The sequence below is a fragment of the Triturus cristatus genome, chromosome 2_1 (assembly GCF_964204655.1).
Source record: "Triturus cristatus chromosome 2_1, aTriCri1.1, whole genome shotgun sequence".
Taxonomy (NCBI): Eukaryota; Metazoa; Chordata; class Amphibia; order Caudata; family Salamandridae; genus Triturus; species Triturus cristatus.
The window spans coordinates 882,832,973-882,954,868 of NC_140581.1; the positions used below are offsets into that span (position 1 = coordinate 882,832,973).

Consider the following 121,896-nt stretch of genomic DNA (forward strand, 5'->3'; position numbering starts at 1 on the left):
TGTCAAGCCAGAACTCTGTGGATTTACAGATTATTTCTGTAAGCCACTGAATGGTTGAGTGAAGGGCTGTGAGGTGAGTAATTACAATGAGCTGTACAATATTAATGCCAGAGGGGATATGTCCAGCAAATATTTTCCAGAGTTGCGCCAACACCTGATAGACTCCAAGCTCACTGACCCCAAGGAGCTTGCAAAAGAGGAGGGCCCCTGGTTCAGCACCAGGGTCAAAAGGAGGGTACCGGTGATTGACTCTAATTGGTTGAAGTTCCCCCCTGCACAGTGAGGTGGGAGTCCGAGGTGACACAGACAGATCCCAAAATAAGATGGGAGCAAGGGATTCCATGGCATTTCTGAGAAACTTGGGTGGTTTTATGGGATGTGGTCCAGGACACACCATTTCCAACCTCAGTTCTTTGATGGTCCCAGTTATGACACAAGCAGGGGGACCCTGTCTGCACTAAAGAACCATCCTCTGGTGGGGATTTTATAGGGGTGGCCAGTGTGGCCTTAGGGCAAAGTAGTACCCAAGAGCAGAGGGTAGAACATGCCCTAGTCTCCCTTAGTTGGGAGAAAAACTCAGAGGGTAGACTTGTAAACCCTGGGGGTGGGAATCATCACTTCAACCAGATCACTGTAAAAAAGATTCCTGTTACTATACTGAGGAATACCGGTGCCAGCCAGACCATTGTGGTGGAAAGTTTGGTTGCCCCAGATGTTTGTGGCTCAATGGTTAGAGCGGCAGACCCTGATGCAGAAGTCTGGCCAGGGACCAGGGTTCAATTCCCCACCTCGGTGGGTCTTGGGCTCAAAATTCCATGGACCTGACAATTCTCGCCTCGGTGCCTATTCCAATCATGGAGTCCCACTCTGCAACTCTGGGCAATAGCTTGCTTAATCTCCACAACGGCCCCCACAACGCTAAGGATGCCTGGCCTCCACCTTGGGGGTGCCCAGGAGTGGACACCTCACAGGGAAAGCCAGGATGGGTTCCACAGCGGTATTCGTACAAGCGCCTTGAGACCCTTGCGGGTGAGTAGTGCGCTATACAAGTATCAATTTACATTTACATTTACATTACATTACATTTACACAGAGAGGTATGCAGGGTAGCCCAGTCCCAGGTGCCGGACTTTGTCTTCCTTATCACTCTTGTATCTCTGGAATGGGGTAGGGACGTGGCCCAGAAGAGTGTCATAGTTAGTTGCCACATGCCTATTGACTGCATCCTGGGAAACTAGTTATCATAGTAATAGAGGAGCTAGGAGAGGCAGCAAGTTCTGGAGGTACCACTTCCAAGGAAAGAGTACAGATGGATGGGCAGGAATTTGAGACACAGTAGGCGGACAAGTGGATCAGGGGTTACCAGTTCAGACAAAAGAGCACCCCTGGATAGACTCTGGTGTGGCCACTTTTGACCTGTAGGTGCTGCCTATGCTGTTACAGAGACAGGGGACAGAAGATCTGTTCCACGCAGACACTGAGGTGTCACCCTTGAAGGGGGATGTGGTTCCCCCTGGAAGTCTTGGCTTGCCAGCCAACTGTGCAGCCTCAGGGTAAAGATTCTGGGCTTAGAGGCCAGACTCAGGATACCAACCTTTAGCTAGCTGAGAAGGAAAGTGGAAATAGGATACCTAACATCCAGGGCTTTTGACCTCCACTCTGAACAACATAAAACATCTGTTAAACCTCAGGAGAAAGTAGTAAACTTCTTGTCAGCCCCAAGGCTGGTAAAGAGGCCTGCCCAAAACCTGTGCTTGGAACCTCCACCTGCAGCGGTGGCGTAGTGGGCAAAAGAACAATGGATTTAACCTAGATCTTTTGAATGGGTGAGAATATTTGCATTGTCAGCATTCCGTCCATCATTTGTTTGCTGTAACACTGGGCCTGCCTCTTGACACTGAGAGCTACACTGACAGGTGTCAGGGACCTCTGTTGGTTGTTTACCCTTTCGGTAGATTTTCTGTTGGGTGGGGGACAGAAGTCTGATCCAAGGGGCAGAACTCGCCTCATCACTCTGTTGGCCATGGTAGTACTGTCTGCCTATTGGGATGAATCTGTGAGCAATCTAAGGTTATAAATCTCAGAGAAGGGGTCCACAGATGAGGAGAAGGGTTCCCCATGGGTCAGTCCAGTGGCTCAGGAGACTTTTGACAGACAGATACAACTCTGCAGAAGAGGGCCATAGTCCATATTCTATTGCCGGAGCATGGAAAACCATCGAGAAAATGATTAGTGTTCCCTATATTTTGGCTGGGGAGGGTCATATTGGACCCGTCCTTTTATTTAGAGTCACCCCTGTTTCCACCTTTCTTTGCCTTCCTTTGCTGAACATGTTTTGTTGGTTTTTAGGGTTCTGTGCACTTTTTCCCTGCAATGCAGTGGTAACATCCTTGTGCTCTCCATCCTACATCTGGTACAATTGACCTATAACTGATTGGTATATTTAATTTACTTGTTAATCCTTAGTACACGGTCCTACAGGTACCCAGGGTCTGTAAATTAAATGCTACTAGTGGGCTGCAGCACTCATTGTGTCACTCACTAAAGTAGCATTTTAACAGATGCCTCAGGCCTGCCACTGCAGCCTTCAGTGTAGTTTTATACTAGCATTTTGACTTAGAAAAATAACTATTTGGCATGCCTTCCTTTTTAACACTTATAAGTCACCACAAGACAGGCTGTACAGGCTCACAGGGCAACGTGCATGGTATTTAAAAAGTAGGACATGTAGGTCTAATTATTTCTTGTCCTGGCAAGTAAAATCTCCTAATGTAATTTTTCACTGCTGTAAGGTTATTTCTCCTATTGCACTTAATAAATGCTTACTTCAGTTTGGGGCTAGATAAAGATATGCTGTTTGCACGCAAATTAATTGTCATGTAAAATTCTCTTTAATGGTAGAGTCAGAGTTTAAGTTACAATATTGAAAATGCCACTTTTAGAAAGTTTCCATTTTTGTGCCCTAAACCAAATGTGCCTTTCTGCCTGTGTCCAGGGCCACATGAGTGTGAATGGCTGTGCTGTTGTGGGTTGTGTATTGCTTCCAGACAGTGAAACAAAAGAGGCCTAGGAATGGTGGAAGAGGGTCTTCTGAGAGAAGGGTTCGGGAGGAGTTGTGCCCTGCCCTGATTACACTACAAAGGGCCCTGTCTGTAGCACACAAAAAGGAACCTGACAACAGGCCTGCCTTTGCCACCCTAGACTTTTTTGAGCCAGGACCAGGGGAAGAACTGACCAGAATAAGTTCTTGGGGTAGATCAGGGAATTCCTGCACACAAAGGCTGGCAGCAGATATTCAAATGGGACCTTCAGAACCTCTCATCAGAACATTCCTGGGACTGTCCTGCGGTCTGAGGAAGAATGATTGCCCTGCTGACTGAAGAAGGAAGATTGGACCTGCTTGGCTTGAACCCATGCTACCCAGAGTGACTCCGAGGGTCAGCTGGCTGACCACCTGTGTGAACTACAGGAACACGACAAGCCTCAAGAGACCTCCATGCAACTTTCCAGCTGACCAGCACCAACTGGACCTGCCTTGGGCCTGTTTGAGCCCTGCTACTAGCCTCTTTTGGAGTGAGTCCTGATCTCCAACAGATGCTGCCCTGGTCCTGGACTCTTGGCTGGGATCAGTGTGAACTCCTCCTGACAAACGGTGAAGATACAGAAGTGTTGAGCTTCCAGTGACCGTGTAGTGATCACTTTGCACTGAGAACTGACCAACTGTGACGACCACCAACATGAAGCCCCAGCGGGACCGGTTCTTCAGTCCGACACTGATCATCTGGGACGCCCTGCAATGCGATACGTACACTTCTCACCTACATTGGCAGCCCACGATAATCACCAACATTAACCTCCAGTGACGCCCGGCTCTTCATGCTACTGCAACGAACAACTGTCAGTGACGCTTCACCTGCTCCTGCACACTTTGTGCCAGACTTGAGAAGCTAACACTTCAACTGGACCCTGTATCCGACCGGTCCATCACGGTCAGAATGTACTTGTGACTTTCCCCCAATCCAGCGCGACCACATAACTGCAAAATGTGCTCTGTGCTTTTTGGCACTATTTTTACTTAAAACTTGAAAAACTCATATCTTTGGTTCTACTGATTGGATTTTTGTCATTTTGGTGTCACTAGGTTACAATATTTTTCTAAATTAATTTGGGGTTTTCTTGTGTTGTGTTTTCAATTTATTACTGTTTGACTACTGCATAAATACTTTACACATTGCCTCTAAGTACAGCCTGGCTACTTTTGTACAGATTACCTGGGGGTTAAGTACAGGTTTAGTTAGTGACTTTTGTGGTTCACCCTGACAAGGATTCTGTTTATTATTTGAATGGGGTTTCCACCCCTCTCAGCTAATAATCTGTTGTTTTACACCAACTATACCCCTCCACGCCGCCAACCTCCTGCTTGCCCATGTCCCCTGCATTTGTAAAGCCAATGGTCATGCCTTTCCTTACCTGGCTCCCAATGCCTGGTCATCCTCCTGTTACACATCAGATTTACCACCTCCATAGAAGAATTGTGCAATAAGGTGAAAAGCTGGCTCTTCCAATAGGTTCACAATCAGAGCAGTTGCATTCCTCTCGCCCCCCTTCTGACACCCCTTTAGTGATATGTGCAACCTACAAATTTCCTTAACATGACATAAAATAACATACCATAACAACAGAGTAAATAGTCACTTGTATGTGTTATTTGCATGGCTAGTAGCCAAATATGACAAAATGTCTTCTATTTAGCCAGCGGGCAGGTAAATAATGAAGTTTTTTTGCTGTTTGCATGACTGCTGCCAAATGATACATAATGCCAGCTATTTCACCAGCAGCCGAATAAAATAATGCTTAATGTTTGCTATGTAGCCATTGGCAGGATGAATAGTAACAATTGTCTGCTTTTTGCTTGACTAATGGACAAACAGAGCATAATGTATGCTACTTAGCCACAGGCCGGATAAATAGTAAAGTTTCTTTGGCATGGCTGCCAGCCAAACAGTACATAATCTGTGCTCTATATCCTGGTAAAGCCAGTAGTTTTCTTTCTATTTGCACAGCTGCCTGCCAAATTGTGCAAAATTTCTACTATGTAGCTAGCGGTGGGGTCAATGGTAAAGTTTCACTGCTGTTTGCTAGGCCATTGTTTAAAGAGCAAATAAACTGTACTGTTTAGCCAGGGGTCAGGTAAATAGTAAATAAAAATCACCTTTTACTTGGTTACCAATTAAATAGCCACCATCTTTCCTTAATTATGTTTCTGTATCATTGTGGGAACACAAGTGTTGTTAAAAGAGAATTTCAAGAACCATTCATCTGCGCAATTTCTGTTACATTTTATGTTATTTTGTAAATGTTACCAACAATTAGTTTTGTGCTGTTCTAAGCATATTCTGAAACCACTTGCCTTCAGCAGCGGCCGCCATAAACAAAGGGTGATGGGGTAGGTGGGGTCGCGCAGGAGGAGTTGCAAGGGGGAGGGAATACAATTTTTAAAAATAATTAAATTAACTTACCTTTTACTGCCGGCCGCCTCCAGTGTCACGTCTCCTCCAGTGTCGTAGCTGGGGGGAAGGTGAGGGGGGGGGGGCGGTAGAGGCGGTCCGCCCCAGGCGGCACTATTTTGGGGGCGGACAAAGGCATTCAGATAAGGCTCGGCTTGCTTTCGCGGACGTTCGGGGACGGGCAGAGAAGGAATAGGACTCGGGCAATGTCCTCTTCTTTTTTGTGCTGGCAGCTGTCCCCCCCCCCCCCCCCCCTCTTCCTATTATTCCCTCTCTTTCTGTCTTGCTCTTCACTTACTGACTAACCGTAACTTGAAGAAACGGTTCACAACCTCTTTCCTTCTATCATTTAGTTGCTTCCCTGTGATATGGATCCAAAAGAGAAAAACACTCTTGCGTGAAATGCCCTTTTTCTGACATATTCTATTCCAAAGTGCAGCGGGATGGAGAGAAATAGAAGGTTTTAACTATGAAAAATAAATACATAACTAAATAAAGCAAGACGGAGTGGTTGCAAAGTGGCAGGAATGGTTTTATTCACATCCAAACACATCAGCCTCACTTTACAGACTTTGCAGTGAAGCGCTACTTTTGTTTTCTCGTCTTTCTTTGAACAGCATTGTTGTCCCCAGGTGGGGAAGTGCACCATTCCTGGCGGTACTGCAATACCTGGATGATGGATGAAAACAAAATGTGTACCATGGCTCTGTTTACGGATGTGGTCTTTTTAAACCATACTGCTTACGTTTATTAAGGATATAAGCAATGGACATTGAAACGGTTCCCTTCAGGGCCCTGTAGTCATGTCCTTAACTTTTCAGGTAAAACCACTCGCTGATTTCTGAATAGTGAGTGAGAGATCGTTAAGGTAACCATGTTGTTTCTGATTACATTTCACATGCTTTACTTCATCTTGCATTCCCTATGAGTGTTTGCTTTTACTTTTTTTTAGGCAGCATATTACTCTTATCAAGTGCATAATTTGAATTGAGCAACATCCAAGTGTTTATAGCGGGCAAAATTAGGTTGTAGCTGAAGGCAGTGCGAGTTTCTCTCATTGGGGCAGTATGGTGTTCAGTGGGGGAGAGGATTGGCACTATGGCCAGAGCTGTGGAATTTGGAACTGGGGAACAGGGTTCAGCCTTCATTACCAGTCCACCAGGCCACTCTACTGAGGGAGCATATTCCCATGCTAGACCTTACAAGGCCCCACTAGACCTTAGAAGGCTTGATGTCTTAGCACAAGCAGGTGTACCCTAGTGGTGTCAATTGTGAGTTAACCTTGAAGGCCTGTCCACCACAATCCATACTGAAGTTCATCTCCAGTCTTGCGGGCAGGCCTACGAAGCAGCACACCCTAGAGAAACAGTGACCCAGTCACTGTGACTCTGTTACTGAGGTCACATGAACCTTGAGCAGGTTAGGGCGGTGCAAACGGTGTGACCACACTGGGTACCTATTTTGGGTGGGTGCGTAGTGTTTGCAAGTATATTATGGTTTATAAAAAAACTTTCTGCCACCTTCCTGGCCTCCAGCAATTTTCAGAAACAATAAAAATGTCATGATAACTTCGGTGATTAATGTTCTTCCTAGAGAGAGATCCGAGTTTTGTCTAGTGGAAGGGCTGACTTCTGGAAAGGTAGCACAGAGGGTTAATATGCCTGCTGCAAAGAACATGTACCATGCAGATCACAAAGTGCACTGCTTTAATGGGGGGACCATGATGAATGTCATTTAATGTCAGCTGTTGATGATGGATCCCTGAACAGTGTCATGTATGTGCATCTTTGCATTGTGCTGAGGGGATTACCAGGTAATTGTTCATGCAGCTCTCTGATGGATGTCACATGCCGTTTTTCTGAGTCCCCAGATAGATCATGCAGTCTGTGTGTTCTCTTTTGTACTGCCAGTCACTGGTGTATACAACTGTGTAGCCTTGGACCGTGTCATGTATGTGCATGTAACTCCAGCAGCCCCTGGGACAGACTCCCTGTCCAATCCCCGCACTGATTGGTCTGAGCAGGCAGGAAAGAAGCCCTGCTAAGACCGGGGAGTCCGTAGGAGAAAACCTAAATGCGCATGTGTGTTTTGGTCAGCCTTAGACAGCCAGCCAAACACACATGAGCACTTAGGGAGTGGAGTGCACATAGCACTCCTCCTCCCCCCTCACATGCCTAGGTCCCGCCCCTCCCAAGATCCGGCAATTGTAAAATAAAACGATGCAAGAACATTATTTTATTTTACATTTGCTGGCTCTGAGCCCGGTAGTGGGGCGACGCTCCTCCGACATTGCGAAAGAGCCGCCACTGTTTGCCTTTAAGAAATGCAGGGATGCATTAACGTATCTTCAGATGTTAGACAGTCCCGATGTTTGTTACACTGTTGATTGTTTCCTAAACATGCCTCTATGTAGTAGGACATCGATGGAAGGATAATTATAGCTTATCAGCACAGTTCTGGGAACCGCTGTCTGTACAGCAGTGTTGGCTCCTCACTGCTGAGCTAGTGCACTTTCGCAGAGCCGTCCTTTATTGGATGGAGCTGTTTAATTCATTTTTATTATCGCCTTAGTTTTATTAACTGTTTTTATTGTATTTCATTCCTATAATAAATTGTATGGTGCTCTTATAAGATTTTTACACAAAAATCGAATAAAGGTTTATTGAATTGACTGGATATGTATACACTCTTCTGTTTAGCCAGATGCACGGATAAATAGTAAAGAAAAAGCACGATTTACCGGGTTACCAGTTAAATAGCCGCCACCTTTCCTTAATTATGTTTCTGTATCGTTGCGGTAACAAAAGTATTGTTAAAGGAGAATTTCAAGGGCCGTTCGTTTCTTGGGGCGGAGAGGAGGCTGTCTGAGACATAAAGGACCAATCACGGATGCGCTGTAATATTCTGCCGTCGCTAGGTGTGGTTTTGCCTGGCTACATAAACGCCCGAAGGCGAGGCTCCTCTCTTCTGACTCAGAGCTGCAGTGAGAAGCTTACCATCTGAAACAAAGCAAGTAAGTTTTTCATTTTTCTTCCTAGTTTGGATTACAAATTTGACATCGGAGCATGTTATTTGTGTACTTGAAACACTTTTCAGGTTCGTGGGCGGAGGCGAGCGAGTGCCCAGTCAAAACCCTGGGCGTAAAGAAGTAGGCAAAACCCAGTTGTTACATTGTTACATTTTCTTAACATGGTTTGTTGATCGTGCATCGAAACTAGGAAGTACTTCTACCCGTTATTTTCGTTTCAAAAGACACTTATTTTAAAGCGGAAAAAGCTACAAAGTATTTTGTATAAAGGCTGCACACAATCGGGAAAACTGCTGCTGTTAAACTGTGAGTCACAGGAAATGAATGCTTCATTTCGCTAAAAAAAAAAAGTATAAAATGGCCGACTGTGTGCTTAATTGGGAGCGTGGTGGGGAAGACCGCCCTCCAATAAGCGCTCGGAGTAAAGTGTATGTTTGTGATTGCCAGAGTTGCAAAGCCGTTGGCATGCAACCCGCTCTGCGGTGTGAGCTGCGGCTGCTCTGCGGAGTCGCACACCTTCTACCCCGCCTCTTCCCGAGCAGCCCGTTATAGGATGACCGTGATCGAAGCTCACGGTCAAGGGCTCCAGAAAATTTGCGAAGAGGGGTGTGTCTTTTTAAGCTTCTCCTTTTCCCCAGTCCTTCGGGAACTGGTGTTTCAAGTTCACTGAGTGCAACGAAGCATTAAGTGCTTTTTGGCTTCTTGACAGTGTCTACTAAATGGGATTTCATATGCACAGCAAACCAAGACCTGCAGCGGTGTTGGAAAACATTTACTCTGGGAACTTTCGCTGTGCATGAGGAGGAGGCGACGCGGGAAGAAGCCAGAGAAGACGCACGTCTCTTTTCACAGGTTCATATAAAGTTTATAGGAGGAACCAGAACCACCATCACAGGAACTCGTTTCCGGGAGTTCAGTGGCGTATCTTGGTTATGAGGCCATCGGACCGGCTCCTGAAGCTCTGTAGAAGCCTGGGCGTGCCATGAAGATACATGCGGGAAAGAGGTGAAATCACCTTGTGGCATATTTACAAGGGCTTTATCTCGGCTTTTTTGGCTTACAAAGCCAAAAAAGCGGAGATCAAACCAGCGCCCTATTTACAAGAGGGTGCTAACATGCATAATCGTATGTTAGCACCCTTATTCCCCAACGCCTCACTTTGCATCTCCAATGAGATGCAAAGTGGGCGTACCCAAGATGGACTACCTTGTAAATATCGTTGATGTTTACATCGGGATATTTACAAGGCAGCCCAAATGATTTTAGCACACAGACGTTTTCGGCAAAACCTAACGTCTGCTAAAATCCTGATTTAGCCATCCCTAACATAGGGGGTGGATTATGCTGATAACGACCCTGTGGGTCGTATCAGCAAGGTTATTGGCCTTTTGCAGGGAACATCGCTGGAAAACCAGCAATGTTCCCTGCAAAAGGGTGATAGCCTTGCTATCTCTGGAATTTGTATTGCCCTGGAGTAACGCATTGTTAACGCGCTACCAGGGCGATAAATACCAGAGATAGCCTGCGATAATATAATTATCACTAAGCATGGCCAGCGATAATTTTTTTTTGAAATCTCCTCTAGAGACTCTGACGAAATCTGTCTAAAAAGTAATACATATTTAGTAATGTTGAATCTAGTGGGTCATTCTGTGGTCATGGCAAAAACCCATGAATTAATTTTAATATATATATTTTTTTATCTTTGCTTTATACTACCTTCTAATGAGACCTCGCGTTCTCGGTCTTAAGTTAGTTATAGTGGAGGGTGTACCCATACCCTGCAGTAAATTTGGGAACGGGTGATGGCATCCCCTTTCCTTCTCGCTGACTTTACATCTATCCACATAATATACTTTTCAGAAGGGTATGGGTGGGTGGGTGTTAGAAGGTGGTTCTGACACTGTGGGCCGCCCGGATTGTTCGCTTTTTGAGCACCTAATTGTGGAGCTTTTACTGTGGGGGAGCCTCATAAGTTGGGACTCGCCCACAGTGAACTCGGGATGTAAGAGACTGCATGGGGATTTTACTGGTGTTCCCCTGGCTTGACCAGGCCACTGTTCAGCAGCTGGAGTAAGGGACACCGGGCTTGTTACATGCAGACACATGTGTACACGCGTGTGCACAAAGGTACGGGCTGCGCAGGGGAGATTCCTAGCGTGCGCAGTCCAGGAGCAGCTACAAAGTGAATGGTGTGGCAGGACTTATGCAGTATTGGGTAGTGACGTGAAATTGGCTTTATACCCTGGAAAGAAACATGCCAGGGAAAGTCAGTGTGTTTTACTGTGTTTTCACTTAATTATTCCCCTATGGGAATGTGGGGCCCATGGCTAGATTAACTTCCATTAGGCCTACAGATTCCAGACACGCACTTAAGTCCAATGTAGCGAATGTGAAAATAAGTATTCTGCAGAGTCCAAAGTCATATTTGTACTGCTTTTGGGTCATCCAGAACTGTCATATTTCTCTGAGCCAGCCATGACCAGACCCAGGCTGAGGGCTGACCTCAGCTGGATGGATTGATAACATTTCTTCCACAAGCTAGGGCCTCCTCTCCACGAAGAGAAGATGGGAGGGGCTACAGGCCAATCCATCAACTGCTGTCACTGGGTGCCAGGCACCTGTCTGCACCAAGGAGGGAAGGCAGCGTGAGGGTTGAGGGTTGAGGCTTCAGACATGTGGCCAGAAACCCTGGACGACACCATTTTGAACAAGCCAAGAGGCTGGACAAGGAGGGAGCAGGGGCAGGGACGTGATATGTCGCTGTTTGATAGGACCAACAGAGATTTCCTGGCAGCCCCCTACTCATCTTTTAAAAAGTGCTTGCACAGGAAGAGAAGGTCTCTCTGGGGTGTGGTCTGCTAAGGGTGAAGGTGCTGGAGCCTGGCGCAATGGGCAGTTGGAAGGAGAGACCCCCTGACTGCCCCCAGAACCCTATCAGCACCAGAAGAAGAGCCCAGGACTGGTGCACAGAAGCAGGGGCCTCTGCGCAGGGAGAAGAGAGGCCCAGATGAGAGCCTGGCGAAAGGCTGGCGCAGGGAGCCAGTGAAGACAGCACCCTGCTGAATCAGAGACCGTGAGGGCGGAGGAGAGTTCTCCCAGTGGCTGGGGCTGGTAAAGAGGAGCATGAAGCGCCCCATAATGCCTCGCCAGGCATTTGGAAATCTGACGTTTCGGTGCTTTGTGGCCCCCAGAGGAGGGGGTCACCCTCACTTGTGAAAAGGTGCTGGGGGAGCTGCTGGAGGAGCGCAGTCTTCCCCCCCCCCCCCCCCCCCAGCATGAAGAAATCTGCCATTTTGGTGCCTGGTGGCCCCCAGAGGAGGGGGTCACCCTCATGTGTGAAAAGAGGTGCAGGGGGGCTGCAGGAGCACCGCAGTCTTCCCCCAGCATAAAGAAGAACAGTCCACCCCTAAGTTTCACGGGGCATCTGAAAGAATAACCCCTCAAGGGCTCAGCCAGCCTTTAACACCTTCTAGGCTGGAATTTATGTTCTACAGCTGAGGGTGTACTATGAAGTGCATCATGGAGTGAAGGGCTGAGTTGGGGATGTCTGGAGAAGGGCATCCCCTGGAGGTGAAGTGGTGTAATTGCACCGAAATGCATTTACTACTGGTTATTTCTTTTTAGGTGGACTGAAAGTCACATGTGTAAAGTGAAGTACCTGTGTAAGGTGATGTTAAGCTAAATGGAGTTATGTTGCTGGACCTTCCTGCTAGGGGGTCTGGCTGTATTTACGTAATCCCATGCTTTTACCTGTGATTCCTTTTAAAGTGAAGAGGCGCACTGCAGTAGAAGTGTAGTTGCCAGGAGTACTTCTTTTGAAGGGACTGTAAGTCACATGTGTAAGGAGATGTCATAAACCAAGTGGTGATATGTTGCCAGACAGTCCTGCTAGGGTGTCTGGCTGTATATGCGCAATCCTGTGATTTCATCTGTGATGCCCTTAGGGGCTGTAATTCCAATGCATTCAAATGATGAACCAAGGTGATGAGTACTGTCATTCTAAAGTGTGCGTAAACATGGATTCTTGCTGCTGCGCTTAGGTAAAGACCCCAGACTGCTAGCCCTTAAGATATAGAGGTGCATACTTTATGGTCAGTAGGAGATGCTCAGTCAGGGTCATGTGTCACCAAGGCAGGTTTACCCCTTTTTAATGCTTGTTGAGGTAATGGGGTGGGTCGCCACTGGGATGGCGCCCGTGCGCAGGGCCCTCGCTCCAGGTTATGTTCAACTAACTGCATTGGGGGCAAGTTGATGTACATACATGGGAGTGGTGGTACTAGACCCCACCCCCCTGCGGGAGGGGTGGAGATGTTATGCAATGTCACAAAGTAATTCCAACAGCTTATGTATATTTGTAAATTGGTGCATAGTATTGAGTAGTGTGTGTGTGTTTAATAAATGTACTCTTACTTTTATAAAGCAAAGTACAGACTGGACAATCAATTATTGAGTTATTTTTGTGCACCTGCAAATGGCGATTACTAGCCCACACCACCTCCCTTGAGTAAGCCTCAGACTGCTCTGCAACGCTACCCTCTGAGAGTCAGGCGCTACAATTGGGTGTTTGGTTCCCAGTGAAGGACAAATGTAGTCATGTTATTTGTGCAGGCCTCAAAGATGCTGCCTTGTTTTCCAACATTGGTGGCTAGCGGCGGGAAACGTAGTATCCCATTCTGGTGTGCATTTATAGCATTTGATAAGTCCAGTTTTGCCACACATTACCTATGCAGTAATGAGCAAATGGAAGAGCGCAAGGCTCTGAGAAAGGTTCAACGTTTTGGTTATGTGAACTAAAGGTATGGGAAAGGAAAGCCCCGCGCCCATATGTTTCATGTGAAGTTAATATGGTTTGAATGTAAGCTGTATTGATATGACCGCGCTATGTTGATTATAATGTGCTAGCGGGATGGTGCTTTCCAGGAAATGATTGCATACAAATGTTCTAAGCGACATTGTACACCTTTGAACCCTAACACTGCATACATTACACCTGCATGAGGAGGGTGTCTCCTCAAGAGATAGGGACAGCAACTGATGGGGGTGTAGGGGTGGATTGACCTTCAAGGGGGACAGGAGAAGTAGGTGTCCTGGGAGGTTCCTGCGCTTTTTAAGGGCAGGGAGGGTTTCCACAGGAGGGGCCTCAGATATCCTTCCCCCACTGGAAGTTTCTTGCTAATGGCGCAGGCCAAAACCACTGGAAGGGTGGGGCAAGAGGTTTCTTTACCCCGGGTAGTAGCGCCCAAGGGGTTCCCATGGTGGGGGACCCCATGAAACTTTTCCCACGGTGGGAGGAGGGTGTGGTAGAGTTGTGTCCGGCAGGTCCCCCAGGTTAACTGGTGGGGAGGTGAGCAACCCAGGGGTGGCCCCTGGTAGTGGGTGGCCCCAAAGGAGGGTAGTTCTTGAATGATGGTGTGTGGTGGTAGCCCCTAGGTACCCTAGGTGGGCTAGGTAACTGACCCAGTGGAGATCTGAGTGGGGGCGATGTGCTCCCTAGTTTCCAGGGGAAGGGTTAGTGGTGGACCCTGAGGTGTCGGGGTCGGGTGGCCGGTGACCAGTCCGGTAGGTCCGGTGGGACTTGGACCCAAGGACCAGGAGCAAGGGGGTGTTCCCTTAGCTCGAGGCAGGAGGTGGACTTCTGTCAGGTACTACCACCCTGAACACAGGTGGGGCCTATCTTAAGTGAAGGGACCCTGTGTTTCGCGAAGGGGTGGTGCAGGCCTAGCCAGGATCTTTAGGGTCCCTGGCTGAGAGTGGTAGTACTACCCTGAAGGCAGTTGGGGCCTATCTTAAGTGAAGGGACCCTGCTCTTCATAAGGGGTGGTGCAGGCCATCCAGGGACCATGTAGGTCCCTGGGCGGTCTCCCAAGGCGCTTCAGGGAGACCGGGGAGAGCCATGAGAGGTGGGCCTGGGTCTAGCTAACTCGGGGCCCACAGGCTCTCTAAGGGTACTCTGGGAGGAGAGCGCGCCTCTCGGAGGGAAGGGTACATAGACCCTGTTCTCGCAGCGGAGAGCAAGGAAGGGGTCTAGGTTCCCGGGGTAGTTTCCGGGTGGAGCTACTGATCGGGGGGGGGAATGAGCTGTAGGATGTCTGATGAGGCACCCTCAATGTTCCTCCCTGGCACTGCCAGTGTGGTGGTGAGGCCGGTCTGAGGTCCTATCAGGGAGCCAGGCCAGTGGCCAAAGGGTGCTTTTCTGTGTGGTGAAGCACAATTGGCTGTGCTTTCTTTAGGGAAGACAGTCATCCTGAAAGGGTGGTGGCAGCAGAATGACTTCAACGGGAGGGTGAGGGTCCAGAGAGGTTGCATCTTTGGGGTGCAAGGACCAAACGGGGAGAGGGTAGTGGTTGGAACAAACTCTGCAAGGGAGACAAGCTAGTGACCCAGGGGATGGGATTTAGACCTATCCCAGAAGACCGCATCAGTGCTGAGGCACTAGACCCTTGTCCAGAGAAGTGGTAGGCATAGTGTTGCATGCCCAAGGGCAAAGGTGAGCCTGGTTAGGCTGAGTCCATGTAGACCGTGAGTGACCTAGAGGTATCTAACCTAGAGCCCGGATGGTTCTTAGGGTAGTCTGGGATCCCTGTCATGGGTGGAGATTTCATGGATGGGAGGAGTAGGTGGTCTAAGCGGATAACTGGTCAGTAAGGGGGGTCTGGTCAGAACCCCTTATAACTAGTTATCGCTGACTACGGGAAGTGAACACATGTAGAGTGGCTACTTCTTCCCTGTATGAATCAGCTGGGCGCGGCGTGTGTTAGAAGGTGGTTCTGACACTATGGGCCTCCTGGATTTTTCGCTTTTTGAGCACCTAATTGTGGAGCTTTTACTATGGGGGAGCCTCATAAGTTGGGACTCACCCACAGTGAACTCAGGATGTAAGACTGCATGGGGATTTTACTGGTGTTCCCCTGGCTTGACCAGGCCATTGTTCAGCAGCTGGAGTAAGGGACACCGGGCTGGTTACATACAGACACATGTGTACACGCGTGTGCACACGTGTACGGGCTGCGCAGGGGAGATTTCTAGCGTGCGCAGTCCAGGAGCAGCTACAAAGTGAATGGTGTGGCAGGACTTATGCAGTATTGGGTGGTGACGTGGAATAGGCTTTATACCCTATAAAGAAACATGCCAGGGAAAGTCAGTGTGTTTTACTGTGTTTTCACTTCATTATTCCCCTATGGGAATGTGGGGCCCATGGCTAGATTAACTTCCATTAGGCCTACAGAATCCAGACACGCACTTAAGTCCAATGTAGCGAATGTGACAATAAGTATTCTGCAGAGTCCAAAGTCATATTTGTACTGCTTTTGGGTCATCCAGAACTGTCATATTTCTCTGAGCCAACCATGACCAGACCCAGGCTGAGGGCTGACCTCAGCTGGATGGATTGATAACCTTTCTTCCACAAGCTAGGGCCTCTTCTCCATGAAGAGAAGATGGGAGGGGCTACAGGCCAATCCATCAACTGCTGTCACTGGGTACCAGGCTGCACCAAGGAGGGAAGGCAGCGTGGGGGATGAGGCTTCAGACATGTGTCCAGAAACTCTGGACGACTCCATTTTGAACAAGCCCAGAGGCTGGACAAGGAGGGAGCAGGGGCAGGGATGTGATGTGTCGCTGTTTGATAGGACCAACAGAGACTTCCTGCCAGACCCCTACTCAACTTTTAAAAAGTGCTTGCACAGGAAGAGCAGGTCTCTCTGGGGTGTGGTCTGCTGAGGGTGAAGGTGCTGGAGCCTGGCGCAATGGGCAGTTGGAAGGAGAGATCCCCTGACTGCCCCCAGGACCCTATCAGCACCAGAAGAAGAGCACAGAACTGGTGCACAGAAGCAGGGGCCTCTGCGCAGGGAGAAGAGAGGCCCAGAAGGAGAGCCTGGCGAAAGGCTGGCGCAGGGAGCCAGTGAAGACAGCACCCTGCTGAATCAGAGACCCTGAGGGCGGAGGAGAGTTCACCCAGTGGCTGGGGCTTGTAAAGAGGAGCAGGAAGCACCCCATAATGCCTCACCAGGCATTTGGAAATCTGCCGTTTTGGTGCTTTGTGGCCCCCAGAGGAGGGGGGTCATCCTCACTTGTGAAAAGGTGCTGGGGGAGCTGCTGGAGGAGCGCAGTCTCCCCCCTACCCCCCCCCCAAGCACGAAGAAATCTGCCATTTTGGTGGCCCCCAGAGGAGGGGGTCACCCTCATGTGTGAAAAGAGGTGCAGGGGGGCTGAAGGAGCACCGCAGTCTCCCCCCCAGCATAAAGAACAGTCCGCCCCTAAGTTTCACGGGGCATCTGAAAGAATAAACCCTCCAGGGCTCAGCCAGCCTTTAACACCTTCTAGGCTGGAACTTATGTTCTACAGCTGAGGGTGTACTATGAAGTGCATCATGGAGTGAAGGGCTGAGTTGGGGATGTCTGCAGAAGGGCATCCCCTGGAGGTGAAGTGGTGTAGTTGCACCGAAATGCATTTACTATTGGTTATTTCTTTTTAGGTGTACTGAAAGTCACATGTGTAAAGTGAAATACCTGTGTAAGGTGATGTTAAGCTAAATGGAGTTATGTTGCTGGACCTTCCTGCTAGGGGGTCTGGCTGTATTTACGTAATCCCATGCTTTTACCTGTGATTCCTTTTAAAGTGAAGAGGTGCACTGCAGGAGAAGTGTAGTTGCCAGGAGTACTTCTTTTGAAGGGACTGTAAGTCACATGTGTAAGGAGATGTCATATGCCAAGTGGGGCTATGTTGCCAGACAGTCCTGCTAGGGTGTCTGGCTGTATATGCACAATCCTGTGATTTCATCTGTGATGCCCTTAGGGGCTGTAATTGCCATGCATTCAGATGATGAACCAAGGTGATGAGTACTGTCATTCTAAAGTGTGCGTAAACATGGATTATTGCTGCTGCGCTTAGGTGAAGACCCCAGACTGCTAGCCCTTAAGATATAGAGGTGCATACTTTATGGTCAGTAGGAGATGCTCACTCAGGTTCATGTGTCACCAAGGCAGGTTTACCCCTTTTTAATGCTTGTTGAGGTAATGGGGTGGGTCGCCACTGGGATGGTGCCAGTGCGCAGGGCCCTCGCTCCCGGTTATGTTCAGCTAACTGCATTGGGGGCAAGTTGATGTGCATACATGGGAGTGGTGGTACTAGACCCCACCCCCCTGCGGGAGGGGTGGAGATGTTATGCAATGTAACAAAGTAATTCCAACAGCTTATGTATATTTGTAAATTGGTGCATAGTATTGAGTAGTGTGTGTGTTTAATAAATGTACTCTTACTTTTATAAAGCAAAGTACAGACTGGACAATCAATTATTGAGTGTTATTTTTGTGCACCTGCAAATGGCGATTACTAGCCCACACCACCTCCCTTGAGTAAGCCTCAGACTGCTCTGCAACGCTACCCTCTGAGAGTCAGGCGCTACAATTGGGTGTTTGGTTCCCAGTGAAGGACAAATGTAGTCAAGTTATTTGTGCAGGCCTCAGATGCTGCCTCGTTTTCCAACAGTGGGGCTCTAGTGAACGACTACTTTCAGGATCTCAATCTGGACGCGGCCAAAGTGTTTTCAACCCTCTGAGATACTTTTAGCCCTTAAGGAATATAAAAGAAAACCAGTTAATCGTGCATTTTAATGTATACTGAGCCAGTAACTTAGCTCGAAATACAAAACAAGTTAAATAAGATTTTACATGGTGCTGCTAATCTCTAATAATCTAAAATAAAAGGAATGGTTTATTTAAAGAACTTGGGGCAGTAGCAGTGAAAAGCAGACAATAGAATTATTTTCAAATACACATAGAAATAAGGTGATTTTATAAGTAAGTATTTAAGAAAGTGTAGATAAGCTGGGACTGAGTCACATGCTCAGCCCCTGTGTCATTAAAGTATTCCCTGGCGTGTGATTAACTCTGACACTGCCTTTCAGAAACCCCTTCTCAAATGAACCTCTACCCATAATCATTAATTGGTATTGTAGCTGGTATTGTACCATTTTTATAATGCTTTTCCACCTCTTGAGTCCTCAAGGTACACTCCTAGTGGGTGAACCGTGTCTGACCCTTACTTACAGTGCACGTGTAGACGGGTGTTGGTTGCTGTGTCATCGTAAGTGTATAGTTTTCATGTTGAGTGTTAAAGAAAAATGTTGCAGCTGGATGTAAACACTCCCACTCTTAAAGTGTTATAAAAAGGTGAGTTTCATTGCCATTCAAGTTAGTGTGTGTCCCCTTTGTTAATGATCTGAATCCCAGTGACTTTACATTGATTATTCTTTATGCACACGAGATCCACGGTTTGCATGGCAGGACAAAATAAGTTTCCCTCTGAAAGGGACATGGTTGTCAGTCCTGGCACAACCACAGGTGTACCTCAGGAAGCACTGTTAAGCCAACAGTAACTTGATTTGAGTCCACCCAAGAGCAAAAGAAACGCGACCCCTGGAGGCGCTGTGCACCAACAGTAGACCACTTTAGAGAATCCACCTAAAAGCAGTAGACGTTTCAGGACCCCAGAAGCACATTTACCCCACAATGCGACAATTACTACATATCTGTGGTGAAACCAGCTAAGTTGGGTGCACTCAATTGTTGCAGCTAAATAGAACACACAAATGGACCTATGCTTATTACTTTGCAATCTCAGTCTGGTATGCACTTTCAACCTTTTTCTCCCAATATCTTTCTGATATATTCTATCTTCACATCTCACACACCCCTCCCCCTGTACATCTCTGTACTTCCTTGTGTTACCTCTCATTCACCATACCCTTTATCTCTGTCCATACCTGTAAATGCAATATTTATTCTTCTTGCGCTGTCAACGTTTCAGTTATGTACACACTTTTCACCAACTTTCATATAAAATGTTATTTATAATGGTCACATATGACCCTTGCCCTGGGCACTAAGGAGACGCTAATGACTTCATAGGCATCAAAACTGAATACACTTATGACCCTTTGACATGCAGCCTGCAGCCTCAACTCCTGAGCACTCAACTGGTGATGAACAGCCAGCTAACTAGAGGTATCTCAATTCACAGTATGCACTACACAAGACTCATATAAGCTATTGAAACACAAGAGCATACAGGCATGAAAGGGAAAATGTGAAACATAAACAGGGACCCAATCGCTCACATGGAGATGGTTTTGGAAATGGTCGTTAATCTGTCTTAAATAACTATCCCATCATTTCATTAAGTGCAGACTGAGGTCACACTGATCTGACTGCCTCCACCGTGTTCAAGGGGAACACCTTTTCTCCAAGGCAAAGGTTTCAGGTGTTTGACATGACCATGTGGCCCCTCGCTAACTTATTTAGAGGAGTAGATCCTGTGCCAGGCCATGTCAGAGAAAATCCTACTTCAGCAGATGAAGCCTCAACCATCTGAGGAATAAAACGAAAGCAATAATAATGTCATAAAAATGACATAAAACAATTCTGAGATTTACATTGGAGTAAACTAAAACTAATAACGCAAAATGAATGTAAAATCAATGTTGCTGCGCAGGCGGAAAGGAGAAAGCACAGAACAGTTGCTGTTAGAAGGAAGGAAGCTAGTGTGCAGGATCTTCCTGGCACTCTGTGATCAAGGCACCACACACAGGCAGGCTCCCCAGCTGGGAGCCCGCTTTGAGACACTGTCTGGCTGAATAATATATGTATCTTAATGCAGTTACCTCTGCGTTGATTACACTGTCTGTCCCCTGGCAATGCTGCATGACACATGAATTTGTCACTCACTCCATCCATTCCTTCCTGCAAGGAGTGAGAAATGTTTGTGCTGCGGAGCATTTTGCCTGTATTTCGCCCTTTTTAAATTTGCGGCACGCAAATGCGTAACTAAGCAGAAACGCCTGAAGTTTAGATTTGCGAACCATGGATAAGAATTTGTCCTCCCCGCAGAGTATACTTCTCCAACCAAATACATAGCCAGGTGTTGCTGTACCTGTATGGCCCAGATGCTGGAAGGCCAAGCTCAATTTCACCAGAAGGAAAATAGGCCAATAAAATTGCATGCGGGTTGGCCTGCAAGTGCCACCCAGACCCTGATGAACCCCTCCTATGGCACAAGGGACCGTGGCATTCATTCCCTCCTGCCAATAGCCTCCTCTGACACCCTCCCCACTGCTGCCTATTACATGGCCCCCACTTCATTTTGCCCACAGAATGGGGAGTCCACATGTGGATTTGGACCCAGTTGTTGCAGTTCCACTTGTTCCTTTATTCCAGGGCACATGACTTGGAATAGCTTGACTTGGGTGCAAGAATGCATGGTAGAGATGCTCATTCCGAACATGCTGGTTGCCCCACATTTACATTCGGCCTACTCGCAGGAGGAGCCTGCGTATATTGTGGTTTCCAGTGAAAAGATAGCACCGTGGGCAAACTTGGTTGGATGACCATGCTTTTCTCCCACTTCAAAGCAGTTTGTTCCAGTTTCTGAGTAACTTGAGATGTACTTATGATGTTGAAATCTTGGGAGTTGTGATTTGCTTAACATGCGGTATAATATTCGTGTAAAGGCCTCCTCTTATTTACCTGATGGGTAGATTTGCTATTAGAACCTGAATCTCTAGGTATTTTGATGGCTAGCTCCCAAAACTATTGGAGACCTACTACATGTTACTTAAGGCTCTGTCCCAGTGTTGGGTGCACCATAAACATGATGTATGCAGGTAATCTGGCAAATGGAATTAAGTTGCTGTCCGCCTCCACTCACGAATGCTGAACATCTAATTGCAGATTCTTAACATGAACATATAATTTAAAAACGTCACCTTCGTGGGGGGGGGGATCTAATTCCTACTTTAGGTCTGTCATCCCTTTTAATCTCTATATGCTTTGCCTTAATAAAAGCACACACACGGCATGGTGAACAAACGAGATCAAGTTGCGCACACCCACTTGTGTTTTATGCAATTTGTCATGTATAGATTTGCCAACATAGTAGTCATAAAGTACAAACACAGATGTTTCTGGCATCCTTGGAGTTTAATACTTAATAGAATGGAAAGAACCTTCTACGACTTCATTGATAGCTGGTAAGGTTCTACATAATTATCTCTTATTTTCTTCTCTTTTAGCCTCACTGTTTTAGTCCCAAAAACCTCTTACCATTAACACACCAGCTAAACAAATTTAGGTTTAATTTTACTCCACAATGTAATAACTTGAAAGGGCCATTGATACAGACCAATGCTTATAAATGTAAAAAATGCGGTTCGGCACCCATTGTCTCCATGCTTTTTTTTCTTTGCTACTGCTCCGCTATCTTTTTAACATATACATACATGGACAACTTTTTAAAAACATGTATACATGAGCACATTATTTGCAGAAGCAAATCTTCCTGAGATGGCATCAAGGCTCAATTCTCCCCACATGTTCATATACTCCCCTAAATTTGGAGCTGGTTTAACTCTGATCCTATACTTTCAGCTACTTCCCAATCAAATACTTATCTGTGCTATCTATACTCTGGTAGTTCTACATTTCCAATCCAGTGTATTGGAAGTCGTTGACTGTCCAGTACCAAACGGATGTGAATGTATGTCTTATTTTCTCTTTCCTGGGCGTTCTATGCTGACCCAAATACAATCCTTTGTATAGTTATCATCTATACCTCCCACTCCAACTACTCAACATCAAAAACCACCTCTTCCGGGGGTTTAGGGGGTTTGTTTCTCTATTTCATTGGGTACTATTGCAACTGTATTGCTCTCAATTTGTCCTATTTTGCTCTAGAAAGTGTCAAAGTCATGTCTGTACATCTTTTTTTGCATGAGTTGCTGGGTGGCAGTGCTCTGCATTATCTTTATTTGACAATCTGTTTAAAAAAAAAAAAAAACGCCTCTTCCAATATTTCACTGCAAGAGCTAAGGACTGTTTTGGGTGAATCGATTTTGCATGCCTCCTGCAACACCTGGATGTCCTACCTAGAGGGATGAATATTTTGGAGAACCATTAGGTGTATTAACCCATGTAAACTGTGCACTTTTAAACCTAGCATCACCTAATAATGTCTTAACTTGCATACATGCCCCATGCCACCCTGTTCAACAAGGGAGTATGGTAGTCTTTTACCTGTCTCAACTGTCATCATGTAATACAAACTAGACATCTCATATTTGCTGGATTGAAGTCCTCGAACCACTCCAAATGCCCCAGACTCAGTTGACTTCTGGGGGAATCCATGCTACGTTAATTGAGCCTCCTCAATTTCTGTGCCTTGCATTGAGTCTGAGTCTCTTCAAATGTAAGATGCTTTCCCTTGATAGGTAACAAACATCCATCATTACCTCTACTTTCAAACTCTGCTTACCTCGTCACCCCCTAGCTCACCCTAGGCAATCCAGTATTTCTGTTAAAAAATTCCATAGAGCTCATCCCTCACAGTGAGGGGGTTGTATTCCACACCATGAACAGCTGTTACGGTGTGAGGAGATTCCAGTAATGAAGCATTCCACCTTTGATGGGTGAGGGATATCCTCCTTAAAAAGGAAAATTCTCCTGTAGTTGAGTTACATTTCCTATTTCTCTTCTCTTCTACCCACTTGTTTGAGTGTTACCATTTCCTGCATTGGCCATTTAATACCTGCAGCCTTTCTCTTGTTCACTTGACTGGGTGTAGCTGACAGTTGGGATTTGTGTATTCCTCCTAGATAGTCACACAATAGAGCTTAGGTACACCTGGATGGGTCATCACTGGCAGGATGGGAGGAAGGAGCTGGATACAGCCCTACTTGCACTTGAATAGATTGTTTATTGCCTCCATAAAAGGGCTGAACACCCCCTGTAGTTAGTCTGAAGCCATGGAAGGCAGGAAACCTGTGCACCTGTGCACTTCAAAAGGAAAACCTCTAGAAGCTTCTGCAAAAGAGGCATCAAGTAAACATATTGAACCTCACACACCAACTCTTCAGTGCACTTCTGGACCTGTGAAGACTGTGGCAGGAAAGACTGCTGTGCTGCTGAAAGGACTGCCGCAGGTCAGATGGATTGGACCTTGGATTCACTCTGGAGGCCCTGAGTTCTGCTAAAGGCTTGTCTGCTGGCCTCCTGCTTAGAGCCACAGCGACATAACCAGCTCACAATACACTAAATCAGAATCCAGGTGGAGTAAGTCCCTGACCTCCAAGTGGTGTTTCCCTGGTCCTGAATCCTTGGTGTTACTTCAGTGAGGCTAAATTGAAGTTTTTGGGCTCTTCAGTACAGCAAATGGGCCAGTTGGGGCTGAAACCAGGCCAATCGCACAGCCCACAAACTCGAATTTCCATCAACCTGATTTGGTGCCACAGCATTTATTTCCCTCGCTCGTAGTGCCACTGCGAAGCTCTGGCCCGCCCGCTCTTGAACAGCCGGATCTTTGTGCTACAGTGACGACCAACTGCAGCACAAGGCCTGCTGTTCGCGCTACATCGATGCCTGTCTGCAATGCTCCTCTAGTCCTTGCGGTTCCCCCCCACTGTGAACGGGACTCTTCATGCTGGACTGAGAAGGTAACATTTTAGCAGGACAAACCTGGTCATTGTATCTGAGCTGCAATCCATCACAGTCAGCCTGATCTTGTGACTTTATCCTGGTCTTGCACGACGAGATTGCCATGAGTGGCGCTTTGGGCTTTTTGGTGCTTTTTTCATCTACATCTTTAAAATTGCACATCTTCGGTTCTATTGATTGGTTTTTAGTCTTGATCTATTAATTAAATTCTATTCTATTTGCCTAATTTGATGAGGGCTTTTTCTTGTGTTTTCATGTTATTACTGTTTGACGTGCTGCATAAATACTTTACACATTGTCATTAAGATAAACCTGACTGCTCTCCTCCAAGCTACCTGAGGATTGAGCACCTGTTAATTTGGGGTTTTTCTTGTCTGACCCTGGCAAGGATTGTAGTTGCTGTGTTGCTCGGATTTGAATTTGCTTTAAAGTAATGGAAAGTCTAGAGGCGTTTAGCAAAACAGGAACAAGTTGGTTTAATTGAATGCAGCGGCTGGGAGAGTCTTGACCGAATGCATCTGAGGTCTTTCTGTGTACATAGTTTTGACTGGTTTTAGACACATCTTGTGACGTACAACTAAAACAATTTCTGCATTCTTGAAAAGCATCTCCGTTGTAAATTAGCATGTTTGGGTATCTGATCAGGACACAAATGGATCTTGACCTGTGGTAGAGTATTTGTGGGCCAGTGTGTATGCGTCCAGATATCCAGAATGAGGGACAAACCATCAATCTGTGTGGTGTGCATGCCACGCCCCTATGATCTGAGTGTTTCTATCTACATGTGGTATCTAGCTTTGTGGTATGTTTGGGGAATGCAAGCCTTTGGCCAAACCTGGTTTATTGGGTCTGTTGCCAAGGACCAGTTTGTGGTGCAACTATGGGACTGTGGGATCGATCAGGGTTTTCCCTGGGCATAGGTTTCTCTTTGGGTTGAAACCCCATCTGTGACCTGTCATTTGATAGGTGTGGGTTGTAGGGCCTGTCTGACCACGAATCTGACTCTGGGTTGATGGGGAGGTCACTTTGGGGAAATCTGACGGTGCGGTTCACCTGAACCCCTGAAAATATTCTAGTCACTGGTCTCATTTTTATTAACATTCTTAATAGTTTGTCTATTTGTCATAGCCTACATTGGTATTGTTTTTACTGATATTGTCAGTTATGCATTCCTAGATCATGACTTGCACTGACATTGCTTTTACTGGTAACATTGTCATTTGTACGTCAACTATGGCATACATTAAAATCATTACTGTCTGTATAAGTGAGGCTGTGTAGGCTTGGGTGAGTTCGCACACTGACATTGCGCATTTATTGGTATTGCTGTTGTCAGGCCGGCACATAACACAATACTCATTGACCTCATATTTACCCATTCCAACAGCTGCTTAAATAGTGTTACCCCTTCCCACACCAGTAATGCAGTTTCTCACAGTGGGTGTCTTCTGTCTTCAGGATATAAAATGGGGGTAATAATAATCTAGACTATATGGAAGCCTATGCATGATCTATATTCCTAGGTATTTAAGGAATTCTTCTTGGCATTCCAAAATTAAATTAGGTAGCCAACTGGCTTTTTATGTGCTGTGTTCCCAGTGGGCATAGGTTTGATTTCTGCCAATTTGTAACCAAGCCCAACTAATTAGTAAATCTGTGTGGTTGAGTCCAGAGCTGTGGCATTGCCTGTAGCTGGTCCTTCAAATATGCCAAGGTGTCATTTCATGACCAGATGACATGCATGCTATTTGCAAACTTAACTCTCCCTTCATGCATAGCATAAACTGGAATGTAGCCACCAGTGAATCTATTACTCTGAAGCAGACACCCAGGCCATATTTCACATTCTAGCTTCCACTTCTCAGAAGAATGCATTTAATACTAACCGTGGCACACTGAAGAGTGTAACCGTTTAATCAATTTTCAAATAATGAGACAGATGAACTGTTCAAGGGCTGTGAATAGAAACTGCCATCCCACTCTACTGAAGGCCTTCTCCATTTCTAAGAAAGCCAGCGTGTACTCCCATCTGCTGTTTCTTTGAAATGCATTACATTCATGAGCCTCTGCAGATTTAACATTGTGTCTCTATTTGAGACCAAGACTGGCTGATGTTTTCAGGAGGGCTCAATCACCGCCATCCTTCTGGATGCAGTTGCCTTGCTCAGGACTTTGAATCAACATTAACCATCATTAATGACCAGTATAAATTACATTCTCAGATGTTTTTACAGCTCTGGGAGCACCACAGTTAGGGCTTCCCTCGTAGTTGGCATGATTCCATCCTTAGCCACTTCAGTATACACTTCTAGCAGCAGTTCAGCATATTCCTTGCAAAACCCATAAGGGAGCCCATCTTTGTCCAATGTTTTTCTACAGTTCCGGTCTTTAAAAAAATCTAGCAGCTCTTGCCTAAATAACAATATCTCAAGCATGTCTCTTTAGTTCTCAGTAGAATGTGGTAGTGAAGCAGCCCTCCAATGTCTCTTAATTTCTTCATCACTGGGAACAGACGGGACCTTTATCAGTGAAGCATTTGATATATATCATCCTACATTATCGTATCTCCCTGCTATCTTTCACCGCATGTTAAATATTTTTTCAAGAGGTTTCACTCTCAGGTAGCCATGATAGCAGTCTACTGGTTTTATCCCTCTTTGTATGTACGGTCTATATGCTGCACAGATGAACTTATCTAGCCTATTATATGCTCCTGGAACCAGGTCTCCTGAACTAGCTTAGCTTCTCAAGCAGGTTAACTTTATAAATGCACCTCCAGGTGCCTTAATTCAGTTCTGAATCTTTCAGAATCCAATCTGATTGTTTGTGCACGCCATACATTTTACCCATACAAAATCCTTGAATCACAACGGTCATAGTATCCCATTCACTCAACACCAACACTTAACCCACCTAGTTGCAAAATAGGATGGAATATTTGCATGCTGGTTTGGCATTAACCCATCAGTTCCTCCATGCAGAAAGTCCACATGTATCCACAACGTGTCTGCTCTGTGAATATTCAAGTCATAGGGGTGAATGGTCGAAGAGGGCCCTGTCAAGATAGTCACAATTCATGCTCTTCACAAGCTTCACACTTGCAGCAGAGGGTAGTCTCCTCCTAACACATAGGCAATCCCATGACTGGGATATTGTAATTGAGTATGGGACTTTCACTGCACTATGATATATCAAGGGGTCCAGGAGACAGTTCAAAGCCCCCACTCACAGGAGAGGTACCACCAAGTACAGGGAACAGCTTGCAGCGTTTTCTGAAAGAACAGCATATATATCCAGTCTGATGCATACATATTCATGAGGTCAATTTCCTGGACATTTAGATCCACTGTTGACAAAAAACTCTGGTCTTCCTTTTCTCGCTGTACTCTATACATCCAAATGGGACATATGCAGTTCATATTGTCAGTTGCTGAGACTAATAAAGCTGGCCCTAACTTTTCTTAGCTAGTTTAATATTTTTGTGGGCAACTGTTGTATAAAAGTAATTTCCACCCCATGTAGCCTCATATATGAATAACCTCTGTATCTCTTACGTTCGTCATTCAGCCTCTTTAGATTCCAAATAATAGTGCCACTTCAGTGCTGGCTTTGCTCAGTGCCACATGGGAAAGGAATAAACTATTTGTCCCTATCCTAATCTTATCACCACCTCCCTCTGAACTGTGTTGTAAAATGAAGCCTTAGCTATACTACTCTTCCCTACCGAACCCTTCCTTCCCCTTACCTCAACCCGCTCTGGGCAATGAATCCAAGCTATATCATTGAGGAGACCAAACAAGGTGGAAAACAGCTTGTGTTCTCTTCTGGAGTGAGTTGCTCCTGGCAGTTCAGAATGGAATAATCCCATGAGGAGCATGGTCAGTACTGTTGTGTATTTGTAAAATGCACCGCTAGGGTAACCTGGTGCTGAGCAGCTCTCTTCCAAGCCCTCCCTTGGGTCCGCTGGTTAATTGAAAAGCCAGGTCTTCAACTTCTTGTGGAATTCATGATAAAAGGAGGCTCTGTGGAGTTGGATGTTCCACGCTTTACAAGTGATGTAAGAACACCTGCCTTGATCTGTTTTTCCATGCGTTGGATGTGTGTAAGTAGGAGTCAAGTGAAGTTGCCTGGGTGGTTGGTGGAAGGACATAAGATTATGGAGGTAGGTGGGGAATATGTGGGGAATATGTGTATGTCTGAGGAGTTTCAAATGAGTTTATTATGACACTGAGAGTAGCTCCACTATGATGAACAGTTTCATTAGCATTGTTGCTGTACCCTTAAAGAACTGCATTCTAAAAAGGAGTCAAAAGGTAACTTTCAGTTTGAAAGTCTTGAATGTAAGAGGCGAACACACAAATTATTGCATAGTAGATACTTTTGCTAAATGCATTGCATGTTTAGGAAAGCTTTTGTGCACACAGTTTGTGAACAAAAATGCAGTAACTCCACATTTTATCATGACGGCAAAGTAAAACAAATAAATGCCTATAGATTAGTTATTAGCCCGAGTGTCTTTGACCAGCAGAGGCACCCAAAACATTATTCCAAAACAAAAAAGCTGTAAACCAGTAATTACAATGTATTTGTGTAGGTATAGTAAATACATAAACTCAACTACCCACGTTCTGTCCCATCTGCAGTCTAACAAATGGACTATTTGGTGCCTAATCACCACATTTCAGAGAGCACAATTGGGACCATCCACAATATACCATACTTTTGATGGATCTGCGATTCAAGCCGTGACAAATAATGGAAAAATACATGGATTCCAGGGACTGAAAGGGCCTGTTCCCGTAGACTATTCTATTTGTGTATTATGTACTGTTCTTTTTTTGACGAATTGGTGACCTGAGGTTTGTGTGCTAATGCTGTCAATAGCCAGATTTAAAAAGTGTTGCAGTAGTGAGTTAATAGCCCCCTCGATAAAATAATAAAGAGCGATCACCGTTCTTTTATTCCTCATTTTTCTTTTCTTGAACTAATACCCTGTGAAAATAAACTCCAGGAGATAATAGAATTTGGCTGCTTCCCCAATCCTACTACGTTCATTATGGTTGAAGGCAATTCCATCAAAAACCTCTGTTTTCTATGTATCAATTGTTTATTAGGTCATTTTTATAAACAGTGCAGATTAATCTTAGAAAACGGCGGCCATGTCTTCAAGAAGACTTTCCAGGAATATAGACTAGTCCCCTGACCCCCCTCCCCATCTCGGAACTTCTGTAATGATCATTCCATTCAGTGTATTGAGCTCTTTCTCACCATTATTGGGTTACTACCATTAATTTGATTAGGTGTGATCACATGAATGCCTGAAGACAGACTTTCCCCTGCTCCTTTTTGTGGGAGAAAGTTTGTCCTTAATGAAGGAATAAAATATCATGATTTTCTGTCTCAAGTAGCAGACAGTCAAAGTAAATTATGTACATTAGGTTTCTCTGACACCACAGAGAAAGGGTCTGCACAAGCTTTAGGTCCATTCCAACATGGTTCATAGCGTGCATAGTAAATTCACACTGAATACTGTAAGAAGATAAGGAGCCCACGCTGATCTGAGTCAGAACCACAATGCATGCGATTTCAACATGAGGAGTGAATGTACAGGAAGCACAGAGCTACACAACAATGTGGATATTTGCTATCGCTAGCCTATTATCTAGAAGATCAGAAAGGAAGTAAATGGTACTTTTTGTCATTTATGAACACCAGTTCCTTTTCCATATTGTATCGACGCATTGCATCTTTGACATCTAAGGCACCACTGAATGCTAAAATGTAAGATTAGTTAGTGAATTTTTTTCTGTTTTGAAATGTGAAAATAAATCATGAGTATTTACTTTATTTCATACAGAAATGAGCATTGTATCTACTTTTCTACGGGAAGCTTGCTTTCTGGATAGCCATGCAGACATAGTTAAACGTGTAAGTATAATTATTTACATAAGTCTGTTTTTAGTCCTTGTTTTGGTGCAGTAAAATGAAATATTACATATGGAAAGAATATTATTCAGCAACGTTAATGCCCATTGATAAATTGATGCATGCCATTTATATTAGCTCCAGTTGTCTAAGTTGTTTGGATCATAACTTACATTGCAAAAGGACATAGTTACAAGGTACTATGAGTGTCCTTCGCAGAAATAAAACTGGTATAACAATTACAGGACACACAGGGTTTCAGGCTGTTCAGGTTTTAGGTTTTCTCAACAGCATACCTTTTCAGAAATTCTCAGTCTGTCTTTAGTATAGTAGCTAATAGTCAAAGGCCTTCTTCCCACTTGAATGTAAAGGTGTTCAATGGTTTTAGTGTTCTCAAATAAAGAAATTAAACTATTAATCCACAGTTTTCTCATCTGAGGAAGTTTAATTTATTTCTTATTTATTTAAGAAGTTTTATATAGCGTTGTCCTGACCCGAGGGTATTGGAGCACTTTACAACAGTTACAATACAGAGAATCACAAAATACAGTAATAGTGTAGGTCAATTGGCGACGAGTTCAGATATGAGTCTTGCGGACATAGAGTCGAAGCTGTGAGAGGTGTCTGCTTCCACGCTCCGGCTGTTCCCTAGGGAGCAGTCGAGGAATAGGACTTTGAGCTCACTTTTGAATTTTGCAGAGGGAGTAGTTCTGATGTGGGGGGGGGGGGAATAGAGTTCCAGATTTTGGGTGCGCTCCCGGCGAAGGATCGAGACGCAGTTTTTTGCTTTGAGTTTTCAGCGGAATGAGTAGAAGAGAGTTTGAGCTTCTAAGGTTCCTGGTCCGACCGGGTTTTTTGTGTTCGGCCGCCAAATATTCGGGTTTGCCGGTGTGCAAGGCTTTGTGTGTGAGGCAGGCTGTTCTGAAGCTAGCCCGCATTTCCACTGGGAGCCACTTAAGTTCTCTGAGTGCCGGAGAAATGTGATCAAATTTCTTGATTTCGGGAACCATTCTGGCTGACGCGTTGAGCGTTGTTTTGAGGGGAGCAGGATGTGATTTTGCTAATCCTGAGAGGACTGCATTCCCATAGTCTAGTCTTGACAACATCCGTGCTTGGGTGGCCTGTTTGAGATCATTGGGTGGGATGAAAGGTTTAATTTTGTTCAGTAGTTTTAGGTTAAGGAAGGCACTCTTAGCTGAGTTCTTGATGTGTGAGGTCATGTCCAGTTTCGGGTCCAGTGTGATACCTAGTGATTTGACAGTCAGCCAGGGTGAGTTTCCCGTTGAGTGCATCAATAGCTTTTAGCCATTCATTAATTTGGGGGTTCTCCTCTTTGTTCAAGATGAGGAGAATTTCGGTTTTTATCAGGATTTAGTTTAAGGTGGTTGCTAGACAGCCAGTGTTTGACGTCTTTCAGTATGTCATTGAGTCTTTGGATGACCTTGCTGGAGGAGGTTTCCAGGTAGATCTGCATAAAGATGAAAGCGGATGTTGGCTTTTTTGAGTAGTTTGGTGAGGGTTCAATGTAAATGTTGTAAAGTTACGGGGAGAGCACTGAACCTTGCGGGATTCCTTTGTGGACTGGATGCAGGTCGGACGCAAAGTTTTTGATTCTTTGGGTGCGGTTGTGTAGGAAGGATGAGAACCATTCGAGGACCATCTTGCCAAGTCTGGCTCTTTCTTTGAGAGCCTTAATGAGAAGTTTTTCGTCTACCATGTCGAAAGCTGCCGATAGGTCTAGGAGAATGAGGAGGCAGTAGTGGTCTGAGTCGAATAATTAGTGGATATCGTCAATGATGTCGATGATGTTGAGGATCGCGGTTTCAGTGCTGCATCCTTTTCTAAAGCCAAACTGATGGGAGTCAAGGAGGTCGATGTTGTCCAGGTGTTGGGTTAGTTGTTGGAGTATGCATCTTTCTAGGATTTTGGAAAGAAGAGGAAGGTTGGAGACTGGTCTAAAGTTGTTCAAATCCCTTATGTCCAGGCCGGGTTTTTTTCAGCAGTGGCGTGACTTGCCCCACTTTAAGGCAATCTGGAACGACTCCATTTTTTCAAGGAGCTATTGATGATTGTGCACCAGTGCTAGGGAGAGTTTCAGTTTTGGGGTCAGTGGGGGGGAGGGTGGTCTAGGGCGTGAGAAGAGGTTTTGGAGGTGGAGATAAGTTTGACTATCTCAGCTTCTTGAATGGGGTGGAAGATTAGCCAGGATTTGTTGGGGTGTGGGAGCATTATCAAACGCCCACGCCATGCTGCTCTTTGTGCGTGGGGGGTGGGTGCTGTTGGTGTCGAGTGAGAGTTCGATCTTGTCATTAAGGAAGTTGGCGCAACGTTCCTTGGACGCTTGTATTGAGGATGTAGCAGGCTTTGAGATTTGTTGCCTGATGCTGTTATAGAGCTCCTTGGGTCTATTTTTTTGCACTGTCCAGCGCGGAGCAAAAACGTGGATTTTTTATTTTTTTATCTTGATATGATGTACTTCTGCGGGCTATTCTGAGTTGTTCGCGGAGGGTAGTAGGATTATTCGTCCAGCGTCTTTCAGTGGCTCTTGGTGTCGGTGTTGAACCATGATCTGGATGGAATGGCTCGGCTTTTTTTTTTTTTTTTTTTTTTTAGTTTCAAGGGGGCTAGTTGGTCAAGCATGGTCACCATATTTGAATTGTAGAGCGAGGTGAGTTTGGTTGTGGTGAGGTGGTCGTTGGCACTGGGGAGGAGAGAGCTTATCCTTTCTTCAAGGGTGACGAGGGGGGATCTGGGTGAGGTTTCTGCCCCATTTGGTTTCTGGTTAAAATGGAATAGAATCATGTGATGGTCCGACCAGTCAACTGGCAGTATGTTGAGCGATAATGGCATCCAAGTTTGCTCCTTTATTGTGGGTTTCTTCTGAGCAGTTCTGAGAAGTTGTTGTCACAGAGAAAGTTGGATAGCATTTAAATTAACTGGTTATTCGCTTCATTCCAGAGAAGGTTTAGGTCACCAAGAATTAGGTTGTTAGCGTCCCTGAGTGCGCAGTGAGCAATCAGGTCGGACAAGTGCTCCCCGAATGCGGAGGTGTTACCTGGAGGGTGATATAGAAGGTGGCAGAGGATTGCTCCATTGTCCGTAGTCTTGATATTGGTGGTAAGACATTCAAAGGTGTTGTATTTGCAAGAGTCCATTTCCATGATTGCGATGTTGTCCTTGTTTATAATAGCTACACCTTCCCCTCGTTGGTCTTTTCTGTCTTTGTTGATAATCGTAAAACCTGGGAGCACAAGCATGTCGAAGCATGGTGCGGAGAGGTCATTGAGCCACGTCTCCGTGATGAACACAATATCTATGTCCTGCGAGAGGATGGCTTCTGCTTGCTCAGTTGCATGCACAGAGGCTGAGCTGCAGTTAATGAGCATGCAGTTGGTGGAAAGCTTTTTCGCTGTGGTTTATTTCCAGGGGGGCCCGAGGTACGGTGGTGAGGAAGGGAAGGGGTCGGGGGGGGGGTAGGGGGGTTTTGGGAGGGGGTAGTCTCTTCTGAAACCCGTGATCACTTGGATCTTGGATTTAGGGGAGTCTGTAGGGGGGAGTCGTATGTTGAGGCTAGATCGGTCACTTCTTCAGGTGACATTGCGTATTTGTATCTTGTGGGTCTTAGTGTCTGGATCTTGGTGTCGGTACTTAAGAGTCTCTGTAACCTAGGCATGGGAGGCTTTGGTTCCTAAGGGATTCTGTGACTGGAACTCAATGTCCTTTCTAGAGGGTCTCTTTGATCGAGTCACTGGGGTCGCTAAGGGCCCGTAAGGGTGTTTTGGATGATTGGAGCTGGTCAGGGTGATTAATATTTTCTGGTCTAACCTTGCACATTTTATCTAATGTTTCAATGGATATGGGCTCTGCCTAACTTCTGTGCCCTTTATCTAACCACCTTTAAATTTCACAAGGTTGCTACTCTTCTTTTAAGTGAGAAGGTGCAAGTGTGAGATGTGCCTTAGAGGGTGATTGTGTCCCACTCTCCCTGAAGGACAGAGTATTATATAGGGAAATGAAGGAACCACCCCTCTTCCAGTGCTTCTCAATTGGTTGGTGGGTGGTTTGGCCTGGCCCCAAATCCTTAAGTTGGCTGACTGGTCACTACAGCCCGATCTGCTTTAAATAGTGCATCTAACCTCTCCTGTTTTGGTGGTAGTCGGCATGGCTATTTTGTCCAATGATTTTAACTGGCAAGTCCTTGTGGCACTGATGGTCTCCTCCCAAACTGATTGTCACACTACGATCTTTGGAGACCCGATACATTGGGTATCGGACCCAAGATAGTAAAGCGGTGTGAGTGACCTATACCAACATACAGCCAGTCTCATGTGATGTGAGAGACTTTAGATCACAAACCCTCCCAATATTTCATATACTTAAAGGGATGTCCTTGTTTAAAGACACGTTTAGAGAAATTTGATTGGGAAATTTGTGTGATGTATTTTTGTTGACAAACTGCCTGAATTGTGCTAAAGATGAAATGACTTGCATCGATTTGTAAAAGAGTAAAAAAAAAAAAATCAAAAAAAATCATTGTAATGGAAAATCAACCCTAGAATATTTTCTTCATTTATAGGGGCATAATATTAACAAATCTTTGTAAAATATAACCAATCCACTGTGTGTAAGAACCCTAACACTAGGTGAAAAGTTAGTGCCCCCAAGCTTTAATGTTTGTAATGGGCATGCTCCTATAAAACGGCGAGTCAGGAATCATCGTCTTCACCTTATTAACCCAGGCTGAGCTCAAGACTAAGTTAGACTGGCTGGGAGAGGAGGGATAAGGATCAACCATTCAAAAAGTGACACGGATACAAAGGTCCACACAAGTTTATTAAGAAAAATCAAAAGTAGCCCAGGTGAAACTTTTACATGTTCTTGCATTACCTCTGGGATGTGAACGTCTTGTCCTCTGTATTGCCTGAGAAAATTAATCTGCTTGCACCAGAAGGATTTTCTCTTAAAAAAAATTAAATAAAAATCATAATGCGGACGACTAATTTCCTTTGCACCCTGAAATTCTTCCTTTTTATTTTCTTCAGCTACTTTGATCTCCACAAATTAGAAGTTGAACCAGTCCGTTGGTGGTTTCACTTTGATCAGTGCTGGAGGGGGGTGGGGGCATTACTTTACCAGCCCCATAGCATTCCTAAAGATGGGAGAGGCAACACTTGGGAGACCGGAGCGGATCCCTGCTCAGCAATACCCTGTGACTGTAATGCCCAAGCAGGGATCTACCACACTAGACTGCAGGGAAATGTTTGTTAGGGACAAAACAGCCCTTCTGGGGTGGACTGTTCTCCCCCCCCCCCCCCTGCCTTCCACCCTCTCTCCAAGGACACTGCTATCTTTCTGCCTGGATTGGTGGGGGGGTTGTGAGGCACAAAGCCTACTAACCACCAGAGAGCAGGGATCTCCCCGATTGAGGGTTTAACCCCCAATCTGTCCTCCCCAAGTAGAAAGGCCACTAGGTGGCAAGGGAAATTAGGGGTGTTGTGGCCCACCCGGGCATCGGGCCGTGACCTTGCCCCAGAACTGACCACAATCTTCCGGCCTTCCCCCTCCTCAGACTACCCTGGGGATAGATTGAAGAGGTGTACCCTTTATCCGCCTCCAGAGGCGGAGAGCCTACTAGACTCCAGGGAGAAATGAAATCGGGGGGGGGGCACCCAGACATCATGCCTTGCACCCCCAAACAGGCCCAACAGTCTCATTCCTCCCTGGGGCCTAGGGTATAACAAGCCTCATGGTAGGTAACGGGGAAATCTGGATTCATTTTTTTGTAGTTTTGACATAGAAGCTACCAGAGAGGGATCCATCCAAATTTTCTCACTTGCACTGGTGAATGGTTGCATTATTCCAGCTTTGGGTCAGCTATCGAATGGGGAACCCTATGGCCCTTGGACTTTCTGAAACCTAGAGACTCAGATAAATTCATGGTGTTGGCTTGTATGGATCCCTCTGTTTGATTACCTAAAATGCCCTGCAAACATCATACTTTGGATAGGTACATGCATTTGCCTACATCTTAGTGAGGAAAGTTCCAGAATTTATTCTCATCCCATCAAGAACTGGTGAAACTTGATTATCTACTTCCCACGTGTAGGAGGTTGGCTCAGTTTATGGTGTTCACTTAAGTGTAGCACCTTTCACTAATCCAGGCAAACCTTATGGTGATTTTAGTGGTCTTTGATAACCTTTGAAAGCTCTCAAAGCGGTACATGTGGAGAGCAGCCTTTGGGCTTATCTGAAGGAGTATTAAGCAGCTTGTTTTACCAGGTTAATCTTGTAGTGTAGGTTAAACGAAAGAACCACATAGTGGATATATAAAAATGTCTAGTTATTACACAACACTCACTAACACATTGGTATATCTCCTACCCGGAGATATAAACACACATACACAATAATACTTCTGTAAGGTAAATAAAACAAAATACAGTAGTCTCCAGGGGGACTACCAACCCATATATAAAAGTGGAATGCTAACTGCGCCCAAAGTTGGGACTTGGACCAAGAGACTCAAAGGAGCTAGGGACACCAGGAACCACCCAAGGTAAGTATCCAGGAACCACATGGGTGTGTGCAGAGTGGAAACACCACCTTATGTACAATAGCACTCACTAGGGAAGTCGTGTTGGCAGACCCTTCCCAGTGGACCCTGAAGAAACCCTGTGAAGGACAGAAGGTTGGAGAGTCACCCCACCAGTGGATACCCCAGTAACCAGGATACCTACACCAGGGAAGCCAGGGGCATAGGTGGGAATTGATGTTGGAAACCATCTTAGACCACAGTGGAGGACTCCAGGAAAGATGCTGCTGTAGAAGACTGTGCAAGAGTCTGTGGAATCCAAGGGTGGATTCTTGAAGAGGAATCTCTGTAAGCAGAGGGAACAGAGTCTATGCCACTTGGAGATGACCAGGAGGCACGGAAGAGCAATGCCCACTGATTTCGGATGGTTCAGAAGTGTTGACGGTGACCTTGTCGCTGCAGCTGTGTGGGCCAGGTGACAGAGTAAGACCAGGAACCGTGCACGAGCTGTCCCATGTCAGAAGTTGAGAACCAGAGTGTTGGTGTCCAGCGGCAGCACCACAAAGCCTTTGCAGCTACAACTGGCGTGGAGAGCAAAGGAGGAGCAAGGGCCAAGGGACTCAGCATAAGCAGGCTCATCTGAGTAGGCCCACAGCCAGCAGGGGAGCCCACTGAAGCAGGAGAGGACCCCCTGGAAGACCCACAGGCTAAAGACACAGGAGTTACAAGAGGACTTTGGGCAGCTCACCAAGAAGGAAGGCCCACAGTGCAGAGGATGCACTGAGGACGATGTACTTGGCAAGAAGAGGTGCTGGGGTTCTTGTAGGCCGAAGATCTCTGGAGTGCAGAGACAACAAGCCTTTGCAACGGCAAGTCGATGTAGTGCACCAGGGTTTGCTCCCAGCATTTCTGAGAAGGAATACTGCCCTTAAAATTGTAGAGAGAATAAGTTGGGTCTTGGGAGTTGCAGAACCACCACCTGTGTTGCTCACCCTTTCGAAGTTTGTGGGATGTCAGGAGCAGCAGACGGTCAGCTTCGTTGCAGTGCTTGCAGATGTGAGAGTGACTCCTTCACTCCAAGGGAGATTACTTTGTGTGTCCTTGATGCCTACAGGTTGGAAGATCCTGGAAGAAGCACAGATACCGATAGACTTGCAGAATAGTGGGACCAGGAGCAGCAGGAGTCGTCTTTGATGCCGTCTCGGTTCCAGGTAAAGTCTAGCGAAGTCCAAGTGTCCAGACGGTGGAAGAGTGATGTGGTTTCGGGCTTGAGTCTTGTACCACGACAAATCAGAGGACCCACCCATAGGCAAGTCCTTAAGTACCCTAAGGGAAGGGTTGGAACAACTAGTGTCCCTCCCAGAGGAGATGCTGGACAGAGGGGAGGATACTCCCATGTCCTTTGCCCAGTTGCGCTCCAGAGCGGGAGACCAGGGCTCCCCTGAACTGGTTCAAAAACTAGTATGCAAGGAGGGCACCAAATATGACCTTCAAAGCATTCTGGTGGTGCTGGCAAGTGCCCCCTCCCCAGCCAAATACACCAAGTCCTGTCCAGGAGGTGGTCACATCTCCCTGTAACATGAAACCTTTTGTTCTACCTTCCCCTGCTCGAGTTTGCCTCCGCAGAAGAAGGGCAGAATTCTCTGTGGAATGCAGCAGCACTAGCTTGCTGTCAGACCCTGAAAGGCTGGTACTGGTAGTACAGGAGGGGGGGTACTCTACGTAAGTCCCCAATACATGGGATCATGCGTCCAATACTGGAATCTGTGTTGGGGTATGATTCTAACATATTTGACACCTAACCTGACTAGGTTCCGTGCAGCCACTGCATAGTTGGACATCTCGCAATGACTGATGTCCACTATGCGTATTAAAATGACTGACCTCACAAAGCCTAGAGAATCTACTCCGGGGTATGTAGGGATGTCCTGCTCATGCAGGGGCACCCTCATACTTATAACCAAGTACCCTGCCGTCAGGACTAAAAGGCCTGCCATAAGGGTGACTTATAGGTTTTAAGTGCAGTGAGCTCTGGTATAAGCAAACTCACACAGGCTGCAATGGCAGGCCTTTAGTCCGTTTGAGTGGTCTCATGGGTGGCACAATACATGCTGTCACCCATGGGAAATGCCTGGTGTACGAATGCCCTGGGTAACTTAGTACCATATACTAGGGCCTTACAAGGGTACACCAGTAGCAATTGTGGATGTACAGAAGTACTTACCATGGTCAATTTAGGGAGAAAGCACAGTGACTGGGGTCCTGATTAGTAAGATCCCAGTCAGACTAGTCAAAAACATACTGACACCAAGCAAAATGTGTGGGGTTACCATGAAAGCAGATCCTACTTTCCTACACCCCCTTATACGAAAATAGTTTTCACCCATTGAGGAATGGCCTGGATGCATCCAACCCAATCAAAAGTGTAGCCTTGACTCTTCAGATACTTTTTCTTGGACTAAAGGTTCATCTGCCCTACCATTTCATCGTGCTTTGAAGGTTTGCACTGGTGTTTTGGGAAATGTGTAAGTTAAGCTCAGGGATATGCCTTTCTTTAGAAGATTGACTATTGGAGATGGCTGATTCCTCCTTGAAACACTTCAAGAACAGCAGGGCTCCTACCCTGGCATCCTCCATATGACTATTCCACAAACAATATCGGGAAGACTGTTCAGTCTTATCAAAGGCAGCCTTCTTATCCTTTTCAAATGTCACAGCAGCTAATCTTCTCCTTTGGGGGCTTGAGTGAATCTAGGAGGCATCACCAGTAGTTTATCTAGTCCCTAACATCCTCCACGCTCTGCTACTTCAAGGCTCCCTGACTTCTCCACCCATGACATCACCTTCCAGTGGAAGTATGGGTCTTCCAGTTTGCCGTACTTGGGTAGTAAATCATGAGATGGCTGAATCCTCTAGCTGATCTGCTGAGACTACTCCTTTCATTACTTATCCTCCAGACCAAGTTCCTGTACTTAACATTGTGTTCACTGGCTCACACCTCAATCGTGAGGAAGACGTTGTTGCCTTGCTGAACAAGAGGACCATAGGTGTCGTACCTCTGGAAGACAACTGGCTGGTAAATATAACCGCGTTATCACTGTCCAGAACCATCTCCAGTGGATGATGACTCCTCATGACCTAGACTTCACCATCAGTGTCCAGAAATCTTGCCTCTGTCCCACACAGAGACCAATCATTATTTGTGTGGTGCTACAACCCTCCTTAGACCCTTACACACTACTTAGTTGATCAAGGATGGGTGATATTTTGTAGGTGCCCCCACTGTAGACCAGATCCCATTCTTACAGGTCCTGAGCCTGCTAAGCCGCTTAGTCTTGTGTATCCTGTTGGTGCCTCACGCTGGGTGGAGGATGAGAGAACTGAGCAGGCAGTAGCTGCAACACCAAGGAATTATCCTGCCTTGGGTGTGGATCTTTCACTCTGTGCACAAAGAAACTTCATATGTTGGTGGACCTCTTCCACCTTCTGAAGAATGGACTATTTAGTCCTCCAAAGGCTCAGGTAATCATGGTTGCAGATGCCTCCTCGGAACTGGAACTGCCCCTCTGGCGTTGAAAACGCAGACCTCTCTTTGGCCCCATCAGTTAAGGCAATCTTCCAGTACCCAGAAGTTAAATCCAACGTACTGAGGTAGTTGGCAGCTCCCAACCGATCCACAAGCTCATAAGCTCTGGGGATGGGGTGTGCGTCAGTCTTCGTGACCGCATTGAGCCCACGGTAGTCCACACAAAACCTAAGCTCTGGAGTGGCACCTGGCGCAGCAGCTTTTGGTACAAGTACCACTGGGCTAGCCCAGGGGCTGCTGGAGGGCTCAATCACCCCTAGTTCCAACATCTTAGAAACCTCCTTCTTGATGCTGGCCCTGACCTTGTCAGCCACCCGGTAAAACTTTTGTTTCACAGGCATGCTATCTCCCGTGTCCACATCATGGACACACCAGTTGGTGATACCGGGGGTCAGGGAGAACAGAGATGCAAACTGACCCAACACATGGCGACGGTCCCTCTGCTGTTCTGGGGTCAGGGTGGGCGAGAGGACCACTCCATCCACTGACCCATCTTGCTCCTTAGCTTCCATGAGGTCAGGAAGAGGATCCCTGCATCTGTAGCAAGTAGCATAGGTATTTCAGACCTCTCAAAATGGGGTTTGAGGCGGTTCACATGTAGGACCCTCATGGGGTTCCTGGGAGACCGCAAGTTGACCAGGTAGGTCACTTCACTCTTGCGCTCCACCACCTCATATGGCCCAGTCCACTTGTCTTGGAGCGCGCAAGGCTCCACTGGTGCCATCACCCACACCATTTGCCCAGGTTTAAATTCCACCAGAATGGTATGCTGGTCATACCACCTCTTCATCTCATCCTGGCTGGCTTCCAGGTTTGCCTGAGCGAGTGTCCTGAAGCACTGTGTCTGGTTGCAGATGGCCAGCACATAGCTGAACACATCCTGGGGGGTTTTCCCAGGGGATTTCTCCCAACCCTCCTTCACCAGACTGAGAGGTCCTCTAACAGGGTGCCCGTACTAAAGCTCAAAGGGACTGAACCCTAGAGACTTTTGTGGTACCTCCCTGTAGGCAAATAATAGGCATGGCAAAAAGACGTGCCACTTCCGTCTCATGGGCTCTGTTAGCCCCATGATCATGCCCTTCAGGGTCCGGTTGAACCTTTCAACCAACCCATTTCCTTGAGGGTATTAAGGAGTGGTGAACTTATAAGTTACCCCACACTCCTCCCACAGAGACTTCATATACCTGGAGATGAAGTTGGTACCATGGTCAGATACCACCTCTCTGGGGAAACCCACGCGGGAAAAGATCCCCATCAACGCACGGCCCACCACCGGGGCTGTGGTTGTCCTGAGAGGGATAGCCACCGGGTGGCATGATCCACCAGGACCAGGATGAACCTGTTGCCAAAGGCTGTCCTGGGGTCCAGTGGCCCCACAATATCTATCCCCACCCGCTCGAAAGGGGTGTTCACTACAGGAAAGGGCTGGAGAGGGCCTTTGCACTTCCCTCCAGCCTTGCCACTTGCCTGGCAAGTCTGGCATGATCTACAAAAGGAACCGACGTCCGTCTTCATCCCGGGCCAGTAAAAGTGGGTGGCAAGCCTTTGTCGGGTCTTGTCCTGCCCGAGATGTCCTGCAAGAGGCACGTCGTGAGCCAGACCCAGTAGGAAGTCTCTGAACCCTGCGGGTACCACCAGGGTACGTGATCCACTGGGTTCAGCAAACCTAGGCTCCCTGTACAACAAGTCATTCTCCCAGTAGAGAAAGAAGTTCTTTGGATCAGCACCTGCTGCCTGGTCTGCAGCCTGGTGCCGCAGACCTTCAAGAGTAGGGCATGTCTTCTGCGCTCGGCAGAACTCCTCTCTGGAGGGACCACCCTCTTGCTGCCAATGGGTCAGCTCATGTATGTCTCCCAGCTCAGCTACCTGTTCCCCTGTAGGCTCCAGGGCATCCCCCTCAGGGTCTGCTCCTTCCTGGACCGTGGGAACAGCGGGGATGGACGCACCACGCCCCTTGCCCTTCCCCTTTCTTGCAGGGACCTGGGCCACTGTTTCAGGCTCCAGGTCTGCTTCACAACCCTGTCTGGCTGCCATGGACCGAGTGGTCACACAGACCCACTCAGGCAAACCCAACATCTCCAAATGAGCCTGGCGTTCCACCTCCTTCCATGGGGAACTCTCCAGGTCATTACCTAGCAGACAGTCTACCGGCATGGATTGACTCACAACGACTCTGAGAGGCCCTGAGACCTCCCCCCCCCCCCCCCCCCCCCCCCCCCCAACCAAAGGGAACATGTGCTACCTTGCAAAGGCGCACGGAGTTGTCAGCTGACACTACAGTGTGAAGTACATCGGCAATGATCAGCTCCTCAGGGACCCACTGACACCTGACCGAAGTCACACTGGCTCCAGTGTCCCTGAGAGCCTCCACCCTCTTTCCATTGATGGTCACCCACTGCCTGTACTTCTTAGTGTTATCAGGGACAGGGGTTTCCCGGACCATCTCTGTGTCTACTAAAGAGACAAGGGACATAACTGCTAATCCCTCCAAATCACTAGAAATTAAATCCCCACCAAAAGCTACACTAGCTATACCCGGTGTTGGAGCACCAGAGGGTGCCTGGGATTTCTTGGGACACACAGGGGATTTGTGACCCAATTCCTGACAGTGATAACACTTAATGGGACCCCTGTTATCCGACCTGCCCTTAGGGGGCCAGGTTGGTTTGGGTTTTGACTTGGGGGGGGGGGGGGGGGGGGGGGGGCTGGGACTCGTTACCCTGGGAACTGTTTTGGGGCCCTTGTGAGAACTCCTTTTGGTTACCCTTTTCCCCCCACTCTTCTGCTGGGGACCCTGCCCACCTTTGGCTGTGGTACCCACAAAACCCCTATGGACCCTGGTACTGACCCAGCGGTCCGCCTCCTGTGCAAGCTCAAGGGGATCAGTAAGCTTGCGGTCTAAAAGATGCTGGCTCAGCTCTGGAACACATATACTACTCAAGTGCTCCCAAATGATCAAATTCAACAACCCCTTATAATCATTCACCTTGCTGCCCTTTATCCAACCTTCCAGTGCACGTGAGAACAGATTCACACATTCCACACAAGTCTGGGACCCCTCCCTCCTGGAGTTCCTGAACTGTACCCTGTACTGTTCTGGGGTTAGCCCAAACCTGAGGCATAAGGCCTCCTTCATATGGGGATAGGTCAGGTTACCGGCTGCTTCCAAGGGCTCTAGAGCACTCCTCCATGAGGCCTCAAAATGCTTCCACAGACCTGCACCCCAATCTTCTTCAGGCACTCTATGCATTTTACAAGAAATCTCATAGGCAGAAAAACACCCATAGATATCATCACACACTCTGTAACTCTGAACCACATCCTTGGGGATATATACCTTACCCCCTTTCACTGGCTGTTTGCTGCCACTATTTGAGCCGGTTTCCACCTCTCTGGCTTTGATCTCCAGCTCCTTCATGCTCAACTCATGAGCCAAAAGCAATTTCCTTTCCTCAAAAGCAAGGGCATTCTTCTTCTCCTCCTTTGCCATTTCCATTTTCATTTTCATTACTTCCAGCTCATGTTCTCTGATTCTTTGATTCTCTTGTAACTCCTCTGCTGGGGGGAGACCCCTGCTGGAATGGTGGCTCCCCGCTCCTCTTCCCTTCATTATTATCATCTGCTCCTTCAGCCTCTTTAGCCTCCCACCAGGTTTTCAGAACCTTCTGCAACTTTTCCTTTCTGAAGTTGCTTTTTATGGGACAACCAAAATCCTTGCAGAACTGCTTGAGCTCCTCCACCTTGTATGAATACAAATCCTCAATGGTGAACTCTAGCTCTCCTTCTACACTGGCTGCTTTCTCACTTGGAGCCATGATAATTCAAGACTTACCTCAAAAATAGAACAAAAAATCAACAATCAGCAGTATGTGGCTGTAGGAGAGTAGGGTCTGCTATCCTATGGTCACCCCAAATTTTTGCTTTTTGCTTCACTGGTTTTTGACATATTGAGGCTGTGGGCCTGCTAATCAGACCCCCAGCCTGCTGTTCTCTCTAACTAAATTGACACTATGCACCCTAGGTGCATAACCGATTGGAAGTGGATCACCCTGTGAGCCCCTGTACCAGTGTACACTAGGTACCCAGGGCATTGGTGTATCTAAGGCCTACCAGGGGCTGAAGCATGTATTATGCCACCCCAGGCTTGGCCTAACAAATTTGACACAACTGGCTGATCACTCAGCTGGGGTAAGTTGGTGTAACCACCTCTTACTTAGGTGTAGTATACCTATACCTAACCTTAAATGGGACACATGTTAACCTATAAGTCACTCCTATGGCAGGCCTTAACAATCCTGAAGGCAGAGTGCTTGGTTCCATGTGAGATGGTGCTCTGGCATGAGCTGAGCCTGTCTGCAGTGGTCGGAACAACTTCCTTCTACCGTTTCCAGATATCGTCATACCATATACTCTTAAGTGCATTATGAACCTCATGGTTAAATGCTATCTTTGGTTTGGCTTTATCAAAACATGTCGAGTAAGGTGTCATACGAATTGGAATACTAACCCCTCGCCAATTCTGGCGACGGGGTTAGCATTCCACCCTTCTAGAGGGACACGACATGTACAGTACCTGAAACCCGGGTAAAATCAGACATAGCCTCAGCTTCACAAAATGGATGCTGCCACCACAGACACAAGTCTGCCCTCCTGCTGCTGGGAGTCCTTCCAGCTTGGGAGACGTGGACAAAGGGTTTCCTGCCAGGGGAGGTGCGAGCACCACCCCAGACAGGATTTTGTGTATTGGTCAGGTAGGGCTTGAAAGAAACCAGACATGCCTGAGGCTCACAAGGAGCCTCGGTGCATATGCCAGTTCAATCCGGTCCTGGGGCACACCAGCCCCGGACCTGGGGCGAGCTGGACAAAGGATTGGGGGTGTAACCACCCCCCTTCCTGGTCCCACCCTTAGGGAGGGACCTAGCAGGTAGTCCGGCCCCTAGAATCCGCTTAAAGGTAGGAGCTGTGTCCTAAGACTTCAGACATCCTGGAATCAACTTAACTACAAGAAGACGGGAACTTCGACGCTCTGCCGCACAAAGGACTGAAGAGAATCTCCCCTGTGGTCAGGGAGTGACCACCTTGCTAACGCAAGCACCATCCAGCGAATCAACGTCTGCTTTGCCGCCGCCTCCCGCCGGAACCCGAGCCCAGAGACTGACCAGACCTGGACCTCCAGACCTCTCACCGCCCGATCCACAGTCCCTGAAAAGAAGGAACCCGTGGAGGCACCGAGACACGTAGAGCCAGCCATCTTGAAAAGACCACGACAAGCTGCAAGCGCGACGACCGAGGCTCCCTCCAAGTTGTGCTTTGGGTCCTGAGAAGCCCAACACCTGAGCAGCACCTGCACCAAAGGTGAGCCCTCCAGCATCTCCACGATCTGCGTGGGGCCCCTCTGCATTTTGCTACTCGACGCGCCTAACCGGTTGCTGGCTAGTGGCCATCTTGGCGACGAACTTCAAGAACTACACCGCTGGTCTGGTTGCTCCAGACTGGCCCTTGCTCCCCTCCAAAGGAGCAGTCCCTCTGACCTTGCTGGTCAGAGCCATCAGCCTATTTTCGTTTTCCACAACAATTGCTTTTGCCAAGGCTTGTTTGCTTCGATCAAGTCGCCGACACCGACCACAGCGAGAGCCTGCGTGGGACAGCTCGTGAACCGACTCCTGGACGTCGTTGACCTTCAGGGACCACGTGGCTGCAGAGACAAGCTGTACCTTTCCTCCTGTTTGCACCCGACATCGCCTGGCACCCACCTGGTGCCACGCTGGTCACTGGCTAGTGACTGTGAACACTGTCCCCTCTGCTTACAGGTCTTCTACAACTCCGATCCACCCTGGGATCCACCGCATCTCTTCCGGGCCGACCGCCTGCAGCACCCTTGTCTTCAGGCTCCATTGAACATATAGAAGAAACCCGACGCACTTCGAGACCTATGCACCCGCTTCCTGTGGGTGAGGTAAAGCTGGCACTCCGGTGCCCAAGTGTAGAGTATCATCTCTAGTGTCTGTGTCTCCAATCTTGAGTTCATAGTCCATCCGGAAGATCCTTTTTGCAGTAACTTTGTAACTTTTACGCACCCATTGAAAACCTATGGGAGCTCGCGTGTGACTATTTGCTCTGCACACTCAACCCGTGGACCTCCTGGTCACTAACTAAAGTTAGCTCCTTGTAGGCCCAGCGATTCTAGAGGCCCTAGGCCTTTTCCCTTTTCTGTTCGTGGTACTTATACCACTATTTTAGTATATGGTTCGAGCGGCCACCAGGGCCTATCCATATAAAGTGCAACTTCTGTGTATTCTAACGTATTCTTGTTTAACGATTTGGGCTCCTGTGCTCATAAAGAGTCTAGGGGTTACTTTGAGAAATAAATACATATATATTTTGAATATATATCTGTGTGGTGTCCTTTCATTGGTATAAAAGGGTGTTACATTTGGTAAAACAGCCTGCTTAACACGCTTTAACGAGTTTAGCCTCAAAGACTGCTTAGCCTACGCTACCACTAGGGCAGCTAGTCCGAAAAGGTTGACTTACAACCACAGCATAAGGGTTGCTTGGCATGGTACAAGGTGGTCACTTTAACTAGTGAACATCATATACCAGGCCAACTTCTCACATTGGTGAGCAGCGGTTGGATTTGAGCTTGCTGCGTTTTACCATTGTAATCTCTTGGTTACCAATTGAAAGATCACATAGGTACCTGTAGGTACATATAAAACAAGATAGATATACTTAAGTTCTACTGAACTTAGTTGTTGTAGAGCAAAGGGAGTAGCACACCCTGACTACAACTACTAGATAGGTTTAGTAGGTAAACCCAAGTGTAGGTAGATTGCAACACATCCACCCACACTTAAGAGCAATGGAGGGGGCAGAGGGGTCCAAGGTACCCATCTCTGTCGAGAGTGACCCCCAGAGGGCACCAACTCTCTTTGCTACCCTAAATCAAAATGAGCTCAGGCAGTTGGCAAATATCAGGGGCCTTAAATAGCCCAAGAACCCTACTTCTGCTGAACTCAGGGAGCTTTTACAAGCTGATGAAGATCAGAGAGCTCTCAAGAAAACCTCCCAGTTAGGCCCCTTAGGGACTGGAACAGGAGGCCCCCCTTCTGAAGATGCTACTGAGGTACCCCTTTCCAATAGTCATCCCTTAGATGAGGTTCATACTACAGAGGATGAAAGTGAGAAGGGTACTGATACAGAAGGTAGTGAGGATGAAGGAAGAACTAGCCCAGTGCCAAGTGTTATACGTGGCCCAGCTAACCTAAGGCTACTGGGGACTGACAATGGGATCATCCCATTGGATCTCCCCAGTGGACTTAACCAGGGGCTTGGGAGGCAAAGGAATCACCCAGGTGAATCTAATGCTTCTCATGCCTCTAGAGGCTCTCAAGGTCACTCCAGGAGAAGGATGACCACCCCTCAGAGGAGGGAGCATGAGGCCAGAATGCAGGAAGCCCAGCTGAGGATCAGGAAACAGGAGCTAGAAGTAGCCCTGATGGAGGAGAAACTGAACAAGGCTAGGCAACCTAGAGAGAGTGGGTCTATACCCACTGGTGGCAGCACTGTCCCTAAGGACAGAGATAGGGTCTTTGACAATAGGAACCTGTCCAAGGTTGTGCCCCCCCTACAAAAGTGGGGATATCATCCACAAATGGATAACTGCTCTTGAGAGAGCCTGCAAAGTACAGCAGGTTCCTGAAGACCAGTGGGCAGCAATCTTATGGCTCTCCTTTAACAGTGAGGAGTCTATCTCTGCCTCTTCCTTCAGAGAGGAGGATGTCAGAAATTACAGAGTCCTGAAGAGTGTCCTAGTTGATGGGTTAGGCTTAACCACTGAACAGTACAGGTTAATGTTCAGAGACACCCAGAAGACACAGACTCAGGACTGGTCTGAATACATTGAATGTGCCACTAAGGCTTTGGAGGGTTGGTTGCTGGGACTGGGAAGTAAGGTATCTGATTATACAGGATTGTACAATTTGATGAGAGAACAGATTTTAAATAACTGTCAGAACCAGCAACTGCATCAACACTTGGTTGACTCAGATCTGACCTCTCCCCAAGAATTGGGAAAGAAGGCAGACAAATGGGTCAGAACCAGGGTTAAGCAAAAGAACCAGGGCCAAGGGGGTGATCAGAAGAAAACAGACCAAAAGGGTGGAGATCAGAAATCTAAAGACCAGAAGTCTTCAACAGGGCCCCAAACTAGCACTAATGGGGGTGGGTCCCAGCCTAAAGGGAAGAAGAAAGAAGGTCAGAAGAAACCCTGGTGCAACTCTTGCAAAAATACAACTCACTGGACTAGTGATTGTAAAAAGGGTGGAGCCCCCAACACTGTTGCCCCTAAGGCACCTGCTCCCAGTACTACTGTTAGCAGTGTTGGTCCCCAAACAAAGGGTGTAGTGGGAATCACTATGGGAACTGAAGGAGATTCTGACTTAGACAGAACCCTGACACAGGCAGTCTTGATCTGTGACGGGGACATGGATTTGTCCCTGACTGTGAGCCCCAGTAACCTGGGCAAGTACAGACAGACTCCTTTAATTAATGAAAAAGTGTCTCAAGCCTACAGGGACACATGTGCCAGTATCACTATGGTGACACCAGGCTTTGTGGACCCTGGACAGTACATACCAGGTGAGAATTACCTGGTGACCAATGCCAGCAATGCCACTACTTCACATAGTGTGGCAGTTGTTAACTTCTCATGGGGAGGGGTAACTGGCCTCAAAAGGGTTGTGGTTAGTGCAGACCTCCCAGTGGAATGTTTGTTGGGCAATGACCTAGAGAGTTCTCTATGGTCAGAAGTGGAGTACAGGACACATGCAGAGATGTCAGGTATATCACCACATGTCCTTGCTGTGACCAGGTCACATGCCAAAAAATTGCCTTACTGAACCACAGGTCTTGGATCCTGGAACAATGGACCAAGCACCTACCAAGACGAACAGGAGGGTAAAGGCTGTGCCTTCCTCCCTGCCTCAAGGTGATGATCAGCCTTCCCAGGAAGATGATCTAGAGGACCCTGAAGGAACTGTCCCTGAAGAGCTTGAACCTGATCAGGTTGAGTTTCTGGGGACAGGGGGACCTTCCAGGGCTGACTTGGGGCAGGCTCAGTTAACCTGTCCATCTCTTGAACCCCTCAGACAGCTGGCTGCTGCTGAGGCTGCTGGGAATGCTCAAGGTACCCATAAAGTGTATTGGGATGAAGGGCTCCTTTATTCAGAGGCTAGAGACCCCAAGCCTGGTGCAACCAGGAGGTTGGTTATACCTCTGCAATTTAGGGGCTTCCTTCTTACCTTGGCCCATGATATTCCTCTAGCAGGACACTTAGGCCAGAACAAGACTTGGGACAGGCTTGTCCCTCACTTTCACTGGCCTCACATGAATGAAGATACAAAGGAGTTTTGTCGCTCCTGTGTTACCTGCCAAGCCAGTGGCAAATCAGGTGGCACAACAAAGGCCCCCCTAATACCACTACCTGTGGTGGGGGTCCCCTTTGAAAGAGTGGGAATAGATATAGTGGGTCCCATGGATCCTCCCACTGCATCTGGGCACAGATTTATACTGGTGGTAGTGGATCATGCCACCAGGTATCCAGAGGCAATTCCCCTTAGGACCACTACAGCTCCTGTTGTGGCCAGGGCCCTGCTAGGAGTATTCTCCAGAGTGGGGTTTCGTAAGGAGGTGGTTTCTGACAGAGGTACCAACTTCATGTCAGGATACTTGACAGCTATGTGGAACGAATGTGGTGTCAACTACAAGTTCACCACTCCTTATCACCCACAATGCAATGGGCTTGTTGAGAGATTCAACAAGACCCTAAAGGGTATGATCAAAGGATTACCTGAAAAGCTCAGGCGAAGATGGGACATCCTTCTACCCTGCCTTCTGTTTGCTTACAGAGAGGTCCCACAAAAAGGAGTTGGCTACAGCCCCTTTGAATTGTTGTTTGGGCACTCTGTGAGAGGCCCACTGTGTTTAGTGAAGGAAGGATGGGAGTTACCTCTCAAAAAGCCTAAACAAGACATAGTGGACTATGTACTTGGTCTCCGCTCCAGGATGGCTGAGTATATGGAGAAGGCATCCAAAAACCTTGAGGCAAGCCAGGCCTTACAGAAAGCTTGGCGTGACCTAAAGGCTGTCTTGGTTGAGTTTCAGTCAGGGCAGAATTTATGGGTGTTGGACCCAGTGGCCCCAGCAGCACTCCAAGACAAATGGTCTGGACCCCATACAATCCTGGAAAAGAAGGGAGAGGTTACCTACTTGGTAGACCTAGGAACTCCCAGGAGTCCCCACAGGGTACTCCATGTTAACAGGTTAAAAGCATATGTTGACAGGGCAGACATGGGCTTGCTCATGGCTACAGATGAGGGACAGGAGGGAGAGAGTGACCCTCTCCCAGACCTGTTGTCTCAGAACCCTGAAGATGGCTCAGTTGAAGGAGTGACCCTTGGAGGCAACCTCACTGATCATCAGCAGATGGAATGTAGACAGGTTCTACAATCATTTCAACACATGATTTCCTTAATACCTAGTCAAACTGACTGGTGTACCCATGTGGTGGACACTGGTGACAGTCTGCCTGTAAAGAACAAACTTTACAGACAACCTGACCACGTCAGGGACTGTATAAAGGCTGAGGTACACAAAATGCTGGAACTGGGTGTCATTGAACCCTCCGAGAGCCCCTGGGCTAGCCCAGTGGTTCTGGTCCCCAAACCTCACACCAAAGATGGCAAGAGAGATGAGGTTCTGTGTGGATTACAGAGGACTCAATGCTGTCACTAGGACAGATGCACATCCTATTCCAAGGGCAGATGAGCTCATAGACAAACTAGCTTCTTCTAAGTTTTTGAGCACATTTGACTTAACAGCTGGCTATTGGCAAATCAGATTAGCTGAGGAGTCCAAGGCCAAAACAGCATTCTCAACCCCAGGTGGGCATTATCAATTTGTGGTGATGCCCTTTGGTCTGAAGAATGCACCTGCCACCTTCCAAAGGTTGGTGAATCAAGTCCTTACTGGGTTGGATGACTTTTGTGCAGCATATCTTGATGACATTGCTGTCTTTAGCTCCACCTGGGAGGATCACCTGATCCACCTGAAGAAGGCTCTTGAGGCTCTGCAAAAGGCAGGCCTCACTATCAAGGCTACTAAGTGCCAGATAGGGCAGAGTAAGGTTGTGTATTTGGGCCACCTTGTAGGTGGAGGCCAAGTTCAACCACTGGAGAGTAAGATACAATCCAAGGACTGGTCCCCTCCAACCACCCAGACTCAAGTTCGAGCTTTCTTGGGCTTGACTGGGTACTACAGGAAGTTTGTTAAGAACTATGGGTTCATTGTGACTCCTCTTAATGATCTGACATCCAAAAAGATGCCCAAAAAGGTTCAGTGGACAGTAAGCTGTCAAAAGGCATTTGAGGACCTGAAGAAGGCCATGTGCTCTGCACCTATCCTGAAAAGTCCTGACTACTCCAAAGAGTTTATTGTCCAAACAGATGCTTCTGAGTTGGGTGTGGGAGCTGTGCTGTCACAACTTAATGTAGATGGTCAAGAAGGTTGACCCCCAGAGAGAAGAATTGGTCAGCTATTGAGAGGGAGGCCTTTGCTGTGGTGTGGGCCCTGAAGAAGCTGAGACCATACTTGTTTGGCACTCACTTCAAGATTCAGACCGACCATAAGCCCCTCTTGTGGCTAAATCAGATGAAGGGTGAAAACCCCAAACTGCTTAGGTGGTCCATTTCCCTACAGGGTATGGACTTTACAGTGGAGCACCGGTCAGGTACAGACCATGGGAATGCAGATGGTCTCTCCAGGTACTTCCACTTAGGACATGAAGGCGAGACTGGTCAAGGCTAGTTTAATGTCCCTGCATTTGGGGGGGGGGGTTGTGTAGGAGAGTAGGGTCTGCTATCCTATGGTCACCCCAAATTTTTGCTTTTTGCTTCACTGGTTTTTGACATATTGAGGCTGTGGGCCTGCTAATCAGACCCCCAGCCTGCTGTTCTCTCTAACTAAATTTACACTATGCACCCTAGGTGCATAACCGATTGGAAGTGGATCACCCTGTGAGCCCCTGTACCAGTGTACACTAGGTACCCAGGGCATTGGTGTATCTAAGGCCTACCAGGGGCTGAAGCATGTATTATGCCACCCCAGGCTTGGCCTAACAAATTTGACACAACTGGCTGATCACTCAGCTGGGGTAAGTTGGTGTAACCACCTCTTACTTAGGTGTAGTATACCTATACCTAACCTTAAATGGGACACATGTTAACCTATAAGTCACTCCTATGGCAGGCCTTAACAATCCTGAAGGCAGAGTGCTTGGTTCCATGTGAGATTGTGCTCTGGCATGAGCTGAGCCTGTCTGCAGTGGTCGGAACAGCTTCCTTCTACCGTTTCCAGATATCGTCATACCATATACTCTTAAGTGCATTATGAACCTCATGGTTAAATGCTATCTTTGGTTTGGCTTTATCAAAACATGTCGAGTAAGGTGTCATACGAATTGGAATACTAACCCCTCGCCAATTCTGGAGACTGGGTTAGCATTCCACCCTTCTAGAGGGACACGACATCTACAGTACCTGAAACCCGGGTAAAATCAGACATAGCCTCAGCTCCACAAAATGGATGCTGCCACCACAGACACAAGTCTGCCCTCCTGCTGCTGGGAGTCCTTCCAGCTTGGGAGACGTGGACAAAGGGTTTCCTGCCAGGGGAGGTGCGAGCACCACCCCAGACAGGATTTTGTGTATTGGTCAGGTAGGGCTTGAAAGAAACCAGACATGCCTGAGGCTCACAAGGAGCCTCGGTGCATATGCCAGTTCAATCCGGTCCTGGGGCACACAAGCCCCGGACCTGGGGTGAGCTGGACAAAGGATTGGGGGTGTAACCACCCCCCTTCCTGGTCCCACCCTTAGGGAGGGACCTAGCAGGTAGTCCGGCCCCTAGAATCCGCTTAAAGGTAGGAGCTGTGTCCTAAGACTTCAGACATCCTGGAATCAACTTAACTACAAGAAGAAGACGGGAACTTCGACGCTCTGCCGCACAGAGGACTGAAGAGAATCTCCCCTGTGGTCAGGGAGTGACCACCTTGCTAACGCAAGCACCATCCAGCGAATCAACGTCTGCTTTGCCGCCGCCTCCTGCCGGAGCCCAAGCCCAGAGACTGACAAGACCTGGACCTCCAGACCTCTCACCGCCCGATCCACAGTCCCTGAAAAGAAGGAACCCGTGGAGGCACCGAGACACGTGGAGCCAGCCATCTTGAAAAGACCACGACAAGCTGCAAGCGCGACAACCGAGGCTCCGTCCAAGTTGTGCTTTGGGTCCTGAGAAGCCCAACACCCGAGCAGCACCTGCACCAAAGGTGAGCCCTCCAGCATCTCCACGATCTGCAAAGGCCCCTCTGCATTTTGCTACTCGACGCGCCTAGCCGGTTGCTGGCCCGCTGGCTAGTGGCCATCTTGGCGACGAACTTCAAGAACTACACCACTGGTCTGGTTGCTCCAGACTGGCCCTTGCTCCCCTCCAAAGGAGCAGTCCCTCTGACCTTGCTGGTCAGAGCCATCAGCCTATTTTTGTTTTCCACAACAATTGCTTTTGCCTAGGCTTGTTTGCTTCGATCAAGTCGCCGGCACCGCCGACAGTGAGAGCTTGCGTGGGACAGCTCGTGAACCGACTCCTGGACGTCGTTGACCTTCAGGGACCACGTGGCTGCAGAGACAAGCTGTACCTTTCCTCCCGTTTGCACCCGACATCGCCTGGCACCCACCTGGTGCCACGCTGGTCACTGGCTAGTGACTGTGAACACTGTCCCCTCTGCTTACAGGTCTTCTACAACTCCGATCCACCCAGGGATCCACCGCATCTCTTCCGGGCCGACCGCCTGCAGCACCCTTGTCTTCAGGCTCCATTGAACATATAGAAGAAACCCGACGCACTTCGAGACCTATGCACCCGCTTCCTGTGGGTGAGGTAAAGCTGGCACTCCGGTGCCCAAGTGTAGAGTATCATCTCTAGTGTCTGTGTTTCCAATCTTGAGTTCATAGTCCATCCGGAAGATCCTTTTTGCAGTAACTTTGTAACTTTTACGCACCCATTGAAAACCTATGGGAGCTCGCGTGTGACTATTTGCTCTGCACACGCAACCCGTGGACCTCCTGGTCACTAACTAAAGTTAGCTCCTTGTAGGCCCAGCGATTCTAGAGGCCCTAGGCCTTTTCCCTTTTCTGTTCGTGGTACTTATACCACTATTTTAGTATATGGTTCGAGCAGCCACCAGGGCCTATCCATATAAAGTGCAACTTCTGTGTATTCTAACGTATTCTTGTTTAACGATTTGTGCTCCTGTGCTCATAAAGAGGCTAGGGGTTACTTTGAGAAATAAATACATATATATTTTGAATATATATCTGTGTGGTGTCCTTTCATTGGTTTAAAAGGGGGTTACATTTGGTAAAACAGCCTGCTTAACACGCTTTAACGAGTTTAGCCTCAAAGACTGCTTAGCCTACGCTACCACTAGGGCAGCTAGTCCGAAAAGGTTGACTTACAACCACACCATAAGGGTTGCTTGGCATGGTACAAGGTGGTCACTTTAACTAGTGAACATCATATACCAGGCCAACTTCTCACAGTGGCTGTGTAATGGTCTGCTCTCCTAGTGATGTACACCAATTACTGTGGGTCAAGTACAAATACAAGTTCAATCCTCACCGCTGACCACCAATGTTAGATCTGGGGGTCTCTAGTTGGCATGGTAGGTACCACTGTCCAAGTAGGGACCCTTGCTTCTAGTCAGGGAAAGGGGGATACACTGTTAAGATAACCCCTGCTCACCCTCTAGGTAGCTTGGCCTGAGCAGTCTAGGCTACCAAAGGCAATGTGTAATGTATTTGTACCAACACTCACAGTAACACAGTGAAAACACCACAGATTTACTCCACACCAGTTTTAGAAAAATAAGGTATCTTTACTAAAAACTTCACAAGACCAAATACTACAGAAAAACCAACATACAATTAAAAAGGTTACTTTAAAGATAGTTCAAGAGTTTGCAGAAAGTACTCCAGGATGTAAAAATCAGTGTCCTGCACAATGCGACTCTCAATGCACAAAATGCGACACTCTCGTGCCCAACAGTACCTGTAGTTGCGTTAAGGTTCCCAAAAGCTATAACAATGAAGATGGCAAAGGCGATGCGATACTCCTGAGACCTTGGGGAGGCTTTGCAGCAGCCCTGCTTCACGCAGCAGAGGTGGATGCGCCGGCTCCGATCTGTAGGGGGAGGATGCGATGACTTTGGCTTTCGTTGCGTAGGTTTCTTAGGGGGAAGCTTCACGCACAGGTACGATGCAACAATCTTCGGTGCGGGCGACGCGCGGCGCAGCGCTGACTTCTGGAGCCGCAACCCTCGATGCGTCACGGGACGGGACTCTGCGTCGACACACGCAGCGACTGGATACTTTCACGCACCGGCAGTGGTGCGGCCCGCAAACTACCCTCGCAGCATCAGGAATCTTCACGCACCGGGACGATGCTCGACGCACTCGGCGATGCGGGGACTCCGGGTGCTGCGATGATGCAGCGATGAAATTCTCCTCGCACTTTCGCTCTTGCGACTCGCAACCGGATGATGTGTGCCTCAAATGGATGATGCGATGGGTACCAGTTACTCTTGTTCACACTTCTGCTTTCCAGCTCCCAAACACAGCCAAACGACCTCATGAGGCCCCAAGACTAGGCAAGCACTCCAAGGCAGGTCAGAACTCCCTCAGCAGATTTCCAGGGGAACTGGTGGTGAAGTCCTTTTGTTTCTGGGACTTCTTAACAGGGAGCCAGCTTTCCTCAGGCCCTTGGAGATCAGAATCAAAAGAAGGGGACACAGCAAAGTCCTTCCCCTCTCCTTGGCAGCAAAGCAAAACCGCGAGCAGGCAGTCTTCTCCTCTTCAGTTCCTTCCAGCTTTCTCCTTGGCAGAGGTTCCTTCTTAGTTCCACAGTGATCTAAAGTTTAGGTGTCTGGGGTCCTCTTGTTATACCCCTCCAAGTCTTTGCCTCTCTTTGTTTCAGTGGGGGATTCCCCTGCTCAAACCGGTTCCTGGGTGTGCTGTGCCCTGGAGCACCTGGTTCCTTTCAGAGTGAGGGGCAGGGTCGTTAGACGCTCAGCAGGAGGTGGAGCCTTCTTTGTGCTGGCAGAGGCAGAGTCCTCAGCCTGGCCAGCAGGGGGTGGAGCCGGCATTGTGCTGGCAGAGGCAGCCCTACTCAAACCCAGGGGCTACTCCTCCCACCCATCTAGAGCAGATCTCCCTATTCACCCTGCTGCTGACTCATCCAGACTCCTGGAGCCACCTAGCCCATCACATGACACCAGTCAGCCAATCTGCACACAGGCATACAGGAAGGTTAAACAGGAGAATAGCTACTTTCTAAAAAGTGCTATTCTCACACAGTGAATTTAAAAACCATCTTGCTAAAAAGATGTATAATTAAATTCTGAACACAGATACGAAACTTGGATTTTCTATCTTGCCTTTAGGGGAAGATAGGCATGTAAACAGCCTCCCCCATTCTGTCCTATGGGCAAGATAGCCTCTCAGCAGTGAAAAACGAAAATGGCTGTAATTCACTACCAGGGCATGTTACACACCTCAGTACATGCCCTACCTTTCAGATACACTGCACCCAGCCCAGGGCGGTACCTAGGGCCACCATAGGGATGCCTGACATGTACAGAAAGGGAAGGATAAGGCCTGGTCAGTGGTTGCACTGGCCAGGTCGACATGGCAGTCCTGGACTGCACATAGGCACTGCAAGCAGGCCTAAGACATCATTTTAGCGCTACTCCTGTGGGTGGTACAATCAGTGCTGCAGCCCACTATTAGCATTTGTACTACCAGCCCTGGCACTCTCAGTGCACTTTACTAGGGCCTTGCAGGTAGAACAAATATGCCAAACATGTATAGCCAATTACATCACAATTTCCCTAGGGAACACTTGCACCTTGACACTGATCAGCAGTGGGGAAGTGCCCAAAGCATCTATACCAGTAAAAACGACATCCAGCATAGCATCAAACATACAGGAGGAAGAGGCAAAAAGTCAGGGGTAACCACGCCAAAAGATGCCAGGTCTAACAGTTTGCCTTCCTTATTAAGTTGCAGATGTCATCTTGGGATAATGAAACGTGCCCCAAATCTATGTACTTTGGCCCCTGAAGCAGATTTGTGCAAACCTGTGTGACGGAAGGCATTAGTGCTCCTACCTCTCCAATGTCTTGAGGTCTGCCTTGCCCCTTACACAACAGGCTCGAACTGTGTCTACAGCTAAAGACTATTTTAACTGTAGCGCATCAGCTTCTGTGTCTTTCTGACCACCCTTCCCTATTAAAGTTGCCACCAGCACCATAATTATCTGGAAGGTTTACTTTACTTATTTCTTCCAGATCCGTTTATTGTTCCTTTATTGTCTTCATGGCAAATCTTTTTAAGTCCATGCACAGGTGCCCGGTTCGGCATCATGCTCTAAAAACCATTCTGCTCGTAGTGATTATTTCTGTTTGGAATACCTCAGACCTTTGTTTGTCCACTCTTCAGTTTTCTATCCAGATATGTTGGTCCTTCACTACTTTCAATCCTTGTCCAAAGTAGTTTCTGCATTTCATACGAGTCAGTCTTTTACCCTTCCATCTTTCTTCCTGCCTCCAGCCAAGAACGAGGAAGGTCTGCATATACTCTTGAGAGCATTCATGCTTCTCTGACCAGGCTGTGGTGGCTTATAATGCCGTCTCAGGTGCTGACAGCTGCTGGGCAGGTATGTGGTTATCCTTGCATACTTATGCAGAGCTCTAGCGCCTCATGTCTTGTGCACACGCAGGCTGATACTTTGGCCGAGCTTTGATGTATGATCTATTTGGATTATTTGGATAACTGGCATAATTTAATCCCACCTATCGGGGAGGTACTGACTTGGAACTCCTTAAAATGGTGAGGAATCTGCAAAAGATGTATCCATCAGAAGAAAAAGTTGCTTACCTTCAGTAACTGTTTCTGGTTAATACATTACTTTTCCACTGAACTCCTTCTTTCCTAATAAACTAATGCTTTGATTAGTGGGATCATTAGTAAGCAAACTTGTAATGTTCTGTAGTTTTCACTTTTGTGGCTTTCTTCTCCTCTGTAATCCTTGGTGGGGCACGTAAATGGAACGAATGTCAGCACAAATGCTGGTGCCTAATATACTCCAGTAATGGCACGTTTGAAAGCGGCTAAGCAGCATGGCACCTTCTGTCAGTGCTGGTGACTCGTTGTAGGGGAAAATACATTTTCTGGACCAGTCTGAGCCTGGAACGAGTACTCCTAAGCTGAGAAATATGCAGGAAGATGTTTCTACTAGAAATATTGTTTCTGAAGGAAAATATAAAATACAATTCTGTAGATTTTCATTTTCGAAAATGTGAACTGTATTTTTGATCTATTGAAACCACTGGCAACAGCAGATAACATTTTTCTTCATGAATTTCAATAAGTGTGTATATCCCCTTCCGCCTGACAGATTGTTCCTTGTTTGTGCATGTGACTTAAAGGTATAGGGAAAGCTTCATCTGAACTGTTTTCTGCGTTCTTTGATTGCTCCTACCTCGAATTTCACATATCCGAGTGAAATGAAAATGTTACACCTCTTACTGAGTACCCTTTGCCAGAGTTTTCTCCTTTGCATAGATATTCAAAGACTCACTTGGTTTTGCTATGCTTGAATGTTTTTCAGATTCAACCTGAATGGATCTTTATCCAATATATTTTCTCTCTGTAAATCAACATTGAAATTTTTCTTCAAGATGGCTTTTCTGCACAGTTATGATAAATGTTTTAACGTTTCATATGACACAATGGAAGCTTCTTTGCCATGTATCTAAAGATTACAATCCTAACCTATGTTTTTTGAAAGAAAAGTGACAAGTAAACCTCCAGAGTGTTAGGTCACACATACTATTTTATTATTTTTTAGGATGATGCTTCAACAGTTAAAACAACCCCTGGCTTCAATGCTGCTACTGATGCTGCAACTCTGGACAAAGCAATAAAAACTAAAGGTACATTTGAATGAAGATAAAAGATAATTTGTATGTTTTCTATATGTATTTCTTGCTTCGTGTGCCTCTTGACTGCTGTTCGATACTATTAACACAAAGCCACAAACCCTCTAACACCTAGCTGTCCGTGCTTCATGTGTAACTCTGACTCTCAGTACACTTAATGTTCCATACAGCTTCCGCTTATTGACAAGTTATTCACTTTAGTTCTGCATACTATCCATGTCATTTCATTTAACCTCAATGTGAGACTAGTTGTTTCTACAATCAATATCTCGGCATCTTTAGTTAAGCAATATTTACTCAAGAGCTGCAATAATGATAAGAAATGCGAATTCATTTTCTAATCTGAGCATGCCATGTGAAAATGTTCAAATTAACTTGAATTTGCAGAGCCGTGTAGTGTCTCTGCACTCCATTGTTGGATCATCCGTAGATTACAGACATAGTCGATTGAGCTCCGCACAGCTAGACTCCAGTTGCAGAAGCACTTTGTTTAGAGAATTTCTCTGAGACCCCTTTTTGATTTTTGGGGGATTGAACCGATTGTAAAAATGCATTGATAATAAAAGATGAGCATCTCCACCGTGGCTTTCTAGCCTACACTTTTCACTTCTTCAAAACTTGGAAGAACTTCTTGCTCTAACAAGTTCATCTGAACTTGGCAACGCATTATGGTGGATGCATCTTTCGCTGTGTATAGCAAAACAGACATTTTTTGAGGAACATAAATTAGATCAAAAAAGAATAAACAATGTTGTACATTAATTCAAAGTAGTTTTACAAATAAATGTCAGTTTGGATTTAAATTAATGAAAATCATTATTAATGTTAATTCAGTGTGCTGATTATTAAATGTACCTTCATTATTATACGCTATGGGCGCATAAGACATTTTTGTGGTCCGTGGTTACAATGACTCCTTCTTTGATTGCTAAGTAACCTACCTATCTGGTTACACAGACTCATCACAGCCTACAATGCTCTACATTGGGTGCTTCCACTCAAGACATTTTGTAATTTACTGCCATAAATGTAATTACCACCAAAGGGAAGACTTTCTGAATAGGCACCCAACTCTATTAAATGCACATGGCCTTTCTGATCTCGGTATATTTCTCTTTTCTTTTTTTTTTGTCTAATATCCATGTTTTTACAGTTACAGTTTGTGTTGAGCAGTTTACATATATTGTATTGCTTACATATATTCTTCTGGGGACCATGAAGGGTGCAGTGTTTCAAGTAATGCCATAGCAGCTCAATTTGAGGCCAATCTAAAATAAACACTTTCTACATTGAAAGACTGAAACTCCTGTTTTGCATATAAATGAATTGAAATCGCTTTATTTTTGGATGGACACAGATCTCCCCATAACAGAACACATTTATTTAATAACATCGGCGTGTGCTATGACATTCACTTTGTGTCTTAAATTCCTACTAAATCAGACTCGCTTATCCTCAAAACTTTAGTAATTTTTAAGAATTACTTCAGAAACGCTTTACTAAGGGGAAACTCCTCAAAACTACCTGGTGCCTATAAATGCTCTGATCCACTGGGCTAAAGGACCAACTATGGGTTCCCAAACATTTGATGGCATTACACCACTCTTGTGGGAGATGCTTTAGCCACCAGAAGAGGTACATTAATTCAAGCCTATTACATGCCTCACTTACAAATCCTAATGCTACAACCACTATCTTATCTACACTCGTCCCTAAAATGTCTCAGAAGCAAGGAAACCTGTTTTTTGAGACCAACTATTCAACAATAACTCTGCCACTTTGTTGTCCTTCTCTGGGGCTGCCCCATGTTTATCGAACTCTTCCCCTGAAGTTCTAAGATGTCAAAATAATAGCTGTTTATTTAGAAAAAATCTAAAAATGCATACTTTTAAGATTCAGATGTAGAATTCCCTTGTGATCTCAATCCAATGAGGAAAGGCCAACACCCATGTTTGTTTCCTCTTGACCTACCTCACCCCTCTATTGCACGACTATTCTCTACCCCTCTGTTGGCGACTGAATCTTTCTCAGTTCTAGTTTAGAAGTTACGATTGTTAGTTTCCTTACACGTAAATCTGAAGCTGGAATGCTTTCCTTATTTCCAACTGTCCCTGTAAAGCACAGACACCCCGCTGAGTAAAGTAGTACTATGTAAGAAGCTCAAGTAAACGATAACGCTTGTCATACAAACCGATTATTAAAGAGCTGTAGACCCTGCATGGGAAATGCCCGTTATTGTAGATATGCGAACGCATGCATTGGAGAATGATGCGGATTCTGACCCAAGGGGACTACGCATTTCTTAACCATGGAAGGCCATCATAAATCCTGTTGAAGAATGGGTAGTTGTGAACTCCTTGCTGGATACTACTTTCTACCAAACCAGGACAGAGTGAGGTATGAGTAGCATGGACATAGTGCCGTAGGTTGCTCCATGCTGATCACCCTTGTGTAACCCAGCACAGTGAAACATGAGCACTCAAGAGGGGCTTTTGATTGGACAAGCATTGTTCTCGAGGATAAGAGAATGCAGCTCAAGTGAATTGTACAAGGCTTCTTTAGGAATACAGTAACCTTTAGACATGCTTGTAAGGAGGAATGTGAAACCCTTCAGTGAAGTGGATCCAAGTCAGTAGGACATGCACCCTTGTGGTAACCAGATGAATTAATGGCAAGTCCTCTTCTGCATCCAAGCCGCATTCCATCACTCTCGAGAGTGGAAAAAAATACTGCTTGTTAAAGCTACACTTTTTTTTTGTCTGAAATAGACTTGCAGAATGTATTCTGTCAACTGGAGAAGCGGTTAGTGAAATTGGAAGATCTAATATACAGAAATAATTCCTTATAACTATCCGGGTACAGGCAATCCAACCTTTGAATAGAAATTGAAATTCGTCTATCTCAATACCCGGAATTGCACTGCTTTGCCTATCATGTAGCCTAATTTTATGGCTTCTAAATGTGAATATTTAGCTGAATTAAATTCTAACAAGGCAGCAATATTGTAAAAGTTTAAAATTAATCTGTAAAGTAAAACAATAAAAAGGATAACGTATTGTATGATTAGTTCACATCAAAGCTTATATTCCATTGACCTATGTTTAAGCCTTGATCTAATGTTCTTAGTGTTTCTCAACCACGCAAATCTGGTACAGTATAGCAAATAGTGGACAATTCCCATGGACGTTGATTAGGTACTTCATGGGCAGCAGCAGGTCAAGCTTAAAATTGGGCTGAACAGATCCGCATAATCTGCTCTAGGGCAATTTTTCCAAAGACCTGCTGAACCGGTACAGCACAGGGCGCCACAGGTGCAATGTTGCATCATTAAAGCATAGCCACAGGGATACGAAACTGTGCAGAACAGGCAGGCGTGGTGCAGATTTCTATGCATGTTCTAGGTTAACCCAGGGCAGCTCTGATGTGCGACATGGAGAATGACTCCAACACCTATGCAATTCGTTCATACAAAGAACACTCCTCCCCTCTCTTGCGCCACATTCATTTGCATGTGCTTGACATCTCCCTTTGCCTCCACGCCAACTCTTGCAGTAGTAAAAAGGTGAAAAGAGGTGAAGCTGCAGACTCTCATGGTGGCAGCTCTTGTCCAGGTAAGTTGTTTCCTGGCCTGGAATGGAAGGTCTTCTAGCATTGCCACACCTTCGATTCCCGGGCTCCTTAGTCCAGTAAGTCGTCCAGGCTCCCCTATATTAGTCTCCTTTTCTGATGAGCTGTGCAGGGCAGACCGGGGAACAATGCTCGTAGCAAGCACTCCCCTTTCTTTTGTGCCATAAGAATAGATCAAAGCTAGATGCCAAGGAAAATACTCTTGCATTAGCTCTTTCCAGCATTAAAGTTAGACAACACTTCTTGTCTCAGTGACTGACCACTAGTTCTATGTCCTTAGCTCAGTTGGCATCCTAGTACTCCAACTAGCATTGGTTGACTGCATCTCCACACAGTTGCCTTGCGGCTGGAGCACCATTTCAGACCGGTATCAAAGTAGCCTTCGGTGCTTTTCTTGTGCATATGCCAGCAGTTGTGCCCCTGTCATATGCCAACCGCCAGTCCCGCCCATTTACCTTATATCCCGTCCTTTTCTGGGAGTTCGAGATTTCTTTTCACTATTAGGTGAAGGTGCTTGGGAATCCCCTCATGAAGGTGCAGAAGGCAAAGAATCAAGCCACACCGAAGCCTTATGCTTGTGGTCACCTGCCATCTATCTATACAGGACTCTCAATATGCACTCTGTGTACACAGTAGGATGAAGGAGAATACTACGTAGTGTTGGGGACAAGTGGGGGATATATTTTTTGGTCTTGGAAACTAAAATGGAGGGTCGAATTCTTAAAACTGGTTGAAATCTGCACACCCCCAGGTTACCTGATTTCAGTCTGTTTACATTTTGCTAAAATTTTCCAGATTTCGCACGGAAACTCTACTTTCAAGGCACAAACCTATAAACGTTTTGTTAATTCCAATTTATTTTTGTACATAAAGACACATATGTATATTTTAGCATATGTGAAAAAGCAAGTACATATCCACAGGTAATGTATTTTCTCCTGAACATTCTCCTTTCCCCAACCATTTGGCCAAATATTAATTTGATAGCACAATTCATTTCAGATGCATTTGCTGCTACTGAGCCATATGTCTGGCTTCGCGGTCATGACATTTTCCAAACGTTTTATGTTGAGCTAAGCAATCCAAATGCTCCTCGGGATGCAGGCTTCTCTCCTTGAAATGATTGAGATATTGGTGGCAGATTTTCACCATAAAGCCACTAAAATGTTTCAAAAGACCCATGTAAGTGATAAAGTCAGTACAGAAAACTCTAAATTATTGGTTCACGCTGTGCCATTGCTTAAGGTGATGGTACGTTCCTAACACTTGAATGACGTGTATTAAAATACAGATCAACTGCTATCCAATACACACTTTTTATTTTGGAAAATTACTTTGTTGGCACAAGCAAAAACCTGTTACTTTCTTGAAAAATATTTTCTTCTTTTCCCGAGGCAACAGATTTTCATTTTAAGTTAAAAAATATATATATATTTTGATCCAAGCCTGAGCTTGTTCTTATTACTCAAACTTAATACTGTTACACGTGGGTAGGTTGTACATTGCATGCCCGTGTATCGCAAGTGATGCCAGCAATATTGAACCTATATCCAGAACTCTGCCTGGAGCGCATCACCATGCAAAGAACTCCTAATCTGTCCTACATTACCAGCATAACGGTAGTGCCAGTATTGTCAGGCATGGGAGCAACCATGGTAACAATATTCCACAAATTACCACCATTGTGTCATAGAATGCTTTACACCAGGGCTGAACACACACCCACAGACCAACACGCCCACACACCACACACCCACCTGTTACTGTGCTAGAGGTTGAGCTATTTACACCACAGAAAGTTCTTTGTTTGGCACCGGAAATTATTTGTGGCTGTGGGGTCGGGTATGTGTAAGACATAGACTCCTAAAGCACACATGGTAACCTGACATCCTACATGCACACTTGATCAAAACGTATTTTTTTTTATACTCAGATGGTCGTGCAGTGTCTCTGCCTCCTGTTGTGTACTCTGATATAGATCCTCAACTCTGTTCCCAGCTACTGTTGCACACTCCATGGCAGGAAAAGAGGATGTGCCAACAACATGATTGACTGGAAACTGAAGCACACATGTCATACCAGGAGATGGGATTGTGTAATTAGTGCACGGCATATACCAGGCCAACTTCAAAGTGGGCACCCTGTACCAGTCCCAAAAACATTTATGATGTTTGAAGAGGTCAAAGATAACCGTAGAAACCTGACCAAGTGGTAGCTGTGGAGAGCAGCCTTCAGGCTTAGTCTTGAAAGAATATTAAGCAGCTTGTTTTACCAGAATGCAACCTTATTGTTTTGGTTAAATGAAAGGAGAACCACACAGTAGTTATAAAAATATGTATTTATTATATGAACACACTCTAAATACCTCACAGTATCTGCTACACGCAGAAAACTCAAAGCACACAATACTGTAGCACAGAAACAATCGTAAGTAGTACTAATACACAGTGGGCTCAAGGGGGAAGACTAAACCATATACTAAAATAGTGGTATAAGAGCCACGGCTCAAGTCAAGACAGTGTCTAGAGGATGTAGAATTGCGGGAACCACCCAAGATGAGTAAGTAGGGTCCCCACGGGGGATAGGTGCAGTGTGGGGGTTACCTATGCCAGGGAAGCTGGGTGCATAGGTCTGAAGTGGTGTCGGAAACCGCCGTCTATCTATGGAGGACTTCAAAGAAGAGCCACTGCTGGGAAGAAAAGTGTCAGTCGAAACCCAAAGGTGGATTCCTGTTAAAGAGTACCTGAAAGCAGAGGGAACAGAGTCTGGGTCACTCAGGAGTGCCCAGGGTCTCTGTAGATATATGCCTACCGATTTCAAATGCGAAGAGGGGGTTCTTGACTCTGCAGCCACCGGGACCAGGAGACATTGAGGACGACCAGGAGCTGGATACAAGCTGTCCCACGAAGGATGTTGAGTGCTAAGGGGTCGGTGTCCGGCTGGAGCACCAACAAGCCTTGGCAGCGGCAACCCACGAAGATGGTCAAAGGTTACGGTTCAGGCCAGCAAGGTACAGGAGACTCACCAAACATAGCCGAGTCGGGGCAAGCCTGGAGCAACCAGGAGAGCCCAAGAAAAGCAGCGTTGACCCTCCAGGGGACCCAGAGGCACAGGAGTCACGAGGGGACCTTGAGCAGAATTACAAAGCAACAGCCCACGGAGCACTCCGTGTGAGGAGGCTGAAGTTCTTTGGTGGAAATGGTGCCAGAGGTCGGGGGCTATTCGGAGCCCAGTGCACTTGTTTTGGGAATGTCAACAAGCATATGCACTTGCAAAAGTATGCGGTGCACAGGGGTATGGGTATTGCAGCCCCTACGAGGGATTCTGGTCTCAAACTTGGTGAAAGGGCAGCTCGGACCTTGAGGGACGTGGAACCCACCTCCTGTGTTGCTGGAGCTTTGATTCCACAAGAGCTCAGGATCAGCAGACCAGTCAGTTGCGTTACGGTGCCTGCGGTTGCAGGGGAGTGACTTCTTCACTCCAAGGGGGAGATCTTCGGTAGTCCTGGATGTTCCACAGGTCCTGCACGGAGCCTGTATGATGCACGGGCACAGGCGATGCTTCAGACTGAGAGGGAGACTAAGTCAGGCCCAAACAAAGTCCAGCGAAGTCCAGAGTGTCGAAGTTCAGTGGTTTCTGGGTCTGAATCTTGTCCACATCATATCTAGGGTCCTACAGCCAGGAAGCCCTTTTGTACCCACGGGAGAGGGTTGGACAGATTCAGGGGACCCTCCCAGGGGAGGGTCAGGACAGTGGGGAGGTTACTCCCATGTCCTTTGTCCAGTTTTGCACCAGAGCAAGAGCCAACAGCTCCCAGGACTGGTTTGAAATGGACTATGCACAGGGACACCAAATGTGCCCCTCATTCTGACTTTTCGTCGCTGGCAAGCGCCCCCACCAAGGCCTAATACACAAAATCCTGTCTGAGAGGTGGTCACACCACTCTGTGACAAGCTGCCTATTCTGTCTTCCCCCTGCTCGAGCTTGGCTCAGCAGCAGGAGGGCAGAAATGTGTCCCCGGTCGGCAGCAACCCTTTTGAGCTGCCCGGGACTAGACGGCTGGTACCGGGAACACCAGTTTCTCGCAAAGCTAGTTTCTGAGGGGTGGAATCATACCCACCACCGGTAACCAAACACAATAGGGTTACCTTCAGCTGTTTTAGAGTTATTCATCACGTGGTTGCATAATGCCACTCTGTTGTAAATGGCTGTAGCACTAACAACCCGGCAGAATGGACTCCATAGGCTGCGGGGGTGTCTTGCTCATGCAGTGGCACCCTCTCATTTAGAACCAATCACCCTGCCTTCAGGATTGTCAAGGCCTGCTATAGGGGTGACTTGTAGGTTTTAAGTGTAGTGACCCTTCGATATAGTAAACCTATATCTTAAGTAAGTGGTGCATGCACCAACTAACACAGACTGCAATGGCAGGCCTGTAGATCCATTTTGCATGGCCTCTCATGGGTGGCATAATATATGCTTCAGCCCATGGGAGGTCTCTGGGGTACCTATGCCCTGGCTACATGGGTACCATATACTAGGGACTGACGGGGTACCCCAGTATCCAATCTGGAGTGTACTGAAGTACATAACTTCACAGTTTAGGGAGAAAGCAGACTGGGGTCCTGATTAGCAGGATCCCAGTCAGACTAGTCAAAAACAGTGCACCATGAAGCAAAAAAAGTGTGGGTAACCACAAGAAGCAGATCCTACTTTCCTACAGATTGGATGTGATACAGTTTCCCACTTCCATGACGAGAACCTACTTTTCTGTGTTGCGCTCATTCACAAATTTCCCACACTAAAACATCCATGCCAAAAGGTTTATGAATTATAACCATTATATGATTAATGAAGTGCCATAGCAATACATACATATCAGATCTATAGCACAAACTTCATACTTCTCATTCCACGTTTTTACTGCCAATGATATAGTCGACCCCCTCCAAAGAACACCAGTGTGATCTTATGACTACAAAACCACTGTAGTACTCTACGGAGGCAAAACTGGACTTTGGAATATAAATGTATTTAACGCTGTTTAAATTGTACGCTGTTGCGGTGATGTGCTTACCCATAACACGATTTACCTCCTCATTTACCTCCCAAATGTTTTTGTATATTTTCTTCAGGTGTTGATGAAGCAACCATTACTGATGTGTTGACAAAGAGAAACAACGAAGAGCGGCAACAGATTAAAGCTGCATATCAGCAAGCCACTGGAAAGGTAGGTGGATGCCTTGTATTTCCTCTTTAAAATGTAACTTTAATGAAAGCATACTCTGAAACTTTACGGAGTAATCATTGCTCATGTTGCATTAAAATTTGGTTTTTTTTAAAGTGTTAAGATTTTGAAACCTAAAATTCCAGTTCTATTAAGCTGCACAACCTCGAATTAATTTCCTGCATGCATGCTTCTGACCTCTACAATGACTTGATTGATATCACTGGTAATATCCAGATCAACTTTGCATGAACAAGAATATTGATTTGCATTAGTTCCGGGATGCCTTTTTGGGCAGCTCTTACTCTCTACAAATTGGGTAATTCATTCATTTGCCGCCCCACCCCCCCCCCCCCGCCCACAAAAAAGGCCCCCACCTTGTAGGTTGCACTGTTCCGTGAGCACGTACGTCCACAAGCTCTCCTTTGTGTAGTGCAGTCCAGTCTGTGCTTTGGAGTGGTGATGGGCTAAAGTAGTGATCGGGAAGAGGGAGGAAGGGTTATTCCTACTGATGGACCATCTGGTTGAATCGGGCCTCCTAAACACTAAGAAAAGTGCATAGGAAGGGGTTTACGAAGGGATGCAGATGTCTATAAACCATTATAATGCTTAGAGGGACATAACTGAACATAATTTGGGCTCAAGCAGTGATCTTTAAACACCTTCTGGTCAACAAATGTCTAAAGATAAATATGCTTCACTGGGCCATACTCAAAGCAGTAGTCAACGGCGAGTGCCAGTTAGTAGTGCGCAGTCATGCCTGTGTCTCATTGCGGTTGCAGGCAGCCATTGAGGGGTCTGCACATTGGGCCCACTTGGAGCTTCAGGATGTATTTTGTTTTCCCGTAGTTGCTTACTATGCAAAAAGATTCCCTTTCCCTAACAGCCTCCACCTCTCCCCATAAATGTTAATTGTTCAATAAATGTGTCGGTGCCCAAGCACAGATCTGCTACAGCCACCGAACTACCGAAACCCCCTTCTCTGCTGTTTCAGCGCCTCTGCTCCACGGTTGTGCACACCGCACCTATAACTTAACCAAATGAGCTCGATTGTGTGCAGAGCCGTGTGGGCGTGCATGGGCGGAGTCCACATTATTTGAATTCCCTTCATGTCTGACTGGGAGGGAGAGACCAGCCCTTGGAGAGCTGCCTAGTGGGGAGTGACGTGGATTCACAGGCTCTTATTGTGCAGCTGGAGATGTGTGGTTCTCTTAGCAGGGAGTGCCAGGGATTCTGGCTTGAGACCAGGCCTGGAGCATTTTTTTGGTATTACTATATGGTAATCTGCCGCAAAGCAGGAAATGTATCTGCTTTTAAAAGCATTGCTTATGTCATAAGTAAAAAACAAACTATCTTGAGCCACCTTCGCCAGGGTACTTTTTTACTGGTAGCACGCTCTTGTCATTTAATTTTTTGCTTTCCTGTAATTGAGGTGTGTTATTTTTTTTTTTTTGGCCTTATATCTGCATACTTCGTTTTCAACTTTGGATGCATTCGTGGGTAACATCGTCACCAACACATACACACATTTTCACCTTATCCATCATGGTTTCCACGTCCCTTCTGGTGGTAATCGGGTGACCAGTGTTCCCTCGGCCTTTCACTTGTTCTGTTCTACTTTGCACCGGCAGCAGATTGTTGTCAGTTCTCATGTGGTGCGTCAAGACGGCTGCTGGAGCGTTTACGTAGCTTTGTGCGCCAGGTAATCCGTAGGAAGAACAAACGACTCGCTATGTGGCTTGCGAAGAAGCATTTGAAGTGAGGTAATGTGATCACAGTGGTGAGTGCTTCGCACGCGACCTGGTGGCCGTGTACCGAACCGCGCGCACAAAGCCACGCGGGATTCTGTGGGACCTGTCCCACGGTATCCCATCCAGTCCGGACATGGCAGGAGCAGCAGATTCTCACAGCGCATTGCATGGAATGGTTCTTGTGCTATCGTCCAGTGGAACTAGTAACATTGAACGCATACCTATGTTTTAATGTAGAAGTCTAAGCGCTCCCATGCTCTATCAGTTTAATCTAAACCGTCCCCATACATTCTGTTAGAAACACAACTGTTCCTGAACGTTTGTGTTACCACAGGTTGAAAGGGGTGAAGTGTCTTTTACCATGGAGTGAGGGAAAGGAGATGCAGCCAAAGATTAAATGAGCCTTCTGTCCAGGGTGCCTGCTATCGGAAAGAAATGTAAATATTTGCAATCGGTTAATTGGCAAATCTGAAGGCTGTTTGGGAGCCAGTATAAGTTTTAAATGATAAAATCTAGATTTTTTTTCGTTTATAAAGGAAACCAATGAAGGTTTGCACTATGTACCATCAGCCCGTTACTAAAACAACTTTTGAAAGGACTGTTAGTGCATAATCTTTTTGCACATTCTCCATTAGCCTGTGTGTAACCTATATTGTACTGTGTGTAATACATGTTTTAAACTAATGACTTAGTTAACGGTGCTTTCTGTCTCAGGCATGAACCCATTAGCATTATAAATATACAGCACTATTTCCTCCGCACATCGACCGAAATTCTAATCCGTGATCGTCCGTGTACACCCACAGATGGCATAAGTGATCGCATTAACCAACCGAACTCTTCTACCAGAAAAATGTGCTTCCCAGAGATAAATTTAAGTTGCATTTATTTTTTATTTGAGTTCAATGCATTTTGTATTGTATGCACTTCCCTATAGGTCAAAGGTAACCAAGACCGTCCTTGTGCGAGCCCCCTTCCGCAGCTTCTTTGTAGTTTGGGCCATTCATATTAGCGATCAGCCCATAGGACAGCCATTTGGTGATTGGAGCGACAGGTTTCATGAGTGATGGCATTGACTTTTTTCATCTCACTCCACTTGGGAAGTGGCAGTGGCCGACCATGAAAAAAAGCTTGTCTTTGTATAGTGTAGTGGCAGGCCATGCATAAAGCAGACCTCTACTCTGCTCTCACCCCTGTCCGAGGTAGAGTGCATTGTGCACTTGGATTACAAAACTACAAGCTTCCAGCAAAGTAGTGATTTTACAAAAACAAAGCAATATCTTCCAACCATTACAATTCTGACACAGATGCTCACAAACATGAAAGTGGAGAATTTGTATGTTGCAAGACTATTAGTGACATCCTGGATTGCTGCTGCTGTGACATTGCTCGCCAGGCCAGACTGTTTCATGGGAAGCCATTGCTGCTATACTTTGCGTCTGCCAGTGAGGCTGTTGTGCAGATTCTTCCCTTTTTTTTCCACCACCAGCATTCTTTCACGGCCTGCTTGGGCCATGAACATTACAGAAGGAAAGGTTGGCGTTTCACATTTGCCCAACTCTGCAGAACTGAAAAGAAGCAGAGGTTCAATGGAAACCCCTTTTATAAAGACCAATAAAATTAACCCTAAGCAACCGGGTAGTGGTCTGCCTCCTTGCCTGTGCTGCTCTTCCTCGCCTTATAACACCCGCACAGGGCCCACTCCCGGATGGCCTGCCAACTTCCTTGCAGACGTATTACTAAAACACAGCCAACAAGAGCTGTAGTTTGTTGCGGTCGTTGTTGGCCGCAGTTTTATTACCATTATACACAAACTCATTTTTTCTGTCCCCTGGGCATACTTTTTGGTGGCCAGGGTCATAAATCATTATCATGGCTTATCATAATTCATGTCATACATCATCCGTGTGTCAAATCATTTGTCATGACAGCCCTAAATTGAGCGTCATAAATAATTACCGTCACTAGTCCTAAATCATTTGTCCTAAATCATTTGTCGGTCATAAATCACTTGTTTGTCATCACTTATTTGCATATCATCGGAACGTACATGTGTCATAAATCATTTGTGTAACATAAATTATTTGTGGCAGGAACACCCATAACTTGGATGTCATAAATCATTTGTGTTACTTTGTCGTGCATCATTTGTCATCCATCATTCATGGTCCTAAATCATTTGCTTGTCATACCTCATTTGCACATCATAGAATCGTAAATCACCATGACAGTTCGTTATTTCGCTCTCTTATAGGCGTCTCTCCTTTCTTGCCACTTTTGGGGTTCAACTTGTTCTGTTGGTTTCCACGTCCCTTTGCGTGTTGGGGGTAGCCTCTCCCCGGAGTTATGCCCAACTCGCTACCTTGCTAGTCTCTTTTTGTGCTCTGCCATCTGGCTGGGTGTGTGCTGCGAGCGCCTTCTCCGTTTGCTACCCCCTTTTGTCAGGCCTACTCACCCTGCCGTATGGCATCCCAGAGTGAGTGGCCCTCTTTCTACACACCGCCCTGTCGGTGTGCCTCCATGACCAACCGTTGTACCTCTCTTATCCGCCAGCACTGCGATATTGCTGGTACGTTGGTGTGGGTGGGCGGGTGGGACTCGAAAATCCTTCTGCCCAGCTCCACGATGTAGTGATGAGCTGCAGTATGGGGAGCGAAGTCTTATAATTCCCCCACAATTTTCCAGCCCTGAACAGGCGGTTGCTGCTATTGGGGGAGGGTAGAACCTCACCTGCCCACCCTCCCATTGGCCAGGCGACTAGGCGCTTCCTGGCGCGAGTTTTGCCGCAATGGAAGTGCCCCTTCTGGTTCGGGCGCTTACCGGCAGCTGGAACCGGATACTTCTGGGGCTCTGGCGTCCGTTATGACACTGGCCCTCGAGGCCCCTTTCGGGGTCCGGCCTCTGCAAAACTGATCTGACCAGCTAGCTCAAAATGGCTACAGATCACCAAAAGAAGCAAATGAGTGATGCACCCCATGTCCGACAGATGTGTGAGAGGCTAAGAGGATTAGAAGGGGTGGTTTAGGAGTGCGCACAGCAGTGATCAATCATAAACACCAGCAGGGAGGTGAAAGTTCACCACCAGAGCAATGCAGGTGGGTTGAATCAAAATGTGTGTTGGCCCTTGTGAATCCCTGAGGTCACATGGATACACAAATGTCCGTAGGCCTGGGGCTGCTGGAGCATAACATGGTCAGCAACCACTTACCCAAGATCAGAGACCATGTCTACTGCTCTGACCATACAATCTCTCCTGACCAGTGAGTACCTCTGCTTTGTGTAGACTGTGTGAGGTACAGGTCTCCTGCTCCTTTGTAAACTCATCACGTTCCCTGGGCGAAAAGTTTTGAAAAAACACGCCGTGTTCTCATTGGTGCCGCGGTACTGTGTATGTTTTGGGGGCTGGATGATATCAGGATCCGGCCGTACTAACAGGAGTTTTATGGATGTTTTGGGGTTCGCTATCCCACCGCGTAGCTCACCGTTTAAGTATGTTTTTCAATAGAAATACTTTTGCATTTAAAAGTCCACTGCACTAGGGTGCCTGGGTGCAGAACAGCGTTGGCTGCCCAGTGTTACTTCATGGGGATTGGTATTCGCATAAAGAGCCTGCAGGCTTTGACTGGGAGACCAGTCGGGCTGAATCAACAGGTGGGCTCACAGACTCATTTTTCCACGTGTCCAGGTGCCACAGGGCTCTGAGCAAAGGGGTTGGCTTCCTCTCCTGTGAGGGTAGCCAGATTTGCATTTCCAAGGGGTAGCTTCTTTGAAACTCACCTGCCTTAGAATGCTGGTCAGCAGATCATCCTGAGGGAAGGGGTGTGAACACCCTCATCCAATGCAGGCTTTGTTTCTGGTAACTGTGTCCAAGGTAGTACAGGGTAGCAGACAGACCACCATTTCATGGGACGGTGGCCGAAAAACTTTGTAAAATGAGAAAATCTTTACTTTGTGGAGAAATTGCAATGCTCTTTTCTAGTTGACTAGTTGACTTGTAAATCTCAGCCTCTGTGTACTCCTGCAGAACGGACATTAGGTTTCTGGAACCGCTACTAAGCTTTGTAGTTCAAAGTTGGAAACTCCGCTGTATTCCTATTTATGCCAAAACTTGAACGAGTAGAATTCTGACTCTTTTAATCAGGGCTTTGTGACTCCAGCATCATATTGTTACTTGTACAAGAATTATATATGTGTGTGTGTGTGTGTGTGTGTGAGTGTATGTGTGTGTGTATGTATATGTATGTGTGTGTATATATATATATATATATATAATATATATCTTCTCCCCCCCCCCCTCCTCCCCCCGTCGAGTAATGAGATTCAGCATTCAGCTGGATGCTAATTTACTGACCTCTGTTATCCTTCTCTCAGTCACTGGAAGACGCCCTGAAGAAAGCTTGTTCTGGTCACTATGAGGAAGTTGTTCTGGCCTTGCTGAAGACCCCTGCTCAGTTTGATGCACAGGAACTGAAGCTAGCCACTAAGGTAAGACTACATACTAATGTCTCAAACCTATCCTTGGAAAAAAGTGGTGCTTCAATGCTTAATTTTCTTCTGGTCTAATGCGAAATTTGCACATTTATTTATATATAACAGTGGGAGTTGCTACTGTGTAGTTGTGTGTGAGTCCGATGTTTCATAGGAAGAACATTTTTTGTTTTGCTAGGAACTTTGGTGCAATAAAATTTCCACAAGGTTAAAAAAAAAAAAAAAAAGTTTCGGGGTGATCCGTCATGGGGGACTGGGAAAAAGGGAGTAACAAACTTTTTTCCCCTGATGCATTTTTCATAGGAAAAATGAGACCACAATACATGAAAGGCAGAACCAAATTTAGCAGCAAGCAAGATCTTTACTCATTTTTAATTTTTTTGTGATTTGGTGTAATTCTACTCAGCCGTTTTAGATAAATGAAGGATAAAAATGTATAGCTGTCTTTTGCCGCAGGACTCTTGAGGGGGGGGGGGGGGGGGGGGAGGATGTCCAAATGAGCATTCTGATTGGTCGGAACTGCAACACTCCTGAGGGACCAAATTTGATTGGCTGCCTCAACCTGAAGAAATAGGGTGTGGCTACCATTACAGGACTCTGCCCATAGTCCTGAAGTTAAAAAAAAAAAAAAACCCTATAGAATGAGGCCGGGTAGACATACCATGGCAATTTGTAGGGTATCCCATAGGGCCCACCTAGGGGGCCAAAAATAAGTAAAAATGTTGCACTGCCACAGAGCTCTGCTCAGTCTCCTGTGGTCTTGCGTTGCTCTTGCAAAACGTTTAAAAGAAAAAACAACAAAATACTATGCCAGTTGCGTATAACTGGCAAACTTCCTAGGTTTCTTGCTTTTTAAATGGGAGAGGTTTTCATGTGAATATCTAGAGTATTTTTTTATGAAAGTTAAAATATTACTACCTTCCTTATATAGAACCCCATTTAACTTTTTTATTTGTGACCAACAATGTGTGTTTGTAGCTGGATGAATATAGTTACAACCTCTGAAGAAAACAACGAGCACTTGTGGTGTCCAAATTCTTTAGATTTAATTAAACACGGTTCGGCTATGAGCATTTCTCAATGTTCGCTATTAATGAAGCATTCGCATTACAGGCAAATATGTTTGTATATAAGGTTCTCTTTATATGGAATTTGTCTTGAGATTGACTCTATTCAAATCAGTTGGAAAACATTTTAGTAGCCCACATATATAATAATTGATGTAATAGGGAAAAATGAATTTTACATTCAATATGGCCAACAAAATAATGCACTTTAGTGTTACAGTCCGCTTTCTACGTTGATTTGTAATCCTCCAATTAGAGCATGTCTAAGTTATTTAAATCATGTCCGCTTCATTTAGATACAAACCTTGAGAAAGACATGTAGCCAAAACACGTTTGTTTGATTAAATAAAATGGAATGAATTCTGGACCCCATGAGTGTCCGTTTTCTTCGGAGGTCAGAACTATTCAACATGAGCCCATCCTCGTGAATGAAGGCACCCATCCTGGAGAACTGACAGGAACAGGTGGAACAAGTGTATCAAAACTAAATACATAAATATATATTGGAGCACGCAAGCCATGTTTTCCAATAAGTGCACAAAATATTTTGGAGTGTACGCCAGTGGAAAACCCCAAGCATAGGGGAGAAAAAGCACGCATGGACACTTACAACTTGCATAGATTTAAGGGTATTTGCCACGTTCCTATTGCAATTCAAACCCATAGACATTGAATAAAGTTGCATTTTAGAAATACCCAAAAGTGCGCATCATCCAATAGTGAGGGGTACTACCTTACCACATGTACCTGCACAGGTTACACCAACATACTCTCCTCTACCACACGTTTTGCATACTGGTGCAGTGACTTGTTGGTACAGTACAACCTCTTTCTTTGGGGAACATTTCCTAGGGATTCATTGTACATTATACATTTTAAGTGAAAGGAGAATTCTGGTAGCTGAGGGCAGCCCGGTAGCTAAAGTCTGTGTGTTTCGTGTTTTCTTTTCTTTTTCTTTTTTATTTCTTTCTTCATCCACACCCTATGGTGAAAGAGGTATTATTTTTTTCCAGTACAGACAGTCTTTCTAATTTAAACTTTGCTAACTAGATGCATTTAGACATTTTGTGAAATTTGCTGCTTCAGTATTTTATATTTTAGAGGAAGGAAGTAACTGTCAGATCTGCTCTTCCTTCCTGTTGTAATGCCAGATGCTGTGGTATTTAACTAACCGTTAAATTAATTGTTTCCACATAGGGCCTGGGAACAGATGAAGACACACTCATTGAAATCCTCGCATCGAGGACCAACAAGGAGATCAGGGAGATCAATAGGTGTTACAGAGAAGGTAAACCGTAAAACACATTTTGTAAGTGGTAATTGTTTTAGGACATTAGTATTAACTTCCTGCAAGTTTGCTCTGCAGTTACCCCAGAGAATCCAAGACATTGTGGGAAATGTACGCTTACTTACACTATCTTAAATGTGTTAGTACAAAACTAGGAGAAACATCAAATTAATCCACGTGTGCTAGTAAGACCGCGATTCATATTAGCCAAACACGTACAAATCTGCATTTTCAGATTCTGCACTTGTTCTCAAAGACCATGTGTGTAGTGCAACCACTTGTAAATGTTACAAAATAGAATTTGCATTACTATCTGGGCTGCCCATTAGTTCCGCACACGTCCTGCAGAGTTCTGGGAGTTCCATGAGATCAGTGAGGCCTGTACACAAATAGGAGAAAAAAAAACAGCTCTTTAGTTGACAAGTGTGTGTTGTACAACATGTGGTTACAATCACAAAAATGTATAAAGTTTATTAACCTAAAGTAGGTTGGTCACCAGGGTCCATCCAAGAACCCTATAACCTATTCAGCCAATAACCACCAGACAAATGCTCACTCCCCTGATCAATCTTGCTTAAATAGTTCCATTGGAAAGCCTGCCCTATGTGAAAATTAAATAAAACATTTCCTTGTTTGAATTCATATTGTATTTCCTATTTACATGAAAGGTACTTATCTTTTCAGCAAGAGCATTGACTAGTACTGAAAACAAATGGAACTGTGTTCCCTCTAAATAGACTCCTAATTAGTTTCATTCCATTTATTACAAATAAACCATTCAGAAATCCCAACAGATTTTTAAGCCTCTTACTAGTGTATGGTTCCAAAATAAAACCTATTTCAATAGTTTTGACTCTGGCTGCTTATGCTGGAGAAATTTGTTTGCAGGCTGTGTGGGTGCATCTTGTTAGTAGTGGGTGTGCCTCATATCTGGACTTGGAATATTGAGAAGCGCTGCACACCACAAAATGAAAAATATCCTGTATACAAGTATATTGTGTAAATTATTATTGGATATGTAACGCATACTGCATTTCTGCTATTTTGCAGTGCTGTAAATGACCGGGCTTACTCCTGCTCCGGTAGTAGTAAATTCTGCAGGTGAAAACTGAGTATACAGTGCTGTAGGAAAGAGTGCATGTAGATTGTGATGCAGAGAACAGTCTAAAAAATGAGCTGTGATTGTAGGCTGTGTTTCTAACTCTGCAATCGGGATAATTGGCTGTAGTCCTCTTTGGTAGGCCAGCCTAGAAAATGCAATGTTTTTTTGTAACACGCTAATTTTAACTATTTAAAAAAAGATTCCAATTTAGTGAACCAGGTATTCAAAAGCTAATTAAAGCATAGAAAAATATTGGATATGCAGGAGATTGGGTTACTGTTTGAGGGGGGTGAAATCCTACTCCAGCAACAACCACAATTCTTGTCAGGGTGAAACCTAAGCAAACAAACCCCAAATTAACGTGCTTAACTCTCTGGTAGCTCGGCACAAAAGCAGTCTGGCTTAACTTGGTGGCAATGTGTAAAGTGTTTATGCAGCACACTAACAGTAGTAATGTGAAAACACAACACAAGAAAAATCCCACAGCAAATTACGAAACTAGAGTCAATTTCAATAAATTATTTGACAACAAAAAGCCAATTAGTACAACCAGAAATATCCACAATCATCATGCAAACTACACAAGGCATCCCAGGACACCGTTAGCTTAAGACCTCAACCCAATGGAATATAATCCCCTTCAGATCTTTTGGGCACAATGAAACTAGTCTCAGCCACACTTCAATTACACAATGGCCCTATTCAAAGATCCTAACAAGCCACATATGTCAACCATATTGGAACTTAATGTATGCACCCGAGAGAATTGAACCAACCTGGCCATTTCAAATTCATGTCCACACCAATCCCTGGCATCTACAAACCCTGATCAGACACCAACCATATTGTAAAATTGAGCCTCATTAATTCCATCAACCAATCAACAGATGAGTACCAATCTAATCTGACAGTCTTTTAACCATGTCTCCCAGAGTCCTAATAAATGACAGCTTGTTATCTTTCTCCCCCTGGGATAAAATGTATTATTCTTGGATAAAATACAAAACTGGCCTTACACCTCAATTATTGCCCAAAAAATTATCTTTCGCGACCTTGACTTGTAGATGGACAATGCAGACAGAAACCCAGCACTCAATTGATCAATTTACATGACCGCCTTGTAAATCATGCAGTCTGCACATAACTTTACTCACAGCTGGTCGCACCTTGGACCTTGTATTTGCATTAAACATTGTGTTAACTGTACAGTCTTAATCATTGTCTGATCACTTCTCACCAATTTCCACTATCGGCCATTTCCTCTCTCTAATTCAGAGATGACATTCATCCAAACTAGGATACTGAATAGTAGAATCCTTGAGTCTGAGAAGTTCAATCTGTAACCCACAAACTGCATACATGTTTCAAGCCAGTGATCCTGAAATTCCATCTACTATAACATTTCACTCACTCTGTCAAAACCCTTTTCAAATTGCCATGGATGAAGCAGGAGCTGCTGTGCCCAGATGTGGTGGTTGTGGCCTATTACTGTTGATTTCCCAGGGCCCGACCTACTATGGCATCTGGGCCTTTGGGCCCAGTACCCCTCAGGCACTTGACTATCAGTGGTAGCATAGGCCAAGCAGACAAAGGCTTCTGGGGGAAGAGGTAGGTGTAGCATGAACACATGTTTGTGGTTCAAAGTACTTCCAGCAATCCCAAATATTTGACTGTCTGGTCAAATACTTTTACATAAAAGGAAGCATTTATATACAAAGAGAAAGTATAATATGTATCCCCACAAATACACACCGCCTTTTCTATGCAGCTCACTAGTAGTCCTCGGGTTTCTCAAGTCCCACCTACCTGTCTAAGATTCGTTGGTGTTCCCCAGTTATGTGAAATGACATCCAAGCGAGGCCCCATTAGTGAGTTTGAGTCTTAGAAGTCCCACATGGCTTGGCAAGTCAACTGTTCCCACCACATAGAGCCCAAGTCAGTAAGTTGCCCCCGAGGCCTGGCAGCCAGGTTTTCAATCTTACCTGCTCTCGCTGGAGTGGCGGGCGGAGTGTCTGAGACCGTGTTTGCAACCCAGCAATGAACGGAGCTCTTGATCCTGTGATCGGGGTTTCAGGCTTCGATCGTGCGCCTCTTGTCAAACTATGTCTTTCTATATCCAGCAGCAGGTCTTGGATGCTCCTGGATTTGGATAGTTGTCGTTTTTTCTTCCAAAGGCCAAAGCCTGCTTCACAACTGCACACTGCCTCAGTGCTACGGCCCTTTAACTTCACCATGCCCCCCCTTCCCAGCCTGGCATAGCAGGGGTCACAAACGGGTGCACAGATGAGGATGATCCTCCTCATCAAGGCACTGCGCAGTGGGACAGCCCTCTCGTCAAAGTGATGCGCGAGGACGAAAGCCCTTCATCTTCTCTACAGCCCCCCCCACCTGGCATACAGGGGTTGCAAACTGTACCAATGAGGAAACTGACATCCGCAGGTCACTGCGCTGCGCAGGAGATGGTCCTTCTCTCATCACAGAGCAGCACCAATGGTAATAAAATGTATTCTTCACCGCAGTCTCCACCTTGCACATGGGGGTCACAACAGCACACAAGGGCAGACAGCCCGATTGTGGCTGCAGTCTTGATGGACCTGAATCCCACACTCTGGTCCTGGCATCCACTCTGCGGGAGCCCCACTGGATCGCGCTTCCCCCTGGCACTCCTTCTCCTTAGAAGGTCCTCTGGGCTTGGCTGCTGTCTTCTCATACAGCATGGGAAACTGGGAGACCCTTGGTCCCAGGTCCAGGTCAAAGCAGGCTGAACTTGTGCTGATGTACAACTATAGTTTGCAATTTTGGACGTCTCAAGCTCACCTTGTTGTAATCCGTTTCCAGACACAAATGTAATTTAGTGTCTGTCTTTGAAGTTCATGTTTTGGGGGTCAACTGCTTTGAAGGGCCTACGCTGTTGTGTTTTTCCTCCAGAGAATTCTATCCTGGCTAGACAGTCTCCAATCATAATAGCCCTAAACATAGGCCATGTAGATGATTTTAGGTTTACATCTGGATGTCCGCTTCGGTGAAATATGATACCGACCTGTGTACTTTCTAATAAAGAGATCTGTAGGGTTTCCGCTGAGGTAGTTTTATTACTTTATTTATATCGTCCCCAGTTATCAGAATAAAAACATTCTGTAAGATCTCCTTCCTTTCATCGTTGAGACCACCTTGACGATAATATCTGACCAAGGTGGGACATATTTGACTCTGAATAATGTCACAAGAAAGTTGGTGAGGCTTTTCCATCCCATTTCTTTGTGATGCTCTCGCTGGGACACTTTGGCTTATTTTGAATTGATCTATTGCCCATGTTCAAACCATACCCTTTATGGATATTTTGAACACAAGTTGGTCGCACACTGCTCGTCACACCAGCAAGTTGCCCCAAAGGACTGTGGTGAATGTAGTGGCGACGGCGGGTACGCCTATGCCACGATGTGTAAAAAGAAAAAAGTATGTGTTGCATTTAGCCATCCCTGGACACGTGTTTCGAGGTAGTTGCCTCTCGTCAGCAGGGAGCAGGACAATGTAAAGGGGTGCCGAGTGGACTGCCAAAATGTAATTAAAACAGGTCAAATACCTCTCATGGCGCGCAGGTGCAGAACCAGGGCTCGTCAGCCCGATAGCTCACGGGAGCCGTAATAATTTGAACACAAGTTGGTCGCACACTGCTCGTCACACCAGCAAGTTGCCCCAAAGGACTGTGGTGAATGTAGTGGCGACGGCGGGTACGCCTATGCCACGATGTGTAAAAAGAAAAAAGTATTTGTTGCATTTAGCCATCCCTGGACACGTGTTTCGAGGTAGTTGCCTCTCGTCAGCAGGGAGCAGGACAATGTAAAGGGGTGCCGAGTGGACTGCCAAAATGTAATTAAAACAGGTCAAATACCTCTCATGGCGCGCAGGTGCAGAACCAGGGCTCGTCAGCCCGATAGCTCACGGGAGCCGTAATAATTTGAACACAAGTTGGTCGCACACTGCTCGTCACACCAGCAAGTTGCCCCAAAGGACTGTGGTGAATGTAGTGGCGACGGCAGGTACGCCTATGCCACGATGTGTAAAAAGAAAAAAGTATGTGTTGCATTTAGCCATCCCTGGACACGTGTTTCGAGGTAGTTGCCTCTCGTCAGCAGGGAGCAGGACAATGTAAAGGGGTGCCGAGTGGACTGCCAAAATGTAATTAAAACAGGTCAAATACCTCTCATGGCGCGCAGGTGCAGAACCAGGGCTCGTCAGCCCGATAGCTCACGGGAGCCTTAATAATTTGAACACAAGTTGGTCGCACACTGCTCGTCACACCAGCAAGTTGCCCCAAAGGACTGTGGTGATTGTCTGTGTGGAGGACGTATGGTAGCTTTTTCCCCTCTTTTTGTGGTAAAGACTCCATGCACTACTGTCACGGGGAGGCACACATAACAAAGCTCTGTGTAAAGACACACATGCTGGATTCCATGCACTGCTACCACAGGATACATACGTAAAATCCCACCGTGCAATGAATATGCTTTTCGGACCCTCTAGCCATCCTGAGGGAGGCAAAGGGCGGGTTAAGCACACAGCAATGTAACTTCAATTGAGTGGGCCAGAGGCCCACCTCTGTGATGCAAATAAACTGGCCTGGCAATGCTACTGAGAACTCATTAAAGGTATGCTGCTACCAATATGCCTGGGATACTTACCTCTTGGAAAGGGCTGTAGCCTCTCACCACTATGAGGGTTTCACATTGTGCGCCCCTGCCAGTCCCACCAGACAATCTGTGAGATGGGCTTAGGTCATGGTTCGTGTGCACCAATGACCACTATTTATTACTAAAAGTTGAGCTCACAGTAGCTGGGGCATGGTCCGGGTCCACCCATTACCACCATTTGTTACTAAAGGTTAAGATATCACTGTAGATGGGCATCATGGCAGGGGTGAAGGTCCATTACCATGCTAGGGACTTTTCCATCCCAAAACTGCACAGGAGCTTTCAACATGCCGGCTTAGGCTACAAAATGGCAAGATTAAATCAAGCCACAAATTGTACAGCAATGTGCTGGCTATAATGAAAAAAAAAATGCTGGGACGTGGAATACAAATTATATATCTCACTGTCGGAAGCAGACGAGACCATGTGCTAAATTATAGCAGGAGATACCATAAAGCATCAATGTGCACAAAAATGTTTCATATGGTCTGATGCATAACGAGGGCTTAAAATATATAATGGAAATCTTCACCTTCCAAGGAATATCTAGCCCTGAAGAACATTCCCTGCACATCCCAGCAACTCTTAAGACTGGCTATACTTCTCTGAGGCTAAAATCTAAAATATTTGTGGTTCTGTCTAACGATGTGCAGTCATCTTACTTCACTAATCCTCCACCTATCAACTCATCATTCTCCTCTTTCAGATGACCACAGAGCGTCTCTAACTTAACTATGGAAATCTAAGCCTTGAACCTGCATTAGAAACCAGCCTTTCTGGCTGCATGAAAAACCTTTCTCGCAAAACTCATAAATGACATTGAGTATTGGCAATGGCTCTTAATAGCATGCTTTGGTGACTAGACAGCTGTGCCTCTTATCAACCCCCCTCTATACAGACTGGATGCTGAGCAATTATTAATCTGTTTACTTTTCCAAGCAAAACGCTGAAAAGGGAAGTTACAAGACCATTGTAAGAGTATCTAGAGGAAAACTTAATCTTGTATGACCACCAGTCAGGATTCATTCCATCACAAGCACTAAACCAGTGCCAGTGAGTATTTGGGAAGGAAGAAGAGCACAATTGGGGGCTGGGATTATAGTGCACACACCCTGAGTGTCCAAACATTACCACAACAACATTTAGAGTTAGATAGTGCAACATTTATGTTGGGTAATCTAAGGAAGAAAAGCCACCAATTCTATTCAGTTGGATCAAGTCCACCAAGTGCAAAAAACTATTCCAAGCACTCCACGGACGTAGTAAAACTCCAATCAAGTACGTTTTATTTGCATGAGATTTGATCCTTAAACAAGTTCAATTATCTCTAATTTCAATACACAATAATTTCACAGCTTCCATAGCCAACACATGTTTTGTCTGCGTCAAAGATATCGTGGTAGACTTCCTCAGGGCTATAACATTAAAATAAATGTCTCCACCAAAATGTACATCTCATACCACCTTGTGTGAAGATCAGAAAACATGCAGAAGACTCCACCATGCAACCAATCCAGTTCACTGTGCCTAATTATCACGATCTATGTGGCTACATTCAATACAATTACAGTCTAAGATAGTAAAGGCGAGTATAAGTGTAGTACAAACAAAACCCAGAAAGGGAACTGCACCTGTTAGGATGGGTGAATACGAAGTCAATGTACACCATGATCTAGGCAGGCCTGACAACGGCAATACTAATAAATGCAACATCAACATATGCCACAGACTTTCCCTGCATAACCATGTCAATACAAGTAAATGCAATGTCAATGTATGCCATAAACTAAGCACACATAACCGTGTTGATACCGGTAGAAACAATGTCTTCAACTTTGGCAATCTGTGATTCAGTAGACCAGGCCATACTGGTATATTAGAGTGATATGTATGGTGTCAAATCACCATCTATGCAGGGAAAGGCCCAGACTTTTTTTCTTTCTTTAAACCACTGAGGAATAATTCCAGTTAATTGATTTATTTCTCTTTCTGCTTAATTTGCTAAGGATAATCTGTTATGTGCGTTTTTTGTTCATTTTTGTTCTTGATAAGACTAGACTGGCCATCGTGAAAAATGTCCACGTAAAAATGGTTCCACCATCTTAATCCTAATTCGGAGACCTTTGAAGCTGGTTGATCGTTTCGAATGTCCTGCAGATACTTTCTTAGCCTTGATCCTAGAAATGTATTGCAGTCCCCCTTTATTGCCAGATTGTAATTGATTCTCCTTTACTTTTTGCAGCATTTAAGACCGAACTCTGCAAAGATCTTGCTGGTGATACAAGTGGAGATTTCCAGAAGGTCCTGTTGGAACTAGCCAAGGTATAGCTTTCAAAGCTCATCTATTAATATGAACCATAAGACCTCTGTCACCTGCCACCTTTGTAGTTTGTCAGCGTGCAGTTCTCTTCCATTTCATATCTATGTCCTCAATGCTTAATTAAATTCCTTCACTAAGAGGGCTCACACCTGAGGAGTGTTTTAATGTACGCCTGTTGGCCTTTTTGGTTTGATTTCCGCAATAACTGCTACATAAGTTATAACAAATTATTTTTATATTTGAGAGTTTTTCATTTGAATCTGACCAGTAGAAACGTCTGATGTTTATGCATAGTCATTTATAAAAATATCTGTAAGTGATCAGCTTTTTCCAATAAATTACCACCTAGTGGTTTTCCTTTTTTTCACAAGCTTTTTTGCCTTCTAAAAATGTGTTCTTATATTTTAGGGTGAAAGGAGTGAAGATAATCGTGTGAATGATGAACTCGTCGATAATGATGCAAGGGTAAAGACTTAATTAAAATGTGTCGGTTTGCCTTTCTCCCATAGATTCTAAATAACTAATACAGAAACCTTGCAAAGGTTAAAAAAGAAATTAAAAAATCACCGTGAGTCCTGCAGCATTCTGGTATATTTGAAGTTGGTGCAGAGTAAATGAGAACAGTGTTTCTCTACAAACTAACTATTTTGATTCTGCTGGAATGATGTCTTATTAAAACATGTAGCCATATTATACAACCTTGGCATTAGTCCACCAAAATCTATTTTCTTCATTGGTGCTATAATAACACAGGATCGTCGAGTTACTGGCATTTAAATAGAGGAAAACATGGGCCCACTTAACTTTTATGCAGGTCATGTAAAATACATTTCCTCCACTTTTCAAATATGAAATCTAAGCTTGAGGCAAAATGTGTTTGTTCCATTTTTATTATAAATCTAGCACAGAGGGTGCAAACGTATTAGTGAAAAAGCGGTTCTTTGTCAAACGCCCCCTCTCAAAATAATCTGTTCTCAATTATTTGGTAAGGAAAAAATCTGTTTTGTAACAACCAGAGCAAAACCTATTTGCACAATTCCTTACTGCAGAACCACCGAAATAGTGCAAAATGGATTTGTTCCGTTTTGTCCCATTGCAAAGTTTCTGTGAAAATGCTGATGCTTGTTAAAATCATTGGTGCTTTAATCCATTTTACGGCAATATTTTTTTATCAGGGCAAATATGGACACATGGATTTGTGAAACCATTATCATATATTACACATGGATTTCTTTTTGTTGATAACCGAATTTTATTCACTAAACGAAGTGTCTGGGAATGTTGCTCTATTTTTTTTTTTTTCTACTTCTGTATTAGGGAAAGAAGTAGACTTTGAAAATACATTAAAACTAGTATGCAGTTAGTTTGTCCAGAGACTGTTCTTTACATTGGCGAACTCACAATTTCCCGGTTCCTATTAAGCATCCGCACAAGCACAGCTCGATTTGCCCTTTTTTTTTTTTTTTTTCTCAACCGTGCAAAGTTTCTATATTTTGGTCTCTGGCTAGACCAACCTCAATCACATTTTAAAATGGTAGTGCTGCATCAAGGGTTCGCCTTTTCTTTGATAGAAAATAGTGTTTAAGTCACGGAAAGCCTTTGCAGTGAAGCAAATTGTCCAATTGGGGATGCTCTTTGTATAGAGCAAACCTAGCCAAACTGGACAAATACTTTTATGTTGCGGAAGGGCATGTAAAGGCCGAGGCATTCATACCAGCCTCCACTATACCACGCGGGGTTGTGTTGAAGACTCTTTTCCCCGGTTTTTAGAACTGCACTGTCGCTAACTCGTGTTCCACCGCAACCGATATCAAAATGTGCCGTATCTCATCCCCACTTTGGATGGCACGTGGTATAGTGGAGGCTGGTAGGACTGCCCTCTGCCTTTACATGCCCTTCCGCAACATAAAAGTATTTGTCCAGTGAGGCGAGTGATTGAAACCCTATGCCCTGATGAATTTGCCACAACAATGATAAATGGCAATGAAACATGTTGGCCTTCCTTATAAAGGTTAGCAACATACAGTGTTTATTTTGAGTGAACTCACTAGTTTGAATAAAGAGGGCGACCTAAAGTGAGTTTCTAACTCAATTTTAATATTGCGTGGAACATCTGCTTCTTTGCAATACATGGGGTTCTTTCTTTCTTTTGAATTCTCCTTTCTTGATCTGTTTCTTTTCTCTTCACTGGACACTTGTTTCCTGACTCCTGTGAGTGGGCAACCAATGATGATGAAACGTGGGCATACTGGCGAGAACCAGCTGTTAGCCTCCCTGGTGTTGCGTACGTGAGGTGCCCTCTCACACTCACATTTATTTTTCTGAGTTTTTCTGACTCGCTTACTGTGGGGGGAGTGACTGTCAGGTAGCGGAGGGCAGTTTTGCAGGTTTTTCCTGAAATCTAAGAGGTCTAGGACTACATTAATTTGGACGTGATGCCAGAGACTGGGGGGAGATGGGTATTCCCACTAGAAGTGTAGGTCCTAAGTAAAAGTGTGAATCCTCTTGGTGCCAAGCCTTTATTGGTTTTGAAGAATGTTGAGAGGAGGGCGGCTTGGCACGAACCCTCTATAGCTCCATATTGTGAAGAGGACTGACGTGGAGTCAGTCATCTCTCACTAATCACAGGCACCATGTTATGCTATCCCCTGGGGCCCGAGCCCCACCAATGATTAATGTATCAGGAATCTTAATTTTATCTCGATCTGCCATTGGCTGAAGGGGAAAGCAAAGGTGCCCCTGTGTAGTGTGTGCCAAAGAGAATTGATCTACTAGGGACAGTGCAGCACACAAAGGAGAAAAAAAAACTTTTAATCTACGGGATTGGAGTCAGATTGCTGGTCTCCTCCTGCCATTGTTAAAGCGCTTGGATGGCGATAGGCGCAATAGCGTGCCAATTGGCTGCAGGCAATTGAAGGCCATATCTAGCATTTAACAGAGCTTTAGCATCATATTAAATAAATATCCTAAACGTTTTTGCTTCTTCAAGTAACCCGTTTAAATTTAACAAACCAACCTGACTCCTGTTTTTATTTGGTGTATTTACAAGTGAACTCCCACTTAACTCAAGTCCAACCACATCAAGCCTCGTGCCCCAGGTGGAGATTACCTTTAACAGAGATGTTGTGATTCACCAGCATAGCTGCCAAGGTTTCAGATAGCTCGTGTGACATTTTCATAATTTCATTGTAATTATGAGTGACATTCAACGACTATGAGTGACACTATCTCCAACACCACTGACAAGAGTCACCCGATCCTCACGAGTGCAGCCCAAACATAGCTGCCAACTTTTCATTGCACACGAGTGACATTTCTGTTTCAAGACACCTATGAGTGACCTATACACATCTCGGGTGCGACACCTTATAACTAGCAGTGGATTAAGAAAATCTTGTTTTAGTAAATGCAGTGTAGTACCTGGATTAAATAAACCACTCACAAGTGACATGGGGTATTTTGTGATTTGTGAAATTGCCCTGCGCCCTTTCCCACCGTACCATACCTTCCTCTACTATTTGATAGTAGCATTAAATAAAATCCAGTTGGTAATCTATAGGAAATAACTGTTTTAGCTCAGTGTCGGACTGTATATAAACATTGATCGGCAACTTAGAAATTAATTGTGCAGTAAAAAAATGTTACACAAGTTTGGGATTTCAAAGTGTTGCAAGTAATAGCTTAAGCCAAATTAATGACCGCAGTTTTGAGATCTCTGAAGAACTTTTATAGCTGCCGCCAGCCAGTGCCCTGCACATTTATCACCACTCGTTGCCAAGTTGTTGCCAGCCTGGGATGCTCAAGGTAGCGCTTAAAAACTTGAGATTTGCAGACGGGGAAAAAGGCCTGGATTAAGGAGAATGGACAAACACTGTGCCTCTGTTCCAGAAACCAAGTGATCGGAGGGAAAGAGATGCAAACTTTTCTTTTCGTTTCCACAATCTGTAGCAAGATGTGGCCAGCCTGGTTGGGGCCTTAGGGGCACCTGCACTATGTCCCTCCCCAAAACACTAAGGGGTCCAATGGCACAGAATGCACCACTTACTTGTCTGCTGATGGCGAGTGCTGCAAGGGAAAACAAAGCTGCTGCCCGCCATTCTGTCTACCTGGGGCCAATCTGCAAAGTGCGTGACCGCGCTGCTGGCCCCCAAAGGGGTGGTGCCTTTGGGTACAAACTGGGTCCATTGGCACTTTTTATTCCTGGGAACATACCTCACTCACCAGAGCAAGCCACAAGGCAAATGCACCTGTACTCTCTGTCTGAACCTCATGCTCATTTTCCTACTACTTTCCTCTCGTTCCGCTGTTTTCCTTCTCGGTGTTTCACTGCCTTCCGAAAGTTTTCTACTCTTGCACTCGTTCTAAGTGGCAATTCCCCCTACACCTGTGAATCCTGCTCTGTCTTTCAACAGCTCTTTCCCAGCACGGCCGTTTCATTTATTCTTCCATATGTCAGTCTGAAGAGTGCCGATGCATAATTGTGACTGTGTGGTCTGTGGTGGCAGCATCTTGACAGAGGTGAGCACTGGGCACACAAACGCTCTCACCTCACGAGTGTGTAAAAGATCACAATTCAGACTCGTGCAGGCTCTTACCTTGAGGCCGTGTCTTTGATACCGTTCACATGTTTATATTTTACACGCAAATACATTCTGACTGGCATGGAACTTTTACATTGAATTTTACATACCTGGGGGCCAGGCTGCAGTGCTAAGGCAACAGGCCACCAGGGGTTGGTTCCAAGTGATCATTACCAGGCTGGGGGACCCGTGCGGCCGTGCACCAGAAGGCAATGAGAGCCGCAGCAGAGGCGGGCTCGCGGCTGCGCTGGCCTCCACAGTAGGGGTGGGCGGAATTTGCGAAAGTGACTTTCGCAAATTATCGCGAAAATGTTAAAAATCTCCGCAAACACGCATAAATATCGTGAAGATGCGGAAGTTTTTTCCCGCCCGTTCGCTGTATTTTCTGCGTGGTCGCGGCTCGCCAACTTACCCATGCGGTTGCTCGCGGGCGCGGCCATCTTGTTTTCACTCTTCTCGCGGTGCATGATCGCGAGAAGAAAGACGTGATCGCGCGACCAATGACATTACTGCGGGCACGAACTGTCGCGAGACAGAGCAAATGGCTACCAACAATCCAACATCTCGTGGAGAACGCGACCAGATCGGGAAAACTTGTCAGCGAACGCGGGGATTCAGGTAAGGCGATCGCGCTCGCGGGAATGTATTATTTTACAGCGCGAGCCAGAAACAAATTATCGCTAAGCTGCGGAATGCGGAAATTCTGACATTTTCGCGCTCTCCGGAATGCGAAAATGTCAAATTATCGCAATTTCCGCTCGCGGAACGGAAATTTAGCCCAGGCCTACTCCACAGTTAAACAGAGCGCGAGACCACGTACATCCAAGCGGCCACCCAGCGCTAGCATTAATTAAATTATGGCCGGCGGCCGCACAGTCCTTTTTTCGTCTCGGGGATGCCTCACCCCCTACCGCGCACTTTTAACTGCGCGATGCGCATGACAGCTGTTACCAGTCTCCCCATGCTAACGCAGAGACGTGCGCACACGAGCACCATTTAATTTATTAAAGAGTCCGAAGGAAGGTATCTACCTAAGTGCTGGCTGCGCGGCTGTGGAGGGGGCCCGTGGGGCACCCCTGCAACGCGGGGGCTGAGGGGATCCTGTGTTACGCCAGTGGCCCATATATCTGCCTTTTTAATCTGTGAAGTAAGGAGTGTTGGTTTGTCAAGGATGGCTGTGGCCAAAGTGAAATTCATTTGGAATTTCTAATGCAAGGAAGGTGTTAACACTAGAGACTGGAGGTAGCCTCTCTTTTTTCCTGAATCATTAAGGTGGTTTAGTGACTAGAGGGGAATAGATTGACTTGCAACGGTGGCCTCTTCTGATGTGCAAGGTTAGTCTTTTGTGACGTTCTGCATTTTGTTCCCTGCAGCTGTCACCCTTAAGACAATGGCGTCTTTACACGTGCACAGTTTGGCCCTCATTTAGAGTTTGGTGGGTGGTCTGCCATCTGCCAGTGTGGGTGGGAGGATTTATTACCTCTGCAATCCTGTCTAATTACCACCCACCTTATTTAGTGATGGATCCTCTGAAAGCAATAACTTTGCTCAGCATCCACCGTGTGTCATGCAGCCTCAAATGCAAACTTTTGCTTAAGAAAAGCACACTCACAAAGCAGGAGCTTTTGTACACAAAAGACTAATGACCTTGACACCTGGCAGTCTTCCGGTAAGATGTAGGTCATTCTGTGTCTGTTCAGGCCTTTCCTGACAGTCCTGAACAGAAAAGAGTTAATCACACTGTCCTGTCTAAATAGGGCATATGTTCTGATGTACTTACACCACCAGCACCAAGTCTGTTGGGCCATAAGGTTTTCATCGGTAGAGAAAGTAGGGGCCCCAAAAACATGATTGTCCTCCGGACTCTAAATACAGTAGGTAGACCAGAGGAAACTGCCACGTTTTGTCCGAGTAACCTGTCTGCTAAACTGTAAATAACCCCCAAAGAGCCTGATTAAACTTGTAAACTTGGGGATTTGTAAAGCACAATTGTTGCCCGAAGGCGTCCAAGCGCTAGGGTAATCATACCCTACAGAGAGCAGGGGAGGGGAGAGGAAGAGAAGAAAACAACAGTTTAGCAAGCAGATGTAAAGAGGTGGGTCTTCAGTTGCTTACGAAACATAGTTCGGTTCTGGGTGGCTCTAAGATAAAGAGGTAGAGCATTCCAGGCCTTAGCTGCGTTGTACCTGAACGTCCTTCCGCCGGTTCTTGATCTTTTTATTCTTGCGACTACTGCTAAGAGAGTCTGGCTGGAACGGAGATTACGATTTGGGGTATAGTGCGTGATTAGATCACGAGTAATGATAGGTCCCATGTCCCAGAAGGCTTGATGGGCTATGCATAGCGCCTTGAACAGAACTCTCTGCCGGACCGGTAACCAATGGAGGCTAGTCAGTCCGGTCCTCACTGAGTGTCTGTGCGGGATTTTGAGTAGAAGGCGAGCTGCGCTGTTCTGTACAGTTTGCAGCCTCCGAAGGGTGTATTCTGGTGCACCCAGGTAAAGTGCATTGTTAAAATCAAGGCGGGAGTGAATGAGCCCTTGAATGGCCGCCTGTTTGGCTTCCAGGGGTAGGAGAAGGAATATTTTATTTAGCACTCTCAGAATGCCAAAACATGTGGCTGACAGTTTTGTGGCTTGGACATTGAAAGAAAGTGAGCTGTCCAACCATACCCCAAGACTTTTGATGGTATTTTTTGGGGTAGGGGGGGGGTCCTAGGCATGGGGGCCATAGGGAAGGGAGAGGTGCCGGCTCTGAAGATCCTAGGAGCATCAGCTCAGTTTTTTCTCCGTTCAATTTCAGGGAAGATGACGACATCCAGTTCCTCACTTCCTCCAGGCATTCTCTGAGCCCGCCTGGCGCAGTTCGAGATGCCTCCTGCGTCAGTGAGACCACCAGCTGCGTGTCGTCCGCATATGAAATGATTTTAACTCCAAATGGGCGGACGACACTGGCCAGTGGTCTCCTATATAGGTTGAATAAAGCAGGGCTCAGAGAGGAGCCCTGAGGAACTCCACAATTTAGAGGTCTGCTGGAGGAAACTGAATCGCCATCAAACACCCTGAAAGATCTGTTCCCCAGAAAGGATTCAAACCATGCCCAGGCTTTATCCTTGATCCCCACACAAGACCGGCGGCTTAGTAGGGTGTCATGACATACTGTGTCAAAGGCCGCACTTAGATCAAGGAGGATCACTGCCACTGATCCTCCCTGATCCAAAATTTTTCTCGCCTCTCTACGACCATGAGGAGAGCGGTCTCTGTCCCGTGCTTAGGTCTGAAACCCGTTTGAGTGGGATCCAGTATGTGGTGGTCCTCTAGGTAGTTCACTAACTGTTGGTTCACATGTTTCTCCAAAACCTTGCTCAACCAAGGGAGCAAAGAAATAGGGCGGTAGTTAGCCAGATCAGACGGGTCCAAATTGGGTTTCTTGATCAGTGACCTAACCATGGCCTGCTTCAATGAGGGTGGAACGGTGCCGGAGGAGATGGAAGAGTTTAATACCTCTCTAATAACGGGCAGGATGGTATGGGATGCTGCCATTAGGATGTCGGGAGGGGCAGGGTCGGCTGGAGAACCTGATTTGACCCTGCAGGCTAGTGATTCTAAAGTGGGGAGGTCTAGTGGGGGAAAGTGAGTTAAGCTGTAAGGGGTGAGGGAATGTGGCAGGCTAGGGTGGTTATTAGGTTGACTAGACCAGACAATGTTTGGAGGGGAAAAGGTTGAGTACATTTTATTAATTTTCTGATAGAAAAATTCGGCAATGTCATTGCATTGGGTGACCGATTTCTCGACATGCACCACAGGGGATGGATTCGTTAACTTTTTGACAATCTGGAAGATCTCTTTGGGTTTAGATCTAGCGTTCAGGATTTTTTCGGCGAAATACGTCGACTGAGCTGCTTTTATTTGAGTTTTGTACTCGTTGATGGCTTCACGGTACCAGATTTTGTTAACCGCCGATTTGTCTAAACACCAGCGTCTTTCCGCTCTTCTACAGAGGCGCTTATTTCTCTGAGAGACTGGGTGTACCAAGGGACGGTTTTTTGAGGCCGCTTCAGTACAGTCTTGCTCATTGGGAGGGTAGAGTCAAGGGTGTGGGAGATCCAGTTGGTATATGCCAGGTTTGCTATGGTGGGATCATCCTGGATTTCTGGTTGAGAGCTAGCCAGTTTAGTGCACCACTTATCAATTTCAAGGCGTGTCCAGGCTCGCCTGAGTTTGATGGTGGGGGCCGGAAGAAAGAATTTAGGTGTGGTCCATTTAAAGGGGATTAAAAAGTGGTCAGTCCAGGATAGGGAAATGCCTGGGTCCACTGTGATCTCAGAACAATTTGAAAAAATTGGATCCAGTAGATGACCTTTTTCGTGGGTGGGGGAAGAGACACGTTGAGTGAGTTGTAAAGCTGCTAGATCTGATAGAATAGCAGCTGAAAGGTCCGACGGGGAGTCAAAATGAAAATTCAGGTCACCCAGCACAGTAAAGCTAGAGGAGGTGCTGACTCTGCTGGCCACAATCGATGGTAGAGTTAGAAGAAACTGCTTCGAGGGGCCAGGCGGGCGATAAATAAAGGTGCCTGAGAAGCAGATGTTAGGAGAGAGGTTGATGTTAAAACCCATACTTTCGCAGTCCGAGATGATCTCAGGAGAGAGTCGACAATGATATTGCTCCTATAAGTATATTACAAGTATAGGTGCTATTTATTGCACCTGATAAATGATACCACGGGGTCTGTTATTTTCTCGGTGCCATAAATGGCACCGATTACCAGTTTCTGGAGAATAACTTGTGGCTTTTGGTGTTTAACGCACCAAAATCTGCATGATACAGTAATTACCGTAGGGTTTTTCCCTGTTAAATTTCGACTGATGAGAAAGCTTGTAACCCTTTTGTGACCATGTTTTTATTGTCTCTGAAGAAGATCTTCAGCTCTGGCCTTTCTTCCTGCATTCACTTGAAAACAGAGTGTGACTAGCCCTTGTAGAGTTGAATAAACTAAGTGGCAGAACTGTCCCAAACGAGTCCCAGACCTGCGCCTTAGTAATACACAAGCTCGGCCTGCTAGTGTGCTATTGGAGGGAGGATTGACATCAAGTTTGTGTAACAAGAATCTGGCTAACTGGTACTCGTGGGAAACTTCTGAGATGCAGAACTGACCTTGACTGCCATCTTCCAAATCAGATGATGGGACATTAGCTTGGACGTCTGCAACTTCTTGGTTGTGGTGTGGCGGATCAACCTTTTGAGAAGCCGGTCTTCTACTGAAGTGTACTGCTGGCAGTGTCCCTCCATTAGGAGTCTGCCCGGATAAGTGCTATCTAGTGTTGCAGCTGCCCCTGGTGAGGGGAGACTGCACAAGAAGGTAAAGGGGACTACTGCATTCCAAAATCCCAGGATGAAAATAGTACTGCAAGGATCTGTGGTGAGCCCCGGTGCTCCTGGCTATTAAAATGACTGTCTTATACTGCCAGCTGGGTGTTACGTTTTTCAGCCCTCCTTCCTGGCTTGGGAGACTTTGATGGGGTTGCCAGATTCAAATGACATAATTAACCAAGTAAGGAGCTCTGTGATTCCACACTCTCCTGTCTCCTTGGTCTTGGTTTGTGCAAAATAAATATTTAAATAAAACTATTTTGGGTGTAATGCACAAGTTTCTGGGTTCTGAGTCTCGAACTCCACACCATCTCCTTAGTAAATCTTGTACAGCTCTTCTCGCTACATTGAGACTAAAGTGCTGAAGTGTGTGTGTGTGTCTGTGTGGCTGTGTGTGTGTCTCTGTGTGGCTGTGTGTGTCTCTGTTTGGCTGTGTGTGTGGGGCTCAGTTTTCAAGGCCATAGTAAATCGGCCTCAGAACTCTATGCAAACGTACCCAATCACCACAGTGGTGGCCTATTAACCACATGAGTGTCCAGTGGCTTAAATTGTCTCTCTCGGAAAAAAGTGAACAAATGCTCTGAAATTCTATGAAAACCTAGTGTTTTACTCCTGGCATATTTAGCTGAGTTGATATCCTTAATATAACTGCCACATGGCCAAGAACAAGATAAGTTGGTTTACTCATTTTCTCCTAAACAGGACCATTTGATTGCTTTTTACACCATTTGGGCTGAAGTGTTGAACAAATTGAATACACAGTATGAATTTCCGAAATGCATTCTTTCAACTAACTGAACTATTTTCCTCTTTCTGTGGTTTTCACCAGGCCTTGTATGAAGCAGGAGAAAGGAGAAAAGGAACAGATGTTAAGGTGTTCATCAACATCCTTACTACAAGAAGCTATGCACACCTTCGTAAGGGTAGGTGTCACTGAGCAATTTCGCCCAATAAACCTTCTTCTGATTTTTTTTTAATTTTTTTTTATTTAATGTTCATGAAATTAGATTTTTTTTTTTTTTTTTAGTATTTCTAAATCGATTTGATAAATAGCCTAAGTACTAAGCATGCATATCCAACATTACTTCATTATGTTGCACTTTATGCTTAACACAAAGATGGAGTATTTCCATACGAAGTCTAAACAAGTCTTCCAAACCTTTGCGCGAGCCAATGTTTTATTCATATATTTCAAGCGTTTTTAAAGGTGGGGTGTGTGGTTTGTGTGTGTGTTTAAAAAAAAATATATATATATATATATATATATATATATATATATATATATATTTTTTTTTAATCCTTCTTGAAATTTACATAGCGAAATGTTTTGGTGGTCATTTATTGCATATTAAATTCTCACACTGAAGGGCAATTGTACTTTTAACTTAGTTGCAATTCTCTATGAGATTGTTTTGCTCTTGGAAGAAGCCCCTTTCTTTGCAGCCCCCACCAATTTTGGAAGTGGTAGTCTCATGCTTGCGATCATTGTCAAAGTAGAAATGTGCTTGCCAAAGGTTTGTGAATACCAGTAGACTTGTAGGTGTGTACTTTGACTGGCATCTACTGTCTGGAACCCCAACACCCTACCATTCACTCTCCTCTGAAAGTCCACCTCCTTTAATAACACTCGACTGCTTGTCCTCACTATACAGCTCTAACCTGTCTGGCATAGCTTGTGTTACCATTCAGATGTAACAAGGCCTGGCAGTGTGAGTTGGATGTTCCTATTGGGACATGTGTAATACTGATGTGGTTGTTCCCATCTGTCCTGGTGCAATGAACAAAAAGACACAATGGGCTGGAATGCAACCCAAAGCTATTGCCAGTAGCTGAGGTGCTTGAAGGCATTCCTTCCATTACCTCTTTGATCTTGCCTCCCAGACAGCAAAAGCTGTCTGGTTATAAAAGACCGATTGTGTGCCAACAATAGTGAGCTTGGAACCTGTCCAATTTGTTACCATTGGTTGGCTTTATTGCAACACTCATTGGCTTGCTTCTTTATTGGCTTAAACTGGCTTGCCTTCCTCTTGTTTGTCCCTCTCTTGAAGCATTATATCTTTGTCATCTTTTTGCTTGTCCTTCCACTGCTCACTTTTAGGGAACTGCATCTTTTTCTTTTTGGTTAAGCACTTCCTGAGCATGTTTTTTTCCAGCTCTGTCCCTTATGTAGTCCTCCGTCCCTCCAACACACTATAGTTGGTCTCTCCCTCATGTTCTGCTCACTCTTTCTTTCAGGTGCTTTTCGCTAGGTGTTTTCCATCATGTTCTGGTTGGCTATCGCATTTGTGTGCTTCTCCCCGTCCTCTGTGTTGCTGTCTCTCTCGTTTGCTTCTTTTCCCCACTCTGCTTTACGTTTGGTTTATTTATTTCCACCTGCTCCAATTTGTTTGGAGGGCCAGAGAGCAAATTGCTTCCTCTGCGTTAAAACACTTTTGTACTACTTCATTTTTATATTTTTTAATTTAGCAATCCATCTCGAATTGGTAAATAAAATGGCACCTGTAAGTGCACTACATGATGAAGCTTGCATACAATATAACACATGTGCATGCCTACTTATTGACATGGCTACATAATTGTAACTTTTTTCTTTATTTTACTTTTGGCCATGGTGTACAGCAGCTGCAGATTGTGCAGCACCACCGAAAGGCCTTGGCAAAGCTAGTAGGTTTCAAAGGCTAGACCTATTGGCTTTGCCAGTGCTTGTTTGGTTTTAAGGTTTCTCTATCTCCCCTGAGAGAAAAATATGTACAAATAGTCTAATTTGGCTGCGATCAACAGTAGTCCTGATATTTTCATTGAGGCATTTTGTAAAGTCAATAGGTATTTAAGGGAAGGTTGTTATTATTTGTATTAATCTCTGCAAAGAGGTAGTTTGTTACTTGGCATCGCACTGGTCACGGAGTAGGCAAGGGTTTTGGTGTTCACCCCCCTCTGAAAAACCCTGGGATGAAAAGTTTTTCACTGCAATAGTCCTTGTTGGACTGTTGTGAGGGGTTTGTATATTGTTTTGCCAAATGCAATCTTTTTTATATAAATTAGTAATTTTACAACTGTATGCTTGATGCTTTTTATCAAATATGTAGTTTAGCAGGCACGTCGATTATGGTGACAAGCCAATGTTGAAGGCTTACTAGCCTTATTGGTTTTTAGGGAAATGGTATGTCCTATTCTGTAGGTTTGATCAATTTTCTATAAAAAGATGTGAGCATGCCAGTAGGCATCATGTACTTATTGAGAAAAGCATGTGTCAAAGGTTAGTGTATTATTTTTACACTGTACCTAACCTGTGGGCAGGTGTTTGTGGATGCAGAGCCAACAGGGATCTTAAAGGTGAATGGAAATGTGAGTGTGGGATGAAAGGCTGAGTGAATGTTTGGCTGCTACATTCAGGATGACCTGGAGCCTCTTAGTGAGTTGACTGGAGATTCTCGCGTCCAGTGTGTTTCCGTAGTTTCACTTGCTGGTGTTTCAGAGCTTGGGTGATTATACAATGGGTGTTGTGGAAGCCAGGAAGCCATCTAACATTTTCCTGAGGAGCTTCATAGTGTGGAAACAGTAGGAGACGATTGACTTAATGTGGCTGGACATTGAGATATTTATGATCCCGTTCTGAAGGTTCCTAGCTTGGTTTCATGGAATGAGTGTGGGGGTCCTAGTTCTGATGGCCGAGATCAAAAGTGAGGTGTCATTACCGAAGAATTCCACCTTTCATCTCTCCAGAGAGGATGGTCTGTGTGTCATAGGAGATGATGTTAAGTCATGGGTACAGACTATGTTTACAAGCGAGGCCATGTGGCCTTTTAAGACCATTGGGCTGAGCTATTAGCATTGGGTTAGTACACAGATCTGATTGGATGGGTGAGAGGTGTAGGGGGCCAGGCTGACAGTCTGCATGCAGCCTGTCAGGATGGAACTGAGACCTTGAAGAGCTGATCAGCTAGCCCCCATTCTAATGGAGGCTTTGCATGAGGATTGGGTTGGAGAGTGTCGAAGGCTAGGGAGAGGTTTAGGAGGATGAGTGCTGTGGTGTTGCCCTGGTCCATGATGAACGTTGGTAGCAGCGATGAGGGCAGTCTCTGTGCTGTGATTTGGTCTAAATCCTGATTGAGATGGATCCAGGAGGTTGTTGAAGTTGTTGCCCATCCCTTTTTAATGACTTTTTCCAAGACTTCCACTGGGTAAGGTAACCATGTCTGTAGTTTACTGGTGTGTTTAGATCTGCTATTGTTTACTTTCAGTAGCAGGAGGATGGTGTTGCTTTTGCGTGTCTGTGGAGGTAGCGGTGGTGAGAATCATTTCAGATCAGCAAAATGGAGGTGCAGATGGGTTTCAAGGTTTTTGGTGCAGTCCGTGTGGGTAGGGGTCCAAGGGAATTCTTGAGAGGATAGAGTGAATTGTCAGTGGTGTCTGTGGGTGTGATGGTGCACCAGCAGTGCAGGGTGGTTCCTTGTATGTTCTCAGTTGTGTTTGAGGGATGCCAAAGTGGAGAAGACTGTTTGGGGTGCAAAGTTGTCATATGTTGTGCTTATCTTGTAATGAAAGTATAGAGCAAGCTGGGAGCAGAGCTTCTGCAAGGAGGTGATGTTTTTGAAGGTGGTACAGGGGGAAGTGAATTCCTTTGCTATGGAGAAGAATTTCCTTTGTGTTATTGGTGCTGTTGTCAATCCGTTCAGTCAGGGCTGAGCATTTGTAGGTCTATCTGTTGTGGGCGAGTCTCCATCAGTGCTCCAGCTATTTGCAGTGGGGCTTGGAGAGCTGCAAGTTGTCAGTGTACCAGCTTGCTTGAGATCTGATCCGAGAGGTGGTAGAGTTTTTTTTTGTTTGTTTTTTATTCTGTTTATTGAAAACAAAACCATCATTAAAATACACAATATAAATTAAATGAAAAGTGGTCAACTAAAATAATTGTGGACATTACAAAAAGCATATCAGAATTCATATTTGCAGTTAATCCCAGCGATGCACAATTACAATGATTCATTATCGACAACAAATGGAGAAGTGACAGTAAAAGGAGCGCACAGCCAGCCTCTGTTCTCGTTCAAGGGGGCCCAAATTGTAATCTATTTACCCGGACAACCTCTACTTTCGTACACCACTCTCTCAGCCTGCATGCACCAGTCCATATCAGACTCCCAATCAGCACATTTCAAATCAACCCCTCCCTTCCAGGTTCTGGCGATGTTGCGCTTAGCCACCATGCATCCCAAAGTGACCCAAGGCCGCTCAGGTCTAGACAAATCAGTGGCATCCCAAATGTTCAAGAGACACAGCCTGTGGGTAGCCTCCACTTCATTACAGCAAGTCTGAGATAAAGCAGAAAAGACTCCTCCCCCCTCCCCCCCCAATGCCTTGAAGAATCGGACAGTCCCATCATTGGTGCAGATACGTACCTATGTGGCCACAGCCACAGGGAAATAATGGAGAGTCCAGAAGACCCATTTGAACCAATACGTAGCCTGTGTAATAGGCTCTGTGTAATAGCTTAAGTTGTATCAATTTAAACCGGTAGCGAATAGCAACCTCACGGGGCGACGCCAGGGCATTCCTCGTCGGAAAGCTTACCCACATCAGAACACCATTTTATACGGACTTTGTCAATTGGTCAGGTGAATTGTTGAGGATTTTACAATATGTGAGAGGTGGCTTTCTTGGGGAGATATACCAAAGGGGATGATGGACGGGAGCGTTTGAGCAAATCAAACACTTCCCCCCCCCCCCCCGCCCCCCCCAGTCAACTGATCTGGGTTTAACCCATCATTCTTTAGCTCACTCCACCACCCCAGTTCAGACATGGGCAAATGCAAATCAGTCTGACCCTGTGCCTCATGGGAACAGTCCAGCCCGAACTGCCAAGACATGTCTTCCCTGGACCGGAAAAGAGCATCCTGGGACCGGTTTCGGGTTCATAACCCTCATCAGCCAGGCTATCTTTAATCCAGTGGCAAAGTGAGCAAGGGACCCATGTCTGGGCATACCCTGCCAACTTAGGGTGAACAAAGCGATACCATAGGGGATGATGGACAGAGCGTGTGAGCAAATCAAACCCTCGCCCCCCAGTCAACTGATCTGGGTTTAACCCATCATTGAGCAAAAAAACGATGGAGTTAGGCCCAGATCTCTGTACTGGGGTGAATGTATGACATTGTTCTGCATTCTGTCCATCAATAGATCTTTTTGCATTTGTCACCCTGAGTGGGACGGGTATGCTCAGACGTGAGTCCCGTGCTCTCCATGCCACTGGCATCAAGCTATCCTGGCTGAAGAGGGGTGAAACCCCGAAACCGGTCCTAGGATGCTTGTTTTCAGTCCAGGGAGGACCTGGCCTGGCAGTTCAGGCTGGACTGTTCCCATTGGGCACAGGGTCTAGACTAATTTGCATATGGCTGGGTCCAAACTGGAATGGCAAGGTGAGCAAAAAAACGATGGATTTAGGCCCAGATCTCTGTACTGGGGTGAATGTATGACATTGTTCTGCATTCTGTCCATCAATAGTTCTTTTTGCATTTCTTGGGGAGATAGTCATCCAATAGCCTGCCTTCCAAAGGGGAAGACACCGGCAATTCCTCACCTCTAAGAAGCACCTTGGTCAGTACACTTTGCACCTGAAGATAGCGGAAGGTCTCTCCGTTATGTAGTTGGTATTGCCGCTGCAAATCACTTAAAGACACCATACCGCCCTTAACCCACAAGTCGCCCACCCTGGACAAGCCAATCCAGTCCCATTTATCAAACCCAGGTTGCTGCCCGAGTACACTCGAGCGATAGGAGTCCAATAATGGAGTTGCCTGCATAATTTTGCCCCTCTAGCCCAACGCTGAATTCGCGAGTTGCCAGACGGAGACTGTCGTAGAGGTTGGGGTGAATTTGGGCTCGAGTTTCGACCCTCCATACAATGCCCTTAAATAAGTACCAGGTAGCATATTCGGTCTATCCATCCGATATGCAGGGTCGCCAATTGGCCGGTGCATCTAGTGATGGACAGGAAGTTGTGAGGCCCAGTAATATGCTCTGATGGACGGTAAAGCAATGCCGCCATCATACCAGCTCCTAATAAGCTTGGCGAAGGCGATTCGGGGTGTGCCATTCCACAAAAGGTTGCGAACTACGGATTTGACAGAAGTAAAATACTGAGCTGGGACTAAATGTGGTGTATTCTGCAACGCATAAAGGAAGCGAGGGAGATATCATTTTATAGAGAGCTGCTCTTCCCAGAAGCGTAAGAGGAAGAGTCCTCAAATGTTGGACATCTGCCTTAAGACGCTGAATGGGGGGGGGGGGCAGCAGATTACGTTGATAAACTGCCTCATCTGTCGTACTGTAGATTCCTCAGTATCGGAAGCCGCCAGTAACCATTTTAGCACCACAACTCGACGGGAGAAGCGGAGTGTGTCCACTCAGGATATATATTAGAAACTTATCCCAGTTAATAGTATAGCTGGAGTATATTTGAAATGGATTAAATACAAGGAGCACTTCATGGATCGAAGACCGGGGATTGGCCAAATAAAGCAAAATATCATCTGCGTAGAGGGACACTTTGCCCATCCACTCCGGCAACCAGTTTAGTCTCCCCTGAGCCATATCGCAAGAGGTTCAAGCGCCAGGGCAAACAACAAAGGGGATAGTGGGCATCCCTGTCTTGTGCCGCGTCCCAACTCAAAAATTGCCGATCTGCTACCATTCACTGCAATTCTTGCCAAGGGTTTCGAATAGAGGAGTCGTACCCATGCTAGAAACCGGTCACCGAAACCATATTTCAACTTTGCGAAGAGGACAGGCCATTCAATCATGTCGAACGCCATTTTGGTACCCAGGGACGGTGGTAGTGGTTTTGAGCTGTGCCAGGGTGTCTGCAAGAGGTGATCCAGTTGTAGAAGCTTTCAATGGATTGGTAGAGGGCTCCCCTTGCTTGGGCAGTGAGTTTGGAGTTCTGTGGTGAAAGTTACCTCGAAGATTGTGTTCCAGTTGTGTCAGTTGGTTTTGGTCAGAGTGCTTCTTAACTGGCAGGTTTGGTGTAGGTCAGGTTGGATGCGGGAGTGGTTTGCCCTGGTGAGTGGTTGGACTTTACCTTCACCAAGTTCTGTGGGTGGGAAACTTCACTCGGGTGAGTCCAAGTATGTTCAGGTTTTCTAGGCAGTTGAAGGTGTTTGGGTTGGTGGGGTCATCCAGGTGGTAATTGAGATTCAAGAAATCAAAGGGGGGAGTGAAGAGGAAAGAGGTAGAATCGTCCTCTTCTAAATACTGTTATACAATATTAAGATTCTACCGTTATTCTTAAGAGATATAGTGAAATTAATGATTTCAATTTAGGTTGGGTTCTAAACAAATATTTGAAGGATAATGTGAAAAACAATTACCTTCTCTTTTGTGAATTCGATAAGGAATGTTTACAAAATTGTAAAATACCCCTCACACACTGAAACCTGATTGTGTCATGCTCATTGGGGTCTTCCCGTCCCTCGACGGGGTGTGCTACGACCTACGTAGACGAGGGATCACTTTTATTCATGATTCGTGAGTATGTGTAGTGCGTGGGGTGGTAGGGTCGTGAAAAGATGTACGAAATAGTTTAAAAATTCCCTGGCTAGTGGAAAAAATAACTTTATTTCCTTCCCTAGCTGGAAATGATAAAAATGGGGAGGTGTAGATGGTGTACTATAATGAGTCACTGTCTACTGGGTCGACATGTTTCAGAAGCCATCCCCTTGGCTTTCTTCTTCAGGACCAAAAAGGAACAATCCCTACGTCACCTGAATAGGTGATTTAATAATATTGTTGTATATATGCCTGCCGATCAAAAGAAGTGTTCTCTGTGCACCTTACTGAGGCGATCAAAAGGATATAACGATTTGTATATTTTTAACAACTCTATCCGTGTAATCGCGTTGTTGCCCCATGAGCTGCCCGAGATGTTTTTGGCTCCTTTGATAGCCAAGGATAAGGAAGGAGCTGGAGTTGAGCACGAAGAGGACCGTGTGGTCTGCAATGGCATTTCTGAAGCTTCCATTTTGTCCGGCCGGTAGAGTAGAGCTGCTCCCTGGGTGATGGTGTTCGTGATGCTGAGTTTGAAAGCTTGGAGATCGAATTGGTCGCAGGAATTGGCCGAGTTGAGGGAAAATTTGATGTTTTCCTGTAACTGAACACATTTGCTAATGTTACTTAAGGTTTGTTTGTATGGTGGTTGCCTTGTGAGAATGCTCACTATAGAACGATATCACCTTTCAGTGGCTCTTCACCATAACTGATTGATTCATTTTAAAACTTGCCAGATGTGATAGGTCTGATCTGCTGATGAAAAGTTGCAACAATAGCAGGGGGCCTCATTTTGTTTTTTAATTATGAAACACATATGTTAAAGCCTCTGGGACTTAAGGGTGGATTGTTATTGTCCCATGTTAATGCCTACACAATGTAGTGACATGGAATCTCATTCTTAATAGTCGAGCCTTTTCGCATTGATTACCTTCTTTGATCTATGCTGGAATAGATTTGCAATGTAATCATGCCTGATAGCCTGTGGAAAGGACTGAGAGACTTAGTTGCCTACTGAGATCTTGTAATCCAAAAACAAAAATACTTGTTTTAAGGAAAAAGCGCAGATATTTTTTTCACTAGGACAGAGGCAAAAAGTTCCCTCTGAACCTGTGACTTGAACAAAGCAACAACTACACAAGGAAGGAATTACCAAAAAGCAAGACCAAGCTCACTGCTGAAGGTGTTCAATGGGAAGCATACACCACACCACTGTGCTGTGTTGCTAGAAAGGTATTGCCCCAGTGCAATACACAAAGGGAGAGGAACCGTTTCTCCTGAAACTAGTTGCAATGCAGATGTCACTCACTCAAAGGAAAAATACATTCTAATTTCATTGGGCTCCACTTAAAGTTTGTAGGCTAACTTTAAATTTGAGTCAAAGGTTAGACTTGGTCAGCAGCCCTAGAGCTGGTAGACTGACACCTCCAGCTTTTACAATGTCCTCTTTTGAGGACAAGAAGTGATGCATGCTGGTATGACTATACACCACGGACTGATGAAGGACCACCACTGCTGCTGCTGAACAACCCAGGAGGCGTACTATAGGGCACCTGTCCTTCATAGTCTGAGCTCAAGCTCTGCATTCAGAATCTTCTGTGAGGAATTTAGAACTATCAAGTAGACTGGTAACTTGAAACCACTTTCATGCCTAACCTGCCTTCTTCCCATGAGTGATCTCAAACTTGCATGCTTCAGCCTGCTGTTACTATGTGGTTACTTCAACGACTGATGCTTCTCCAAGGCTTGGTGTGCACTGATTGCTGATCGATGCATATTGAATGTGCATTTAGCCTGCATTTTCTGCTGTGCCTGCATGTGAGTTCATGTACTGCACTCTGCATTCTCTGGTTTGTTTGCAGCCAATGACCGTGTGCTACAACTGCATTGCTGTATTCACTTTTCTGTGAATATGACCCGGTCCGCTCCCATGCTTTAACCTGCATGGCTGTCTGTATTCTGTTTTGCATCTGATCACGTGAGCCCATGCACTGCACCCTGAATCTGCTGCTGAAGAGCTGTTCTCCCACTCGTTTAAACTACTGGTTGCAGCAGGTACACTTGTATACCTGCAGTGGCTTCTGGTAATTTTTCCTAGTTGGCTTTGACTAAGGCTTACAGCCTAAGCAACAAATGATTGACTCAAACTGTATGACTGCCACCAAGCAGTGTTGTCGCCGTACACATGGCTTCCTTGAAGCCATCCCATAAAGCTTCACTAGAAATTAAGTGAGTATATTGAACTGTGCGCCAAAAGAACAGGCACAAGTAGATGCTGCACTAAAGTGAGGATTAGTTACCTTTTTAATAGTTATGTAATTCTTTTATGCAAATAACTGTGCTTTGACATTATGTTTTGTGAGTGATCGATGCGATTCTGCCACCTCTATGCTCCAAGAGTAAGCTTTGACTTTTAGACTTGACTACTCCCTGTCAAAGTTAGTGAGCTTTCAGTATTATCTGGTTTCTGTTTCCAAGTACTTTGAGAATATTTACAAGCATTGCCTGTTTGCTCCTTAGCCACACGAGCCCCGGAAAACTACCCTGACACCTTTTTTATTTTTCTAGTCAGATGCTGTCTTTAAGCATTTTAGCTCCAAGTGTGCAAACCACTAAACTGTGTAAACCGCAAAGCACTGTTGTCTCGGTTTGAGTTATGGTTCTTCCTTATTGCTAAGTTAATTCTTCTTTTCACCATTGGGTATGTGTAGGTGATGTTTCTCATGCTTTCACTCCAGTAAAACAACTCTAACATACTTAAGGCAATGCATACTAATCTATCTCAGCGACGGCCCGTATAGGGCGTGTTACTGGGGCGGTGACGTGGGGCAGAGGAGGGGCAGGGTGGGGGGTTGCCAAATGCAGCATACGGCCGCTTGCAGGTAAGTTACGAAAAAAATAAAGAAAGCAAATGTTGTTGCGCGCGCTGCATCGCATTTGGCGGTGCTGTGGGCGCAACGAAATTCGTTTTTTTGTTTTTTTTCCGAAACTTACCTGCAATCGGTCGTATGCCGCATTTTGCAACCCCCCACCCTGCCCCTCCTCTGCCCCACGTCACCGTCCCGGTAACACGCCCTATACGGGCCGTCGCTGATCTATCTTGAAAAAGGACAATTCAGTACCCATTAGGCATACGGCTAATACATTTTTCAAGTGAATCAAAAGCAATCCATACCTCTACCGTCTATGAGAATGATGGCACAGAGTGAAGTGTACTTCAAGGGTTCTCCTTTTCTTAAACTAACCCCTTCCTATTTACTTAGTCTTTCAGAGGTATACCAGCTACAGTAAACATGACATGAACAAGGCCCTGGATCTTGAGCTAAAGGGTGATATTGAAAAATGCCTTACAGCTATTGGTATGTACCTTTATTACAACTTGAATGCATGCTTCAGTGTTTCTCTGACTAGAGCAGTAGTCATTGCAAATGCTCTTTATTTATAGGAATCTTGCCAACACAGTGCTCATCTATGCAATATAAATATTGTTCATCCATTTATTGCTGGAATGTAATTTCAACTCTCCTTAATTATTACTGTTGCAATAGTCTGTGACTTTGTACGCACTGTAAATTTACAATATTTATTTAGACAAAGTAAGCACTTAATATCTGCGTGCGACTTGCAGGACAGAAGTTTTGTTTTCCTGATCTAGCCAACTCCGCCTTTTTTCCATCTGAGAGTAGATATTCAGTACAATGAAGTTGATTAACAGTCTCATCCTTTTGGTATAGCTCTACTATAGAACAAAACAGTGGTTGTAATTGCCATGTAAAAGAGTATTTTTCTGGAATGCAACTTAGTATCCATCAATCAAATCAGTTAAACAGTGAGGCTGACGTTCCTGCGTATCAGACATTATTCCTTTACTACCATATTTTAATGACCAATCTTGACTGCTTCTTTATATATCTTGTTTAGGAAGGTGTTTTGGAAAATGGATACAGATTTGGAAAGTAGTAGAATTGAAGGGTTGTACTTTATTATGGCTCGGTGGATGGATAAACTTTCTCCGATGGCGTAGGGGGGCCAGGGGAAGGATTTTACACTGCCCTATTTAATTTTAAAGGTGTAATATCTTTTCTGCCCATCACCATAATGAAAAACCTGGCAGTGTGGGACTGGGGGGGGGTGAAATTGGCCACCTTGGGCTTAAGATCCAGGGTTTGGAGGTCATTACTTTCTTGTTTAAGGAGTTTGTATCTGAAAAGTAAAATCATTAAAGCCGTCAACCTACAGATTCTATCCTTCAAATGTTGAAGGGAACCACTGTGGAAGCAGTTTCCTTCAAGGTATGGAGATGAATTCTGGGCGTGGTCAGCTGTAAACTTGATGGAGCATAGCCCATTAGGACTGCAGAAGTATTGGCACCCAGACAGAGTACCGTTCCAAACCTTAAGTCAGCCCCTTAAATTTACAGGAATTTTCTTATCAATGATATGTATTATTATAATTGTTTGATTTGAAAATGGTAATATTCCCGATTTGAATATAATTTTTTTTGTTTAATGCCTTTGAGTTTATAGAACTGTACCAGTATTATGAATGTTTACAAGTATATTCATGCATTAATCATTTTAATTTTGCAGCGCAATGTGCAGTAAGCAAGCCATCTTACTTTGCTGAACGACTGTACTCGTCTATGAAGGTAATATGCTTTACTCTTAACTCTATAACCTTCGTTTATTTGCAGATTATAACTCACAGTAGATGATCAACCCTCTAAATAAAAATAAAAGCCAATATTTTATGAACTTTCAAAATGTTAGATTCTCTGCCAGGAATGCCATCCACCCTACACATTTCCGAGTGCAATGGTACTTGATGAACAATTCCCTTCAAATGGACATAGTAACTATCCCAGAATGTGGAGAAGTGTGGCTCAATGATTAGAGCGGCAGACCCTAATGCAGAGGTCTAGCCCGGGACCAGCGTTCAATTCCCCACCTCGGCGGGTCTTGGGCTCAAAAATTCCACGGACCTGATAATTCTCGCCTCGGTGCCTATTCCAATCATGGAGTCCCACTCTGCAACTCTGGGCAATAGCTTGCTTAATCTCCACAACGGCCCCCACAATGCGAAGGATGCCTGGCCTCCACCTTGGGGATGCCCAGGAGTGGACGCCTCACAGGGACAGCCAGGATGGGTTCCACAGCGGTATTCGTACAAGCGCCTTGAGACCCTTGCGGCTGAGTAGTTGGCTATACAAGTATCAAATTTACATTTTTACATTTTAATGTAGTTCATTCGTTTTTGGACTGAAATCTTTATCCAAGTCCCACACAGGAAGAGAATTAAAAACTAAAGTAATACAAACATGACGAATCACAGATCCTTAAGAGATTTCTATTTCGGTTTATTAGTGGGTGCTGAACTAAATGGGGAATAATTTCATTATTAGAGGAAGAAATTGATATTAACATGTTAAAGTAAATCTCACTCTGGTACTGTAAGCAGGAGATGAAAAGCGGACCTCTTTACTGTACCAGGGTGTTTTTAGCCAATTTCTTGATCACTTGTGATGGGGCATGACTTCAGGAAACCAAGTGCATAACATACACTGCTTTTAAAATAATCATTTTGTGTATAGAACTCAAAGTAATTGTTGTAGTGGGATAGATATCATACATTTTTCTCAGCTCTATCTGGGTTTTTGTTGTACCATTTTGACTGTTCCTACCGGGTAAACCATGAAATTATTGAGGAGTTCTACGTCTAAGTTTAAGAAATCCACCAATGGCTGCTTGCCAAAGGAATAACAAGTGTCTATTGAAAGGGACGAAAAGTACCTTGTTTTGAATTGTCTGTAAATCTGTTGCATTAACTGTCAAAGGAAATCTAGCTATAATCGGACTCTTGACTATTTTGCCTACATTGCATAAAACGTATTAGAAGCATGGGGCTACTTTGTATCTCCCTGTGTTAGAGAGGTTTTTAATTTTTATTGAAAAGAACTCTTGACAAATCTGGTCAGCTGCTTTTCATTAGTTTCAACACTGGGGCACGCACTTGGCAGATAATTCATGAAACATTAAGCTGCAACCCCAAAAGGGGCGGTCTTCCGTATGCTCATTCCAGTACAAGGCAAGCTGCTTAAGTTACTTGTATGTCGTGAACTGTCACATCAAGCATAGAAACTAATATTTGTTTAATATGCAATTACTGCACGGACAAACATTGTCCCACTAAAGCCAGATTCTATAAACATTTGTTGAGGCTTTTTAAATGTTTAGTACAGTATTATGTGGTAAAAACATAATTTCTTCTGATTCTTAAGGAAATTCTCAGGCTTAAGAATTGGTCGTTTTTCATCACCCTCAAGAGTGAAGATGATTATGATTTACTTCCAAAAAGTCCCTACTTCTACCTGCGGAGCTCAGGATGTGCATGACCTCCTTGACAGATAAAAATGCTCATTCTTTTGGAGGTTGCAAACCATGTCTGCTGCTTATTGTATTCTTCATGATCTGTGGTGCACCAGGGGATGGGGCTGTGGTAGGACCTGCCAGCTCCTGTGTTGTGATAGCCTAGTTACCCCCTCCAGGGCTTGGAAAGATCCTGAGCGTTCTCATCCACCTGCTGCACACGCTGCAGGCTTGGGGTTGAGAGAGAAGAAGGTGGACCCTAGTAATACTTATGAGGCATACAGCAGCCTCCTGTAACAGTGCTATTCTGGGTATTCCCTTTACCAGTTCCACTCCTGTAATTAGGAGGTCAATTTGCTAACTGATGTGGCAGCAGACTGCTATGTTGGTTTCGAAGTTTAGACCTGGCTGGATTGGAGTCCTCAAACCAAACCAGGTCTAAATTGGGTTTGCGTACAGATGAAAATGAAATGATTCATCCACAATGTTTGAGAGTGCATGCTACAAGAATAATATCAAGAATATGCATTAATATGATATAGCTAACAAAATTCCTGCTCTCCAAACAGGGATCTGGAACTCGTGACAAGCAATTAATCAGAATCATGGTTTCCCGATCTGGAATTGATATGGATGAGATCAAGGTGCATTACAAGCGGAAGTATGGCATATTCCTCCGCCAGGCTATTCTGGTATGTATTTTGTCTTTATTCTCTACATTAGAGCTGTCTGTAAAGAAGCGTTTTTATGAATATCCCAAATGATAGCGGATCTGCAGCTTAGTCATTGATGCTCCTACTTCTCCTAACACATGAAAGGGAGCAGGGTACATGTCCCGTACAGGTTTCCTTTTTTTGCAATATTTTTTAGTTACCTCTCTCAAATTCATGGTGCGTTAATATCCAGTCCATGAATTGTATGTTACCCATCATTCTCATCTTGTTCATAATAGCTCACAATTTATAATTACTAGTCTACAATATTTCACTTCTCCCATAAATCAAATCATTGGTAACATAACCCCAAATAGCCAGGAACTAAGTGGATGTAAAATATTTTTACTAACACTACTCATGCAAGCGGGTCTCGATCTACTGCGGTCTCTACAAAACACATATCATTGCTCAACACCCACTTCCATATTCTACTAAGTTAGGCCCTTCTGAACTGACAACAGCTACACACATGGCTTGCTCTCTCTTCAGTATCTCATCCTACTTTACCAGTTAAACTCCTTGCCCGTCCTGGCTCAACACTACACCAACTGTATCTGCCGTTATGCTATGAGATTTAATATCCATGTGTGTTAAACAAGAGTAGGACTTGCTCATAACTTCGAATCCTAAATTGGCACCCTTATTCTGTTATTTCCCTCACTGCCATGGCTATGATGCAAAATTGAATACAACTTGAAATTGTTTCACCGATCCATGACATGAAAACCATTGGAGGCATTTTCTAGCTAAAAAATGTATTCGGGGCGGCTGGGTGCACTTGCGCAATACTACCTAAATCTAGCATAGTAAATGTCCATTTCATATGCACACGCAGTCTCCTCGATTTTGAATGATTGAGTGTAACACCTGTATGAGAGGGCTTAGAGAAATGATGACACTAGTTTGGACCTGAGTGGCAATACCCCATGCTAGCAAATTGAGGTAATAAACTCTCAGCGAACTGACCTTTGTCCAACTTTGTGCAAGCCCTAACAAGGGAAGTGTTTTGTCAAAAGAATGCACATGACTAGTTGGTTTCCTTACAAAAGCAAGTAATATTGCTGCAGCACCAGGGCTTTCTTAGTTCAGTTGGCTGTGACATGATACATCTACATCAAACCATTGTATCATTTCAGTGAGGCGTCAAAACGCTTGGGGAGCAGAAAGCCAATCAGCATAATTTGTTCATCATTCCCTGCTGACCTCCACAGGCCTATCCTAAGGCGCTGTTGAGCCCAAACCCAATTGGGCAAAATTGTTACTTTAGTATTCCAGGCAAGAACCAGATCGGTTAAGTGTACTGATTTAGAAGCACTGAAAGTCTAGCCTTCGGTCAGTGGTGGTGCTCTGCAGAACTACCCTAATGAGCCATCTCTACATACCATGTAAAGTCTCGTATGACATCAATGAGAAGACAGAAAAAAATGTACATTTCTTATTACCTGCTCCTTCAAATGTTGTCAGTGTTTTGTTAGTTACAGGCTTTTGCTGTTTAGTGGCTAAATCTGAACTGAAAATAGATGTCCACTAGTTATTTCCGGACCTGTACCATACTTTGTCTTGTATGATTTTTATTTTTTGTTGTATTTGTTTTTATGGCTGGCCTAAAGACCGCGTTGTTGACCTGATGTACTAACCAAATCATAAATAGAAAAATTCATGCAAAGACCACTGGGTTAGCTACAGAAGGGTTCCTATGACAGTTGAACTAGAACATAACTTTACAAAAATTCTAGCTTAGCACATTTTTGTTACTTGAAATAAAAGGTATTTTCTTAGAAAATTTAATTTCTAAAATATTTATTTCTAGACATTAGAGCTTGTTTATGTTTATCACATGAATAGTTGGAATTTAAAAGTGAAGACTCTTAAGGTGCATCTATCCTAGCAAAATAAATTGTAGCTGGGAACCCTCATCATCCAAAACTAAATGTCGAAAAATCTCCATCTATTTGCACAAACTTTATCCTGAAAAACTATTTTGCTTATGACACTGTTAGTCATTTTATAGTCCTCGTACCAATCATACATATATTGCCCCATTGTAAACATTTTGTTAAAATTATTTTTTCGCTCCTCATTACTGACAAACCTAATAGAAGCATACAGACCATGTAATACAGTTAAAGTTACATTGAGTTGTTTGCATTGCTTGCAATCAATGCACTGGAAGACTGCTACTATACCAAACCTGCCTTACTGCAAGCTTGTAAGCATATGTATTTTTGATCTTCGGAGGTTCACCCTTATGTATTTTGTACATCTTTATTTGGAAATGTCTTTCAACACACATTTTGGGAGCCCCTTCAGCAATGCTGAAGGAAAAGGAGGGATTCTGAAATAGTATCCTATCTGAGCCAAATGCATTATAAGGATAGATCTGTAATTAAACCTGCATACCTTGCAGAGGAGTAAAGGGCTCCGAGAATCCCTAAAGTGCTAAACGGCTATACATCGGTTGCATAATTGAACATTGTTTCCAACGAAAGGGGTTTAAAGATGGTCATTCACGCTCCATTGAAGCTGAAAGTTAGTAGATTTTTGAAGACATGGTAAAGATGCTTTGTACTATGCAAATGGTGGTACATGCATGTATCTGTTCCAATTGAATTCGGAGTGATGCAATTAAATGCACAAGTTTAAATTAAAGAGGCTTGCATCAGATTATCTTTAATTTTCTCTGCAGTCTTAGGACCATCAGGAAGGTAAAGATCATTTCCGCAAATTGAACTAACTGGCATTTTTGAGAGCACTGCAAATTGACTGGTTGCTTGGAAGCAAAGCGATAGATACAAGCTGCTCCATATTTAACTTGTTTTACTTTTACTGCAAATCTTGAATTTGTCGGGATAAGGACATGCAAGCTTTTGATAAAGGTGATGCAGAGATCACTCTGAAGGGATGAATTGAAATGCTCCTAGTATTTATAGGATATAACTTGTCTTATGCAAAAAATACTTGGAGAGACTGAGCCAAAAGGAATAAAGATCCATTGCAGAGGTGGCTTGTGTAAAGAAAAGAATACACATTGAAGCAGAAAGTGAATTCTCAGAACTAGAATTCTAAAATTAATCCTGACGCAAGGGAAAAGCTTGAGAATAGTTAATATCCATATTGTAAGAATAGTGATGGTCAAACAAGATGGTCCCTTTTATTTGCATGCATATTTTATTTTTCAGACCGCACAAATCAAAACCATTTCAGACGTTTGGTCTCCGGTCATCATTAGCCATCGCATTCTGTTTGCTGTGCTTGTTTAGCGGCTCTAGACTCTAAATCGTTTGTTTTATGCTTACATTCACAGGATGAAACCAAAGGAGATTATGAAACTATTCTGGTGGCTCTGTGTGGCTTTGACAGTTAGATGGCTTCCTTCCAGCTGGTGGACTTCTAGCTGACCAAAGAGTTTTGCTGTCTGCTTGCCTCAGCGGTGCTCAGCGAACAATAAAAACCCTGCATTTATTTCGTTAACTCTTTGCTCTGAGTTAGGCCGCGTGCTTATAATCCCCAAAAGGCCTCATATCTCCTGTTTTCTAAGCCATGCATTCCGTTTAGAAGTTGTGATTAAATTGCAATGTAAACGCTTAGTTCACTTGAAATATTGCATGCATGCTTGAGGTACAGCGCGTGCTCGATATGGTGCAGCTACAGCTGTGAGCACCACTCAGCTCTTGTTCCCACCCAGGAACATGGGTACCATAAATGCTAATTGACATTATATCATGCTTGTTTGTTTGACTAATATGTTTTTTATAAAAATAAAACTCCTGCTCAACTAGTTTCGAATAATGTATTTCTTCCAATCTGTGGTAACTCACTCCTACGAAAACTAATATGGTCTGTATATTTTAAAAGTAGCCTATTAACTTTCAGTTCAGTTTTCAATGATGCTTTCCATTCTCAAGTGACTACTGTAATGCCATCGTTCTAGCAGACACAAGGGGGGGGGGGCTTGTATCCACTATTTGTTTGGTACGAAAGATTCAAATAAGCTGTGCAACTGAATCCCGTCCACCAGTAATAACTACCACTTTAAGTACGTCACATCACAATGAAAGAATGCTTTTGCCGGCATCAAATGCATTCAGAACTTCTGGACAACTTGATTGTCTACCAATGAGCCCAAGGCCACAATGTCTAGTTGTCTCAACAATTCAAATAGGAAGTGGTTCTCATTGGAAGGCGCATCTCATTTCCATAGGGCTAGCTCCAATATACCTGCAGACGAATTTGTTCATGCAGTGGTTCTAATATGTGACCGCTTGTCATATATTGGAACCATTATATACCTGTCAAACTTCGCCCCTGTACATTTAAGTCTCATGAACTGCTTAGCAATATCAAATATCGGAGTGTTCTCGACAACACAGAACATTGGATATTCATCTGTGATGGAATATTAGCCTTCCAAGTTTCTCTCACTCTCTGAACTTGGGATATATGTCAAGGCCTAGCTCAAAGGCATTGTTAAGGTCGAAACCCGATACAGTATAACAGTCATCAAAGTAACACTAGAGATAGAATATTGATCCAGGATTTGGCTATTACAATCTAAATACTAAAGGGAACAGATATATACAGTACATTTGTACCACACAGTAGGAACTACAGAATCCAATAAAGCAACAAAATATCACAAATGTAAGTGGCAGGCAATGTTTTGGTCAAATCTGAATTGGCAAGGTGGATGGAAAAAAGGATAGACTTGGATATGTCCAGAGTGATTTACAGTGGCTGAGAGTAATTCAAGCTTTCCATCCATCACGCCCTGAGTGCAATGACTATGCCTAGACGTGGGTCCCGTGCTAACTGTGTCACTGGGATTATCTGGCAGATGAGCCCTAATCAGAGAGAAACTGGTCCTAGATTCTTGTGTTCTAGTTCAGAAAGGGCCTGGCAGTTCGGGCTGGACCATACTCATTGGAGCAGGGTCAAGACTGATTTGCATATGGCAGGGTCCAAACTGAGGGGGCATAGTGGGTGAAAAACGATGGACTGGAATGTGGCCTGAGCAATTGCCAGTGGCTGAGATTAATTCAAGCATTCCAGCCATCATCACCTTGTCACAATAAATATGCATTCAACTTCTATACCTACTTTGCATTTTAGAGTAAGGGTAATTTTGTACAGCACCTTGAGAATTGAACACCTCCCACCTCAAGTTTCTTGTACACCCAACCAATGGCTCTGTACAGGAGTGACAAATATTTGGTATTAAAGAGTGCTAGGCAATGGTCTGATCTACAGAGTAAATTGGAGTATGGCCACCTTTGGCATATAATTCACAGACTAGGACAATGCAGAATATCTTCAGGTTGCAGAACCAGCTGTCACTCCGGTCCGCCTGATTGCAGGGCCTGTGTGTGCAACATGGCCAGCTCAGACCACCAAGTGTGGTTTCGGAACAATCAAGGCTGTACCGACTGTATGGGAGCATCTGGATTTTCCCCAGGAGGCTGGAAGGAGGTGAAGGTCTGTTTTTGTTTTTTTTGTTTTTTTTGTTTTGTTACTGGGGGCTTTGGTAGCTTTTTTTTTTTCTACGCACCTGCTGCAGAGTTACTAGCCTATCTCAGATTTAAAGCAACAATAAGTGTCAAAATAACTCTGATTAATGTGACTGGAGAGAGATCAGAGTTTAGTCTAGTGGCAGTTTCGACTCATCTAAGGTAGCAGTTATTATGCCTCCTGGCAAGAACATTTAATAATAAAAATCACAAAACCAAATTTTGGCGCATAGCTAAGTGGTTTTACTGCTTTTGTCACAGATCCTTTTGTTACAGTGCAGTTAATAAGTCGGTCATCATCTAGAACATCTATTATCCTAATGCTGCTAGAAAGGGCTCTTTTGGGTAGAAATAAATTCTTATTAGTAAAGCCAATGCTAACCACTATGTTGCATTGTAAAGACTTAGTTGTGCTTCTGCAGACCAATTAATCTTTTTAAAAATAAGAAAAGCCTACCAGCATGGATGACATGTGAATGCTACAACATATAGCCCTCTTTGTCTTATGTAAAATTTTCTACACACGGATTTGCACACATTATTCTTTGTCTCTCTCTATATATGTGTGAGGTGTAATGTGCTCTGACACCCTACACTGGTATGAGAGGCACTATAAAACAAACTAAATACATGTGAGTGGGGCCCTAGAGAGGTGAGAGGCATTGTTGGAGGGTGATATTGACGGAATCACTTGAACAGCCCCAACACAGATTGTATTATCCTGGTGCACTGTAAGGTCAGCACTTACTAGGCCCTCATTGTGGGGTGACTGACATTTTTCAGCATTCTGTAAACTGGAAACTGTTAACAGAATGCTCTGGCCAGGCAGTTCAGGCTGGAATGTTTCCATGTGGACCAGGATCAAGATGGATTTGCTTATAGCTGGATCTAAACTAGAATGGTGTGGTAAGCAAAATAAAAAAGATTGATTTAGGCCCAGATGTCTGACTGGGGTTGAGTGTTTGACATTGTTCAGCATGCTGTCCATCATTCGTTCTTTTTTGCATTTGTTACCCCAAGTGGGACAGGAATGCCCAGACATGTGTCTTGTGCTCGCCATGCTTCAGGATTCAAGCTATCCTGGTGGCAAAAGCTGCCACCAACCAGAACTTTTGTAAAATGGTTGGTATTCTCTGGGTTAACAGTGGTAAGAGTAGCTTAATGTCACATCATTCTGAAAGCACATTGTGTGCCCTTGAAAGCACTCCACATATAACTGCCTGGTTCCTCAAGTTAGTGATCCCTTAAAAAGACCCCAAAAGTAGGCAGGTGAACTTCAGGTCAATGGAAAAATATAATGGTTGGAATGAGCCAACTGGCACAAGCTGGGGACCTTGGTTCTAACCGGCCCTTTGAAAAGCGTGGCATTTAGTCCCTTTTTCACTGGATGCAGTGATTGCATTGCTTCTCTGGCTGCCTATTGTGTTACTTTCTTCTGAACACCCAGAACCCCTTCCATCTTACTATCCAACTAACTGCAGATTATGGCCTTTGGACCAATGATTAATTCCTATGTGTCTGATGCATTGCATGGAGTCTGGTTACTATATCCAAAAGAAATAAATAGATTTAAAACGAGTACATCAGAATTCCAGAATTTCGCCGCAGAATTAAGTTGCGGTTTAACTAATCTGCATAAACCCTTGGAAATGCACGAAGGGGTTTCTACGATGTGGTAAGAATGGTGAAAGAGTCAATAGTCCAGCTCCACAGGGCCAATAGACAAGTTTGTTTCAAAGCAAACTATGGTCACAGATTATGTGACCAGAAATGCCATTAGAAGAATATTTTTGTATCGGGAGTATAGTAGAAGGGAAGCCTGGTTCACGGGTAGAGCAGGAATGGTATATGGTTTTCTACAAATGAGGTGCTGTCTGGAAAAAATCATATTTTATGGTGGACATAACTGCAAATGTTAATACCTGTATTTATAGCTTAATTATGCCTCCGGTTGTACGTTATTTGCATCCTATTCGTATGCAGTTTTTTAAAATTTATATTACGCATCAAGATGCCTAAGAATTGTTGTACAAATGTACAGTTTTGCCGAGATTACACTTGGAACGGCGTAGGTCTTCATTGTTTTTCAAGAAGTTGCTGCACATATGGATCGTATTTCTGATTCTAAAATGGAATTGCATGTCTGTATCAACTTAAGTGCTGAATGTTTTTTTTGTCCTTTAGTATTTTTTTTAGGTTTGTATTTCGAACTTACACCCAGGAGAGGTGGAGCCTCCACCCGCAACTTGATTTCGCAAGATTACACACAGTATTTCCCAAACAGTTTGAAAGTTTCTCCTCCCCTCCCCTGACCCTTGCCACAAGCCCGAACCATAATCATACAACTATGTGAGAGTAAAGCAGGTTGTATGTAGTCGTGCAACCATTATTTCTCATACATAAGTTAAGTGGCAAGTCTCCGTTCGCTTTTCATTTGCCACAGAACCATCCGTAGACCTCTCCGGGATCCGGGCCAACCAAACACACCTTTGTCTAATAGGTAATTTACTAGTGTCTGCCATTGGTTATCAAATTTCACCATGCAGGTTTCACCATGGCCAGCAGTATCCAAATCTTCCCTGCCCAATCTTGTCTTTTAGGTAAATTCTGAGATCTCCACATCCGTGCTATCAGTTGCTTTGCTGCCAACAACATATTTGTTACGAGTCTCGTTCCCTTTCGACATGTGGGCAAGTTCTGGTGGCTTAATCCCAAGGGTTAACCATTGGGCAGCTTACCCTGTGGTGGCAGTCGCTGGACCGCCGGACTGGTGATTCACCTACTGTCCCCCTCCCCTCCCACATCGAATCTCACCACCTCTCCCCCTACGGTGCACAGCATTACCCCTTCACACCTCCGTTCTTCTTCCCCCCCCCTTTCAAGGACCCACCACGCTGGTGAACAGTCACTCAACGCACCAATTCACCTAGCCCCCCTGGAACCTAGATTAGTAACCCTCCCTCACCTACCCACTGAACGGGCGTTGAATACGTCTACTCTGACTACTGACCTTAGACTAGAGGAGATATTACTATCTCTACAACAAATCAAGGCAGATATCCAAACTCTTCATGATCTGATCCTGAGACAACCAAAACCACACACGAAATTCTTACAACAAGCTCACGCCAGCTCCACGAGACAGAAAACACTTAGTTGGAAAACAGTACCTGACCCCAATGCCTTATCCCGTCCACGTAGAAGAAAAAACCCTTTATCACCGCAGGAACTAACCTTACTGCATTCCTACGAGCCTTCAATTCCACCTCCCCTCCATGAGCACACGAACAACACATCGACACTGTCCTCTATCCAACCCATCCCTCCCAATCCTGATAGAGCAGCAAGACACATCACCAGAGGCATCGTTGAAAAAACCTCCAGAGTTCCCATCCTTCAAGAGCCAAATACTATTTCCACCAAGACCCGGCTAAAATGTATCCTACTAAACTGTAGGTCTGCCGTATGTCATGCCACCGATATAGCTGACCTCATACTAACCAACGAACCTGACCTCACAATTTTAACTGAAACTTGGCTTAACGATTCATCCTCGCCCATCCTAGACATACTAGTCCCCCCTAACTATCACATCACAAGACTAGATAGAATTGGTAGGCTTGGAGGTGGGATTGCCTGCATACATCGGAACTACCTCTCTGTGAAACGTCTCCTCTCCCCAGTGTTCTCCTCCTGTGAATATTTATGTCTAGAAATCTCTAATAATAATAACACAATTTGCTCACTTCACTCATTTTACCATCCTCCAGGAAACAACCTTACTTTTAATGAACACATAATGGATATCCTAGCCACAAACACTGGACACCAAAACATGCAGATATTCCTTGGGGACTTCAACCTCCACTGGAATGACCCTGATGTCAATAGCCTCAAAGCCTTCTTGACCGACCTTAACCTATCCCAAATTTGTGACAGCCCCACTCATGAAAAAGGTTCAATCCTAGATCTAATAATCTCCAAAGCGGTCTCCACCCAATTGGAATCGATCCTCCCATGTGACTGGTCTGACCATCACATCATCACTTTCCATATCATTGAATCAGTTAAACTACTCCATGCCCAACCCAAGAGAACGAAAATCTAGAAGAGAAACCTACAAAACCTCAATCCTATCTCACTGGCAACTGCAAGCCCTAGCCTATCGCCCTGACCTGACAGTGTACAGGACTTACACGTTCTGACTAACCACTACTTCCAATCTATGAATGTGTTATTAGACAAATTAGCTCCACTACAATTGAAAAGTATCTCCAATAAAAACTCGAATCCATGGTATGACGGTAGGCTAAATGAAGACAGAAGAGCGCTAAGATCAATTAAACGGCAATGGAGAGCAGCACCGTCTGCTACTCACCTCAAACTACTCAGAAGTACGAGAAACGCTTATTACAGAAAAATCAGACGTTCAAAAACCGACTTCATTAGCAATCGATTGGACCAAGCCAAGAACCGCCCCAAAAGACTTTTTGAAATTATCAAAGCACAATCTAAGGGTGTCTCTGTCAAGGGCGTACTAAGCTTTATAACACAGGAGCAGAACGACGCTAGATCCCAATGCCCCTCTCAGAACCCCTCCTGCTATGTTTCTTATCTATCCTTCGCAGGTAAGTACTGAGGGGGGAAAGGGGTTGGGACAGAGAAGAGACGGCTCCAAAACTCTGGTAGTTCTGCTCAGTTGTTCTTCTTGTAGTTGAAGCTAAAACATTAACATAGTCAGATATGATTTATTTCCTTTAACTTCTTATACTATATTGTGTATTTACATAAGATAACTTGTCTTACCAGATATTTGTTTTGGGCTTGCCACTCTTCTTACTTCTCTATGTGTAGTGTACGTTACCCTAGAGAAGCCTTCTCTCTAATCACTTGTTCTTTTTTTTTTTCACGGGTCGAATTACTTTGGTAGCTGCCCTTTCTTAATGAAGGAAATAACAAGGTAAGCAATATGCCCTCCTGTAATGTTGTAAGTGAATTCTCTCTTTTATACCCAACTACATACTCACTAGCAAGTGAAAGAGAAGTTTTGAGTATTGGGTTTCTAAATAACTAGCTGCGTCTTAACCGTGGAACTTCCACACTAGGAATGCACCTGCCCTAATAACCTTCTTCTTAATTTAAATGGTGGTAATATGTTATAGGTACTTAGCCAAATGAGGAAGGTGCTATTTGGGCCTCGATTAATTAACAGCTGCTTGTTTTAAGGCCTTTCGCAAGGTTCGCTCTATTATCTCTCACGCTGCAATCTTTCTTTAAATGCGAGTGAGCGATTATTTCTCGCGTTCTAACATGCCCGGACAAGAACCAACGCGACTCTAGTGGTTTAGACGCGTTAGACTATTCAGGCGATGTCTTTCTGCCTTGCGTTATTTACGCGCGCACTAATAGAGACGGGCACGCGTCAATTAAGCTTATTTTCCTTACGGACTACACGGCACAAGAAGAACGGTGCCCGTGTTGTCTTTTCTTGTTGAGCTGAGGTGATTTATAACCTTCAATGAATCATTTCCTCTACGTAACGAGTGAATAGAACTCGCTCACGTTTTTAGTATTATCGTAGTGTCTCAGAATAATTTTAGTTTTAAATTCGCCACTAAATTTACATTTGCCTCATAGTTCCTGACATTAAATCGCTAGAGTTAATTTATATTCAACCTAGTTTAATTCGGACTGTTTTTGCTTGTTGGTTCTAGGTTAACTTTAACAATGTATTTTTAAAGTTGTCCCTAACCTTTGGTCTTTGAACTTTAATACCGCCGAAACTAACCCCGGCAATTCCGATCCTACCCTGACTAACTTTCACGACGCTAAGAAAACAGGTGCTGCTCCAGAGGAATCTTCAGTGATGTGCGCAGTAGAATGTTGGAGCACACCTCACCAACTGTCATTTGTTGAAAGACTAGACTGCTAAACAGCGATATGCTGTTGCAGTATGTTGGCAGCCATGTTGGAGTTTCTACGGTGCCAACTAGCACTCCAACTAAAGGGATTAGCTACTCTTCGAGTTGGTAATGAGAGAATAGTAGCGAAGGAAGAAGGAGGAGGAAACCTCCCGTGATTCCTGACAGT

At 45.2% G+C, this 121,896-nt stretch overlaps 1 protein-coding gene across 1 annotated transcript; it reads left to right on the forward strand.

Annotated features, from left to right (window-relative positions):
- The first annotated feature begins 7,852 nt into the window (after positions 1 to 7,852).
- On the forward strand, positions 7,853 to 114,080 carry LOC146866031 (annexin A1-like). Its single transcript, XM_085633051.1, has 13 exons — positions 7,853 to 8,520; positions 29,878 to 29,948; positions 59,081 to 59,165; positions 67,934 to 68,028; positions 74,148 to 74,261; positions 76,529 to 76,619; positions 84,655 to 84,734; positions 85,141 to 85,197; positions 95,513 to 95,606; positions 106,485 to 106,580; positions 107,811 to 107,869; positions 110,156 to 110,278; positions 113,607 to 114,080. Exons 2-13 carry the CDS (start codon positions 29,880 to 29,882, stop codon positions 113,664 to 113,666), a joined length of 1,023 nt encoding a protein of 340 aa, XP_085489177.1. The 5' UTR covers positions 7,853 to 8,520; positions 29,878 to 29,879; the 3' UTR covers positions 113,667 to 114,080.
- The last annotated feature ends 7,816 nt before the right edge of the window (positions 114,081 to 121,896 follow it).

What these genes read in the sequence shown, in the direction of transcription:
- LOC146866031 (XM_085633051.1), top strand. Translation starts at nt 29,880, where the DNA reads ATGAGCATTGTATCTACTTTTCTACGGGAAGCTTGCTTTCTGGATAGC. An exon ending in ATCAGCAAGCCACTGGAAAG is followed by an intron (nt 68,029 to 74,147) that starts GTAGGTGGATGC and finishes TCCTTCTCTCAG; the next exon opens with TCACTGGAAGACGCCCTGAA. An exon ending in GACTGTACTCGTCTATGAAG is followed by an intron (nt 107,870 to 110,155) that starts GTAATATGCTTT and finishes CTCTCCAAACAG; the next exon opens with GGATCTGGAACTCGTGACAA.